Here is a 144179-nt window from a genome sequence, read left to right on the forward strand (position 1 = left end):
CCAAGAGAGAAAGTAATAATTGCAGAGTAACAAACTAGAAATGGCATTGATGAAAAATTAAATAATGACCAGGGATGTGCAGATGCCAGACCAAGTAAAGGTAGAAAGAAAAGCAACAGAGAAACAACTAGTGAGGAGATGCAGCCTCTTAATGCCACTGCACTGGAGAAACAGAAACCACAACGAACACCTGAGCAGGAAAGGAATGGGCAAAACTGCAGTTGTGGGAAGGAGGTGCATTACCAAATGGAATGAATGGCCTTCTGAAGCTTGGAAAGAAAGTTACAACAATCTTTTAAAAAGGTTTGCTAACTGGATAGAGTGATGGGGAATTGATGTCAAAAGGATTCAGAGATGGTTTGAAAAATGTCATTCTGAATCAGCATCATTCTGGGGTGGATAAAAACAGTTTAATTGCCTTACCTTTCCCAGCAGCACAAAACTTGTAGCTCCAAGGCAGGGTCTGAAATTAGTCCATTAGGATCATTGTTCTTTGCTTGCAAAGGAGTTTAAATAAAAACTGAGAAGAGAACTTTGCTCCAGTTATTTGTTTTAGCTTTGAATGGAAAACATTTTTGTAGTTTGCATTCTTTGTTCAACATTACAACCTTGTTTAAAAGGCAGTGAAGATTACATGGCGACATGCTGTAGCAGTAATAGTGGCTGACTAAATGTTTGGCTGGGATTCATGAACACCTGCTCATCATGCCTAGCTTGTGTGTAATGAGCAGTGACTTGCAGGGAGACAGAAATTCAGGAAATAGCAGTATTTGTTCAGCCAAATCAAGTGTTCACAGCAGAATATGCTAATGATCATATAATGAGCCATGCTGCATGCTAAGTATGTAAAAAAAAAAAAAAAAAGTGAATCAAAAATGTATATAGATCACGTGCAAATATGTAGCACTCACAAGCACTGAACTCCAATGTATGCTGGAATACAGCCACAGGAAAACTTTAAAAAGATGTTAGGGGTTGCTGCAGCCATTATATACCTATATCAGCAAAAGGTTCTGAAAGAAGGTGGTGCTGTCTCTAACAGCTGACACCAATGAAAGCACAGGGTTTTCAGACAATGTTTGGCCTACCATGGGCTACACAAAACTGAAACAGTGAACCGCAACAGGGTGAACAGGGGCATCTACAGGAAAAAGTTAACATCTGCTGCCCCCATCTAAAGCCCTTTGTGACTCATGGAGAACCCATGCCAGTGGATACTAAGACATGCTTTATGTATTACAACTGCAGGGACTTTTCAGTGAGCAACAGGGGACATAATGGGGGGTTTCACAGGCATCTGCCTCACAAATACTCCTGCAGTTTCTCAATGCAATATTTCAACATATCAGGAAGTATATGTGGTTTCCACTTACTCCAAGGGGCTAGCACCTTGCAAAATGTCTATGCTGTAGCCAATTTCCCTGACATACCAGGACCATAGTCAATACTCACATTGCAATAAAGATGACAACTGGTGAACTGGGAAAGAGGTACATAAACAGAAAAGGATGTCACTCCAAATTTCAGGTGGTTTGTAATGCAAAATGTATCATCTACAATGTGTGTGTGTAGGCCACCTAGGCAGTTTCCATAACTCCCACATATGACACACGTGAAATCTTCCATATGTTCGAAAGGGGTCACTTCTCACAAGATGAATTAGTGGGAAATGCTGGATATGCTCTAAACCTTGGCTAATGACTCACATGAGAATCCCACACAATCCCACTGAGCAAGGTTACAGCACTGTACATGCACAGGCTAGAAACATAATAGAATATGTAGTATCTGTGCTGCTCAAGTCACTGTTCAATTGTCTGCTGACAACTTGAGGTGCCCTGCAACACGACCCTGCCACTTCTGCCAAAATACTGACCATGTGTACCATCTAACAAAATAATATACTTCAGAGTGCCCCAGGCCAGGGACTGCATTTCTAAGCATCACAGGCCATGACAGCTGACACCGATAAGATGTCAGAAGAGGAGCCAGTAGCAGGGCATGGTCATGGCAGATTAATACATGCACAATATGCCATGGCACTGGTTAAGAGTCAACTAACTGTACGTACATTCACCACTTGATTGATATAAGAACTTAGCAGACACAAGCCTTAACACTGATGAATACAAACAAGCATCAGACATAGCTGACCCTAGGCTAGGATGCTTTCAAGAGCAAAATCAAAGGGACATGATCAACCTGTCTTGAAGAAAGAGTACAATACATCAACAGAAGTAAGCAAGATGTAAATATCACTGATGCTTACACAGGAATATCATAACATTTACTAACATATCCAGCAAACAAAACATAATATTACTCATGTGTGCATTCCCTGGCCACTCTGTGCGCCATTATAGAGGGCAAGGCAATCTCAACATCATCTGCACAGTTGGGTGAGCAAGATATCCTATACAACTATGACTACAGAACATAAAGTGACACAAAGAACAATTTGCAGTTGTACAATTCAAAGAAGCATTTCTGTCTAACTCGTATTTCCAGCTCACTACATGCATCAGACATAAGCAGCCCAAGTGAGACATCTCCCCATTGGGTAGGGCACTATCCATTTCATCTGCACAAGTGGATCAGCAAGTTATCCTACACAAATACTATTGCTACTTAAGTCTGCATTTGTTAACAATAGTAGCAGCATTGGCACACTAAAAAAATGATTACATATCCAAAAGAAAGCAACACATTGGACTAACCATCCATTGGTTGGCTATTCTGTGTAACAGATATAGGTGACCCAAAGTCCCATATTGTGCAAGGGACAGGGTGCAGTCATAATCATTTGCACAACATGTCTGTGCCCATATGTGGGGGTTTACAGGAATGCATGCATTACACAGAAAAAGTGTAACAGATAAGTGAAAATAGCAAGCATACATTGTTAGGGCCAGTATGCCCAGATATTATCAAGCCCATTTTGAAGTGTGTGAGATGTCATGGTCAATGTGAGGTGTAGTGTGTGTTCGTCTGTAGGCACACAGCCAGAGTATTTAAGCCAGCACCATGTCCTGGCATTATGGACTGATGTGAGCTATGCACAGTAGTGAATCATGCTTATTATGGATGCCCTCAACCACACAAACTCCCTCTGAATGCAGTTACATTGCTGTAGTGTATCTGAGCAGGAATGATGTCTACTGGACAAGCTGTTATCACAATCTCATCCAAGGTCATGACCATATGGACAACCACATCTGGGTGTGGACAAATCTGCCATCAATGTAACAGTGGAAGTGCTAACACTGTGGGAGCAGGATCTGGCACATCCATGGCCATGTCAACTGACATCTGATGATTTACTGGCAACCAGACTCATGGGTGCTAATCCTCCCCCAGTAGATGATACAGAACATGGTCTTTCACTCAGTATAATTTGTCCAAGTCTTTGGGGTTTCTGATAGCATGACAGCAATGCACCCCATTCCTAATTCAGGATATGAATAAAGTTCATGCAATTAATATTATTTCAATCTTTGATGTTTTCCAAAAATGAACTGTGCAGCATCTACATTGTGCTCAGAGCTGACTCCTTAGGCAATTCAAATGGAGTTACATGTATTGGTAACAGTGTGTCTTTCATCTTGTCCAAGCAGTCACAAACATTTGATGCGGCCTTGTGCATAAGAGCAGATAACATGCAGTAGTCTTACAGCCTCTTCTGAGGCCCTATTGGAACCTGCTTGTGCCTCTATTATGGCCTGTGCACATACATGGTTGGCAGCTACTGACACATCAACATCAGAGGAGGACAGTAAGCATACCTTTTACGAGCACCTACCTCTACTGACACCACTGTGGGTACCTCTTGCTCATAATGGCTAGGAGGAGATTCTTCCATGTTCACAACTGGAGTTACCATGCCACCCTGATCAATTATATCCCCGTCAACCTATCCACTTTCTCATGCTTCTGCATCATGGGTATGTGTAGGCATATTGACTGTGTCTATCCTATAGCTAGGAGATGTGGGAGCCAAACTCCCCATGTTTGACATATCCTATATAGCCCCAGACTGTGCTTGTTCATCAGTGCCATCATTGTCTGAGGATAAGATTCCTCCATCTTGAGATTGTGCTGGTGCCAGGCAATGCTTCATCTGTGAATACATGCAAAAAAAAAAAAAAAAAAAAGAAAAATTAATGGCAAAATAGCACAGCTACACATACAAATGTTATAATCTTCATGACTAATACACATAAATATTACATGTAAGAATGTTCATACCATGTACGGTGCAGGTTGTCATTGTACCTCAATGTCAAATGTACCTAAATACAATGGTTGATAAGCATGCAGGTGCCTATCAGTTGGAAAGATGGACTTAATAAATATTTGAATGGCATACCTGGGCCATCAATAGTGGAAATCCTCTCGGTCTGCTCCATTGACTCTGGACAAAAAAATATGGGTTGGAATTATGAAACTTAGAAATTGAACATTGTTCTGGAGTGGGTGTATTGTGTAAAAACAGTGAAAATGCTAGATGTATCATTGGTAGGAATGGGAAGGTTAACTGCTGTGAATGTGAGATGGAAACAACATAAGACATGATTATAGCATTATATGCATATGTAACTAGCAAGGAAAGGGAGAATCTGTTTCATTGAATATTAGACTATGTGGTGGCCAACATGAAAATTATAATTGCAGGACACTTTAATTGTGATTTAAATGGAAAATACAAATGGAAAGGGAAAGATGTGAAAAAATATAGGAAGTGATACAATGTGGAATATTAACTGTGTAGAACAAAAGCCAGTGTGCTTAAAGAAGGGGGACACTTGGATTTAAAACTGGTTGTTTTATACTATCAGAAGGCTTGGGGTTAGCAGATGGTGATACAGTTGTCACAGATTTTTCAGACCATCTAGCAATATGGATGGAGGTGATGGAAAAAAGGGGTATATTAATACAAGAAAGGAAATAAGTATAAATGATAAATTATGGGATTAAACTAGAGAGTAGGACGTATTATAGTTAATGGAATGATAATATATCCATAAAGAATGTCTATAAAACTGGTCTAAATGGTAGATTAAATTTAAAAATAATTATAAAAAGTGTTTTTTAATGCCAGGATGATGTAGGAAAGGAAGTGAAGTTTGGGAAAATGTACAGAAATCTATTAGAGAATTTAGTGAATAACACAAGATAATATTGTGATATGGAGAAATAAATATATAAAGGAAATTGAAAAAAAAAACAAGGCATTACTGTTTAGGCAGATATATTGTTACAAGGGACAAGGGAGAAGTATGTGCATATCTGGATAAAATAATCAAGGAGGATATTGGTATAATGAGAGAAATTAAAAATGTAAAAGGAGAGGTAAAACGAACACAAGAACAAATTGAAAAGAAAATTAGAGAAAATGGAAACTAAAAAAAAATACAATCCAGAATGAGTTAATGAAGAATTTGTAAAATAAATTACTATTAGTGAATTGGATAAAATACTTAGGAAAATAAATGTTTGTTCAGTATCAGGCCCAGATGATATAGGGTATGGAATACACAAGAAATGAATGGATTGACAGAGTATTTTGTAAATGTTCTGAAAGAATTGGTGAAGGAAGGTTTTGTTTATAAAGAGTTAAGTAGTGGGATATTAATATATATGTGGAAGATAAGACGAGTGAAATAAAAATGGAGACCTAGCACACTAAATGACACAGATTATAATTTTTTATTAGTATAATACAGAGGAGAATTAAGGGAAGGATGAGGGATATTATGGAAAAAAGTATATATGGTATAAAAGCAAAGTCATATCAATTTACTTGTGAGAGAAATTCTGTATGATATTATAAATCAAAGGGAAGTTGTGAAAATCATGGTAGGTAATATTAGCAAAGCATTTGATACAGTACGACATGATGCATTGTGGGATGATATGGATAAGTATGGAATAGGTAACAGAATTAGGAGAGTGTGTATGTCAGCATATCAAAAATAATAGAATGAGAGTGTTAGTGAATGGGTTCTGAGTAAAGAAATATACATGAAGTGTGGTATAACACAAGAATGCCCCAAGAGTGGAATATTGCTTGCATTAGTAATGAATGTGATAGTGAGTTAAAGTAGGTTATAAAATGAAAAATGCAAGATGTGTGATGCAACAGGTGGTGATTTCAGTGGTTTTGACATATGTAGGTGGGTGAGGGAAGTGTTGGTTTGTCTGGATGGATGTTTAAAAGAAATGGGAATGACATTAATAAAGATAAATGTAAGGGTTTGGGTGATGTGGAGAAAACTGTGTGTACTTTTCAATGAATGAAGTGTCTTTGCTAGGGATGACATTTGGGAAAAAGTATGTGGTTATGATGCAATGGGGGTTGATAGAAATAAAAGAAATATGTCTTTTGTAAAGGAAGTATAAATTAGCATTCAATAAAAAGGGTTATCTGCTGAAGTCTGTATTAATAAGGAAAATAACATATATGTCAAATGTTTACATGATCCCAGAAAAATACAAAGGAAATTGTGCAATTAGTGCTTCTTTCTTTATTTAAATATGGAGTTCAAGATTAAACCCAGTGAAAAGAGGTGTCTTGTGTATGAGTAAAGATAAAGGGGGTTGATTTATTAAATCCAGTTGTTTATCCTACTTCTTTAAACTTGTATAGAGCATTAAAGTGGGTAAAGGAGGAGAATGTGAAATTAGTAGTGAGAATGTTTAAATATAAGTACAAAATGTTCTGGGATATTATGAGAATAAGAAAAAAGACAAAACATATGTAAATGAAGAAATTAAAAATATCAAGGCAAAGTACTGACATGGAAGATAAAAACTGATGAAATATAGAAAGCTAGAAGGATTTTGGATAATAAAGGAATTAAATAATAGTATTCTTTAAATCCATACAAACATTTACCAGACAAAGTAATTAAGGCCATTAAAGTTAGGAAAAGGTGGTGCACCAATACAGTAGAGTGTCAGGATTTCCTATCAAGACTGGAAAGAAACAATTTACCAATAATAATTCGCATAATAAAATAAGAGAAAGAAAAATTATTTTGTAAAGAAATTGACAAAGAACACATAATATATATATGAATTAGATAAAGATATTTTAGAAAGAAGAAGTTTATTATTAAGAACATAAGAAGATATTTTTTTGAAATATCGGTTATTTATTTTGGCAGATAAGGAATAAGAAATATGCAAAAAAGATTTGGAAAGATTTTATAGAAATATGTTTTAGAGAAAGGAATCAAGCCGGAGTGGAGAATTTTAGAAATTTGATTATGGGCACACATGGTTACACTCCTTTTGTGGATATCACCTAAGACATAAAAACAGTGGCAAATAGATCATCTAGAGCCAAGGTCCACCTCTCACTCAGCCCAAGCCCACGTGTGTTCACAGGTCACACTCACACAGTGGGTCAGTATGTTGAGCCAAGGTTTTAAGGAGACAAGTGGTATTCAGCCCTATGTATTCAAACACACTGATCACCACACACTCATCCATTGTTCCCATGATTTGTGCCATGACTTCTGTGTGTACAGCCATGTTAATGTACTCAAAATAAATAGGCTTATGACAGCAACAGGCAGTGGATACCTTATTGTAGCATGTGATATGGTGTTAACATATATGTGCTAAAGGCTTTTGCTGTGATAGGTGCAGTTCCCATGTATGAGTTTACCTTTGTGAAGTAATTTTTATCATGGAGACACACTCATTTTACAGATGACATGTGTGTTTATACTGACTGCTGTATTGTTGACTCTGGTATTATGACTTCTTATAGTATTATGACTCTTTTGGTGATTATGTATTTAAGCTGATGTTAAGGTCTGGCAGTTGTTTACAGGTGTGGTAGTATTTAAGCATCAAATTGGGCATGCACAAATCATCAGAATGCCAAAATTATAAGAAGTGATAGGTATGAAACAATGCCGTGCATATAGGTACACAATAAATACAGAGAGTTTTGTTATACTTACTTTGATGGAACAAGATGTGAAATGTATCCGAGGTCTTTGAGGGGGTAGGTTAGATTCCACATCTTTGCCCAGTTACTGTTGTGTGAGCCTCTCTGCTGTATCACATCTGTCTATCAGCTCTTCTGTAGCATCATTATCTGCTGCACAGGTATACAGAGAGTGGTATACATGTTAGTGTATGTACAATATAAAAAAGAAAACATACAATCTGAGCATGCTGAAAAAGAAAAAAAAGATTGATGTGTGATGAATTGCTGGATTCAAAATTTTAATAATGAATTTGAATTTCATAATTTTTTTTTTTTTTCAGATGATGTGACTTTTCTTGTCATGAAGAGTTAATTTTTTTGCTAGCCCCCCCATGCACCTTGTGCACATAACCCAGCATTGCTGCAATTATTGTTAGAAGTGCACCTTTGCTATGTTCTGCTGTTGGGTAAAAAAACAAATTGTTAGTCTTCTTTCAGAGTGTGATGAAATGACCTGATTCTCTTAAGTTCTGCAGCTGTTGCATGGTCCTACATAAATGAGCTGACCATCTCATAATAAAAGTTACAGCTGATGCATGGTCAACAACAATGATATAGCTCAGTGTAAAAAAGGAGCATTTGTCATAAAAATGTTCTTATTATGTGTTTGACATCTCAGTTACATATGTTCACTTATTCTTCTACACAATTACAATACATACACTTATTATTCTACACACATACATGTTTACTAACTTTTTCTTCACATATGTTTGACTATACTGATCAGTTCAGGTTTCTCCCATTATATCTGATCTGTTTGCATACATTATGATATTCTATATCTTATATGTTATAATACAATTATATTGTGCACTCACTGTATCTCATACACAACCCCTTCACATCCACCTATAGTTTCTCACAATTCTGCTAACATATCTTCTTCTGCTCACAACATGCATGTTTCATTGACAGCTTTCATTTATGTATGGTTGTCCAGTTGTTCATTAATTCATGCAAATTTGTGTGAGAGTTTTTTGAATATGAATTTATTGATGAATGTATCTTACATGAATTGTTTAGATGTACATGTAGAAGATGTCTGCATTCTGTCATTCAGCTATTGAGAGGCTGAAGCTTACTTTCAGCCAGCCAGGCATGAAAACAAAAACACAGAAGAGAACAACAGTGAAGGAGAGATTTTTGTGTAATTTTTTTGTAACTGGCAGTAAGTGACTGGCTGGTTTTGGCTGGATGCCAGCAAAAGAAAAAAGAAAATTGCAAAAAAAAATCCATAAGAAAAAGGAAAAAACCATGTTGGGAGGAAAAGAGAGTAGATGGAACAAAGCAGTGCAAACTCCAGGTTTGTTGCAAGACATGACTTGTAATAGAGGAAAAAAAATAAAAAAAATTAAAAATAAGGAAAATAAATCAAAAATACTGATAGAGTATGTCAACTCAAATAACAAAAGGCTGGATAAAATGGAAGAGGATTTAAACAGATTTTCAGATGAGGTGGAGAGATAAAAAAGAAAATGAAAAAGGTGAAAATGTTATTGAGGATAAATGAAGAAAAGAAGATTTGTTTTTAATAATAATAGAATTAGAGGATGGAGCACATTGGGAATAGAGGATTTTTTTCTCTGTACCAAAGAGCTGGAAGGAACAAACCAAAGAAGAAGGAATAAGAATTATCAATATTCAAAAAGACTATCAAACAGCAGTATTGTTAGTAAGTTGTTAAATTGTGTTGCACATTCCAAACCTGACTATGAGAGCCAGAAAGCCTAGCAGAGCTAAAGGAAAGATAATAAGATGCAATCCTGTAAAGAGATTGAACAACCTGTGGCAGAAGAACAAACAGAAGAAGAGGAAAGACAAAGATAGTAAAGTAGTATAGTGTGGATTAAGTATATCAGGCAGAAGTAAGAGGAAGAGATGTATCACTAATCAGGGAAATAGGAAGCAGGAGATTACAATATTCAAACTACTGTATCCAGCTATTTCAGAATATTTCTTCCTGAGGGACTGAACTATTTTATTAATAAAACATGTTAAGGATGAAATAGGATGAAATACATAAGTTTGTCTGCTAAAAAGTGAGTGTGAAACAGGAAGCTTTCCGCTTTCTTCTAATAATAAAGAGAGGAGATGGAGACAAGGAACCTTTTCCTTTTTTCCAGGGTTTCAAACTTAAAAAACTTAAAAAAAAAAAAAAAATGGACTTGAAGAAAGGAGAATACATTGAGAAAGAAGAAGAGGAGAAAGGAGGAGGGGAGGGGGAGGACAGGAAAAAAGCAACCAAGAAGAAACAAAAAAACAAATGGGGGGAAGCAAAAGCATAATTTATATTTATAAACATAACAGAAACAAGAAACCTGGAAATATTTTTTTTTTTTTATTTTTAAACTTGTAGGGACTCTAAAGCATGTGCCCTACTTCATGTCATTAATATCTGGAAACACACCAGGAACAGGAAGGAAGGAACAAACAAAAGTTATGTAAAAAAAAAACTTTGTTAATTAGTAATACTTATAAACTGCATACTATCTGCATGGTATAAAATAATATTTTTCAAGTGTTTTTTTGTAAATAAGTAAGGCAGCAAAAAGTAAACAGTGCCTTTTTCTTTTCTTCTTTTCTTTTGTTTTTGTTCAAAGAAACCTAGGCACTGCAATGTAAAAAAAAAAGAAAATTATGTTCAAAAGAGTATGATACAAGAAAAAAATATATATGCTTTTTCTCATTCTTGCATAGGGGAATGACTGGATTAAGGTTCTTGGCCTTATCTAGTAACAAATGTTAAGAGAAAGCAAATAACTAAAAAGAACGTTGAACTCTTCTCTAGCAAATAAATAAATAAATGAATACTTGTAGAAACAACCCTGTATCTGGTTCTCATGCCTAGACAATCTGATAAAGAGCAATAAAAATAGAATACTTCTTTCTTTTAATTGCTTTCTTTCAATGGCTAGGAGATAATGTTTTCTGAATGTATTCAAGTGTTTTCTCATAATGGGAGAGCAATAAAGATAAGACAAAACCAGACAGCACTTACTAGAAGCATAGGCTGTACCATACATCTTAGCAAGGGTAACTTTCCTTTTAAGTTAACCAAGTCTGTGAATGTGGCTGTCAGTCTGGAACAATCATACCTATTATGAAGGTAAAACTTCAATATTTGAAGATATACTAGTTTTGTGTCTTAATATTAAGTTAATAGGTTTTGGTGTGTATTGGGGGTGTATTTGACTTATTGTTTGAGGGCTTTCAATAAAGCAAAAAGTTTTGTAAGATGTGGCATAAGTTCAAATGGACATGACAAGAAACAACTGTATAAAAGTTCAACCTGCCAAACATTAGTGTATGCATGTAACTCAAAAGCTGGAACTAGATACTTAACAAAAAAGTTTTACAAATAAAAGGTGCAAATAATAACTTTTTAACATATGAGCCTTTTGATATTATCATTAAATGTTAATGGTCTCAGATATATACAAAAAAGAAAGCGTAGTCAACTATATTAAAATGTAGAGTACAAATAGCTATGCTATAGGAGACACATTTGGAAAGTACTGGACATGCAAATTTGATAAATATTTTCAGAACAGTTATTCAGTGGACTACCTGTGACAAAGGAAAAGAGTAGTACTTATATTAATTGCAAGAAGAGCTCCAATAGTGGATACAAAGATAATAATGGTAGATATGTAGTACTAAGGGGCTACTGCCATGGAAAAAGGAGTACACTGGCATGTATTTATACTCCACCTAAAACAATGGAGCTCAAGAAAATTCTTGGAGAAATAATCAGTTTTCAGCAGGGAATATTACTTATAAGTGGGGGATTGGAATTTGGTTTGCAGCAAAGAAGATATGTCTGGGGGGCCTAGAAGGGAAAATATAACAAAGGAGGGTAGACGTTTGAAGAAATTTATGAAAATATTTGGCATGGAAGATGTGAATTCAGCAGTAGGAGTTGGGAGTGAATTTGCATACTAGCTCCCAAGATATAAAGACTGGGCTAGGCTAGCCATAAGTAATATTTCACAGAAATGTGCATTTAATTGAAAGTTTTGATACACATCCAATAAGTATGTCAGATCACTTACCAATAATAACTAAAGTAAAAAATACTGAAATAAAAATGAGACACTGGTGCTTTGCACCTATCTGTTGAAAAGAGAGGACTTTAAGAATGAGTAGTGGAAATTATTCAGGAGTTGTTAGAGAAATTTCTTCTGAAAATATAGCTAGGGAATGGGATAAAATTAAAGTGGAGTTTAAAAATAAGGTGGAAATAAAAGAAAGACAGATATTATTAAGAAGCCACAATAATTATTTAGAGAGACTGACAAATCTTGAATTATTTCAGAATAGGAGGAATCTCATAGAACAAGAAGAGCAATTGCAGCATGCTAAGCAGAAAATAAAGGATTACCTCAATAATATGCACGAGTCTAGAAAGATTTCTGTTAAGCAACTGTTTTTCAATACTAATGCCAGAGCACAAAAATGTTTTCATGCAATGACTCAGGCAACAGAAAGTAGAAAGGGTTGCTTGTATGGCTAAGGAGCCTATAAAAGGAAGATAACAATAGATCCAGTAAAGGCACTATAAATATTTCAGAAATGTTATGAATGTCTGTATAAAACAGAGAAAGGTAGAAATCAAGAAAAGAAAAAAAATGGAAAAATTTATGGAGGATTTAAATATGTCACGGTTAAAGGTAGATGAGGCTCAATTACTAATAATTAGGATAGCAGGAGATGAGATAAAAAGGGTGATGTATAACCAATCAACAGGAACATTCCCAGGAATAGATGGTATTCCTCTGGAAGTTTGGATGCCATGATGAAAAAAATCTGCTAAACATCTGGAAGGTTTCATTTAAAATTATTTTAAAAAGAAGAAAAGGACCAACCTCCCAGAAGAAAGCGGTGGTGGCTGTAATACCTAAAGAGGGCAAAGATCCACTAGATCTAGCTTCAACTAGGCATATTTCAATCCCAAACCATGATTATAATGTGTTTATGTCTATAATGGCTAAAAGAATGGTAAAGGTCATGTCAAAACTGATAGATGTGGATCATTGTGGTTTTGCGGAAGGGAAGCAACATCTGATAGCATTAACAGAACACTGATGATCCAGAGGGAAGCCAAATATAAGAAAATACCACTGTTTTTCGTGGATATTGATGCAGAAAAAACATTTGACAGAGTAAGCTGGGAGTTTATGAGCAGGGCAATGGAAGCATTTGTGTTCCCTGACAAAATTTGATTAGGATGATATATGAGGGACTGGAGGTGAAAAATAAAGTTGGCGGGCTCCTCTCTGATAATTTCTGTTTGAGCAGAGAAACTAGGCAGGGGGTGTCCTCTTTCCCTTTAGTTGTTTGCACTATATTTAGAACCATTAGTAAATAAAATAAGAGACTAAGAAATTCAAGGATATAATTGGTGTGGTAGTCAAGAAAAAAATGGCTCTATTTGCAGATGATATAATTTTGTATCTGATAAAACCAGAACATTGCATTTCAGTGCAGTGGAACATTTTGAAGCACTTTCCAAACTTATCAGGCTACAACATCAATGAAGCTAGAACAAAGGCAACAGCTGTAAATGTTGTACCCAGACATGGATTGGTTCAGTAATATCCATATTTATGAGGACATGATAAAATGAAGAACTTAGGAGTATGGATTAAAAATGATTCTGGTGTGGCAGCTAAGGATATGTGGGAAGAGGCTAAAAAAATAATAAAAAAACAGAGAAATTGGAAACTCAGTTATATGGGTATGGATAGCAAGATTATCAACCAGAGGAGAAGTTGTGGATAGCAATTAAAAAAAAGACCTGAAGTATTTTTTTCTGGGAGGAGAAGACAAAGAGTCAAGTGGGATAAGCTTAATCTTCCAATTGAACAAGGCGGTTTGGGATTACCCAATTTGAAGGGATATTTCAGAGCTGCACATTTAAGGTTCCTATACATAGCACAAGCAGAAACCTATAATTCAAAGTGTAAAGGGATGATGATGAAACGGGGAAGCTAAAGAAACAAGGAGAGACTGGGATTTTGGATACAGATCCTTAAGGAGAATAACAATAATCAGACAGAATACTGTATTTATAAGGTAGCAAAAAGTATTCTAAGAGCTAAGCCAACATGAGAATGGAGAAAGAAGATTCTGCTATTAGGGATGACTGCAATTAGGGATACAGTACAGACAGCAGGAAAGAGGAGGTTGGAATTTAATGGGGAAAACTAGTAAAATAACCAAGATATTGGGAGCAAATAGAGAGAGAAAGGTGATACAATGGGAAGAGGGCAATAATTTATTTGGACTGTAGGATAGAGATTGCCTTTCCTATCAAGGACTGATATCACAGTATAGGAAAACAGAAAGAAATATGGGGATTCTAACTGAATAACCAGCACTGGCACAGTTTTTAGTAGAATCTAGAACAGAAGCTGATGTTAAAAAAGGAATAATTAGTAGAGCATACAAAATATTGCATGATAATTATAATATTCAATCAGAGGAGGTTAGAAAAGATATGGAAGACAGATTGGATAAGCAATTCAGAAAGAGACAATGAGGGGATATATGTATGTCTCCCAAATATGCAACGAAGTCTAGAAGATTTAGGATCTTTGCTTGGAAGTTTTTACATAAATATTTTATACCCCAAGTAGACTCCAAAGAATTTTTCCAGATTTCTTATGCTAAGAGGTTGAGAGACATGATCTATCGAACTTCACCATGCAGGATGTCTGGTTGTAGAACATGGAACATACCACTGTATGTGTCAGTGATGTTAGAGTCTTTTTTATATATTTCTTGTATATATTCCTGCTACTTCTCAATATCTTTTATTTCTCTTAGGTGTCTCTCAACTTTGCCTTTTACCATGCTATTTGTACCTAGAAATTTCCATAAATATCACAATTTTTCTTAATCAGATCTCATCTTTCCCATTCTGTTGTCTTCCAGTTCATTGAATTGTCCATTTAAACATGTTGCCTTATCTTACTATTACTATTTTCTTAAATCCTACATTCAGTTTTATATATTTTCCTATTTTTCATTACCATTTCCTCTCCTTTTTTCTTTAGCCACTTCCAGACAGCCTTTTGCCTTCTTAATCTAATTTCTATTTAGAATATTTTTGATGTAACCTCATGAACCGTATCTTGCATTTATTTCCATGGTTCATTGGGCACTTTATTCACCAGGTCTTATCCCTTAAATCTGTTCTTTACTGGAAGTGTATGCTGCATAGTATTAGTGGTTCAACATTAGCAAACTTGCCTTTGGTGTTAAAAGATCAGAAGGCAGTGACTTAATTTTACACTGCTAACACTGCAGTACAGCTATAGGATGTGTTACATTTCTGAGAGGACCAACCTTTGAATGAGACATTGAATTGTATCAGTCATGTTCTGAAAGCATGTGTAAGTTGAAGTCTGATAAATCTTCCTTACGTATACGATAGTACAGTGTGCAGTTTTTGATGCAAAAAGTGTTTTGTTTTTTGCATTTTGTTATGTGAATAAGAATAGCAAAGCATACATATCTGTGAAAGTGACCACTGCACTCAAAGTTCCATCTGCTTAGGTTGGTGGTAGCTCAGGTGGATAAAAGATGCCACAGCACTTATTGAAAAAAGGAGAGGAACTTTTCCAATGCCCTAGCCAAATTTCTCTAGCCAGTATAAAAAACACCTTCGGTCTCCCATGAAGAGAGACTATTAGTCTAATGGGACTAACTGGGTCAATAAAAGATAAATGCGAATAGAATATTCAATTGGAATATTGTTGACCTTGTATCTCTTTGTCATACATGCTTTTCTTGTTCTGTTTAATTCAATCTGAATTTGGAAATGAGGAGAATATGAACTTTGCAATAAAAAAGAAGTAAAACAAGAGAATATCGAAATGATTGCACAAAACAACATTTGGCATTGGAGTAGTTTTCTAAGTGGAGGCAGTGTATTTTGAAAGAGTTGCAGAAACGAGCATTTGAAATTGTAATAAAAAGTCAAAAAAGTCAAATGACATGCCGTAAATTTCCAGGTAGTCTAGTATATTAACTTATTGCAGAGTGTACTTAATAAGGTTGTTGAGATTGCTGAGAATTTTCTTTAAAATATTCTTTACTTTTCTTTGTTATGTCACTTTTATAATGTCCTCTGGATTAGCAAGCCAGTTATATTTTTCTTAGATCACTTCTAATCAGAGTTGCTGGCTACTGAGACTTGTCTGCATATATCAACTGGACACAAGCTGATTTAAGTATACTTTTCTCTGCACTTATTTAAGAAAGATTTGATTCAGTAAATATTGGTGTCTCTGTCTATCTGCAGTTGCCTGAAGTATGAAAACGTGTAGTCATCTGGGCTCATTGAAAGTTGTTTGACTGCTTTGAAATTCCTGTCTTAGTGTTAGCCCAGGGGTTTCTCTGCTTGCTTTAAAATCAGTGTTGGTTACATTTGTAGTAATCATTTCTAATTGGAGTTGCTGGCCACTGAGACTTTTCTGCATATATCAACTGGACACAAGCTGATTTAAGTATACTTTTCTCTGCACTTATTCAAGAAAGATTTGATTCAGTAAATATTGTGTGTCTCTGTCTATCTGCAGTTAGTTCTCCACCCCCCTCCCTGTTTTCTGTTGTGGTGTTAATCTTGGTGGCTTTGGAATTGCCCGCCCCTGCTGTAAATCTGATTTTGGACACTCCTCCTGGACCCATCTCATTTGCAGTACAGTGAGATCATATTTTGATTTCAGATACTCTTACCAGTCCCATCTCTTCTGCTGTGTACAGAGAGAGCACTTGGGAAGGACATTCCCCTATAGTATCGTAAACTGCTCTGTTTCCACCCTCTCCACAAAAAAAAAAAAAAAAAAAAAATTGCACTTCATCTGCTTTACTTATTTGTGTTTCTTCCTACTTTATTACCTTATTTTGCAATTGCCTCTTCTTAAAAGCACTCCGTTTAATTTATTCTGCTGCCTTTATTACTGCTTGTTAGTAGCCTGATTAATTTGTAATTGTTATTCTAAGGCTTTTGGTTTAAGCACTTGGGCTTCAAGCCAATTGTTTTACATTAAGAAGGTTTGTGGTCTGTACTGTTGTGGCAGGACAGGAAGCGTACATCCTTCTAAGTTGGGAACTGATGATTGAGGGCTCAGTGTCTGTTATTCTAAAAGTGTATTGTGGTCTGTACTGTTGTGGCAGGACAGGAAGCGTACATCCTTCTAAGTTGGGAACTGATGATTGAGGGCTCAGTGTCTGTTATTCTAAAAGTGTATTAGTTCTGGGTTAAGCACTTGGGCTTCAGGCCAGTTATTCTATATTAAGAAGGTTTGTAGTCTGCACTCTTGTTGGAGGAGAGGCTAGATTCTGCCCTTCTGAGATGGGAATTTCTGGTTAAAGCAGTGGTGGCTGGTGACTTCAAATCACAGGGGGGCTGCAGGAAACAGCTGAATGGGTGGGGTCAAGGGGAGGGGGTGTGGTCAACCAGAAAGGAGAGGAGCTATGCACAAAACCACAAAAAACTAACTTTAATTAAATACGCTGCCCTGGGTGGCAACCCATCATTATGAAAGTCCAATCAAGACAAAAATAAGTGTAGAAGAATAAAAATATTTCAATGCATTGGCTGCATGACAGCTTACTTAATATCTAGATGGAAACAAAAGGTTGTGAGGCATGAAAAAATAAATTACTTTTTAAATACATTACTGGAATGCCAGTCAAAATCAAGTATAAGAAAAACCAGAAGCACTCAACTCAAACCACTTTTCCTTGCACTGCAGTTCTAATTATAATATATTCAGCTTTATTAAAGTACCAAGTAACATGCTGAAAGTAGAAATCTATGTGATGCCCCCACTTGTAAAAATGTTTCTTATCCAAAAAGACCTGCTGCCTGACAACTTGTTTCATGGGGTAAACATGATAAAAGTAAAAAATGAAAAGCAAACAAGAAACAAGCTCAAGATACATTGCTTAAAGGATTAATGTACAGGTTATGGACCACACATGATTGGCATTCTGTTTAGTTTACGGGTAAAGTCTGTAGAGATGACTGGAAGTCTCCAACAAGTGTAATGAGCTTTTTAAAATAATGGAATCCTGTCCTTTAATACCCAAGGCTTATACATTATCTAGTCAAGTATTCTCTGCATGGCAACAACAGAAAGGCTTTCAATGTTGGCAATTCTTTAACAGTATGCTTATTAAAGCTTACTTGCATCTTACGATCTCAGACAAGCTTACCTTATGGTCATTAAAGCATTGCTACTTAAACACAGAGCAACAGACACTTTGGGTAATAAGCATAAATCTGAGTAATAAGCATAAACCAACAGTACAAAAATATGACAGAAACCAGACCATTCTGCAAAATCAAGGACAGATGAAAAGCCACTGTAGTACTTATGCAGTGTGTCCTCCCCATCCAAGGTAGATACAACTACTCCTTGCCTTGCTTGGACACATCCAGAGTCACTACATGGGGGAGTGGGGTGCAACAAGCATGTCACAATTTGAAATTTCTCTGGCTGACTGTGATGGCCCTGACACATTTGTCATACCTCTCAACCTCAAGAGCAAGAAATCTGGACAAAGCCATACACAGAAGTGGGACAAAGGCCCAAAAATAGGGACAAATTTTAAATATTGCTCTAATAAACTTAGAAAGATAATAGAATAGGTCTTGCATTAGTATGAATTTTCTGAAGGGTATAAAATCTGAAACTCAAATGTCTGTCATTTTCTAACTTCAGTCTTTAGTGATTTGTCACTAATTTGCCAAAAAACACAACTTTATGAAAAATGGACCAAAATGTGATGCAAAAATATAAAATAGACACACAATACAGCTGCTACCTGCCAAAGAAGGGACTCTTTAATATTAGTACTGCTACCTTGAGCAGGTGACAAAATAAAATAATCTACATGCATTTCACATAATCTATAACTTCGATTATTACAGTTATTTCTTAATTGTAAACCCTCCATGTTTTCTTCCAAAATTGCTATTTTGCAGAGGGATTATTAGGGGGAAGAGCAACATTTTGAGCCTAAAATTGGGGACAGTTGAGAGGTTGGCTATGCCTAATTCTATAAAGCAATTTATTTGCATGTACCTCTCAACCTGTTAAAGCAGTAAATCTGAACAAGGCCAAATATATTGGGCACATATAAACAGTACTAAACTTGCTCTTGTATAAATTGAGACAGTTGATAGAACAGCTCTTACTTTAACATGCATTTTTCTGAAGGTTATGAAGTCTGAAACTTATTATTTAGTGACTTAATTCCTAAATGATTTGCCAGAAAACTACAATTTTTATGAAGAACAAACCAAAAATAAGAAGCAAAAATCTATTCATTCTTTGAAAATCTGGACAGTTGGGAGGTATAGTTCAGCTGGGCCTGTCTGAGTTTGCTGCCCTTCCCCCCTGACAAAATAATGGTTGAATGGAGCCTCTGCAGCCATTCCAATGAACCATTACTTGGCTATTTCACTCCATTTACCATAAACACTAATGTGCATACTGCTTTACTTCTATGATGAGTTGGACTTCATTTGAAAGTTTTATTTTGTATTTTACAACACAAACACTAAGTCATTTGTTAAACAAAGCAATGCAGTCTCACAATGAAAACTTAGCATTAAAACTTCTCTGCCCTAGAAACTCACATTCATTGAAACAGCATTGAAACCCACATTCAAAGAAAATACATTTTGCCAGTGGCAGATAAAGATTAATTTTGGGCTGTTTTCAAATCATAGGCCCCTTGCATATGAAACATACATGTGCTCTTTGATACACCTTCCTCATTGTACTAAAATTATATTCCTTGTACAATACAGTACACTTGTTAGAGGGTGTTTTAAATTTGTTTTGAACATTTTTCCAGTAAGCAATGAAACAAACCATATGCACCCATAATGGCAAAACTGCCCAGTTGAGAACATTTATCATAAAAAGTCTACTCAGACTTCCACAGTCCACCATTATTAGTAAATATACACAATTCTACAGTCCACCATTATTAGTAAATATGCACAATTCCACAGTCCACCATTATTAGTAAATATGCACAATTCTACAGTCCACCATTATCAGTAAATATGCACAATTCTACAGTCCACCTTTATCAGTAAATATGCACAATTCTACAGTCCATTATCAGTAAATATGCACAATCTCTGAAGTAAGTCATCTAAATAATTCCACATTAAAGAAATCTGTAACTAATGAAGCAGTTGCTGCTAGCAATCACCTTTATATTTCATGGTTTCATCGAAAAATAAAGTGTCTGTTGCCCCTCAGGAATAAATTGCCTATATTACATTAAAAAATGATAAGCTAGTAATAATATTGCAAGAAGAAATGGATGGCAAACTGATAACAGACTCATAATTAGTATCTTTACCAAGGAGAACATTCTCAGTACGGCAGCATCCACCCCTTGTGGGAGTAGAACCCACAGCCTTCTGCATCAAAAGCAAGTACACAACCTGTTGTGCTATAGTATTAACTAGGCAAAGCACTACACTTCTATTCCCCTGCAGCTCTCAGCTCCTTGTAAAATCTACTCAATACTCAACTGCATCTCAACTTCGCAGCTCAAGAAAACTGGAAAAAGCCAAAATGTATTGGGGGGGGGGGGTCAAAAGCCCAAAAACCAGGAACACATTAAACATTGCTTGTATAATCTTGGAAAGTGCTGGAATAAAATGTTGTGTTGCCACCATACATTTTACTGCCAAGGTCCCTGAGCAAAAAACAGTCAGAGTAACATACCACTACGCCACATCAGCTGCTTTGTAAAAGAGAGGAAGACTGAAACTTAAATGGCTATCATTTAGTGAATTCAGTTCTCACCATAGCTGTCAACCTCTTAGTACAAAACACCTGGACAAACCCAGTAATGAGGGAATACAGCCCTCAAACTTATTCAGTGAATTCAGTTCTTGCCATAGCTGTCAACCTTAGCACAAAAACCTGGACGAAGCCAATAATGGGGGAATACAGTCCCAAAAATAGGGACAAATTTAAAATATTCATCTTATAAATCTAGAAAATTGCTAGAAAAAAAGGTTGTGCTACTATGTATTCTGAAGAACATGAAGTTTGAAATTCAAATGCCGGTCAATTTTACTGCTGACAGAACAAAAACAATTTTCAGCAGAGACGCAGGGATTAATACTGCAGACACGTCTTTGTAAAACGGCAGGGCACCAGAGCAAATCCACACAAACACAGGGAGGAGATGCAGACTCAACGCAGAAGCCACCCCAACCAAGAATCAAACTAGAAAACCTATAGCTGTGAGGCAACAATACTACCACTGCACCATCAAATATGCAAGGAATTAAACATTCAGAAACCTGAAGTCTGAAATTCAAATGCCTGTCAATTTTACTGTGGACAGAACAAAAACAATTTTCAGCAGAGACGCAGGGATTAATACTGCAGACACGTCTTTGTAAAATGGCAGGGCACCAGAGCAAATCCACACAAACACAGGGAGGAGATGCAGACTCCACACAGAAGCCACCCCAACCAAGAATCAAACCAGAAAACCTATAGCTGTGAGGCAACAATACTACCACTGCATCATCAAATATGCAAGGAATTAAACATTCAGAAACCTGAAGTCTGAAATTCAAATGCCTGTCAATTTTACTGCGGACAGAACAAAAACAATTTTCAGCAGAGACGCAGGAATTAATACTGCAGACACGTCTTGGTAAAATGGCAGGGCACCAGAACAAATCCACACAAACACAGGGAGGAGATGCAGACTCCACACAGAAGCCACCCCAACCAAGAATCAAACCAGAAAACCTATAGCTGTGAGGCAACAATACTACCACTGCACCATCAAATATGAAAAGAATTAAACATTCAGAAACCTGAAGTCTGAAATTCAAATGCCTGTCAATTTTACTGCGGACAGAACAAAAACAATTTACAGCAGAGACGCAGGGATTAATACTGCAGACACATCTTTGTAAAATGGCAGGGCACCAGAGCAAATCCACACAAACACAGGGAGGAGATGCAGACTCCACACAGAAGCCACCCTAACCAAGAATCAAACCAGAAAACCTATAGCTGTGAGGCAACAATACTACCACTGCACCATCAAATATGCAAGGAGTTAAACATTCAGAAACCTGAAGTCTGAAATTCAAATAAATGCCTGTCAATTTTATTTAACATTTGTTAATCAGGGCAGTCTGACTTGGAACAAAAAAAACAATTTTCAGCAGAGGCCCAGGAAGAAATAATGCAGACATGTCTTTGTAACATGGGAGGACGACACAAAAGCAAACCCACACAAACACAGGGAGAAGATACAGACCCCACAAAGAAGGAACCCCATCCAAGAATCAAACCTGAGATCCTGCAGCTGTGAGGCAACAATGCTACTACTACACCATCAAATATCAAGCATTGCAACATTTACAAACCACAGATATTATGAGGAACAGATCAGATCAAATATGAGGCAAAAATCTGCAATTTCTTTACAAATGGTGGTGGGTAGGGAACTCAAGTCTTTAACACCTGCATACAGGGTACAGGGTTCAAGCCTGAGGTATTCCCTACCACACCACCATGAGCACCTGGGGCATTCACACACACACACACACACACACACACACACACACACACACACACACACACACAGAGCAAGTACCATACCATACACAACTAATATAAGCTAAAAGCTAGTACCATACCATACACAACTAATATAAAATAAAAGCTAGTACCATACCATACACAACGTATAAACTAAAAGCAAGTACCATACACATCATTGTAAAAGTAAAAAGCACCATACACTTACCTGTCCGTTCTCCTTCTCCATAATATCCAGCTAACGTATCCTGCCCACGCAATACTCCCAAGACCCGCAAGATCCCTGACATCAAACAAACCTCCTGATGAGAGTCCGAGACTGTTCTGACTGCTGCTGTTGCAGTCCGGCCCCGAGACATCATCCCAGCGAGTCTGTGCACTTTAAAAGTGCACAGGCGTCTCCATGTGTTCCCTATGGGTCCTGCTGGACTGCCTGGAGCATGCGCATAGACGCGCAGTAGTCGGGACTACTGCGCATGCGCGAAGTCCGCGAAAATTTAAAAAAATATTTTTTTTCTATTTTTATTTCATTCTGAGGGGGCTGCAGTCCGGCAGTCCGATAGCATGGGCCGCCCCTGCAACCCCAGCTGAACCATACCTCTCAACTGTCCAGATTTTCAAAGAATGAATCGATTTTTTGCTTCTTATTTTTGGTTTGTTCCTCATAAAATTTGTGGTTTTCTGGCAAATCATTTAGGAATTGAGTCACTAAAGACACACTGAGTTTCAGACTTCATAACCTTCAGAAAAATGCATGCTAAAGTAAGACCTGTTGTTCTATCAACTCTCAGTTTATACAAGAGCAATTTTTAGTACTGTTTATATGTTCCCTCAATATATTTGGCCTTGTCCTGATTTATTGCATTAACAGGTTGAGAGGTACATGCAAATAAATTGCTTTATAGAATTAGGCATAGCCAAACCTCTCAACTGTCCCTGATTTTGGCTCAAAATGTTGCTCTTCCCCTAATGATTCCTCTGCAAAATAGCAATTTTGGAAGAAAACATGGAGGGTTTATAATTAAGAAATAACTGTAATAATCCGTTAGATTACTTTTATTTCAGAAATGCATGTAGATTATTTTATTTTGTCAGCTGCTCAAGTTAGTGGTACTAATATTAAAGTGTCCCTTCTTTGACAGGTTCCCAGCTGTATTGTGTTGCTATTTTATATTTTTACATCACATTTTTGGTCCATTTTTCATAAAATTGTGTTTTTTTGGCAAATTAGTGACAAATCATTAAAGACTGAAGTTAGAAAATAATGATAGACATTTGAGTTTCAGATTTCATACCATTCAGAAAATTCATACTATTGCAAGACCTCTATTATCTTTCTAAGTTTATAAGAGCAATATTTTAAAAATTGTCCTTATTTTTGGGCCTTTGCCCCATGTCTTTGTATGACTTTGTCTAGATTTCCTGCTCTGAGGTTGAGAGGTATGACAAATGTGTCAGGGCCATCACAAGTCAGCCAGAGACATTTCAAACTGTGACATACTTGTTGCACCCCACTCCCCCATATAGTGACTCTGGATGTGTCGAAGCAAGGCAAGGAGTAGTTATGCAGTGTAAATGTGCAGAGTATCCCCCCCCCATCCAAGGTAGACACAAGTACTAGAGTGGCTTTTCATCTGTCCTTGATTTTTAGAGAATGGTCTGGTTTCTGTCATATTTTTTGTACTGTTGATTTATGCTTATTACTCAAAGTGCCTGTTGCTCTGTGTTTAAGTAGCAATACTTTAATGACCATCAGGTAAGCTTGGCTGAGATTGAAAGATGCAAGTAAGCTTTAATAAGCATACTGATAAAGAATTGCCAACATTGAAAGCCTTTCTGTTACCATGTAGAGAATACTTAACTAGATAATGTATAAGCCTTGGGTATTGAAATGCATATGCCAGTATTTGTAATAAAGAACAGGATTACATTATTTTAAGAGTCTCATTACACTTGGAGACTTCCAGTCATCTCTGCAGGCTTTACCCATAAACAGAATGCCAATCGTGTGGTCCATAACCTGTACAGTAATCCTTTTAAGCAATGTATCTTGATCTTATTTCTTGTTTGCTTTTCATTTTTTACTTTGATCATGTTTTCCCCATGGAACAAGTAGATGCCAGGCAGCAGGTCTTTTTTTGGATAAGGAACATTTTTACAAGTGGGGGCATCAGAGATTTCTACTTTCAGCATGTTACTTGGTACTTTAATAAAGCTGAATATAAATTATAATTAGAACTGCAGTGCAAGAAGTGGTTTGAGTTGAGTGCTGCTTGTTTTTCTTATACTTGATTTTGACTGGCATTCCATTAATGTATTTAAAAAAAAGTAATTTATTTTTCATGCCTCACAACCTTTTTTGTTTCCATCTAGATATTAAGCTGTCATGCAGCCAATGCATTGAAATATTTGTATTCTTCTACACTTCATTTTGTCTTGATTGGACTCTCATAATGACGGTATGGCACCCAGGGCAGTATATTTAGTTTTTGTGGTTTTGAGCATAGCTCCTCCCCTTTCTAGTTGGCCGCACCCCTTCTTATTGACCCCACCCATTCAGCTGTCTCCTGTAGCCCCCCTTTGATTTGAAGTCACCAGCCACCACTGTGGGGTTGCCTAAGTTTGTCGCCCTTGCCCCTCACAAAACCATGGTCGAATGGAGCCTCCCCCTGCAGCCATTCCAATGATCCATTACTTGGCTGTTTCACTCCATTTACCATAAACACTAATGTGCATACTGATTTACTTCTATGATGATTTGAACTTCATTTGAAAGTTTTATTTTGCATTTTACAGCACAAACACTAAGACATCTGCTAAACAAACTTGGCATTAAAACTTCTCTGCCATTGAAACTCACATTCATTGAAACAACATTGAAACCCACATTCAAAGAAAATACACCCATGGCAGATAAAGATTAATTCTGGGCTGTTTTCAAATCATAGGCCCCTTGCATATGAAACATACATGTGTTCTTTCATACACCTTCCTATTGCTTTGAACATTTTTCCAGTAAACAATGAAACAAAATGCATGCACCAATGACAAAACTGCCCAATTCAGAACATTTCCATCATAAAAGTCTACTCAAACTTCTACAGTCCACTATTATCAGTAAATATGCATAATTCTACAGTCCACCTTTATCAGTAAATATGCACAATCTCTGAAGTAGTAAAAAAGTCATCTAAATAATTCCACTTTAAATAAATCTGTAATGAAGAGGTTGCTGCTAATCACCTTTATATTTCATGGTTTCATCGAAAAATAAAGTGTCTGATGCCCCTGAGGAATAAGTTGCCTAAATTACATTAAAAATAAGCTAGTAATATTGCAATAGGAAATGGATGGCAAACTGATAACAGGCTCATAGTTAGTATCTTAACTTTCAGTATGGCAGCATTCACCCTTTATGGAAGTAGAACCAACAACCTTCTGCATCAAAAGCAAGTACGCAACCTGTTGTGCTATTAGCAATGTGAGCTGACTTAGCATAATCAGCACTAAACTTCTCTTCCCCTGCAGCTCTCAGCTCCTTGTAAAATCTACTCAATACTCAACTGCATCTCAACTTCACAGCACAAGAAATCTGGAAAAAGCCAAATTTATTGGGGTGGGTCAAAAGGGCAAAAACCTGGGACAGATTAAACATTGCTTGTATAATCTTGGAAAGCAGCTAGAATAAAATGCTGTGTTACCACCATACATTTTACTGCCAAGGTCCCTGTGCAAAAGAGTCAGAACAACATATCACTATGCCAAATCACCTGCTTTTTGAAAGAAAAATGCTGTGTTACCACTGTACATTTTACTGCCAATGTCCCTGTGCAAAACAGTCAAGAGCAACATACCACTACGCCAAATCAGCTGCTTTGTGAAAGAGAGGAAGACTGAAACTTAATTGGCTATCATTTAATGAATTCAGTTCTCACCATAGCTGGCAACCTCTTAGCACAAAACACCTGGACAAACCCAGTAATGAGGGAATACAGCCTTCAGACATATTCAGTGAATTCAGTTCTTGCCATAGCTGTCAACCTTAGCACAAAAAACCTGGACAAAGCCAATAACAGGGTATTACAGTCCCAAAAATTGAAAAAGCAGCGTGAATAACCAAATAATAGAAAAGTGGCGTAAAAAGAATGCTGAACGCCCAAGAACCAGGTAGATGCTGCTGTATTTACCTCCAAATGCTAAAAACGAAGCAGTTGTCACATAACAAGTACGTACTGTAGAAAACTATTTATTGTGTCAGATTAAAAGGTTTAGCGCTTTCACCTACTGAAGAAGCCTACTGAAGAATAGACTTCTGGGAACTCTGTTCTTCATATTTCCCAGTCAGGACTGCTGCTGAGACAATCTGCGCATGCTCCAGACTGTCTTAGCAGCAGTCCGGACTAGTGCGCATGTGCGAAAATCCGCCATTTTTAAAAAATTTTTTAAAAAATTTTTTTTCTTTTTATTTCTTTATTTTTTCTTTTTATTTCTTTATTTCATAGTTGAGGGGGCTGCAGTCCGGCAGTCCAATAGCACGGGCCACCCCTGCAGACAACCCTCTCCTCCTACCACCAAACACTAATATAAGTGAGAGATGCAATTATACAGCCAAACTGGAGGCAAAGCTCTCTAAACCCAAAACTAGAACTGACAGTCAAGAGGAGAAGGGTAATACTTGCAACACACCACCAGTCTTACATAGACCTAATAAACCAACACCGGCAAATAACACACAAGAATACAGGAAAACATTCTCGGAGGCTCTAAATAAAACTCTGCAAAAGCAACAGAGACATCCAAAGCACACACCCAAGCAACCTCCACACCCCATCACCAATCATGAAACACATAATTCACATAATCAGTGTGTCTCTCAATCACAGCCCTTAAGGCAAAATTACATACCCAACACACTAGTAATAGGGGACTCTATAGTCAGGCACACTGATGTCCCACTAACTAGGCTAGACAAGGAGAAGGTTACTGTTAGCTGCCTGTCAGGAGCCAGGATCCGCCACATAACAAAGCACTCAGGTCACTCCAGAACAAGTACAAATACGACTCTGTCATTGTCCATGTTGGTGTGAATGACCTGAGACGTACCTCCCTGGACTACATGAAAAGAGACATGGAAGAGCTCTCTGATCATATAGCCCAGGCTGGTATGACCCTGACCCTGAGTAACATCCTGCCCTCACCAAGAATGATGCCACAGGATAAAGAAAAAATGATCAATTTCAACAATTGGCTAAGTTTCTGGTGTCATTCAGAGGGGATCCAGTATCTGTCCACCTGGGATGACATGCTCGACAAGCCACGTTGCTTCGCAAGAGATGGCTTGCACCTGTCACCTTTAGGCTTTCAAATACTAGCCAAGGCTGTTACCACCCCCATAGTGCCTTTTTAGGCAAGGCTCAAAAGACAACCCCACCACCATAAATAGCACAAGTAACCAAAAACTGAGGGTAATGTTACTCAATGCCAGAAATCTAAACCTCAAAATGCATGCACTTGAGGCACTCCTCAGTATGGAGAACATTGTCATCTGTGCAGTGACAGAAACCTGGTTTAAGGCTCCTGAGAGTACCCCAGCACTACTAGGCTATAACTCATACCATACCTTTCGGCCACAAAACCAGGACCGAAACACAAAAGGCGGGGGTGTATCCATATTCATCAAGGATACCCACACCTCCAGGTTAGTGGTGCAGCACAATGCATCAGAGATCATCCATGTGCAACTAACAATGGGCAAAACTGCAATCCAAATTGTAGCTTGCTACAGATCACCCACCATGACCCAGGACCCCCATTCCGCATTTCTGGAGACAATGGGAAATATGAAGGTCTTACCAAACACCCTAATATTGGGTGATTTCAATTACCCAAACATAAACTGGAAGAACTACTCAAGTGCTAACTCCCTTGCCCAACGCTTCCTAGAATTTATAAACTTGAATGCCCTAAATCAACTAGTCAACACCCCCACCAGAGGGAACAACATATTGGAACTGTTCATCACCAACATGAGTGACTGGTGTTCCACACCGGAGGTCAATCCCTTGCTGGTTAGATCAGACCATAGACTAATCACTCTGGATATCCACATTCCGCCCCCACCTCCATTCAAGGAAAACACTGTGAAAAACTTTTTAAAAGCAAACTTCACATTACTTAAGACTGAGGTGGAAAGAATAACAGGCCTCATGCTAAAGGACAATGCTGTCCAAGCTGCTGAAACCTTTACAAAAGCACTCTATGAGCATCTGCAGGAATGCATGGATCATGCTATCCCAAGTAAAACCAAGAACCACTCCTCCAAGAAAAGGAAACCAGTCTGGTGGGCCTCTGCCATAAACAAGCTATACAACAGAAGGAGGAAACTAGTGCAGAAAAGAGTAAAATCCCAAGAAGATAAGACATCCCTGATCAGAATCAGCAAGAAACTACGATCCCTCATTAAATCATCCCAGGCTAGTTTCGAAAGAAATATTTCCAAGGACTCCAAAGGTAACCAGAAAGCAATCTTTAGCTATGTCAAGAACCTAAATGGAAACTCTCAGATCTGCTCTGAGTTAGTGCAAAATGGCACAAATACACTGAACCGACTGATATTGCCAACATTCTGGCAGACAGGTTTAGTGCAAACTTCACCCCCCTCTCACCCCCCTAAAGGGCCGATAACCATACCAGAAGAATGTAGGGCCCCATCAATCACTGACACACAGGTTAAAACAGCCCTATCCAAAGCCAAAAACACAGCTTCAATGGGACCGGACTGTGTCCCAGGCTGTGTCTTATAAGAGCTCCAAAATACACTAACCCCTCACCTAAACACACTGTTCAAACTCAGTCTCTCTACAGGCTATGTACCTACAGAATGGTGCATAGCAACAGTTATCCTGCTCCACAAAGATGGAGCCACAACTGACCCCAAAAACTATCGCCCTATAAGCCTGACGAGCCTGGTCTGCAAGGCTATGGAGTGCATCATCATGGAACTCATTAACAGAGACATTGGTAACCACCAAACCTTGGACCCTACCCAGTTTGGCTATGTTAAGGGCAGATCATGCCTCCTAAACCTGGTGGACATCTTTGAGACAGTTACCAAGGCATTAGACGAGGGAAAGGAGGTTCACACAGCCTACCTAGACCTCGCAAAGGCTTTCAACACCATTCCCCATTCTAGTATAATAGACATGCTCACCAGCTTGAACATAAACCCCTGTGTCACGAGATGGGTTGCCAACTGGCTCATGGATAGAATCCACATGGTGAGAGTTGCAGGCTCTATGTCCGGCTCTCAACCGGTTACAAGTGGCATCCCCAGGGCTCAGTCCTAGGACCCCTCCTGTTCGGTATATACTTCTCAGAGGTACAGGCAAGCATAGGAGGACTATGGCTGGCCAAGTTCACAGATGACTGCAAACTAGGGGCCATAATTGTTTCCCTGGCTGATACAGACACCCTCCAGAAGGGTCTCACTGAGACGGATACCAGGTGTCAAATTCATGGCCTCAAATTAAAATGCCAAAAAGTGCACTGTCATCCCCTTTGGAAAAAACAATGTACCCACAAACTACCACATAGGTGGTAGTCCCCTAAATACAGAAAATGTAATAAGGGATCTGGGGACCCAAGTAGATAGTAATCTCTCCTTTGATAATCATATTGCCAAGGTGGTTAGAAAATCCTTCTATGTGGCCCACCTAATCACAAAAGGGTTCGCATCCAGAATAAAAGAGGTTATTCACTCATTAGACCCATCATAGAATACAACACCCAATTTGGGATGTACCTTACAAGACACCTGCAACAGCTGGAAAGACAACAAAAGTACCTCAACAAGAGGATTACTGGCCTCAAACAGATGCCATATGCAGCCCAACTCAAGAAACTCCAGCTGTATTCAGTTGCATACTGCTTACTCAGAGGTGATCTCTGCCTGACATACAAGGCCATGTCCAACCCAGAATTGATGGACATGCTCCACCTAAAAAAAATTATATCCCATAGAGCCACATGCTCTAGAGATATAAACCTCACCACAATGATAAATAGGACATGATGGAGGGATAGATTCCTGTCCCAGAGACTCCCCATGCTTTGGAACAGGATTCCCATATATATCAGGTAGAGCCCCTCACTAACACTCTTCAAGAGAAACCTTTACGGGTGGATGGGAAACAGAAAATTTACCCAGGTATCACTGCAGTGGCTCTGCTGAACAGGGGCACAGGGAAGTAATCTAAGGGGGTGGCAAAAGCTAACACATTCTGGCTAGGCTTATAAATGCCCTTGGGCAGATAGCCTAGTACTTACCTATGAACCTATGAACCTAAATTCATAGATATTCCAAGGCTATTAAGTCTGATGTATGTACTTGCCAGTACCCCTCCCCCGCAGGACACACTTCCTTTCTGTGGGAGGGCCTTACCAGTCAATCCTGAAGTAAATTTGTGAGTACCCATCCATTTGTGTACGTTATCTTTAATGGAAGATAATGAATCACACTGCTTAATATGCAGGGAAAGTTTAATCTGCAGGTTTGGGAGTTGCTGAGTTATATGTTTGTCCCTCAAATGTGTTTTATTAATCTGTTGATGAAGGTTTAGGTCACTGCTTCTAGTACTGGTGGATATATTTGACTGCAGAGACACAGGAGGTCCAGGAAAATTGGATCTTTAATGGTGTAGTAAGTGAGATAGAAATATGTCATCAGAAGTCTTCAAGACATTAGATCAAGAGATACAACTTCAAGCCTTTCCTGGTAGGGCCAAGACTTCAGACCAGTGGTCTTTTTGATTAGAAACCTTTGGGGTCTTTTTTAAGGGGGCATTGTATTTGATAACTGCACTGATCAGTACTAAGTATAAGGGAGTAACTAACTTTTTAGACCTTGATTATATGCATTTGGCAATGAGCTAGGATACAAAAAAGGGACTTCCTGTTAATCATTCTCATATGATGGTCAAAGTCTACAATTTACCGTAGTATTTGCACTTTGTAATATACTTAAATAATTTATAACCCCTTTTCTAAGGCACACAGCAGAGTTGGGATAGATTTACAAGTGTTAATGTGACGTGCATTACACTCTACATCTACATTGAAAATGTCATTTTAAAGCACAGCATACAAGAAAACAGGCATCCAAGTGAGCCTACAATACATAGCAAGATAGTGCATTTTAAAGTGCCTGTAGAAAGCCACATTTAATGTGTACCATTTATTAAAATGAGCAGGTATAACTTCACTAATGTAAGGCAAAACACATTGTTAGAATAAAAAGAAATTTCAGGCTGTAATCTTAAAATATTTTTATTTAATAATTTGTAGGTTGTCTCAACAGGTATGTATAATTTTAAAATGTGTTAAAATTATTTTTTCTTTTGTTTATAGTAAGTTTTTGGAAGATAGCACTGGAACTGTTGCAGTGGAGGCAGCATTTCCAGTTAGAAAATAAAAGTGTAAGAAAAGTAGAGAGCAAATTATGACTACACATACAGAATCATATATAGATATATATATCTATATATCTATATATATATATATATATATATATATATATATATATATATATGTGTGTGTGTGTGTGTGTGTGTGTGTGTGTGTGTGTGTGTGTGTGTGTGTGTGTGTGTGTGTGTGTGTGTGTGTGTATAGACAGATACAGATATGTGTATGTATGGATAAGGGTGTGTGTGTGTGTGTGTGTGTGTGTGTGTGTGTGTGTGTGTGTGTGTGTGTGTGTGTGTGTGTGTGTGTGACACACACACACACACACACACACACACACGTAGTGCCATAGCAATATGAGTGAGTCAATGAAGTACAGTGCTGACTACAGAGGTTAGTGTATCAGAGAATCTGAAGCAGGTAAAGGAGATAAGTAGACCATCTCCATAGCAATTAATTGGCATTTGCCTGTACAGTTATAACAGGGCAGCTGCCCCTTGTGAGAATAAATTTTCCTGTCCTCTAGGCCAAGAAAAGACTATTAGCTCAACAAACCCAACACTTACCTTTGGTGCTCATAAATCAGAAAGCTGTGGGTTCTGTTCCCTTCCCAGATGAGTGGGTTTATTTTCCATTACTACTCTGCAGTAAAGCATTAGGAGGTGCTGTACTCCTGAGTGAGCTGTTCTTTGGATGAGATGTTAAACCAAGCCCCTACCTTTGAAGTTGTTAGTAGCTCAGTTGTTTGCAAAAAGTCTCATGGCACTTATAAAAAGAGTAAGGGAAGTTCCATGGTGCACTGATCAAATTTCCTCTCAGTATAAGTACAATCTTGTGATGCTCATGAAAAGATGTCACTAGCCTAGGGGTCTTACCCAGTCAGAAATAAATAAATAATTACACTGTGTACCATGACATTTTGAGTGAAGGAAGAAGTAAGAACTGGGAAGGGGCAGAGAAACTTTCTGTGGCTAGGATTTCTGAAGTAGAAGAGGTCACTATTCTGTGCAAGAGTTTTGAAGATAAAAGATTCCTGTTGTGAGGGAGTACTCACACTGAATAGTTGCAGAAAATTGTCACGGTGCAGAGTCCAAATATCCTTGTGTGCTAACTGCTGGCTAGGTTACTATTTGATTTGACATCTGTTTTTATCCTTGAGCTAAAGATATTTTTCTTTGTCCTGACAAACCTGTTGATCGTGTCGGAGTGTTTGATCTTTATCTAACCTTTAAAAGAGCAGAATTAATATATTATAAAAGATGGTGTTAGTGTTATAAGCTGTGTAATACACATGTATTGTTATTTAGTGCCACAACTGACTTTTTCATATTTCATTTTTTTTCTTCTTCTTCTGAGTATGTAAATGTATCAGTAGTATTATTTAATTTTAAAGCTGTTTATCTTTGGAATACGTGATTGGTCAAACTGGTTTTGTATAACCAGTAAATGCTGTCATTGAATCAGACTTACTGAGAAGTATTACAGTATGAGTGGTTTCAGAAAGCATTTCACTTATGATGCTGCAATACGTGTAATACATTTTTATTTAATTTATGCAATAACGTACTTATAATTTATTTTGGATAGCGCAGTGGTTTGAATGTTGCCTCACAGCAAGAGGTTCGCCGGTTCGATTCTCGGCTGGGATGCCTTCTGTGTGGAGTCTGCAATGTCCTCCTTGCATTTGTGTGGTTTTGTCTGGGTGTTCTGATTTCCTTCCATGTTACAAAGACATGCATCTGGAGAATTTCTCCCTCGGCCTCTGCTGAAATGTGGCTCATTCTAAGTTGGGCTTTCCAGGTAAACAAATGTTAAACAAATGTTAAACTAAATAAAAAGGCCCATGGATTTTTCTTTTGTGTCCTTTTAATATCTGAATTATAAAATTATGGAAAAATTAAGGATGGAAAATAAATCTACTGGAAATGAATACTTCTACTGTCTTGTAATCAATCCACTACTTGTATATGTCACCTCTGAGGATGCATTATTACTCGGAAAGTGAAAATCACAATTTTACTGGCAATTTGACCTTCTGGTGAAAAGCTAGCCAGCTCAGATGTTCAAACAAATAAGCATTGATCACTAAATTTCATGAACAGGTATTGTTCCTTATGGTACATATGCAGTTCCAAAACATAAAAAATGACAAAACCACAGCTCTTTACGCATTCTATGACATAGCTCATTCGCCTTTGGTCTTGGGGGTCACTGACCTCTTCCATATTGGCATTGCTGTATGTGTTATCAGGTATATAAACCAGAAGGGTTTCCACTCCAACTGGTAGGTGGTGCACAATGCCCAGGGGATTATAAACAATGTGTCTGTGCACCATCTAACCAGTGCCCATGATTTCCACAGCTGGCACACACACAACCTGTATCATCTGTTTCTGCAGGGTGATATGCCATAGCATCATCTCCTTGTTTAGGTGCACTCATTACCAAGACTCCAACTCATGAAGGTCCAATCATTTGAGCATGATTAGGGTTGTAGACTGCATATAGTGGTGTTTTCTGCTTTGTGTTACAGGTGATGATCCATATGCCCTGGAGCAGTGACCGACAACCCTTCCATGTGGATCTTCATTGCATAAAACATCACACTGTCTCATGGAACATCAGTGAACATTTGTTCAGAAGGCTGAAGTTTCATGTCAGCTGCCTAGTGATGCAATGCAAAATGTTCCTGTGATGTGTCCAAAGATATCTGTGGACTGTGCCGTGCTCCACAACATGATGCTATGACAACATTTGTAATAAGGGGAGGCTGTGACATGGGCTGACGTACCCATACCAGCAGTGGAGCTGGAGTCAGAGGAGGATGTGGCTGCACCGGCCTTAGATGCAATGCAGAGCCATGTGCAATATGTTGTGGCACTGACAAAGAGGCAGCATCTGGTCCATTATTATGGGCCATAAAAAGACAAACACAGAATAAAATTTATACATGATTCACAGGTCTAGAGCAGACTATTGAGCCTAACCATGCTCTGCATTGGACATTACCATTCCCTCTCCATCCAGAAAGATTATCCAGTTACAATCATTGTCATTTACATGTGTTGCAGAGTACAGTGGTATGGCTATAAGGATCATAAGTTCATAGGTTCATAGGTGGGTACTAGGCTATCGGCCCTAGGGCTCATACAAGCCTAGCCAAAAAATGTACCCTGGCTTTCGCCACCAAAGAAAATTATTTTCCTGTGCCCCTGTCAAGCAGAGCCACAGAAGTGATCCCCGGGGTGAATTTCCCATTTCCCATCCAATATAGGTTCATAGGTAGGTACTAATAGGTACTACTATCATGAATGATATCTGCTGTAAGCTTTTACATGTCTAGGGGATTCTGATGTATCAGAGATCATGTCCTCGGGTGATGGAGTGGAGCTTCCAGGAGTTGAAACCTGACTAGGTGAACATCTGTCCCTGTGGAGACAGGTCTGGAGATATGTGCTCCAGGGACGGCCATAACACATTGTCCATGTATGTGGGAATGTTTTTGTAGTCACTGTGTGGTCTTGGCAGGTGGGTGGCCACCACTATGCCATATCAGACCAGAGGTGTGAGTTAGTTGTGGACCTCTACTGGGGAGTATGTCACTGTGGTACTTTGAGACCCTGAATGGGATGTCTGATGAATTTGCCTACAACTTTATAGGTTCAAATGTGAATATTAGGCTAACTGCCCTAAAGGACCATTTTAAGTCTAGCCTATAACCAGAGGTCAGAATCAAACCCTGTATTTTGTGCTTATAAGTTAAAGACCTTAACCATTATGCCAAACCTATAATAGAGGAGTTAGACAAATGTCATTCATGTCTGCATGATTATCCATAGCCTGAGGGGAAGCAATAGTGGAGTTGGACTATTGATTTCATTGAACATGTGGGCAGCAATGGCAAAGGCAGGAAACCATGGTGAATCCAGCCATTGATGAAAAGCAGGTGGCACACCTGCATTGTACAGCTATCACCAACCTTGGCTATGCCTGTAAGCTGTTGAGCACTACTAGTGAATACCAAGTAGGTTGCCATTTCCTGCAATGCTTGAAAGGATTTGTGATACCATGGACATCTTCACGCAGGCCACACAATGCACTCAGCATGGTCCAGTTAGCATTCATATGTGTCTAGGTCACAACTCTCTACATTAATTGGTAGATTCCTAAGGTATTCCCCTATAATGGAATAACAAACCTTCGAATAGTAATGCTCTTCTCTCCAGTAACATTTGTTTACATTTCGGAGATTCTGTGCCCCCTTAAATGATGTCTGTGTTTGTGCTGCCTGTGAACCACATCTGGGACTCAAGGATTAGACATCCTTATTAAAGATAATGTAGGAAGGCTGTGCTAGGCCTTCATAGTCTTCTCAGCTCTGGGACAGTGGCATGTGTCCCCCATTGTTGCCATTGCTGCCTCTGTGTTCTCAGACTGTGCCATGTGCACAAATGCCAGTTTCATCATTCTCTATGGATGTGCGGACCTCCGGGATGAACAGATCTGCACTGCTGAACCTTCTCCCATAGAATCTGTTGAAGCATACAGATACATGAACCATGTGTAAGCTGCACATCTGTGATGCACATTAACACCCGGAATCAGACAGATGGACAGCTGCATGCTAGGAATACCTACAGCATACAAGTGTATGCATATCTGTTTGTGCAGAACCCATCCATTGCAGGACTGATGTTTCTTTCTGACAGAAATGTGGCATGTTGTATATAAGTTTACAGTGCAGAGGTGCTAGTCATTGGTTACTTGTAATGGCATATCATCTCACATGATGTTGTCCCCATAGACACTCAGGCATTAGTAAATCTGTCCTACACCATTTCCTGTCATGGTCCTAGAAGGCTTTGCCCTCCTTTCACAGCCTGTTTTAGTAAAGTGTACCACATTATACTGGCCAATGCTATATATGTCTTGATCTCTTTCTATGTGGCAATCTTCTTTTAATTATGTTGTATGTTTTTTTTTTCAGGATCAGCCATAGAGCAGACAGTGACTACTGTACCCCGCTCTGGCCACTGTGTAAATCACTGGGTTTTCTTTAGTCTGAAGGTTAGCTTCTCTGCCATAATGGTTATCTTAAGGAAGTCAATGTGGAGAGCTCACAAGTGTATATATTGAAAGAAAATGTACCAGTTCAGAGGAGAGCCATCCATCTGTCTTGCCCATTCTAAACAAAATGAAGAAAATACTTCTACAATCATGTTCCTTCAGTCATCAGGACTCTTCAGCGTGATTGAGCCAGTATCACAAACTTTAATTTTATAATCTTATGTAAGAGTTGTCAAATGTAAAACAAAACAAACAATAACCATATTTTAAAACACAGATGAACCCAAGCATGAGCAGGAACTAGTCACTCAGATTTAAAAAATCCAGTCACTTTGAAGTAGAAAATCCAATATTTAATCCAAAAATCAATGGGAAAGGACAATCAGATAAGCGCTTTCGCAATGTAGCTTCTTCAGATCTATTACATACTCATTGAATATCACTGTTATATATACTTGTTTCAATTCAGTAATTAAACAGTTAAGTAAACACTTAATATAATTGAATTCTTAGACTTATATATTGAGAGGCTTGATAATAACCTTATAAACACTGGGGTACATCGGAAGACCTGTTACAGTAACACTCTACTTCTTAGATCTAGTATGCATCCACCTCATGTTTTTGAAATATCATGAGAGGTCAAGCGATTAGAGCTTCTAGGTTGAATCCCCTAGATGAAGGCTTTAAAGCTGAACTAATGGGTCTAAAGGATAGACTGATGACTAGGGGTTACAATAACACTGAAATTAATTCACATTTGAATGACATATATGAATTACGATCCACAAGGGCTGAACCTTATTTTGGACCAAAAGAGTTCAAGAACATTAGTGACAGAAGTATTGAACGTAAAGAATGTGTCAAATTTTCCACATATTATTCCTCTGATTATTCAGAGCTTAGAGAAGTAATTAGTAAATATTGGGACATTTTACATGTTGATGGTGACCTCAAGCAAATTGTTGGGGATGAACCAACATTTTTATATAGGAATAAGAACAATCTAAAAAGAAAGCTTTGCTATCCCATATTTGGTTCTAGAGATAAGAATGATGGACATACTAAGCCATGTGGTCACTGTAATTTTTGTTCACTTATTGACAGTACGACTCACTTCTTCCACCCAGACTTACAGAAGACATTTAATACACATGCTGACACTAACTGTATGATATCACATGTCATTTATCTAGCTACCTGTCAATCATGCTCCTCATTCTATGTGGGCAAGACCAACCGCCCGCTTAGGGATCGAATGAGAGAGCATGTATATCATATGAAGAAGGGTACATTACACAATGCCCTAGCAAAGCATTTTGTAACTCACAATGCTGAACATACGTTTTTATTTAAAGTATTGGAAGTAATAACTCCTAATCCGAGGGGAGGTGACATAAAAACTTACACAGAGGGAAAGGAAACAGAATGGATAATATTGTTAAAAGCCGACAAAGGCTGTGGTCTGAATGAAAGGGCCTCAATTAAACCGAAACTGAGACAAAGAAGGAATATTAAATAATAACATTTTTACTAAATATTTTTACTATTTATTATTTAGTATAAATTTTGTTTTAATAAATTTATTTATGGCAGTGTATATGTACATATATGTCTTATATGTTTTTATTTGTTTTTATCTGTATTACTGTTTTTATTATAAGTGCTTACACTAATGCATTCTAGATATGCACATGCATTTGCTGGTTCAACATTCTATCTCTTTAAATTCTGTGGATCAGTCAATTAATTGTTTACTTAACTGTTTAATTACTGAATTGAAACAAGTATATATAACAGTGATATTCAATGAGTATGTAATAGATCTGAAGAAGCTACATTGCGAAAGCACTTATCTGATTGTCCTTTCCCGTTGATTTTTGGATTAAATATTGGATTTTCTACTTCAAAGTGACTGGGATTTTTTTATATCTGAGTGACTAGTTCCTGCTCACGCTTGGGTTCATCTGTGTTTTATGATTATATTCTGTTTATCCAGAACCAGAGCACTAACCTGCCACAGGAGTGGACATTTTAATTTGATTATTTCACAATAACCATATTTTGCTTACACACCTTTTACTTATATACACGTTCTAATCCTCCAAATTGATCCAATTACTTCTATTCTCATCATATAGTTATGATTTCTTTTATTGTGATATATTTGTGCAACTTTCTTACTAAAATTCATTGGTATCCATATAAAATAATATGCTTTTATGGTACAGTATTTTACACTTCTCCACCCATGAACTACTTTGTCATTGTAAACAGATTTGCAAAATATCAAAATTATTTTTAAGACGCACTTTTGTATATAATCAATATTAATGTCTAGTGGTACAAAACCATTATAAATGTTACATTTGTGTCAGCATACAATGGATATTCCCTTTGTCTATTTCATTCAAGCCCATTAAGTCATAACTGGAAGATCAAACTGGCAGCTGTCAGGCCAATTTTTATATGAAATGCTTATTACCACACTTCCTGTATTAAGATGTCACATGCTTACTCTAATGTAATTAAATCTGAAGTTTTCAAATCTCAGGATAAAAGATATACTTTTTACATGAGTTGCTCATTTAGCTTCCAGATCTTGAATAAGCAGAACTTTATTAGTTGGGCTACATTGAAGAAACCATAAACCTTCTTAATTTTTGTGTTTTAAGGCAACAAAATCAGTAACTATGGTGTCCATATTACCCTTGATTTGCTTTAACTGCTGATGGATCATTTTAAGGGTAGATGGCTTTACTCCATCTAATAAGTTGGCATTCATTTCTGCATCTTCAAGCATCTGAGGATGGGACATTGAAAAGTTTTTTTTGTTTCCAATGAAGAAGTGGTGAAGCACTCCATTCTCTACAGACTGAATCAAATAGTCAATTAGATCTAGTACTCTGTCTCTTAGCAAACTAGCCTCCCAAGCATCTGAGGTTTTCTCCTGAAGCAGATGTAACCAAGATGTCTTCAGATGATAAGTTTCCAAAACAGTTGCCCAGTGCGGAGGAGATGACTTTTTCCGATATTGCTCTTTAGTATATTTCAAAATCTGTAGAGCTTTTAAGTGGCAAGAGTTTGGAGGTAATGTTAAAGAGGACACAAATGACTTCTCTTGCATAGAAAAGGACAGCCTCCAAATGACATCTGTGTAACGCACTGCTTGCCCTGTAGCACCATTGTACTCTTTTGGCACAAGATAGATTTTGTCCAGTGGAATTGCTGGAACAAGATCAACAGAAATATTCTGACCATCTTCCAATGTGACCTTCAGTGTGCGTGCTGGTCCCTGCTGAGAAAATTTAATGCCGGCTTTTATTGTTGATCTAAGATTGTTGGCAGCTTTGTCCGCCAATGATTGGAACCATTCCCGTACTGATTTTGCTGAAAGCTGTCCATTTTTCACAAACGTGCTGCTGAGGCTTGATCCTTTGCCTTGAACAGCCAACTTATTCCAACACTGGAATCCATCTTCACTCAGATCAATAAAACCATACATGCCTGGTGCAGAGAGCTGATCTGGAGTCTGACTTGCATATTTAAGCTTACAACCCTTTGCTGGATATATAGGAACCATGAAGTCTAATTCAACGTCTGGCTTTACCTTTAGACCTTCATAAGAGCTTCCTGTTCTTATGAAGTTTACATCAATTTCTGGATCTTCTATTTTGGAAAGGTCTCTCATTTTTTGAACTAGCATAGATACTAAATGTTCAACTTGCTTTTTAAACTTTGATAGTTCTTTTGTTGGAAATTCTATTTCAGAGCTCAGAATCTGATAATTGCATTTCTTCTTTTTGCATTCAGTAATTGCAAAACAAAGGATGATGGTGAAGAGAGTAAACATCTGTCTCTGCTTCATGATGTGACTGATGATTTATTTGCAGATCTGAAACAAAAGGAAAGAGAAATATTCAGAAAAGACAAAAAAAGTATGAAATTATGAATGTATGTATAAGTGATCTCACAAAGGCAGACATCATACCCAAAACGATCTGCACTCTCTTGCCAATAAAATGATATTTAACGTTATGCAGTCTAAACAATATTTCCTCAGAGAATATAAGTATAAAGTCTATTAAATTAATGTCCTAAAATTAAATATACTTTGTGTCTTTTGAAAGAACTCCCATTTAAATATAAGTTTATGTATTTCACAGTATAAACTTACACTTTTTAAAATAAAAAAAAAATGTTCATATATAGTCAAGTCAAACTACTCCTCTAAACCAAAAGTCATTGTGCCAATTTATTTGCATAAAAGGGCCCGAAGGCATACATGAAAAGAGCTATACTTAATTAAAATCATTACAGTGAATAGAAGTTAATTATATACAAGAAAAGCGCTGATGTACATTCCAGAAATCTTACAGGTTCCAAGAGAGAGCTAGACTTCTGAATATGACATGAGACCAGATTTTGTTTTAGAAACTCAGTGCATGAGGAGTCTCATCGGGAGATGGGAATACAAGGAATTTTGTAAAATCTTCTATTTTAATGGTAGAAAGAGGGATGGGATTTGTAGTTAGTCTGGGTTAAAAAACAATAGCTGTATCCATGCCCATAGTGTTTGGGGAAGTTACCAGCACATTGTCCACAGATGAAATTCTGCACTGGCAATATTTCATTTCAGGTAAGGTCAGGGCTTTGGAAAGGGCACACAAAAACTCCTTCCAAATTCCCTCAGATATCAACTTGCTCAACTTGATTCTCATCTGGTACTTGCAGTAGGGGTATGAATGATTTGGTATAGAAAGAGAGAGAGAGGAAGGGGCTACATGTTCATAGCCGCAGTAGGAGTATGAATGATTTGGTATAGAAAGAGAGAGAGAGGAAGGGTCTAGATGTTCATAGCCGCAGTAGGGGTATGAATGATTTGGTATAGAAAGAGAGAGAGAGGAAGGGGCTAGATGTTGATAGCTGAAATGACCAAAAGTATTAAAAAAAAGATCAATGTCATTCACTACAAAACTGGTTAACATTTTGTTTGTTTCACTGCTAAGCTTAATGAAATGAGATGACTCTTATGGCCAATAACTTATTCATGGAAAGCCTAGTAATGAAAGCTCCAAAAGAGAATTACTTAATATAAAAAAGGTGTAATTAAGAAGTTAATAATGTTACATGTAAATTAAATTATATATTATTATATTAGAGAAGCCATAGGATACTTGACAATATGGGATTATTTTCCCACTATTAAAACTCTGATGTTCATATTGATGTTCGGCTTACCCCATTTAAGCATGGAAACACTGGCACAGTCCTGGCTCAAAGAAAACAACAAATCTCAAACCCAAGCAGACAAGATAAATGTTGAATTTGACTGCATAGCAAATGAAAGCTTTCCATCATAAAAACTCAAGCAACCTTGTATAGAACAAAACACATCTTTTGTAAAGGAGCAAGCCTGTACACCACAAAGCCAAAATGGTATACACAAATCCATTAATAGCTTATATATACTGACTCCAAAGTCATAAAGTATGAAGAAAAGTGCACCTCTTGATATATAAAATCCCTTCCTCCACAGTTATGCAAACATTGAAAAAATGCCCCGGTTGATCAGATGGCGCAATGTAAAATATATTACCTAAGCAATTGCTGTAGTTCATACAGCCTACCTTGATCTGGCCAAGGCCTTTGATAACATTCCACACTCAGGAATGATAGAAAAACTCACTAAGCTAGGCATCAACCACTATACCACTAGGTGAGTTGCAAACTGGCTCACAGATAGAACTCACGGTGTGAAAGTAGCTGATTCCAAGTCAGTCTGCCAACCATTCACGAGTCCCACAGAGTTTGGTCTTGGGTCCTCTCCTGTTTGTTATCTACTTCTCTGAAGTCCAGGCCAACAAGAAGAGACTCTGGGAGCTATTATTAACTCCCCAAGTGATGTTGACATCCTACAGAAAGGCCTCACTGAGACCAACGACTGGTGTCAGAACCATGGCCTAAAGCTCAATGCCAAAAAATGTGTTGTCATCCCCTTTGTGAAATACCCAGTTCCCATGAATTGCCACATTGATGGTAGTCTGCTGGACACAGAAGGCATTATAAGAGATCTGGGAACACAGGTTGACAGCAGCCTCTTTTTTGATCACCACATTGCCACTGTGGTCAGAAAGTCCTTCTATGTGGCACATCTCATTGCTAAGGGTTTTGCATCCAGGAAGAAAGACATCATTGTCTCCCTCTACTCTTTCCTCATTAGGCCAATCATTGAGTACAGTGCCTCATTGGCATGTACCTCACTAAACACCTGCAACAACTGGAGAGGCCTCTAGCTTTAGAGGATTTGATGAGGGATCTCAACTTTTTGTTGAGGCTGATAAGGGAGTTTTTCCTGTATTGGAATTTCACCTTATTTCGCATCAGTTTCCTCCTTCTGTTGTAGATTTTGTTTATAGCAGGGGACCACCAAATTGGCTTCCTTTTTTAAGAGGAGAGCATCTTGGTTCTATTGGGTATGGCAAGATCCATGCATTTGTATATGTGTTCATACAGTGCATTGGTGTATGATTTGGTGGTCATTAGCCACCTCTGTTTTTAGGAGCCGAAAGTTAGCTTTGGAGAACCTTTTCATGGTGGTTACCTTTGCGGGGGGGGGGGGTATGTGGATTTCCAAGGTGATTAGTTTGTGGTTGGATCTAACCAGGGAGGATTTGACTATTAGTGTAGAGCAACAGTCGCCCAATGTTATTAATAACCAGGTCGAGGATGTTGCTACCTCTAGCAGGGGTAAGAATGAGCTGGTCCAGGGCACTGGAATTAATGATTTCCAGGAAACGTAGGCCAAAAACTGTGAGCTTTGGCTGGCTAAGACCTGTATGCTATCAATTGAACACATAAGTGAAGCTAAGTAACTTTTATCTGCACTTTTATCAAATAATACATGATTTAAAGTAATTTGTTTGTGTTGCATTGAGGAATATCTAGCTGGAAGCTGTGACTCTGTTTTTCAGTAGGTTCCCGCCCACCCTCCCTATTTTTGTCTTGGTGTTGATCTTGGTGGCTTTGAAACTGCCCATCCCTCTTGTAAATTTGCACTTGGATACTCCTCCTGGGCCCATCTCATTTGCTCACTCAAAAAAAAAAATGTATTTGCTTTTACTGTATTTATGTTTCTTCCTACTTTATTTTGCTTTTGCGTCATCTTAAAAGTACTCAATTGTATTTATTACTGCTTGGTGTAACTCACTCTAAGCCTTTTAGTTTAAGCACTTGGGCTTCAGACCAGTTGTTTTACATTAAGAAGGTTTGTGTTCTGCACTGTAGTGGCAGGACAGGTAGCTTACATCCTTCTGAGTTGGGAACTGCTGATTGAGGGCTCAGTGTTTGTTATTCTGAAAGTGTATTAATTCTGGTTTAAACACTTGGGCTTCAGGCCAGTTATTTTACATTAAGAGGGTTCATGGTCTGCACTCTTGTGGGAGGAGAGGCTGGACTCTGCCCTTCTGAGCTGGGAATTTCTGGTTAAAGGCTTATAGTGCCTGCATATTTGAACTGTTTCTTACTGAAATTGGTACAACTTGTTTGCTGTAGCATAGACTAGATCCAGGCCTGCTGAATCTAGCTTTGTTTGTATAACTTGAGCACTAATCCAGGCATTCTTTAAAGTACTCAATTGTATTTATTACTGCTTGGTAGTAACTTGATTAAAGTGTAGCTATCATTCTAAGTCTTTTGGATTAAGCACTTGGGCTCAGACCAGTTGTTTTACATTAGGAAGGTTTGTGGCCTGCACTGTGGTGGCAGGACAGGTAGCTTACATCCTTCTAAGTTGGGAACTGCTGATTGAGGGCTCAGTGTCTGTTATTCTAAAAGTGTATTAGTTCTGGTTTAAGCACTTGGGCTTCAGGCCAGTTATTTTACATTAAGAAGGTTCGTGGTCTGCACTCTTGTGGGAGGAAAGGCTGGACTCTGCCCTTCTGAGCTGGGAATTTCTGGTTAAAGGCTTATATTACCTGCATATTTGAATTGTTTCTTACTGAAATTGGTACACCTTGTTTGCTGTAGCATAGACTAGACCCAGGCCTGCTGAATCTAGCTTTGTTTGTATGCTTGTTTGCTTGTTATTTCCCTAAAATGCTAATTCCACCTAAAACGCGGCTTTTCAGCGCTTCTGTGGATCCCTAGTGATATCTGCATTGCTTACTGTACTTATTTCCTTGTTTCACTTGAAAGAAAGTTACTGTTTGTCGTGTTTGCATTTAAGTTACCTGTAACACATTGTGTTTAAGTTACCCGGCACTTGCTCACTAAAGCAATTATATAAGTCAGCACTAAAAAATTAAAACCACTACACCCTCACAAACTCCCCTTGAGTATCTTGTTCCCCATTGGCCCTTTTTTTCAATTATAAAGGAATTCCCAATACTATTCTAGCATGTCCAAAGGTCAGTTGTCAATCTCCTCTCCAGTCCAGCTGGTGAATCTGGGAATCTTGAGGCAATGCTACAACTGCCTCATGTACACAGACAACCCTCTCCTCCTCCCAACAAATTCTAACACATGAGAGAGATGCAACCATATAGCCAAACTGGAGGCTAAGCTCTCTCAACTCAGTACTGGCGTAACCAGTCAGGAGGAGAAGGAAACCACACTCACTACAATTCCAGTCTCACATAGACCTACCACGACAGCAAACCAAACACATAAACACACAAAAACATACTCGGAGGCTCTAAATAAAAATCTGCCTAAGCAGCAGAGACCTCCAAAGCAGACACCCAAGCAACTGCTACCCCAAAACAAAACACGTGCAACACATAGCTCACAAAGCCAGTGTGCCGAACAGTCACAGCCCTTAGGGCTAAACAACACACCTGATACACTTGTAATAGGTGACTTTATCGTCAGGCTCACTGACGTCCCGCACACCAGGCTAAAAAAGGAGAAGGTCACGGTGAGCTGCCTGTCGGGCGCTAGGATCCGCCAAATAACACAAGCACTCAGGTCACTCCAAGGCAAGTACAAATATGACTCCGTCATTGTCCATGCTGGTGTGAATGACCTGAGATGTACCTCCCTGGACTTCATGAAAAGAGACATAGATGAGCTCTCTGAGCAAGTAGCCCAGGCTGGTATGACCCTGACCTTGAGTAGCATCTTACCCTCACCAAGAATGATGCCAAAATATGAAGACAAGATGATTAATTTCAACAATTGGCTTAAGTATTAGTGTCATTCAAAGGGGATCCGATGCCTATCAGCCTGGGATGACATGCTCGACAAGCCACGATCCTTCGCTAGGGACGGCTTGCACCTGTCAGCCCTGGGCTTTCGGATATTGGCAAAGGCTCTTGCTACCCCCATAGTGCCTTTTTTAGGCAAGGCACAAAAGACAAACCCACCTCCATAGGTATCACAAGGGATAAGAAACTAAGAGTAATGCTACTCAATGCCAGAAGTCTAAACCTCAAGATGCACGCACTCGAAACTCTCCTTAGCATGGAGAACATCGATATCTGTGCAGTAACAGAAACCTGGTTCAAGGCTCCCGAGAGCACCCCAGCACTACTAGGTTATACCTCATATGATGCTTTTCAGCCCCAAAACTTGGACTGAACCAGAAAAGGAGGGGGGAGTATCAATATTCGTTAAAGATACTCACACCTCCAGGTTGGTGGCACAGCATGATGCATCATAGACTATCCATGTGCAACTAACAGTGGGTAAAACTGCCTTCCAGTTTATAGCCTGCTACATACCACCCTCCCAAACCCAAGAACCCCACTCGGCCTTCCTGAGGACACTGGAAAATATGAAGGTCTCTTCAAACACCATTATATTGGGCAACTTCAACTACCCAAACATAGACTCGGAGCATTACTCTAGCTCCAACACCCTAGCTCAAAGGTTCCTAGAATTTATAAACTAAAATGCTATGGAACAACTTGTTACCACTCCCACAAGAGGGGAAAACATACTGGGCCTGATCATCACCAACATGGGGACTCTATGCTCCAGACCAGAAGTGTATCCCTCACTGGTAAGATCAGACCATAAACTAATCTCACTGGATATTCACATCCCGACCCCACCCCCTGCCCAGAAAACCACAGTGAAAAACTTCTCTAAAGCAAATTTCACACTCCTCAAAACTGAGGTGGAATCCTTCAAAGTCCCCGGGCCTGTGGAAAATACAGCCCAGACCGCAGAATCCTTTATAAATGCATTGTATGAACACCTTCAGGAATGCATGGATCATGCAATCCCAAATAAAACCAAGACCCAATCCTCCAAAGGCAGACGTCCTGTCTGGTGCACCCAGCCATAAACAAACTATACAATAGAAAGAGGAAGCTACTACATGATAGAGCAAAATCCCAAAAAGGGAAGGCATCTCTGATCAGTGTTAGCAAAAAACTACGGGCACTCATAAAATCGTCTAAGCCCAGCTTCGAGAGAAAAATTGCACAGGACACTAACGATAATCACAAGGCTTTCTTTAGTTATGTTAGGAACCTGGGTGGGAATTCCCAGATATGCTCAGAATTAGTCCAAAATGACAAAAAATACACTGAACCCACAGACATTGCCAACATCCTAGCTGACAGGTTCAGCGCAAACTTCTCCCCCCAAAAGGGCAAATATCTATCCCAGCAGAGTGCTGCCCCCCTGACATCTCAGATGCTCAGGTAAGAGCCACCCTCTCCAAAGCAAAAACACAGCATCAATGGGACCAGACAGTGTCCCGGGCTGCGTCCTACATGAACTCCAAGAAGAGCTAAACCCAAACATAAAACTACTGTTCAATCTCAGCCTTACCACAGGATATGTACCCAAAGAGTGGCGTACAGCCACAGTTGTCCCTCTCCACAAAGGTGGTGCCTCAATGGATCCTGGAAACTAGCGCTCCATAAGCCTGACTAGCTTGGTCTGCAAAGCTATGGAAAGGATCATCATGGACCTCATAAATAAAGATATTGGGGACCTACAGACACCAGATCCTACCCAGTTTGGCTTTGTTAAGGGCAGATCCTGCCTTTTAAACCTGGTCAGTTTCTTTTAAACAGTCACCAAGGCCATTGACGAGGGGAAGGTGGTCCACACAGCCTACCTGGACCTCACAAAAGCCTTCGATACAATACCCCACTCGGGCATTATAGATAAGCTCACCAGCTTAAATATAAACCCCTATGTCACTAGATGAGTTGCAAAATGGCTCAAGGACAGAACCCACATGGTTAGAATTGCTGGAGCCATGTCAGACTCCAAACCAGTTACAAGTGGCATCCCACAAGGCTCAGTCCTGGGACCTCACTTGTTCGGTATATATTTCTCTGAGGTACAGGCCAACACGGAAGGACTGTGGCTGACCAAGTTCGCAGACGACTGCAAACTGGGCACCATAATCAACTCTCCAGTCGACACAAGCATCCTCCAAAAGGGCCTCATAGAAACAGACAACTGGTGCCAGAGCCATGGCCTCAAGCTAAATGCCAAAAAGTGTATAGTCATCCCCTTTGGCAAAAACAAAGTGCCCACAAATTACCACATAGGTGGTAATCCATAAAGTACAGAAGAAGTAATTAGGGACCTGGGGACCCAAGTTGATAGCAATCTCTCATTTGATAACCACATGGCCAAAGTGGTTAGAAAAACATTTTATATAGCCCACCTAATCATGAAGGGATTCACATCTAGATCAGGGGAGGTCATCGTGCCTCTTTACTCATCCCTCTTCAGGCCCGTAATTGAGTACAATTCCCCTTTTGGGATGTACCTTACCAGACACCTGCAGCAACTGGAAAGACCCCAAAAGAACCTCACCAAGAGGATCAAAGGGCTCAGACAGATGCCATATGCTGCCTGGTTAAAGAAACTCCAGCTCTACTCAGTGGCATACCACCTGCTCAGAGGCGATCTGTGCCTGTTGTATAAAGCCATGTCCAATCCAGAATTAATGGACATGCTGCACCTCAGAAAATCCAAATCCCATCGAGCTATGCGCTCAAGAGACTTGAACCTCAGCACTGAAATAAATAGGACATGCTGGAGAGACAGATTCATAACCCAGAGGCTCCTTCACTCTGGAATAAAATCCCAGTCCAGGTTAGGCAGACTCCCTGATGAGTGGATTGAGGATCATAGGTTTACCCCGGGTATCACTTCTGTGTTACAGTTAGACAGAGGCACAGTATACTAACCTCGAAAAAGGGCATAGCAACATTAATTTAAAATGGGTGGTGAAAGCCAAACACACTCTGGCTAGGCTTATAAATGCCCTAGGGCAGATAGCCTAGTATGAACCTATGAACCTATAACTGTATTTGTACATGAGTAGAATTCCCAGTTAATGGAGGGGTAGTTGAAGTTGTACGGTATGAGAATGTTAGGTTGGCCCTAATATTCTCCAGGGTGCTTAGGAACATGGAGTGTGAGTCTTGTACATGGTTGGGGACCTAGAGCAGGTGATGACCTGAATCGCTGCCTTACCCAGTGTTAGCTGCACCTGAAGTATCTCTGATGTGTTATGTTGGGCTACCAGTCTGGAGCTGTGCACATCCTTTATATAAGATACAAAAAAACTTTTATGGGAAATGTTTTAATAAGAAGTTTTTTTATACCGGTAAAATATTATATGTTTTTTAAACAAAATGGGGGTGGAGTTTTTTAATAGTCTATTGGGAAGTTGCATCTTTGTGACATTCAATGTCTGAATTGGTCAAATGAGTTGTCTATCGTGTTTAAAATGGATATATAAAGTGCTTTTGATCATTAACTTCATTATTCTGATGAAGTCTCCATTGGCAGAGATGAAAGCGCTTAATTTTTAGTTTCATAATAAAGGAGTGTGAACCTGGAGGGCCTCGATCATTTTTATTTACATTTTACTGGTATTTTTGGGGGTTTGGACTTTGGAACAAATTCGGAAGAAACCTGTGCTTTGCCATAGAGGTTCCTGATGTAACTGAAGAAGGCTTTGTGGTTTCCCTTTGTTTCAGAGGCAAGTTTCCATTCATAATTGGCTTTGGAGGCTTTCACTAGTAATCTAATTTGTTTGTTGAGACTAAGAAGATTTTTCAGTTTGAAATATGTGCATTTTTAGCCTTGGACAACAGTTTCTTCCTTTTGTTGTAAAGCCTGTTGGTAGAGTATGTGAAGCAAACAGGTTTGTGTTTCCTTGAGGAGCAGGTTTTAGTTCTGTTGGGTATGGCTGAGTCCATGCAGTTGTACAGACACTTGTATACTACATTGGCGTACTGTTCAGCATAATTGTCTGCATCATCTGAGGGGGGTGGTGTTGTGAATCTACAGATACCCTCCCTTAGGAGGTTGTAGTCGTCTTTTGAGAAACTTTTTAACTTGATTATGGTGGGAGGTGGGGGGGGGGTGGTATAGAAACTTCGAATGAGACAGTCTGATGATCTGATCTCACCAGGGAAGAACATACTATGGGAGTGGTGCAGAGGTCATCCATGTTGGTAAGAACCAAGTCCAGAATGTTATCTCCCCTTCTGTGGCATTAGAGGAGCTGGTCTAGTGTGTTAGGATTGATGAAGTCAAGAAATCGTTAAGTGAGTGAATTAATGCAGGAATGATTCACCCAGTCTATGGTGGGATAGTTGAAGTCACCAAGGATCAGGATGTTAAGGTGTACCTTAATGGAGTCAAGTAGATCCAGGTAAGAGGACCATTCAGCAAAAACATGGCCCCTACTGATTACCACAACAACAGCAACCCCCTAAGCACGCAACTTGTGGTGAGAGACCTGAGCACTCAGGTTGATAACAACCTTACATTCAACCATCATGTAGCGGCAGTGGTCAGAAAAGCCTTTTACTTGGTTCATCTCATGAGTAAAGGGATTAGCATCCAGAAAAAAAGAGGTTATTACCTCTCTATACTCCTCCCTCATTAGACCAATAATTGAGTATAATGCCCCGTTTGGTATGTACTCTCCAAACATCTGCACCAACTGGAAAGGCCACTGAAATACCTCACAAAGAAAATCTGTGGCCTCCAACAACTATCATATGTGGACAGGCTCAAATTACTATCACTCTGTTTGGTATTGTACAGATTGCTCAGGGGTGATCTGTGTCTTGCCTACAAGGCAATCTCGGACCCTGCCCTACTAGAGATGCTCCGTATCTGTAAGTCTAACTCCTCACACATTACCCACCAAAATGCCTGAATCTAATATGTGACATCAACAAAACCTGCTGGAGAGACAGGTTTGTCTCCCAGAGGCTGCCCCATCTCTGGAATAGACTTCCCATACATGTCAAACAGAGCAGCTTGCTGACCCTCTTCAAGAGCAACCTTGATGAATGGATGGGAAGCCACAAATTTGTCCCAGGGGTTCCACCTGTGTCCCTCATTGACAGAGGTTGCAAATGCTGACTGAGGTTTCTTTCTGAGGATAAATTCTTGGCTAGGCTTGTAAGGGCCCCATGGCCATTAGCCTAGTATCCTATAATCCTGTGATCCTGTTTGGGAAATATTATTTGTACCTGTTCAAGTTTAGCCAGCAGTAGAATCCCCAACACACACACACACACACACACACACACACACACACACACACACACACACACACACACACACACACGCACACACACACACACGCACGCACACACGCATGCACACACACACACACATCAACAATATTCTCTCATGGGGTGAATACTGTCAGAAAATAACTTAATCATAGCAACCTTATCCCTAGAGGTGAAGGGTCCTAAAATATCTGTTATTAGACCCTAACATTTTCTAACCACACAATTCACATGAGAATCAAAAACAAGAGATGAATCAACTATTAAATCTAAATCATTTATTGTTTAAACAAAAATGGATATAATTATATGGATAACAATTGTAATTAACACCAAGTGCACAACAGAGCATTTATTGTTGTTAAGTTTCATACCTTTTTGCTGTACCCATGAGATTAGCTTATTCAGATACTTTTGGAAACAGTGATGATCTACTGTTTTAGTTATTATACCTCTAACCTTTAAATTGTTTCCATATTTATCCAATCATATTTGTGTAGATGTTGGACAGCCACTCATAAACAGCCAAAACAGCAGAGCAGCAATAACCAACCCCTGGGGAACACCACATATAATGGATACAGCATGACAATTTAATATTTTCAAATGAAAGGTTTTCAATATGAATGGTCTTTAAAAGAATGTAATTAAACTAAATTGGTATGGACCAATAAACAATTACACCTATATGTATATAAGACAAGTTGTATCTTGGGTAACTGGTTTTGATGAAGTACTTTACACAGCTAAATAAAGACAAAATCACTTAATCTATGTATCTTACTTTTGTTTGTTATATTAAAATCATTTTCATGCTGGCAGCATTGGTCATTTAAATGTCATGTTCATTTTGGAGCCGACTACAGACGTACTTGCACCGAGGGAGGACTTTGTGAGTTGTTTTTGGTTATTTGTGGTGGATATTAACTGCACATGCACACACACCTTGTTTTCTTGTTTCTTGGTTTAAATAATGACATACAATTGATTTTTACCCTTCATATTCTTCGGAAAATACATATTAACACAAATATTCTTATTCTAGCAAATTTGTAAGTTTATAACATCAATATTTTAAATCTTTCCAGATTTTTGAGCTTTTTTCTCCCCTACCATTATTTTAGCCAGCTTTGTTTTATATTGTTAACCCACCAGCCGTTTCGTGCTGGAAGGAGCATAGCCAGATTGATTGAGTGACATGCCTAATGGCTGTGATGTAGCATCATGCAAATGATGCATGACTGACATGTCATGTAGGTTTGCCTGTGACATCATGGGTATTCATTGTCTAATCGTAGTTTACCATCTTCCGCAAAGCAGAGCGATCTGGGAGTTGGTATATTTATATGTATATACACAGTGGAGGGGAGGGGGCAGGGGGGCTTGCCCTCCTGCAAAAGTGAAGGGAAAAAAGTCATATTTGTGAGCTAGAGTATTATGTCTTAGATCAGGCATGTGAAATAAATAGCCTTGAATGCAAAACTGAATAAAATGCTGATGTGTGACTTGTATAGCTTTCAACCTGACATCTCCAAAATGAGGAACACCAGCCCTCATAACACTGGACCCCACCCAGTTTGGGTCTGTGAAGGGCCAATCCTGTCTCCTGAACCTGACTGACTTCTTCGAATCAGTCTCCAGAGCTGTGGACGAGGGTAAGGCAGTCCACACAGCCTATCTGGACCTCGCCAAGACCTTTGACACCATCCCTGACTCTGAAATCATAGATAAACTTACTACACTGGGCATAAATCCCTATGTCACTCAATGGGTTGCCAACTGGCTTATGGACAGAACCCAGACTGTAAATGTAGCCGACTCCAAATCCAGCTCCAGACAAGTGACAAGTGGAGTACCTCTGGGTTCACTCCTGGGACCGCTCTTGTTTGCCATCTACTTCTCTGAAGTACAGACCAACACTAAGGGTCTTTGGCTAACAAAGTTCGCAGATGAGTGCAAACTGGGAGCTATTACTGAATCCCCAAATTATGTGGATATTCTACAAAAGGGCCTTACAGAAACAGATGTTTGGTGCCAGAGTCATGGGCTCAAGCTTAATGCCAAGAAATGTATAGTTATCCCCTTTGGGAAAAAACATGTACCATGAATTACCACATAGGTGGCAGTACACTAAACACCGAAAGTATGATGAGAGACTTAGGGACACAGGTGGATAGTGGTCTCACCTTTGATAACCACATCACCACAACAGTCAGGAAATCCTTCTATGTGGCACACCTCATCACTAAGGACTTTTCATCCAGAAAAAAGGAGGTCATTGTCTCACTGTACTCATCCCTCATTAGACCCATTATACAGTACAATGCCCCATTTGGTATGTACTTCACAAGACATATACAACAGCTGGAAAGGCCACAGAAATACCTCACTAAAAGAATCACAGGCCTAAAGCAGATGGCCTATGCTGACCATCTAAAAAAACTCCAGCTATACTCTATGGCATATTGTCTACTCAGAGGTGATCTCTGCTTAACATACAAGGCCATGTCAAATCCTGAGCTGTTGGACATGCTCCACTTAAAGAAATCCCAGTCCCTCAGAGTCACACACTCCAGGGATCTAAACCTTGTCATCACAATGGACAAAACATGCTGGAGGGATAGGTTCCTGATGCAGAGACTCCCCATACTCTTGAATAGACTGGCCATACATGTCAAGCAGAGTACTTCCTTGGCCCTCTTCAAAAGGAACCTTGATGATTGGATGGGAGATAGGAAATTCACCCCGGGGATCACATCAGTTGCATTGCTAGACAAGGGTCCAGAGAAGTAAATATTGTGGGAAGAAATATCCAGGGAATTGTTATAGCTAGGCTTGTATAGGCCCTAGGGCTGATAGCCTAGTACCAACCTATGAACCTATAAACTTATGGAACAAATGGACAAAATGTGGAACACATACTAACAGCTTACTAGCAACTTCAACTAGGAAGGTCATAGTTTGGTTAAAATATGCTGGTTTTACTTTTAAAAAAAGATCTTTTAATGAATTAATAAGATTCTTTCTATTTACCATGGATATCAGTTAAAAAATTCCTAACACTGAATGTGTGACAGACCCTTTCAATGTGGAACTCTGAGGAACATGAACTTTTTAAGACCCCAAACGAGGTAGGTTCCTCATAATGAGATACACTTGAAACGTACTTGGATGCAGATGCTCAGCCTGTCACCTTCTTCATACATTGTTCTGATGTTAATGTTTTAGTAATGTTGAATGCAAGACACCAGATGGAGGTCCAAGGTGGCACAATTATCCACGTGTTTAGTTTTAAATTGTGGTATCCAAGGCTTTATTTTGGAGTTTTGTGGATGAACCGATCTCCCTCCACCCCAGCTTGTCCTAGTATAGCTCCTCCTCCAATCTCCTAGCTATAGGATCCCTTACACCATTCAGTTGCATCTAAAAAAATGTTTTAAATTAGATTCTGTATGTATATTCCAGCATGCAATCATTTCTTAATGTCTTGGTTGTAATATACTTCATTTTGAGTACTAATGTTAGATGGTATAATTGTATCCATATTTTAACATGCTGTACTGATATATGTCTTCTCTTTGTATCTTCTACTCTATGGAGCTTTTCTCCCCAGTCCTCCGCTCAAAACAGGCTACTAGCCCAGTCGGACCTTCCCAGTAAACAAATGTAAAATAAATAATTTTCATAAACTGTTTAGCGTTTACAAAGTTTGTGTAATCTCTTCTGACAAAATGTGCAGCTATCCTACACATACTGTCTGTAAACATATGGTTTTCTGATGAGCTATTGTTGTAATGGAACATATTAAAACCAATGTGTATGTGACTGCTATAATTGTCAGTGAATAATTTCTTTCTTTTGCCGGTGTTAACATTTTGCTTATTATATTGGTCATATTGCTTAAAACCAGTAGTATTCCTATATTCCCTATAAATTACATATCTGGCTTACATGAATGCTATATAGTTGAAGCTTACATATGTCTTGCCTGTAGTGCAAGTGATTTATTTTTCTTGTTATGTATATTAAACATTTTTACAATGTGGTCCTCATTTATATATTTAATGAGATGTAAATACTTGTTTCTTGTTGTGCCTTGTTCTGTCTAGTGATCTAGTGTGCATGTCACTATATTAATGTAAGGCATTCCTTACTGACTTTCTACTTCCCCCTTTTGTTTGGATGTTTATTGCAGAACTGCAGTATGAAGTAGCAGGTGTTTTGCCAAGCATCCCAATGTGTTGCCTTTTTTTTTTTATGAGAGTGCGTGACTGTTCTTTTTGATGCATTGACTTGGCAGCTGCTTGATTTCATGGACCTGCTTAGAAGCCATTAGTGGTGTCATTGCACTGAAATGGAACAGTCACTCTGCATGAACTGCATTTGCAAAAGCTCTTTATTGGTAGATTATTTTGTATTTTTCATTTGTGATTATCTTAAAAGCTTTCATTTGTGTTAAAACTAAAACCAGGAAATCAAAACAAAACAGTAAGCATGTTTGAAAACATATACTTCCTAATTTTTAGGAACTCAGAATTACTCAATGCACTCAACAAAACCTAATTTGCTAGTAAACAGGAAAAATTCATGACATGCGGCATCCCCACATAACACTGGACTGGCTAACCCTCTTTGCTTTACAATGTGGGTTCATGAAGAAGCAGCCGAAAACATAACTACTGTGGCCTGTCTCTCTTCAGAACACTAACAATCCAGTACCTGCTGCCTGCATGTTGACGACAACCCTGGATAAATATTCATATGGACGAGTAAAACATCAGGATGTTTATTCATGAAATTAGTAAAACATCACCTGGTGTTGTGTGTTGGTTGTTGATGTTGGGTGGGGTTTAGGTGGGGCTTACTACTCTCCATCCGGTGGTTAAGACAGTAAAACAAAGCATTTTAGGCTTTCTCCAGATTTCTTTCACCAAGAGGTAGAGACGTATGCCTTACTTTCTTTGAAAGACTGCAAAATAACTAAAGAAGTGATGATAAACAATATGAATTAAATCTAAGAGATAATTACTAGAGTTAAACTTTAAAAAGAGCCTTAGACTTCAGGGTCACATTTGAATTAAAAGCTTTTGTTTCTTTGTTTGCTTGTTAAGTATCACAAAGTACTGGTTTAACAGTTTTGTGGAGAATATGCACACACTTTCAGTGAAGTTTGATGTCCTCTAGTGGTCAGAAAGAAATATTGATTTATAATAGATATAATCCAGTTTTTCTAAAACTGTCATAAAAGTCTTTCAGAGGTTATGTATGTGTGTGTGTTTTTGAGGCATAGTATGAAAATTTAGTATAAATTAAAGTTTTTACCAAATACATTTTCCATGGAAAAAATTCAGTCACATTCTGCTGTTGATCATGATGTCAAGTTTATTGTCATTTTTTTTATTTTAATTGATTGATTTTTGCTATTTTGGCAAGTGACTGGTCCACCAATCATTTTCAGCAATGACCTAGCCCACAAGGGAAATAGTAAATATAATATATATATAGACAATTTAGACCAGGCAATCAATCAGCATATTCTGGAATGTGGGGATGAAATCTTGGAATACATGGAGAAAACATGTGAAGATACAAAGAGAGAGAATGGACAGACTGTATTATTATTTATAAGTCTGTGATCAGATGTCAGGACTGAACTTCAAAGTTAAGATCTCAGTTACTGCGCCACCAAGCTGCCATATAACAGAACTCAGCTCATCAGTTTAAAGTCTTTGATAACGATGGGAAACCAGTTAGAAGACTATGTTCATAAACACAATGGAAATATAATTTGACATATCCGTTGGTGCAGTTTTCTTTTTTTTTATTATTTTTTGTGTAGGCCATTCACCTGAAGAATGAGATGTTACCTTTGAGAGGGAGGTGAGAGTAAGCTTCACTGCCCTCTGACCTTCCACAGCACTTCTGCTAGATCTGCTTTTGGAATATTGAATTTGCTGGGGGAATTACAACACAGTTCTACATTATGAGCTCAGGCCCACCTTTTAGTCAAAACTTTTCTGGGTACATAGTTTGTTATCCTTTATCATTACAAAATTCTTTAGGTTTTGGCAGGGGTTTGAAGTAAACATTACTCTGAACACTTCATGACCTACATGCTGGACCATATGCTACAATTACTACACTATGTAATTCCAGGTCAAAGTAGTAGTGAAAAGGTTTTTATCATCCAATCTAAATGGACTGACAACAAAACCCAAAATCAGAAATGTAGGGCTGTGTTAATGTTACAGTTTGCTGTGAGGGAAAGGTTAGTTTGCTTTTTATTTGTTGTATTCTGTAATACTTTATTGCCTTTTTCTATTTTGTATACTGTGATTTGTTTTCTTTACACTGTGTTTTACTTGTATTCATACCTCTCAACATGGAAACATCAAAAATCTGGACAACGCCCATGAAAAATAGGTACAAATCTGTACGCTGATTAACATCTAATTTGCATACATAATTACATAACCTCAACCAATCCAATGGAATTGTGGGATACCAACTTTCAAACGCAAACTGAAGAACAGATAACCAAAATATGGCACCAGAGTCCCCCTGCAGTCATTCCAATGTCCCATTACCTAGCAATATCTCCCCATTTACCATAGACACTAATGTGTGTATACTGCTTTACTTTTACAATACTTATTTGGATTTTATTTTTACTTTCTGCAGCACAACAATGCACAAACACTAACAGACATCTCCTAAACAAAGCAATACTGTCTCACAATGAAAATAGACTTGGCATTAAAACTGCTTTGCCCTTGAAACTCACATTCATTGAAATATCATTGAAACCCACACACGACATCCAAAGAAAATGCATCTGGCCAGTGGTGGATAAAGATTACCTTTGGGCCATTTTCAAATCATTGGCCCCTTACACACAAAACAGAAAACATGCATGTGTTATTTTCTTTGATACACCTTCCTGATTTTTTTAAGTTATATTCCTTGTATAATACAGCACACTTGTTAGAATGCATTTTAAACGTATTGTTTGAACATTTTCCAGTAGGCTGTACTGTAGGCAATGAAACAAAATGCATGAACCAATAATGACAAAAGTGCCCAATTCATAACATTTCCATTATAAAAAATTACTTCCACACCCACGCTATAAATAGAATGACAGTAGTGTAAGCCATAGGCATCTTGCACAGCTTCTCACACTTATTTTCAACTTCAGTTTTTTCTTTGGGGGGGGGTCAAAAACCAGGGATGCATTTTAAACATTACTTGTATAGTTTTGGAAAGTTGCTAGAATAAAATGTGTTACCACCATGCATGTCACTGGCAAGTCTTGAACCCAGGACCCTATGCACTACAGTCAGAGCAACATACCACTATACCAAATCAGCAGTTTCCTAAAAAACGGAAGACTGAAACTTAATGACTATAATTTAGTCAATTCAGTTCTCACTTCTCACCATAGCTCTCAACTTCTTAGCACAAAAACCTGGACAAACAATGCCAATAATGGGGGAATGCATATTCAGTTCTCACTTCTCACCATAGCTCTCAACTCTTAGAACAAAAACCTGGACAAAGCTCACAAGTGGTGGTGGCTAGGGACTTACCAGGGACACATTTTAAACATTGCTTGTATAATTTTGGAAAGTTGCTAGAATAAAATGTTGTGTTGCCACCATGCATTTCACTGGCAAGTCTTGAACCCAGGACCCTATGCACTACAGTCAGAGCAACATACCACTATGCCAAATCAGCAGTCCCATAAAAAATAGGAAGACTGAAACTTAATCGCTATCATGTAGTGAATTCACTTCTCACTTCTCACCATAACTCTCAACCTCTTAGCACAAAAAAAAATTAGATGAAGCTCAGAAATGGTGGTGGCTAGGGACTTTATGCTCTTTTTACCCTGTATCAAAGGTACAGGTTTAGAGCCTAAATACCTTTAGCCACCAGGTGTATTACATGGGGGCATTTTCACACAAACACACACACACACACACACACACACACACACACACACACACACACACAAAGTGCATTGCCCCAAACATGTCCTGCTCTTGGCTGCTGCTGTTTCCTGCTCACATGACATCAGCTCCAACAGTGTGATACTCAAGAAAAAAATTGGAAATGAAGGGGTGGCACTCGGGAATTGTGGTACCCCTTCATTTGGACCTCAAAACTTTGTAAAAACCAAGCAATTCAGTATGGTTGAGAGGTCTGCTTGTATTCTGCTTTTAACTGCATATTAAAACTTGAAAAAGCTCTGTCTCTAGTGAGTCAGACAGAAACTAGAACAGGTCAATTAAGGAGTCACACATAAGTTAGAGGGTTAATCATCTGTGGACTGAGGGGGTGGAGCTAGGAACTAAACTTTCTATTAAAGGGGAAAAATAAAACATTTCTGAGCTTTACTGGAAAGGCTCACCCAGACTCTGCTACAGTTTGGTGTGAGGGAAAGGTTAGTTTGCTTTTTATTTGTAGTATTCTGTATTACTTTATTGCCTTTTTCTATTTTGTATACTGTGATTTGTTTTCTTTACACTGTGTTTTACTTGTATTCTGCTTTTAACTGCATATTAAAACTTGAAAAGACACCACAGCTCTGTCTCTTGTGAGTCAGACAGACATTTTTCCCATCTGCCCACTGTTGTCTTCTTAAACACCACTGTCTTTCTAGTTGCCTGCCCTTTATGTTAATTTGACCATATATCTCATTTCCTCTCTGCTTTTTGCTGGTTTGTGTGAGTAAGCACAAAATTATCTTTTTGTGAAATTGCTCACCTTCAACTATTTAAATTTATTGGCCATCTTACTGTATTCCACAGTACCAGAATAAAAAAGTGACCACCCCTTTAAATCTACCTTGCTGTTTTATGAATAGTGACTCTCCACTAAAACTTAACTTTTTAGACCAGTAAAACTTAAGTTACCTACTTTCACATCTAACTCCTCTAGTGCACACTGCAGTATTTAGGATAAACCATTTATTTCATCTTACCTTTAAGCATCTATTGCAAGACCACCAGTTATTGGAGAGCCTACATTCTACCTCTCAGTAGTCATCTTGGGATTAGTGCTTCTGTTTTCTTCTGGTGAGAAAATGAGTGAAGTTACATTATTTCCTGGAGAGTGCTGATCACCAGAAAGCTTAATAACCACTTTATAGGTGACAGTTTGGAATCTGTGCTTATATTCTGATCCTGGTGAGAATAGGAACAGAGTGCACTGATTCCATACTCATTCTGGTTGGAAAGTGAATGTCTGTGCTTAAAATACCTGATTGGTCTGGTTGCTATTTGAGGCATCTACCAGAAAAAGGCTACAAGCCTGCAGACCTTTGCATCATCCGCAACAAGACTGTGGTTCACCAAACAGGCCATGGCTTGCTTCTCTTCTTGAGATTGGTGCTAACATTTTGCTTCTGGTGAGAGAAGAAGCAAAGGAGTATTGTATCCCAACAGAGTGAAGATGTGCTGAGACCAGCATTAGTAGTTCCCAGGCAGTAGCCATTCATGCAACACCCCTCTTTTTATCATTCTTTACAAGCTAATTATTTATTTTCAGTAAGTACTGCTTGATTTCTTCCTTGCTTTAGAATATCTGCCTAAATACTTCATCTTTAAATTTTCAGAGTCTACATATTAGTTTCCCCTCAAGTGTTTGGCAATGCTCTGTACAGACTCAGACACTTTGAGTGACATTTTTCCTGTAAAAGGCTTCAGTACTTAATATATTGAGCTTATATCCAGGCATGTCTAAGGGTCAGTTCCCTGTGCTTTCTCCTGTCAATCTGGTGAACCTGGGCAACCTGAGGCAATGTAGCAACTGTCTCATGTACACAGACAACCCTCTCCTCTTATGTCCCAGCACTATGACTAGTGAGAGATGCACATATATAGCCAAATTAGAAGCCAAGCACTCTCCAGCCAAGACTGGATTAGCCAGTCAAGAGGATAAGATTAACACCTGCACCACACCACATTCAACACATAGCCCTCCAGAACATACACCTCCACAACTCTCACATAGTAACAGAAAACACACACCTACTTTTGCGGAGGCTCTCAGTAAAAATCTGCTCAAACAGAAACCTCTAAGGCAGAAATGCAAACAACCACCACATCTCAGCACAAACCTTGAGACACATAGCTCACACACATAGTGTGCCACTCAACCATAGCCCATAAGGCAAAACAACTTGCCCAATACACTAGTCATAGGTAATGCAATAGTAAGGCACACTGATGTCCCACTCGCTAGGTTGAAAAAGGAGAAAATTACGGTCAGCTGCCTGTTGGGTGCCGGGATCCACCACATAATTCATGCACTTAGGTCACTCCACAACAGGTACAGCTATGAATCTGTCATTGTCCATGTTGGTGTAAATGACATGAGATGTACCTCCCTGGACTACATGAAAAGAGAAATAGAGGAGCTCTCAGATCTTGTAGCCCAGGCAGGTATGACCCTAGCCCTGAGTAGCATCCTACCATCACCCAGAATGATACCACAGTACAAGCAGACAATGACTGACTTCAACAATTGGTGTCATTCTAAGGGGAGCCAGTATCTGTCTGCTTGGGATGACATGATCAACAGACCTTGATGTTTCACCAGAGATGGCCTGTACCTGTCACCCCAGGGATTCGGGATACTGGCCAAGGCTCTCGCCACCCCTATAGTGCCTTTTTTAGACAATGTCCTGAAGACAAAATTACCACAATAACAGCTACAAGCAAACAAAATTTGACAGTAATGCTACTCAGTGCTAGAAGTCTAAATCTCAAAATGAAAATGGAGAACATCAACATCTGTGCAGTGACCAAAACCTGGTTCAAGGCTCCAGAGAGCAACCCAGCACTACCAGGCTATAATTCATACCACACCTTTTGGCCCCAAACCTGGACCAAAGCACTAAAGGTGGTGGTGTTTCCATATTCATAAAGGATATGCACACCTCCAGACTAGTAGCCCAACATAACACATCAGCGGTACTTCAGGTACTAATAACACTGGGTAAAATTGCAATCTGGGTTGTAGCCTGCTATAGATCCCCCACCATATCCCAAGACTCCCACTCCACATTCCTAAACACACTGGAAAATATTAGGGTACAACCCACTACCCTTATACTGGGAAACTTTAACTACCCCTCCATTAACTAGGAAAATTACTCATGTACCAACACACTTGCTCAACATTTTCTGGAATTCATTAATTCCAATGCCCTGGACCAAATCATTCTTACCCCCACCAGGGGTAGAAACATCTTTGACCTGGTCATTACTAACATGGGCGACCATTGCTCTACACCAGTAATCAACTCCTCCCTGGTCAGATCTGACCACAAGCTAATCACCATGGATATCCACATCCCACTCTCACCCCCTTAAAGGAAACCACTATAAAAAAACTTCTCTAAAGCCAATTTTGGACTTCTAAAAACAGAGGTGGCTAACTTCACGATACCCATGCAAATGGAAAATAGGTGCATGACTGAATCATACACCAATACAGTGTATGAGCACATACACAAGTGCATGGAATGGGCCATACCAAACAGAACCAAGATGCTCTCCTCCAAAAAAAGAAGCCAATCTGATGGTCCCCACCATAAACAAGCTCTACAACAGAAGCAAAAAACTGTTGCAGAAAAGGGTGAAGTCCCAAGACTGGAAAAACTCCCTTGTCAGGCTCAGCAAAAAACTGAGATCCATCATCAAATCCTCTAAAGCTATCTATGAAAACAACATTGCTGCAGATTCTAAAGACAACCACAATACATTCTATAGTTATGTCAAGAATCTACATGGCAATACTCAGATCTGCTCTGAGTTACAGCACAATGGCAATACATATACAGAAACAAGTGATATTGCCAACATATTGGCAGACAGGTTCAGTGCGAACTTTACCCCCCTTTCACCCCCTAAAGGGCCTATAACAATACCTGAGGAATGCCAAGTCCCTATTATCACGGCTACACAGTTAAAAAACACACTGTCCAAAGCCAAGAATACAGCTTCCATGGGACCTGATAATATTCCTGGCTGTGTTCTACATGTATTAAAAAGTGAACTGGCACCACACCTGAGTTCAATCACAGTCTCATTTCATGCTTTGTTCCTACTGAATGGCACACTACTATGGTCATCCCACTCCACAAAGGGAGAGCAACTACAGAACCTGGGGACTACCACCTCATTAGCCTGACCAGTCTGATATGTAAGGCTATGGAGTGCATCATCATGGACATTATAAATAAGGATACAGGGAATTTCCAAACTCTGGACCTCACGCAGTTTGGGTTTGTGATAGGTAGATCATGTCTGCTCAACCTGATAGACTTCTTCGAGTCTGTCACCAGAGCTGTGGATGAGGGCAAGGTAGTTCACACAGCCTACCTAGATCTTGCCAAGGCCTTCGACACCATCCTTCACTCAGGAATCATAGATAGACTCACTAAACTAGGCCAAAACCCCTATGCCATAAGATGAGTTGCCAATTGGCTCACTGATAGAACCCACACTGTGACAGTAGCGGACTCCAAATCTGATTACCAACCAGTTACAAGTGGTGTCCCACAGGGATCGGTCCTAGGTACTCTCCTGTTTGGCATCTACTTCTCTGAAGTTCAAACCAACACAAAGGGACTCTGGCTGACCAAGTTCACAGATGATTGCAAACTGGGAGCCATTATTGATTCTCCAACTGATGTAGACATTCTACAAAAAGGCCTCACTGACACCAATGACTGGTACCAGAACCATGGCCTTAAGCTCAATGCCAAAAAGTGCATTATCATTCCCTTTGGGAAAAAATCAGTGCCCATGAATTACCACATAGGTGGTAGTCCACTAAACACCAAAGGTCTGATAAGAGACCTGGGGACACACGTTGACATCAACCTCTCCTTTGATAACCACATTGCCACTGTAGTCAGAAAGTCCTTCAATGTGGCACATCTCATTACAAAAGGTTTCTCATCCAGGAAAGAGAGGTCATAATCCCTCTCTACTCATCCCTCATTGGACCTATTATAAAATACAATGCCTCATTTGGTATGTACCTCACTAGACACCTACAACAACTGGAAATGCCACAAAAATACCTCACTAAGAGGATCTTAGGCCTTAGACACATGCCCTATATGGACAGACTCAAAAAACTCTAGCTATACTCTGTATCTTATCACCTACTTAGAGGCAATCTCTGCTTGACCTACAAAGCCATGTCTGACGCAGAGCTGCTAGATATGTTACACCTAAAGAAATCCCAATCCCTCTGTGTCACACGGTCCAGGGACCTAAACATCATTATCACAATAAACAGAACATGCTGAAGGGACAGGTTTCTAACCCAGGGACTTCCCATACTCTGGAACAAACTTCCCATTCATGTCAAGCAGAGCACTTCACTGGCCCTCTTAGAAAAATCTTGATAAGTGGATGGGCAATAGGAAGTTAATCCCGGGGATCACTTCAGTGGCCTTGCTTGACAGGGGCACTGGAAACTAACTATAGGCGTTATGATGCCAGGGAATCTTCTTGGTTCAGGCTTAGTACACACCTATGAGCCTATGAACCTATGAATATGCGGGTACATTTGTGGAATTTGTAGGAGGCTTATACAACTGAGGACCAGAAAGTCTGAGTTTCATGTATTGAATAACCTTGCTGGTGCACTTCACTGGACACTCAGACAAGTTGTGAGGTGACCACCCCAAGTAATGCTTGATATGATTGGACACAAGATGCCATATTAATTGATTAAGTCAAAATAAATATTTTGCACCTGGCATCCTCAGTGGCATGGCCACCCTGATTGTTTCATTTTACAGACCTAAATCAGGTACAGATGAGTACATCATCTCACTACATGGACCTTCTGGGTAAGGGCAGGTGCTCTTCTACATCATAGGTATTGACTGGAAGGCTTTTCTATGTTGTCAAATAGACCATAAGGGGATCTGACTTCCTAGATATTTATTAATCGAGAACGTCCGACTTGGAACAAAGCCAATTTTCAGCAGAGGCTTGGGGAAAAATGCTTCAAATGCATGTCTTTGTAATGTGGGAGGAAACCCACACAAATGCAGAGAGGACATGCAGACTCTGCACAGAGGGCACCCCAGCCAAGAATAAAACTGGAGAATCTTTTACTGTAAGGCAACAATGCTGCCACTGCACCATCCAAAGTCATCACTGCCAAGTCTTGAACCCAGCACCCTGTGCACTACAGTCACAGTAACATACCACTACACCATCTGAGCTGATATGCAATGTCTTAGAGGTTTATACTGAAGACCATATAACATCTTGTATGGGTTAGCAAGGAAAGTACAAGCAATTCATTTACAAATCCACACACAGTGACTCTGGAACTTGAAATGACTTCTGCTTACTCTCAACATAGCTATTATGCAAATTAATATACACTTCTATTTGTCTTATTCAACTTGCCAATCATGCATACATATCATGCTATGGTGTGTTTACAATTAATCATAGTCCCTGTTTAAGACCTGAAGTCACCTTACACACACACTCAAAACTCACAAATGATCCTATCAAACACCAGGATAGGTTTTCTCCAAGCTTTCTTATGACTGAAGCTGACCCAGACTAACATGCTAAGAACTCAGAGGTGATCAAGAGCTTAAGCATTTATTTCTTTTCGAATTAATTATTTAATTATTTACTGTTTGTTGACAAGGTGTATTACTAGGCCAATGTTTTCTTTTCAGGGGGAAAGACCTGAAGTGGAGTTTATACTGACTAGAAATAATTTGGACGGTGCTCCAGGGAACTCCTCTAACTCTTTTTTTGATAAGTGGTATGGGATCTTTAAAACCCACTTCAGCTACCACTAGCTCCAGCAGATGAGACCTTGGTTGTACATCTCATCTGAAAGGCAGCACACTGAGGAGTGCAGAGCCCCTCTTATGATGCACTGTAGTATCAGCATTAGAAAATGAATGCAAGTACTGGTTTAGGAATAGAATCCATAGCTTTCTGATATTCTAACACAAAAGTGAGTAGTGCAATGTGCTGAGCCACTGATTCAGATTCACCATAAAGTGTTAGTATTTTGCAGCTGTTAGGGCCAAGAAGTGTCATGTGCCTAAATGTGTCTGAATGTGCCTGAATGTAGCTTGAATGTGCCTGAATGTAGCCTGAATGTGCCTGAATGTAGCCTGAATGTATCGGAATGTGCCTGAATGTAGCCTGAATGTGCCTGAATGTGCCTGAATGTAGCCCGAATGTGCCTGAATGTAGCTTGAATGTGCCTGAATGTGCCTGAATGTAGCCTGAATGTATCTGAATGTGCCTGAATGTAGCCTGAATGTGCCTGAATGTGCCTGAATGTGCCTGAATGTAGCCTGAATGTGCCTGAATGTAACCTGAATGTGCCTGAATATAGCCTGAATGTGCCTGAATGTGCCTGAATGTAGCCTGAATGTATCTGAATGTGCCTGAGTGTGCCTGAATGTGCCTGAATGTAGCCTGAATGTGCCTGAATGTGTCTGAATGTAGCCTGAATGTGCCTGAATGTAGCCTGAATGTGCCTGAATGTAGCCTGAATGAGCCTGAATATAGCCTTATATTTTGTATAAGAAAGTGCAACAGAATCTGCTGCTGCTGCTTCCTTTTGCTGATGGAGTTACGTGAGACAGTCTGCATTGGCTCTTTGGCTTATTGTGACACTTTGAAAGGTTGTAACATACATGTTTGATCCTTTAAGATGTAAAATTATCTACAGATGTCTAGCTGAAGCACAAGGTCATTCATTTCCACATTGCTGGAGTGGGAGAAAATGAAATGCTCAGTGGTGGCCTGATCCAATAAAATACCAGTAGGATACTATTCCACTCTAAATCCATTGCTCAGGAATGTGCAGTCTTATTTGGGTACATTCAGCTGCTGCTCCCCATCAACACCATCTTCAGAGGCTGTGACAGTGTATCTGGATGACTCAGCTCTACTTATGTTGCTAGGGGAACTCTAATTGGAGAAGTTAGTTTCAGTGAAAGTAAAGTTTAAATGCTGTTCACCAAAACTTACTTTACAGACAGTATATTTTCCTCTTTCTCCACTGTTTTGCGAACTTTGAGTTGGTATTTATAAGTCAAAGGGGTGTGGGAGGTGTCCCCTAACATGGGTGGGTGTAAGTGTGCTTCTCCCTGCAGAGAAAAAAAATGTTGTCCTTTGTTCACTGAAGGTAGCTTCAAAGAGACATTCTGGAATTTTTTTCCTTTGCTGAAACATCATTTGGCGAGTTGACATGATTCCATTGCTAAAAGACCCATTTAGTCAGATTGGTACCACATATATTTTATCTGAAGTAGAAGACACTATATCCATCCTAAAATCAAAGAAATCACTTGGCTCAGATGGCTTAAACTCCAGACTTTAGAAACTGTCAAATGAGATTTTACTTCATATCCTGCTATACTTATTCAAAGAGCTCTTTAGCTAAGTGTCATTGCCTTCTTAGTTTTGTTATTATATCCATTTTATTCATTATTTTAGGACTTGAGAATGACCTTATGCAGGCAGGTTGTAACCTGCCATCATATCCATTATTTTAGAACTTGGGAATGACCCCTTAAAGGCAAGTACCTTGCCATTTTTTAACATTAAACATTAAAGTCAAGATCCTGGACAATTTTTGGGTAAACCATATGGAAATTATGTGGAACTGTCTACTTAATAAAACTACCAGTTGGCTGAGCTCTACAGCTCTTAGCTTGAGGTGTGGAAGGTATACAGATTGACCCAGGTGATGCTTGTGTTCAGTACTGAAGATGCTTTAATGTAGGTAAGCTTGTTTTTTTTTCTCCAGGTTGCCATGTTAAGAATGGGCTTTCTGACCAGTTTCTTTTTGTGAGTGGTGAGTAGCCCTCTTCTAATTCATCTGGAGTAAATGTACTACTTCTTTCTTCATCAATGTCAGCATTAGACAAGGAAACCCCTGTTTTCCTTTCTTGATCAATCTGAGTTCATCTCCCTCTACTCATGTTTAACTGAGTATAGATGCTATGGGGGCAAGCATCGTATCGCATATAAAAATAGTGTCATCTCATTTGTTACAAGAAAGGATTTATCTGCCTGATCAAGAAGAGTTTTACATAAGCTATGCCAGAACTACTGTCTTAAGATACCTTTTTGCATTTCTCATGAGTCTCTTTTTTTTCTCAAAACTTTTTTTTTATTTTTCAAATACATTTGAATAACTTCCATAGTATGTATACATAATATCTTAAATAACTATGTACACTATTTACATTAGCCTGACACTAAAACAGATCTTAATCTATATAGTTACTTTATAAGTATGACCAATCCATTATCAGAGTATCTGATCAATTATTGTATAGTGTCAATCAGTGATAAGACATTTCCCCAAGGATTGTTGATAAATGGCTTTGGATAAATTCTTAGTTCTTTAATTTTACTTTCTAATAATGTTGTGGTCTTCAATAGGCTGTAGAAGTCTTTCATAGTTGGTATTGTGTTTGTAATCCATCTTCTTGTTATACACTTCCTTGAAATTGCAAGTATAGTCCATCCTAGATACATGTTTGACCTATTCAAATGAGGACCTTTATTCACATTTAATAATACAACAGCTTTAGTTAAATAAAATGATTCATTAAATAAAGCTTGTAGAAAGTTATTAATACCATTCCAAAATGGCTTAATTTTAACACAATCAAAGAAAATGTGGTTCCAAACTGCATTGTGCACTTGCTCATATCTCCAACATATTTATTTTATGGAAGAGCTAATTTTACTGATTCTATCTGGGGTTAAAGAATGCTGTTTGCAAGCATTTCCAATTAAACACTCTCCAGTATTGTGCAAAGGATGTATATTTTATCAATAATAAGATAATTGTTTTAATATCTTCAGTTAACTTTAAGTATTGAGTGTCCTTTTTTATATATATTTCCAGTATTAGGTTTTGGGTGTTGTTTTATAGTTTATCAATATTTTGTAAAATTTTGAAATACTGTTTCCCCTGTCAAAGTTATTATATATGATTTTATATATGTATTTTGTAAATTTAGGTATTTCTTTAAATGAAGAATTGTTAATTATTCTACTTAAATCTTGTGAATATGACAGTCCTGTTGTGGAATTTTGTATGTTGTTTTTATTACTTGCATATCTAAAACTTTTAGTTCTTTGATACACTGGAGCCGACAAACAATTCCTTTCTGTTCCCAGAAATTAATAATTTATATATTTTATGTGGAAAGTTCTTTGTGACTATAAATGGTGTTAAACGATCAAACCAGATTTTTAAATCTATAATTGCATTAATAATTTTCCTAAATGAGTCAATGTAATAATTAATCATATGAGATTTAGTGGGTTTAGTTATGTTATGTTGCATACTAATACATAATATGTGCCATGGCAAATTATTTTTATCTGTTATTTGAAATTTTTTTGCAAATCAAATTCATTTATTAACATTACAGTTAGTAATTCTTTTCAATTTGCAGAGTAATTTGGACTTATCCAGTTTGAGATTGTTTTAGATATCCATGCTTTTATATATGTTTCTATATCAGGAAAGTTTAATCCTCCCTGTTTCCATGTTTTGATATGATGTATTAAAGCTATTCTGTTGCTTTTGGGAAACCATAAAAATGTTATTAGGCATGAAGTTATTTTTTTAAGTATATTCCTTTCTGGTAACAGTTGTATTGCCAAGGCTACATATAGGACCTTGAGCAGTAAAACCATTTTATTAACTGTAGTCTGTCTTCAAATGTTAATATTATTTTATTCCACTTTTCCACAGAGATTTTAATTGTATTGATGATATTATTGTAGTTTTTGAGACTAAGTCATTATTATCCTTGCATAACTCAATCCCTTGATATTTTGAGGTAGATTCTTGTTTCCCTATAATGTTCATAGGTTCATAGGTAGGCACTAGGCTATCGATCCAAGGGCCTATACAAGTCTATCCAAAAAGGTTCCAATGGCTTTCGCCACCCAAGAAAATTATTTTCCTGTGCCCCTGTCAAGCAGAGCCACAGAGGGGATCCCCGGGGTGAATTTCCTATTTCCCATCCAATCATCAAATTTTTTCTTAAAGAGTGCTAATGAGGAACTTTGTTTGATATAGATAGGTAGTTTGTTCCAGAGTATGGCAAATCTCTGGGACAGGTATCTATCCCTCCAGCATGTTCTGTTTATTGTGGTGACAAGGTTTAGGTCCCTAGAGCATGTAGCTCGGAGGGATTGGGATTTCTTTAAGTAGAGCATGTCCAGCAGCTCTGGGTTTGACATAGCTTTGTATGTTAGACAGAGATCACCTCTGAGTAGGCGATATGCAATGGAGTAAAGCTGGAGTTTTTGAGACAGTCTGAGTAGAGCATCTGTTTGAGGCTGGTAATCCTCTTTGTGAGATATTTCTGCTGTCTTTCCAGTTGGTGTAGATGTCTTGTGATATACATACCAAAAGGGGCATTGTACTCTATAATGGGTCTAATGAGTGATGAGTAGAGGGGAACAATGACCTCTTTTTTTCCTGGATGAGAAACCTTTTGTGATGAAGTGTGCCATGTAGAAGGAGTTCCTGACTACTGTGGCGATGTGATTATCAAAGGAGAGACTACTGTCCACCTATGTCCCAAGGTCTCTTATCACACTTTCTATGTTAAATAGACTACCACCTATGTGGTAGCTCATGGTTACAGAGTTTTTACCAAAGAGGATGACAATACACTTTTTGGCACTGAGCTTGAGGCCATGGCTTTGACACCGGGCATCTGTCTCAGTGAGGCCCTTTTGTAGGATGTCCACATCATTAGGAGTTTCAATTATGGCTCCTAGTTTGCAGTCATCTGTGAACTTCATTAGCCAAAAACCTTCTGTGTTACCTGTACTTCAGAAAAGTAGATACCAAACAGGAGAGGACCCAGGACTGAACCCTGTGGCACTCCCCTTGTCACTGGTCTGAAATTGGATTTGAAGTCTGCTACTTTCACAGTGTGGGTTCTATCAGTAAGCCAGTTGGCAACCTATCTTGTGACATAGGGATTTATACCTAGTTTAGTGAGTTTATCTATGATTCAAGAGTGAGGGATGGTGTCAAAAGCCTTGGCGAGATCTAGATAGGCTGTGTGAACCACTTTACCCTCATCTACAGCTTTGGTGACTGCTTCAAAGAAGTCAATCAGGTTTAGAAGACATGATCTGCCTTTTACAAACCTGAACTGGGTGGAGTCAAAGGTTTGGAGATTACCAATATCTTTGTTTATAAGTTACATGATGATACGTTCCATTGCCTTGCAGACCAGGCTTGTCATGCTAATGGGGCGGTAGATCCCGGGGTCCATGGTGGCCCCCCCTTTGTGGAGTGGGATAACTGTCATTGTGCACCATTCAGTGGTCACAATGCCTGAGGGGAAGCTATGATTAAACATGGTGCTTAGGTGAGGTGTCAGTTCATTATGTAGTTCATGTAGAATGTAGCCTGGGATGTTGTCAGGTCCCATGGATGCTGTAATCTTGGCTTTGGAGAGTGTGGTATTTACCTGTGCAGATGTGATTACAGGAAAATTGCATACTTCCGGTATAGATATGGGCCCTTTAGGAGGTGAGGGGGGTTAAAGTTAGCACTGAACCTATCTGTCAGGATGGTGACAATATCAGTTGGTTCTGTATATTTACTGCCACTGTGCTGCTACTCAGAGCAGATCTGAGTGTTGCCATTGAGATTCTTGACATAGCTATAGAATGCTTTGTGGTTGTCTTTAGAATCAGTGGTGATTTTGTTTTCATAACTAGCATTGGAGGATTTTATGAGGAATCTCAACTTCTTACTGAGACTGACTAGGGAGTTCTTCCAGTCATGGTATTTTACCCTTTTTTGCAACAGTTTTTTCTTTTGTTGTAGAGTTTGTTTATGGCAGGGGACCACCAGATTGGCTTCCTTTTTTTGGAGGATAGCATCTTGGTTCTGTTAGGGATAGCACAATCCATGCACTCATGTAAGAGCTTGTGAAGATTGGGGAAAGATGGGCGAAGGCTGCCAGCCTAGTCAAATAGAATTTGATACATAATTCTATCATTTGAATAAATAAATGTAAAATACAGGCTTGTGTTCTTAAATGAAAGAAAACACTGTAAAATGTGAACTTCAAGATTGTTTCAGCATTGCCATCTGCTGTAAGGAAAATCAAGCCAAGCATTTCAAATGTTCTTTGAAGTTACAATTATCTAAAAAATGGTGCCAAAGCATCTGGCTGAACACATTCTTTCTATTGTCTTAATTTAAGGAATAATTGTTAGAGTATACATGTGAAATGTCTTTTATTGTTGTAGTTTCCTGAGCAGGTGTTAGCTTGCTAAATAATGCAGTTTGTTTGCCTGGGAACTCCAGACTAAGTGTCAAGATGATGTAATGTGAATACTGGGAAAACCTAAGTGTCAAAATGATGTAATTTGGGAGGGCTTTAGCAGAACTGTTTGCTAGTGTTTTAAAAACTATTGTTCAGTGAGAGACTAAAAGCATTTGTCTTTGACCATCAACAACCCCAGTACTGCTTATTCTCTATATATGTATGTAAGTAAGATTATAGCACTGTGTTTTCTCTTAAGAATAGCTAAAGATTAGAAAGTTAGATTAAGTGTTTTTCTTTGACATCAGACCTGTCCTACTGTATATTTTAAGTTTCTGTGTGGTCTCTGAACTCTTAGATATCTCTGTGGTATAGTAGTATTGCCTTGTGTTTTAATTTTTTATTATTAAATATTTTAAAAACCTTTACTTGTAGCTGGTTTGTGTAGAGACAAGTTAGGCTCTAGAGTACATTGCATATTTATAGAGTTTATCATAATAGGCCACTCTAATAAGCCTTCTAAGGCTTAGACTGAATAGTAATTGGATAATAATATTGCACAGTAATAATTGGACACCCTTTCAAGGGCCTTTGGGTAGCTGATAATTATTAAAGCTGGTGGTGGCAATAATTACTACCGTATGGTCTGGGTAAAGGAGCACAGCTGGAGAATCTGTTTCAGCCTTTCCCAGGAGTGTCTGTGAAATTGTATAAATACTTATCTCAAAATGTGGGTGTGTGTCAGCTACCTGGGCAGGGACACAAAGCACTGGTGGGACAGAGAGGGTACTAGAGGTTAGCTTGCCAGCTAGGCTGAGATCTGGACCCTATAGCTGTGCCAGTGGGGAGTCCTATTGGGAACCTGGAGAGCAAGGGAGCAACCAGCCCCAGACTGACTGTGACCTCTGTGTGCACTTAAGGGAAATTGTACTTTACTGTGTGTATTAGTTATCCTTTCCTCTTCTAGGAGACAACCTCCCCTGGTGTTAGTGGTGAAGATTGAGGCTCCTTGGTTGGTGGGCCAGGGCACAGTCATCACAGTGCTTATAAAGTGCATTTGTGTAGGCTTCAGCAGTCATACCTCTATTGCCCGTCTGCATGGGTGTCATGAAGTTTGCCACTTCTGTCTTAAGAAGTGTAAAGTTGGCTTTGAGGAATTTTTTTATGGTGGTTTCCCTAATGGGGGTGGGAGCGGGATGTGGATGTCTAGGCTGATTAGCTTGTGGTCGGATCTGACCAATGAGAAATTGACCTCTGGTGTGGAACACTGGTCGCACATGTTGGTAATGACCAGTTCTAGGATATTGCTGCCCCTGGTGGGGGTGTGGATAAGTTGATCCAAGGCATTGGAATTTATGAATTTAAGAAAATGTTGAGCATAAGAGTTGGTACATGAGTAGTTTTTCCAGTTAATGGTGGGGTAGTTGAAATCACCCATTATAGGTGTTGGGTTGTACCCTATTTTCCAGTGTATCAAGAAATGAAGAGTGGGGATCCTGGTGCATGGTGGGGGATCTGTAACAAGGTACAATTTGGATTGTGGTCTTGCCCAGAGTTAGTTGCACTTGGATAGTCTCGGATGCATTATGCTGAGCAACTAGCCTGGAGGCGTGGATATCCTTAATGAATATGGACATGCCTCCACCTTTAGTGTTTCAGTCCAGGTTAGGTGGCTGAAATGTGTGGTATGAATTATAGCCTGGTAATGCAGGGGTGATCTCTGGAGCTTTGAACCAGGTCTCTGTCACTGCACAAATGCCGATGTTCTACATTTTAAGGAGTGCCTTGAGTGAATGCATTTTGAGGTTTAGACTTCTAGCATTGAGTAGCATTACCCTCAGATTTTGCTTGCTTGTACTTGTTATGGTGGTGAATTTGTCATTTGAACCTTGCTTAAAAAAGGCACTATAGGGGTGGCAAGAGCCTTAGCCAGTATCTGCAATTCCAAAAGTGGCAGGTGCAGGTCATCTCTGGCAAAGCATCGTGGTCTGTCGATCATGTCATCCCAGGCAGACAGATTCTGGATCCTCTTAGAATGACACCAGAAGCTTAGCCAATTGTTGAAGTCAATCATTTTGTCCTTGTACTGTGGTATCATTCTGGGTGATGGCAGGATGATACTCAGGGCTAGGGTCATACCTGTCTGGACTACAAGATCGGAGAGCTCCTCCATGTCTCTTTTCATGTAGTCCAGGGAGGTACATCTCAGGTCATTCACATCAACATGGACAATGACAGAGTCATATTTGTACTTGTTGTGGAGTGACCTGAGTGCATGCATTATGTGGCGGATCCTGACACCTGACAGGCAGCTGACAGTAACTTTCTACTTGTTTAGCCTGGTAAGTGGAACGTCAGTGTGCCTGACTATAGAGTCACCTATGACTAGAGTGTTGGGTACATTGTTATGCCTTATGGGCTGTGGTTGAGTGGCACACTGAGTTTGTGGGCTATGTGTCATTTGGGTTGCATGGGGGGTTTGGTGGTTGCATGAGTTTCTGTTTTGGAGGTCTCTGTTGCTTGAGCAGATTTTATTGAGAGCCTTCGCAAATGTAGGTGTGTGTTTTGTGTTGCTATGTGTGTGTTTTGGTGGTGTAGGTTTTGAGGGGCTATGTGATGCGTGTGGTGTGGTGCAAGTATTTACCTTCTCCTCTTGACTGTCTAGACCAGTCTTGGGTGAAGAGAGCTTTGCTTCCAGTTTGGGTATACAAGTGCATCTCTCACAGGTTGTAGTGTTGGGTGGTACGAGGAGAGGGTTGTCTATGTACATGAGGCAATTTGCTACATTGCCCCAAGATGCCCAGATTCATCAGGTAGACAGGAGAAAACACTGGGAGCTGACCATTAGACATGTCTGGATAGGTGCTTATTTATTAAGTACTAAAAACTGTTTTCCTCTAGACAATTGAGGAAAGTTGAGTGCTGTAGTAATTTGTAGCTTATTTAGTGCTTACAAGTTCTGAACAAGTGCTGAGCTCAAAGAAACAGATTTGAGTGCTAAAACTAAAAAAAAAGGGGATAGCCTAAGGGAAAATTTGAGGAGCAGACTTTATGGTGCCAAGAATAGTTTAACTCTAGCTAAGCGGCGATGCATAAAGTGTATTTTTTTTAATATAACAGTAGCAAATGAGCAAACTGATTTAAACAAATTAACCAATAAAAACCTAAAAACTGAGCCCTGTTCCAGCAGTCTTCGATCAGACAAGTTCTAACTGCACACTCCTGCTACTAGGGTGCAGGGGAACCTTCTCCATAAAAAAGATGATCTGGGTTAGTACTCAAGTTATACAAACAAAGCTAGATTCAGCAGGTCTGAATTTAGTCTATGCTACAGCAAATAAAGGTGTACCAATTTCAGAAAGAAACAGTTCAAATAAACATGCACAATAAGCCTTTAACCAGAAACTCCCAGCTCAGAAGGGCAGAAGCTACCTTCTCCTCCCACAAGAGTGCAGCCCACACCTTCCTAATGTACAATAACTGGCCTGAAGCCAAAGTGCTTAAACCAGAACTAATACACTTTTAGAATAACAGATACTAAGTCTTCAATCAGCAACTCCCAACTTAGAAGGATGCAAGCTACCTGTCCTACCACAACAGTGCAGACCGCAAACATTCCTAATGTAAAACAACTGGTCTGAAGCCCAAGTGCTTCAACCAAAGGCTTAGAATAACAGTTAGAATTTAAACAGGCTGCTAACAAGCAGTAATAAATGCAGCAGAATAAATGCAATAAAGTAGGAAGAAACACAAATACAGTAAAAGCAGATGAATAAAGTGCATTTTTATATAACAATAGAAAATGAGTAAACTGATTTAAACAAATTACCCAATTAACCTGTAAAAAAGCTCAAAACTGATCTCTGTTTCAGCAGTCTTCAATCAGATAAGTTCTAACTGCACACTCCTGCTACCAGGGTGCAGGGGAAAATTCTTCAAAAAAGATGGCCTGGATTAGTGCTCAGGTTATACAAACAAAGCTAGATTCAGCATGCCTGAATCTAGTCTATGCTACAGCAAATGAGGCACACCAATTTCAGAAAAAAACAGTTCAAATAAGTGGGCACAATAATCCTTTAACCAGAAATTTCCAGCTCAGAAGGACAGAATCTAACCTCTCCTCCCACAACAGTGCAGACCACAAACCGTCTTAATGCAAAATAACTGTCCAGAAGCCCAAGTGCTTAAACCAGAACTAATATACTTTAAGAATAACACTGAGCCTTCAATCAGCAATTCCCAATTTAGAAGGATGTAAGCTACCTGTCCTGCCACAACAGTGCAGACCACAAACCTTCTTAATGTAAAACAACTGGTCTGAAGCCCAAGTGCTTAAACTAAAAGGCTTAAAATAACAGTTACAATTTAATCAGGCTACTACCAAGCAGTAATAAATGCAGGAGAATAAATACAATTGAGTACTTTTAAGAAAAGGCAAAAGCTAAATAAAGTGCATTGTTTTAGTAAAGTGCAAGGAGAGAGGAAGGAGAAGCAGAAGAAAAATTCAAAGTTAATAACCAAAGTGGGTTGGCCTTCTCAAATGTTCTCTGTGTATTAGTCTGCGGTTCTTTCTTTTTATTTATTGAAATGGAGTCCTGAAGTCATGTGAAATTTGTCAATTAATATATATTTAATTCTTCTAATTTATCTTTTGTAATAGATAATGTTAGTAATATGTCATCAGCAAATAGCATTACTTTAGAAATGTTTATTTTATTTTATTTTTATTTATTTATTTAACATTTGTTGACCGGGAATGTCTGACTAGGTTCCACAGAGCCTGTTTTCAGTGGAGGCCCGGGGAAAAACACTCCAGATGCATGTCTTTGGAATGTATTGTTCATAAGCATCTATTCCTTTGATTTTTATGTTGTTACAAATTGAATATGCCAATATTTCAATAGCCAGAGCAAATAGAATCAATGACATGGGACATTATTGTTTAATCCCTTTTGTTATATGTATAGATTCAGAGGTAAAGGGACCTAACTTGACATACGCTAATTTTTTGCGTGTGTGTGTATATATATATATATATATATATATATATATATATATATATATATATATATATATATTCTTTAGGAGATGAACAAAGATTGCAGGCAATTCAAATAGCTTTAGGATTTTTAATAAATATTCACAATTTAGGGAATCAATGGCTTTCTCTCAATCTAAGCCAATTATGACTGTTTATTTACTTTATTAACATGATCTATAACAGAAATTATCTTTTTAATACTGTTATGTGTGTTTCTATGATATATAAATCCAGTTTGATCATTATTTATTGTTTTGGATAGTGGTATTTTCATTCTGTTAGTTAATATTGTCGTAAATATCTTATAGACATTATTTAATAATGATACAGGTCTATTTGTGGTACAGAGGTTTGGGGATTTGTTTTCCTTTAGGATTGGTGTGATTAAGGAATATCTCCAAGAGGCTGGTATTTAAGCTTGTGACTGAATTTCTAATAGAGTTTTATGGAAGATGGATAGTATCTTTGAAGGAAAAAGTTTATATATTTCCATAATTATGCCATCTATACCTGGAGCTTTATTATGTTTACCCTCTTTTATTGTATCTGTAATTTCTTTGTAGAATATGGGTGCCTGCAGATCTAGTTTAAATTTTTCTGGTATTTTTTTTATATTAGAATATTTTGATCTAGATTTAATTGACCAGTATATGCATATTTTTTATGGAAATGTTCCATATAGTGATTTCTGTAGGCATCAGGAATGTCACATATATCCAAGGAATCTTTCCCTTTCTTTTCATGGAAGACACTTTTAATGTTATTAGCTTTTGAATTTTGATTCTTGTGGATAAATTATGTAGATATTTGGAAGAAGTGGCCAAGGTATTAATTTTTAGTTTTTCTAATGCTAAACTAGTTTTATGTGTTAGAATTTTGTTGCATTTTTTGTTTAATATTTCTACTTTCTTTTTCATCTCCAAATGATTTTGATTTTTTTCAGCTTTTACTCACAAAATTTTGGATTGTAGATATAATAATTCAGAATCCCATTCCCTGATTTTTTTTATACCAAGTTAGGGTTTTATCATGTATGTAAGCTTTTAATGAGTCCTATATCATTATGTTATTTATCTCTGTAGTGTAATTAATATCTAAGAAGAACTGTAATTCAGATAATAACCAGGGTTTGAACTCTTCAATTTTAGTTATATACACTGGAGTTCTGGAGTTAAAGATTAATGGTTTGTCCCCATTTTGAAGTTTTAGTATTAATGAATTGTGGTCTGAAAGGAGCAGGGAGTGATTGAGAAATTAATGATTTTAGAGTGCAAGTCATGGGCAGCAAATATTTTATGTATTATAGTTTGGGTACCAAATCTGTGACCTTGATGGGAAAACAACAAAGATTTATCTTCTTTAAATTTTAAGTATCTACAAGATGAAATTATTCTACCCATTTGTTTAAAGCTTTTGATACAGCAGATGTACGCAGCAGTCTTTTATTTGTAGTTTCAGAAATATCAAATATATAGTTAAAATCTCCTCCTAATATAAAGTTGCCTTTATAATTATTGGAAATGAAACCAAGTGTTTTTTAATAGTTCCTGTTTCAATGCCTGGTAACCAGTATAGATTGGCGAGGGTTCATATTCTGTTATTATATTTAACTATTACTAATGCCATAAGGCCTTCTTTATCTTCATATTTATAAATGATTTCTGGGTCAATCACATTGGTTTTCCATAACATTTTTACCCCTTTTGTCTTTGTCTTATAAATGGATTGCACCAATATCATATATATCTTAGGATTCTATTTGTAATTGTCATTTGTTTTGAAATTAGTTTCTTGAAGGAAGACAATTTGTGATTTGTTCAGCTTTAAGTATTTCAGTAGATTTGATCTCTTGCTCGGATTGTTTAAGCCATTGGTATTTAAAGATAATAAAGTTAAATACATCTTAGGTTTTTTAGACTATATATTTTTTGTTTTATTATGACTATTAAACATTTTTCTCTGATAACTATAAAGTATAAGTTTGAGCTTTTAAAGGAAATTATCAGTTTTATACTTTGAGTGTTTACCAATAAAGTAATGTTTTGGTCAGGTATACTAAAAATCTTTTTGTGAAATAAATTTAAATTAATACATTTTAATGAAACTAAGATCCGCACTAGCCATGGAATGAAAATCATTTTTAATCTGATGGATAAACCTAAGTCCATAAGATTAGCACTCATACCTTGACAATCCAGAACATCTGAGCTCCATAAATTGAATTATCATATGGAGAATATTTGTAATAGGGATAAGCAATATTTATATTATTTTGAACAGATATAGTACTATTGTAGATTAGACAGAATTGTAATACAATATTAATGTCTACTTATTATATAAGCAATTAATATTTACATGAAAGATAGATGACAAGCAATTTAATCATAGTAAAGTAAGATGTATCATATATAAAACGTCAGTAAAAGATTCTAGCACACATTTATTAACATATTCACCCTTACTGATGAAGTCTTTCAAAACTAATTACTTAATAAAAGTAGATGGTAATAATATTTATATCTAATGTTTAAAATACAATATATTTTACTGGATATATAAGAAGTTATATTTCATTGCTTGCCAGCATTTAAGTAATCACTTTGTTTGTTGCTAACTTATTTAAAGCATGAAGTTTGTTTTATGTGAACATTGATGAAAGTTAGTGCAATTTTATTATCAGTGCATCTCTCTTCCCCCCATTTCATGCACATAATGATTTTCATATCTGCCATTTGTTATTATAAAATGAGTGAAATTATAGGTTAAAAACAAAAAAAATTCACTTATTGTGATTAATGATTACAAGCTCCCTTTCCATATTCATAAATTGCCATTTTATGGCATATACTGAAAGTTTTTAGATTTAAATGCTAACATTCTAATTTGTGTAATCAGCAAAGGTTAAAATGATTGATTATTGTCAATTTAATCCTATTTGTTCAGAATGTGATTGTTATGCCATTTATGACAAGTTAAAACAGTAGTGTTATTATACACAAGCCCATGTTATTAAACTGAGTATCTATTGTCAATTTAATACTATTTGTTCAGACTATGATTGTTACATTCTGTGACATTTCAAGTTCAATCTTCTATTGTTTCTCTTGAACAACTTTGTCAGTTTGAAGTCATGTATAAACATTAGTTACCCTGGTAACCGCTTAGGTATTATATATGGTCAAGATGGGTTACAAAAACTACAATTCAAGTTAAAGGAATTACATAACTTGTTATGCATATTTACTTATACAAGAAAATCATCATGCTTTCCCTTGATGTTCAATGTACTGTATGTCATTTATGACAAGTCAGGACAGTAGTATTATTATACACAAACCCATGTTAGTAAATCCTGTCTTTAATATCTATATTCAGCAGACTGCTTCATCTTATATTACAATTATAGATTTACTAAAATCATACATTACATAACTATTGTGTGTGTTTTTTTTTTTTTTTTTGGCTGTTGCTTAGTTATTTGAGAGACCACAAGCTGTAATGCTTATTCTTATTATTAGCTCCTTACAAGCATGTTTATACAGCCCATAGACTTTAAATTATGAGACCCTTCTAGTTTCTTATTTGTTTTATTTCGATCCTTACATACACACGCATATCAGTACTTCAAGCACAGGCAACAATGCCCATCCAGTTTTGCCAGAATACTATTCACTAGTTCATGTGGTGTGTTTCCAGGCTGTTCTTAAAATATCCAAACCAATATTTGTCCTGTTCCATTTTACCAGACTGTTTCATGCAGTGGCCACTCTGCCAGTGAACCACTCAACACACCTTTCATTCCTAGATATTTCCACGAAGGAAATCTGATGACTCCCTAGCACTTCCTGGCAACCCCAAACACCCCTAAAATCAACTATTCCCATATGCCCAACACGTCTGAGCAAGATCATCTCCCAGACCACTGCAAAGGGTACTGCACAAGACTAAGTGCTCTTAGTCTTTCACAATAACTCAGACTTCCACTCTTATGTAAGTCTTTAATGTGTTTGGACCAAATTACATTTTAAATATAAAATTGTGCTTATTATTTATTTATTTTTTTATCAAGAATCAACTTAATGAGCTAAATGAAGTGTTGGGAGACCATTAATATGTGTGCATGTGGTTTAAAACAGCCCTTTTATTTTATATATATATATATATATATATATATATATATATATATATATATATATATATTTTTTTTTTTTTTAAACCAAAATCTTCATTGCTGAGAATCATCTTGGAGTCTCCTCAGAGCCGTTAAGCATTATCATCACTCTGTCTCCATTACCATAGCAACCTGGGAGCATCTCTTTCTGTTAGTGTGTCTGTGTACTGCACTGCAACTTCAAGCCTAAATTTCTTCCCATTTAGTGAGGCTGCAGCCAGGAAAAGAACAGAGAGCAAACAGATAAAAAAAAAAAAAAACTCCCAACAAGCCACCACAAAAGATAACACATTCTTCCAGTCTTCCCACCTCTCACTCAGCAGAGGTATAAACAAACTATTGTCTGCCAAACTATGCCAAATCACAGTTTTATCCACCCCTTCCCCTGAATCCATGCTAAAAAAACAAATATCTCCTCCTAATACACAAGCATCATTAAATTTCAATCACAAGCCGCAACTCACAGCTTACCGGAAACGAAAACAGCAACATATAACAGCTGCCAGACACAGCTGCATCCACACACACCATGTCAGGCTTAATCAAACATCACTCAAAGCTATGATACCTGCCATAATTGATACTAACTATATTTAGATAGAATAATAATGACATTTGTACTAGCCGCCAGACACAGCTGCATCCACGCACATCATATCAGGATTGATCAAACAGCACTCGTAGCTGTGATACCTGCCATAACTGATATTAACTATATTTAGACAGAATAATAATGACATTTGTACTAAGAGGTTTTTACTATTATTTAGCCAGGATACACATGATATTTTAACTGAAGAAGGCATTAGTCTCCATGACAGCATTTTTTTTCAAAACACTCTACTGTTACTGCTATTATATATGATGTTAATTTGTTACATTTGAGTCTGAACTCTGATGAATAGTACCTTCTTGAATTAGTTAATTAATTATTTAAATTATTATAAGTAAAATCAATGAAAAATGAACAAGATAAGTATTCACTGAGTTCAAGTAGGGGAATAGAAACTTATATGTTTGTATTATCTGTTTCTTTGTTTGGCTTATACATAATGTAAATAGTAACCCATCTTGATCTACCTTTGTTTGTGAAGAATTATTGGACTCTTTAACATTCTGAATAATCATTACTGTTTCTCAGTTGTTTAAAAAACCCTATTTTTGTTAAATAAAAACTAGATGACAAGTGAAGTACCATATCAGTTGATACTTTGAGAGATGTAGTTGTAAGACACATAAACACATAAACACACAAAGACATACTCGGAGGCTCTGAGTAAAAATTTACCTAAACAGCAGAGGCCTCCAAAGCAGACACCCAAACAACTGCTACCTCAAGACACCCCACAAGCAACACATAAACCACAAAAGCAGTGTGCAAAGCAGTCACAGCCCTTAAGGCCAAATACAACACCAAACATACTTGTCATAGGTGACTCCATAGTCAGACACACTGACGTCCCACTCACCAGGCTGAACAAGGAGAGGGTCACAGTAAGCTGCCTATCGGGCTAGAATCCGCCACATAACACAAGCACTTCGGGTCACTCCACGGCAAGTACAAATATGACACAGTCATTGTCCATGCTGGTGTGAACGACCTGAGACGCACCTCCCTGGACTACATGAAAAGAGACATAGAGGAGCTCTCTGATTATGTAGCCCAGGCAGGTATGACCCTAACCCTGAGCAGTATCCTTCCTTCACCAAGAATGATGCCACAATATAGAGACAAGATGATCAGCTTTAACAATTGGCTTAATGTCTGGTGTCATTCAAAGGGGATCCAGTGTCTGTCTGCCTGGGATGACATGCTTGACAAGCCACGCTGCTCAAGGACGGCTTGCACCTGTCACCCTGGGATTCCAGATATTGGCTAAGGCTCTTGCCACCCCCATAGTGCCTTTTTAGGCAAGGCTCAAATTCTAAACCTACCACCCTAGAAAACAAAAATGGGAAGAAACTGAGGGTAATGCTGCTCAATGCCAGAAGTCTAAATCTCAAAATGCACGCACTCGAGGCCCTTCTCAGTATGGAGAACATCGATGTCTGTGCTGTAACTGAAACCTGGTTCAAGGCTCCTGAGAGCACCCCGGCACTATTAGGTTTTACCTCATATCATGCGTTCTGGCCCCAAAACCCGGACCACACCACAAAAGGAGGGGGTGTATCCATATTCACAAAGGATACCCACACCTCCAGGTTGGTGGCAACGCACAAGCTCGGAAACCATCCAGGTGCAACTAACCATAGGCAAAACTGCTCTACAAATTGTAGCATGCTACAGGCCACCCTCTCAAACTCAGGAACCCCACACAGCCTTCCTGAAGACACTGGAGGGTATAAATGTATCTCCAAACACCATCATATTGGGTGACTTCAACTACCCGAATATAGACTGGGAACATTACTCAAGCCCTAACTTTCTAGCCCAACGTTTCCTGGAGTTCATAAATTCAAATGCCATGGAACAGCTAGTCACTGTTCCCACGAGAGGAGAAAATATACTAGATCTCATTGTCACAAACATGGGGACAAAATGCTCCACACTCGAAGTATATCCCTCATTGGTGAGATCTGATCATAAACTAATCTCACTGGAAATCCACATCCCGCCCCCACCCCAAACAAAAAAGACCATAGTGAAGAACTTCTCTAAAGCAAACTTCACACTACTCAAGACTGGTGTGGTATCCTTCAAGGCCCCTGAGCCAGTGGAAACCACAACCCAAGCTACGGAAGCCCTTACAAATGCCTTCTATGAACACCTCCAGGACTGCATGGATCAGGCAATCCCAAATAAAACCAAGACTCTTTCCACAAAGGGCAAACGTCCAGTCTGGTGGACCCCAGCCATTAACAAACTTTACAATAAGAGGAGAAAGCTATTACATGATAGAACAAAATCCATAAAAGGGAAGTCACCCCTGATCATTATTAGTAAAAATACGAGCACTCATAAAATCAACTAAGGCCAATTTTGAGAGAAAAATTGCCATGGATTCAAAGGACAATCATAAGGCCTTTTTCAGCTATGTTAGGAACCTGGGTGGAAACTCCCAGATATGCTCAGAATTAGTCCAAAATGATACAAAAATCACTGAACCCACAGACATTGCCAACATACTGGCAGACAGGTTCAGTGCAAACTTCACCCCCTCCCCTAAAGGAGAGATAACTATCCCAGCCGAGTGTAGCCTCCCGGACATCTCAAATGCGCAGGTGAAAGCTGCTCTCTCTAAAGCTAAAACACAGCATCAATGGGACCGGATGGTGTCCCCAGCTGTGTGCTACACGAGCTAAATGAGGAATTAAACCCGCACATAAGGCAGCTGTTTAATCTCAGCCTTACCACAGGATACGTGCCCAAGGAGTGGCGTCACGGCAACTGTTGTCCCACTCCACAAAGGCGGCCTCACGGACCCTGGTAATTACCGCCCCATAAGCTTAACAAGTCTAGTCTGCAAAGCTATGGAGAGGATCATAATGGAGCTCATAAACAAAGATATAGGGGACTTGCAGACATTGGACCCGACCCAGTTTGGCTTTGTCAAGGGAAGATCATGCCTTTTGAACTTGGTCGACTTCTTCGAAACAGTCACCAAGGCCATTGATGAGGGAAAGGCAGTCCATACAGCCTACCTTGACCTTGCAAAGGCTTTCGACACAATACCCCACTCGGGTATTGTAGAAAAACTACCAGCTTAAATGTAAACCCATATGTCACAAGATGGGTTGCAAACTGGCTTAAGGACAGAACCCACAGGGTTAGAGTTGCTGGCGCTGTGTCAGACTCCAAGCCGGTCACAAGTGGTGTCCCACAGGGCTCGGTCCTTGGCCCACTATTGTTTGGCATCTACTTCTCAGAAGTACAGGCCAACATAGGAGGACTTTGGCTGACAAAGTTTGCAGACGACTGCAAACTGGGCCATAGTGGAAAGTGCATCAGACACGGATATCCTTCAGAAGGGACTCACGGAAACAGATAGCTGGTGCCAGAGCCATGGCCTGAAGTTAAACGCCAAAAAATGTATAGTCATACCCTTCGGGAAAAACAAGGTAACCCCAAGCTACCATATAGGTGGCAATCCACTAAGCACAGAAGAGGTTATCAGGGACCTGGGGACCCAGGTTGACAGTGGCCTTTCTTTTGACACTCACATTGCTAAAGTGGTTAGAAAGACCTTCTACATTGCCCACCTGATCATGAAGGGATTCACATCCAGATCTAGTGAGGTTATTGTTCCCATGTACTCTTCACTTATCAGACCAATGATCGAGTACAATGCCCCATTCGGGATGTATCTCACCCGACATCTGCAGCAATTGGAGAGACCCCAAAAGTTCCTCACCAAAAGGATAAAGGGACTCCAAAATCTGTCATATGCTGCCAGATTGAAGAAACTCCAGCTCTATTCAGTCGCATACCGTCTGCTCAGAGGTGACATGTGCCTGACATACAAGGCCATGTCCAACCCGGAATTAATGGACATGCTCCACCTCAAAAAATCCAAATCCACCAAAACTACTAGAGCAAGCGACTTAAACCTTAGCACGGATATAAATAGGATGTGCTGGAGGGATAGATTTATCACTCAGAGACTCCCTATGCTGTGGAATAAAATCCCGGTCCATGTGAGGCAGAGCACCTCGCTGACTCTGTTCAAGAGAAATCTAGACCTGTGGATGGGAGATCGTAGGTTTACCCCGGGAATCATCTCTGTGTCACTGCTGGACAGAGGCACAACAAACTAATGGGCACAGTATTTTTTCATATAAGGGGTGGCGTAAGCCACAAAAATTTGGGCTAGGCTTATAAATGCCTTAGGGCAGATAGCCTAGTATAAACCTATGAACCTATGAACCTAAGAGTTATTTTTTTGGGACAGCTATCTAGGAAGCAGTTTTTTGCTTCTTCTTTCTTGCATAAGTCCAGGGATTTGTTTCTTGTATTCTTTTAAGAGTAGGGGGCATCCATTCCATTTCTTCTGGGATATACACTGTGTTGTTTTTGATGAATATAGTAGCTTCTTCTAAGTCATTAAAGGTTCTCATCTCATTGGCAAAAAGTATTTTTATTGTGGCTGGAAAGGCCAACTGTGCTTTAATGTCATTTTTTTTAACAGTTTTATTATTGACCAGACTTTTTTCCTTTGTTCTAGTATTCTGGAAGAATAATCATTGTCAAGCCTTATAAGGCTTTGATTGTATTTTAAGGGTGATTTTCTCCAAGCAGATTTTAATATTAGTTCCTTGTCCAGAAATAAAAGAAATTATATAACTATGGATCTAGGTGGAGTATTTGTTGAGTTAGATGCAGGTTTCCACAGTGATCTATGTGCCCTTTCAATTCCAAATGAAAGTCCCTCTTTCAAGTCTAAAAATTCAGGAATCCAGGTTAAGAATGAAATAATGTCTTCTCCTTCAGTATTTGCAGGCAGACCATAGATCATTATGTTTTTTTTTCTCCTTTCCCTGTTTTCTAAGTCATCTATTTTGTTAAGCAGCCATGCATTCTGTTTAAGCAGAAATTCTTTTTGGAATTCTTCCTCTTTGAATCTCCCATCAATGTCATTTAGAGAAGTCTCTATATTTGTTATTTTTGTATGGTTTTGCTGTAATAATTCCTTAAGAGTATCAGTCTGTTTCTGAGAATTTAATTTGAGGTTTTCTAAGTCATTTTTAAAACCATCCATCTTCAAAGTTCCTGTGAGATAAATGTCATCATTGCAGTTCTTTTTTCAAAGCAGCATCTGGATGAGAATTCCTTGAGTTGTTCATATTAGGTGACTTCAAAATTGATATTTACTTAGTTTAGTAGTTTATCCATAGATTTCTGATATGTTAAACTTGAAAATAATAAAATTTTCCTGTATTATTATACTAATTTATGGAGCTCTCAAAATTCACTGCTCTCAGTTGGCCATCTATGCTCCACCCCCATAACAGTCTCTTGACCAATGTAGTACAGCACAGTTTTCCTAACACCCTGCCAAATATACTGCTTTTTTATTGTGGTTCTTTATTAGATGTATTTTTATGTCCGGCTGTGATCCATCTATAACTGCCATATAGAAGATTCCAAGCTGGAAGTTATTACTATTGACTCTTTTTAGATGGCAAATGGTTAATTGTAAGAATCAAGCAGTGACAACTGACCAGAACACAACAGTCTAGTTACCAAAACCACAGTAGCTGCAATCATAGCTTACACATGAAAGAGTGTACTTCATACCTCTCAACCTCTTAAAGCAAAAAACCTGGAAAAGCCCTAAATAAAAGTGGGACAAAAGCCCAAAAATAGGGACAATTTTTAAATATAGGTCTTACAAACTTAGAAAGTTGACAGAATAACAGATTTTGCATTAACATGAATTTTCTGAAGGGTATGAAGTCTGAAATTCGAATGTCTGTCATTATTTTCTAACTTGAATCTTTAATGATTTGCCATTAATTTGACAGAAAACCCTCAATTTTATGAAAAAACAGACCAAAAATATGAGGCAAAAATCTGTACATTTGAGAGGTATGGCGTACTTTTATTGTGTATTAAGTAGTGCACATAAAGCCATTTCCTCACAGCAAGAGGTTCTCCGGTTCGATCCTCAGCTGGGGTGCCTTCTGTGCAGAGTCTGCATGTCCTCCCTGTGGTCACGTGGGTTTCCTCTGGGTGCTCCGTTTTCCTCCCTCATCCCAATGACATGCTGTAGGTGGATTGGTCACTCTAAATTGGCCCTAGGTGTGAGTGTGTGCATGTGTGTGCCTTCTGTGGAAGGTTGGGCGCCAGGCTGGCAGCTCAACACCGTAAAACCTCCACTGCCAATCATGAGCGGACAGGTGATCCGCTGTGGCGACCCCTAACTGGGAAAAGCAGAAAGAAGAAGAAGAAGTGCACATGAAGCCATTTCAGCCAAGCATGACTACTGTTTTGTTTATGCAATTCAATTAGAGAGGGAGATTGAGGCTGAGGAATCAAAACATTTACTATGAGGTGAAGCTTAAGAGCTCAGCCTTAATCCTAACATAAACTGACCAAACAGGTACAGAAATAAAAAAGAAACTTCTGCAGTATATTATATCCTTCCAGCCACAACACAGAAGCACTATCAGGTTAACTAATCTGCTCAGACAGTTGCATAAATGGAAGCTGAGTGAATCTGTGCTCTACAGGATGAGGCTTAATAACAGCACTCCTGTACTATCAAGATGCAGTAATAAAATACAGTTAGGCAGTGTACAATAGTTTTCCAGCCACTTAACTTTGAAGTAAATGGTCCATCTTAAAAAAGGTGTAGGAAATGTAACACTACATAGGATTTTTAAGTGGTGTGCTGCTGAGACAACACCCCAGTTCAATACAATGAAGAAATGGGAATTGAAACACTTGGTAGAAAAACACCACAATATGTACTTTCAATTAAGATTATGGTTTCCTCTCAGAAGTTAACCTAAGGCAAAGCTTGTACAAAGAGAGTAGGCTATATGTGCAGGAATTGTCTCTACAAAACAGTGTAGTATGTTTAGGTACCTTTTTAAGTTATTCTCTGTAGCCTTCCAATCCAAGAAAATAAAATTAAGTATCAGTGTTTTAGTTGTGATAACCTACCTAATTACAGCACACTCAGACTGCTCTAGCATTAATGTGATGGCCACTTCAAACAGGAAAAGAACAGTAAATAAGAGGTTACCCTATTTATACAGTCAGAAAACTCTGAACTTGTTTTTGTCAGCAGTTAAGTAGCAGTACTGGTTGGCTAACCAAGAGGTGAAGAGAACAGTTAAAGTGGCAAAGAGCGAGGCATCACAGGAGCTCTTTCTGCATCTGCAAAGTGATGCAGCAGGTGGCACAAATAAACTCTATCAGGCTGCATGACAAAGACAGAAAAATAATTGTCAGACACCAGTAAGAAATGCTGGCAACAATTTCCTTACCTGTTCACAGTACATCAATGGTAGATGGAAGGATTACTACAGCAACATCTAAATGAAGAAAACCCTACAGAAGATGTATTGGCCATAAGCAGCCTGAAATAAAAGTGGAAGAACCCATTCTAGACCGAGAAAGCACAGAACTAAAGACACAAAAAGTCTGGAAAATGAGTAGGCTCACATGAAGACACAGCAGATATGATCCAGATGTTGGGTGTGTTTAGGGATAAATGTCTCCCAGGGGTAGTTATCACAGTATGGTGAGAAATATGTATCTTACATGACTGGAGAATAAGCATTCTAATATTAGTGTGCAAGAACAGAAGGGAAATTCACAGCTATGGGCAGTACAGAAGTATCAGACTACTAGCTCACTGCATAAAAGTGCTGAACTAGAAGACTGACAAAAAATAAGCAGGATAAGATGGAAGATGTGCAGTTCAGATACAGATCAGTGTGCAGCACACCCAGCCAATGTGTGCAGTGTGCCTAGATCCTGATCAAATCTACTAAAGCCAGATATAAGGTAAAAATAACTACCTAGACAAAGGACAACCGCAAAGCCTTCTTTAACCATATTACAAACCTTAGAAACAATGGCTAGCACTGCAGATAGCTAATGGTAAATTATATCACACACCCAGATCCAGAGGGAGAGGGCATAGTCTATCTAACAATGGATAAATTTAGCTTTAACTTCATGCCACCCTCTTTGACCTTCCTAGATCTCATACCTACATCTACACCTCCTCCTCAAACCTCCCATGAAAAAGTCATCAAGGCACTACCCAAGGCCATGAATGCTGCTTTTGTGGGAGGGAGGTTGGCATACTGGTTAAGTGCAGACACAAAGTGTGGGGATTTGATTCTCACATGGAGTAATTGGCTAGGCTTAAAATGGCCCACAAGGGCAGTTAGCCTAGTAAAAATCAATGAATTTATATTTTGGGGTATGAGATTTGCATAATGATTAATGTGTTTACCTTACAGACACAACATGCAGGGTTTGATTCTCACATGGGGTAACTGGCAAGACTTAAAATGACCCACAATGGCAGTTAGCCTAGTACTAATCTATAAATCTATGGCCCTATGTGAGGTGGATACCATACCATGCTGTTTAATTGCCAGCCTGAAAAAGAACCTACCTTACCACATACAAAACCCATTCAATGTCAGCCTCCAAACAGGCTTTGTGCCAGAAGAATAATGGACAGTAGTCATCATTCTCTTGCACAAAGGTGTAGTATCAGCAGACCTGGTAAAGAGACCCATACATCTATGGAAAGGATCATTATGGAATTAATAGATAAGGCAATAAGTAGCCTAGAAAGTTGTCACCACAAGCCATCTCAGATTTGCTAAGGGCAGATCTTGCCTACTTAAACTGGTTGACTTCCTTGAGAAGGTTACTGGAACAATGGATATGGGCAAATCAGTATTCACTACACATGTAGGCCTTGCAAAGGCATTCAGCACCATCCCAAACTCAAGTATCCTAGAGAAACTAACCCAGCTAAATGTTAATCTTTATGTAACTCATTAGATAGCAAATTGGCTCACATATACAACACATGAAATTAGGATTGGCTGTTCTTCCTCCTTCAGAAGACCTGTAACCAGCAGTTTACCCCAGGGCTCAGTCCTTGGTCCACTCCTCTTTGGCATTTACTTCTCAGAGGTCAAAGCTACTGTTAAGGTTTTATGGTTGGCCACATTTACAGATGACTGTAAGCTTGTTGGAATCATAATCTCACCAGCGGACCCCAAAATCCTCCAAGATGGCCTTTTATAAACCAGCAGCAGTTGTCAAAACTATGGACTAGATGTTCATGTTAAGAAATGTATAATAGCATCCTTCTGCAAGCAAGAAGTCCCTTGTAACTATCACATAGACAGCACACCCTTGAAATTCATCTAGCAGTTAGATACGAGGGACCCTATGTAAACAATGGACTGTTCTTTGGTTACCATGTATCCACTATTGTAAGAAAGTCCCTTTCATTGCACTAACGGTAAGGAGTCCAGGCCCAGAAATGTGATCTTCCCCCTATATTCCTCAATCATCAAGCCAATCATTGAGTATAATGTCCCCTTCAATATGTACCTGGCCATACATTTGTCACAACCTGATTGCCATAACACTTTCTTACTAAGAAAATCAAGGACCTAAATCATAAAAAAACTATGCAGCATACCTCTCAACTTTTCTGCTTTTTGCAGAATGTCTAGATTTTTGCCTCACATTTTTGTCTGTTACTCACAAAGTTTGTTGTTTTCTGGCAACTCACTGAGGAATGAAGTCACTAAACAATGACATGCATGTGAGTTTTAGACTTCATATCCTTCAGAAAATAGATGCTAGCACAAATCTTGTTATTCTGGCAGCATTCTGGGATTGTAAGGACAATATTTAAATACTGCCTCTATTTTAGGGGCTTTGCCCCCACCCCATTATTTTAGGCTGGCTTTGCCCCCCCCCCCACCATTATTTTAGGCTTTGTCCACATTTCTTGGGCTAAGAGATTGAGAGGTATGCTGTGCAGACTGTCTCAAAACCTTGTCTTTCTTCTCTGTGTCATACAGGCTACTGGAGGGCAATCTCTATCTCACCTACAGATCCAGACAGACCCTATTCTTTCACACCTAATGCACATTTGCAAGTCCAATGGAGGCATACACTCATGAGACCTAAATCTATTTTGCAACATAAATAGAACATGTTAGAGGGATAGATATGCATCACAGAGAATATCACTTCTTTGGAATTGTCTTCCTCTCCACTATAGCAAAGTACTTCTCTTACACTACTCAAATTTCATCTGGGAGAATTAATGGGTGTCCAGAAATTCATTCCTGGTTTAGAACCTTTGTCCCTCATGGACAGAGACAACACATATTTTTTTCTGCTTATCTCTTGATTTATTCATACTTAAAATATAAGAGCTAAAACTTCATTAGAATGTATGGTTAGGCTTCTAAGGATACTTATGAATAGCCTCGTAAGTGCCTTGAGTCTATGAACCTATCAAGACCTGTAGGTCAGCTAATCCATGGTAGTTGCTACCTATAAGCATCAAGACACCAGTTAAGTGTATTACGAATTGGTCCCTCAGACCAGATTAAAACTTGTGCTACTGATATTGCTGTGGGTATGGTTTCTACAGCTGATGCAGTCATCTTCCTTCACTTTATCTCTATATTGTCATTTCCCAAGTCTATTACTGTTGCCCTATGGAAAAACTGCAGCCTAAAATAATGAAGTAGCCTTAATACCTTACCATCTGACATAAGTACTGTATGCACTCTGCTCACACAGCATACATTTCTCCTTCCAGACAGAATGCTACCATAAACAGGAAAGGGGATACTGTTTAAATGCTGGTTAATGGCTACTATCAGGTTGGTACGTATTTAAATGTGTACAGGCAGTGATATGTAGCTTTATGCGCAGAAGCCTGCTTTTCTATGTTCATGTATTACTATGTGTTTAAAACTGTTAGCATGAAAAGCTAGTAAGCAGAACCCCTAGTTTCCAAATATAGTCAGAAGAGTGTCACCTGCACGTGCACACAAACACACACACACACACACACACACACACACACACACACACACACACACACACACACACACACACACACACACACACACACATCACACGCACACACACACACAGACATTTACATGAGGCCTGTGATGCTCTAACATATAAAAGCATGCACTGGTTAAGAAGATAATGAACTGACCAAGCCTTCTATTTTTTTCAAGGGAGGGTTTTACAGTCTCTGTAAAAACTGCCCACATCATTCACATGACACTACCCACAATACAGCATGCTAAAGTCTGGATTGCATAAATCATTCAGTGCAATGCAGATGTCCATACCTTTGCATGTACATCTGCAAGCACTATTAAAAATGTTTCCCAACATTATTTTTTTATTTTATTTATGTATGCATTCTTTATTAACCAGGTTAGTCCCACTAGTCCTGTAGCATCTTTTATCATTACACTAGGATTATTGTCTGCAACAACTTCATGACTCTGCCTCACAAAAGCTGCTGCTTGCACAGCTGCTGCACAGTGTGAATTGTGGTATCTCAGTGAGAAGCACAACCCCATGGGACTTTAATCATTTATACCCATTAGTAGTAGTTCTAACATGCATACTATCAGTGACACTGCATGTCATGACTTATGTAAACCAACATCAATAAATATGATATAAATGCAATAAACCTTGAAAATACATATTTGTAGACAAAAAGACTTAAAAGCACCTGCCACTGATTATGAGTAATAATCAATAGTAGCAAACATGTTATTTTGTTAAACAGTTATTGTGGTCCTGTTATTGATATCATCCAAAATGTATGAAAAAATGTCAAAGAAAAGGTATACTGTGGTAAAGTCAACACTGCTCTAAAACTATCCATCTATCCATCCATTCATCCATCCATCCATACATACATAAATCATCTGTTCTGCCATCAGTCCATTTTATAAACTTATTATCCTTGTGAAAATAATAGTAGTAAGCTGAGCAGGGCCAGCTAAATAAGTAAGAATTCTCAGCTCTTCAGTGGGATGCCCATTTCCAAGTATTTGTGTTCTGTTCCAGATCTCCATTGTGTGGGATATGCCTGGTACATTTTCCGAGGCTGCCCTGCAGGTGTTAAGTTGGCATCCTCCCTAGGTGCCCTATGGACCTCAAATGACTCATCTCAACTAAAAAGACTTTGAAAACCTCCTGGATTGACTAGCTCATTATACTTTCAAGAAGAATATGAGCAGTAGCTCTGTGATGGAAGTTTATGGTAACAGGTGAAATGCGCAAAATGGACTTGTTCACCACTGACATTTGTGAACACTAAGGTATGATTGTATTTAGTTATATAATGATTCCCAGATTGTGGAATTGTCCTTCCTCTGAGGTGAAACACTCTTTGAAGTAGTATGTATAAATAGCAATGCTGTGGAGGATGCAGCTGTCGACATCATGGGGTACACGGGTTGACCACCCTGAAAGTGCTTTTTGTTTGTTACAGCAAGTTATAGCAAGTTTCAATATTAAATTTGTTAATATTTTCCTTTGAAGTGATGTTTTTGTATCAAAAAGGTGTTGTGCAATGCAACCATGCAAATCACATAATTTCTGTTATTTTATGCATGATCTCATGATTTTAGTTAGTACCCAAAATTCATGGTCATAGGTAAAGATGGAGACCCAGACTAAAAGTTAAAAGGAGAGCTTCATACTATAACTGATCTCTTGCTTCACCACAGTCCTCCACAATGCCAGAAGTACTGGCTCTGCTGCACCTCTCTGCTGATGTCTCCCAGTCCACTCCAGCCTCACTTCTGCAAAGCTAGCCAAAGCATCAGAACTCCTCCAAATGTCACAGCTACCACCCTCTCCTTTAGGAATCAGTCCATGCTTTTTCCATAGACCATCATGGCTTCTTCTTTGAAGGTGTTGGTTTTCATCTCCTCTACTTTATACTCCAATAAAATTTCAATTAAAATGCTTTGGAAAAATTGCAGTCACTTGAGGCTAAGTCAGTGACACTGTCTTCTGAAAACAAAGCTACAACCTTTACAATTCCAGAGTTAATAATTTTCAAACCTGTTTTGACATTTCATGTCCTGTATGTCAAAAGTATGAACATAGGGTAGGCAAGACAAAATTTTAATGGAGCCATACACTCACCTTGAATGACTTAACATAATTCTCTCAATGCAGACAGAACTTCTCATGTTCAATTATAGCTTCCAAAATGCAAACAGAAATTTTCTGGTACCCAATACTCTTAAATCTTCTTCCACAAAAAAACATTGTCTGTACATGGTTACATGCCTGCTCTATGTCCACCATAGTCAGCATCATGAGCTCCCATAATGCTACCAGCATCGTGCAAAACAAATAATTTGATTCAGTGATCAACAGCCAAGAGGGAAACCACATCACACCTCCTAAAATCAAAGACTCAGCTTTCACAAAACAATCTCATTTCCAATACCTAATGCAGTCCATTACAGTAAGTAGGAACAACTGCATGGGACTACATTAGGTGCAATGCAGTATATAGGAATAACTGTGAACAAGTACCTGAACAAATAACAGTGTAAGCATCAGCATTCACAGTCCTGACTCTGATGAAGAGGGTGTATTACTACTAATGATCAACGCATTGTTCTGCTCAACAACGCACTGTACAACAAGTACAAGAATGCATACATTCATATGCAACTCTGCAGTCCACGGCTACTATGGCTTCCATCCCACCCATACAGTCTAGGAAGGAATCAGTACTGCAAAACTAAACCAAGGATATACCCTTTGAGCCTGAAGAGCAGGGTCAGTTCACCCAGGTATTCTACATCACACTTGGGCAACTCTGCAGTCCACAGCTACCACCCCACCCAGGCAGTCTAGGAAGGAATCAGTACTGCAAAACTAAACTAAGGATATACCCTTTGAGCCTGAAGAGCAGGTGCACTCAGGCAACTCTGCAGTCGACAGCTACCATCCCACCCATAAGGTCTAGGAAGGAATCATTACTACAAAACTAAACCAAGGATATAGCCTTTGAGCCTGGAGAGCAGGGAAAGTCCACCCAGGCATTCTACATGTATGTGTTATGATAGTGAAGCTTTAACATTAGCTCTGTTACTTAGTAGTTCTCAGCATGCTTATAACACTGACTGTTTGAGCCTTGTGTCCTAACCCCCCCCACCCACCCAGCTTGTGTAGTAATCCTAACTACCACTAGACAGTATACACCTAATTCAGGTCCTTCCCATTCTCTGTGATTATAACTTAACCCTCAAGCAGCCCTTTCAGTGCTGTTTGCCTTAGTTTTGTATCACTTGAGTCCCACCTGTTTATTTCCATCTCTATGCATTCCCATCATTGCTAATGTATCTCCCTACTATAATCTGTGCACAAACTGCCTACTAATAAGCAAGTCAATGTCAAGACACACTCCCAACCTTAATAAACTTTGCTGTCTCTTCTCTCCTTCACTTTACTAGTAGAGTTTGTATTACTACTCACCCCCTCTGAGGGCTTCACTCATAGTTTTCCACTGCTTGCCTCTCTGGTTTGGCTGGTTTCTTTGCACTGCACCTGGTTCACACCCTTTTTGCTACCCCCCACCCCCAATACTAAGTCTATATTAGATCCCTACTGTTTATGGAGCCATCTTTAAATTACTAGTCTCTCATCAGGACAAAAGGGGTGTAAACCCCACTCTGTTCACCCATGCTACACATGGGCTCACTTTGCGCCCCACCACACCCCCTAATCCCAACCACCTCCACTACATCTAGATTTATTCTAGGCACTAACTCCTCCCAATAACCAGCAACCAGTCAGAACAATACTAGTAACCTGTCTCTTCTGCCACCCACAGTACCCCACCCACTTCCAGTCTAACTGCTCATCTGACACAGTCATGCCACTATGTAATGTGCTTACTCTCCTTACCTGCACTCTTCTTACACACCTTACATCCTACCAGAACTCCATAATAGACAAACCCCGCCACTATCACTGCACCCTTACTCTCACTTATGCTAATTACACTTGTCAGACCATCATAATCTCTATCCCAATACACCCACCATACTACCAGTCACCTGTTGCATTCAAACAACCCCCCCCTAAAATATGACATGTTAATTACCAGATTTATAAAACTGATGTTTATAGCCCTATATAAATTAGACCTCAGTGGTAATAGCCACCCTAACCCTGGTCCTACCTTTACCAACTCATCATCTAAAAATCTGCCTAATAGCTGATTCTTCTCACAACTAACATCCAACAGAAACCATCTGACCTCCTGTTATGTGTCTAAATATCAGAAGTATAACTAATAAAACCCATGACCTAAACTCCAACATAGCCTTATACTCTCTTGATATCCTCATCCTGACTGAAGCCTGGCTCAAACCTCACATCAAAAGTGAGGAAATACTCCCAACAGGTTATAACATTCTTCGAGAAGATAGACTATCTAAGAAAGGGGGTGGTGTGGTTCTAATGTTTAAACACCACCTCAACATCCAGATCCTAAACACATCTGCCCCCCACATTGGAAATTAAGAAATCCTATATGCCAACCTCAAACTAAACCCAAATAAAACAATCAACATCATAGGATGCTACTTCCCACCTGGCCAAAACATCCCACCCCTGGAAAACCTCCTGGACTGGGTAACCATTCCCTACCCCAGGGAAAGTATAATTCTAGGTTACTTTAATATCAACTGGCGATCTTGTAGTAACAATTATCCAGCCCAGCACCTAAACCTTCAGGGTTTCTCCCACCTAATACAGTCACCTACCTGGATAAATAAAAACTCTAACAAACATACTACTCTCAACTGGATATTAGTCAATAAAGACCCTCACTCATACTTAGCTGGCTGTCTACCAGACAGCCTCAGTGACCACACTCCAACATTCCTTCTGAGACACCACTTAAATTGTGCTAAACCCATTATCTATAGGCAAATCCTAAATATGGTAAACTTTGACCCTCTTTCTTTATCTCATCCCTTCAAAAATGTGATTGGACACCACTAAAGTACCTCAGTCTGGATGAACCCATTATCTATAGGCAAATCCTAAACTGGATAAACTTTAACCCTCTGTCCTTTATCTCATCCCTTCAAAAATGTGATTGGATACCACTAAAGTACCTCAATCTGAATGAAGCTGTCTCCTTCTTCAGTAAAACCTTCCTAAGCTTCCTAAACACACATGCCCCTTAAGAAATGCCAGAAACAAAACACAGTACTCCCTTTGGCTGCAAAAAAGCAACAGGGCACTAATGAAAATCAGAGATAAGGCCTGGGAGCACTGGCACTTAACAAACACCTCCTTCTCTAGACACTCATTCCTAGAGTTGCACAACAATGTCAAAAAGAAAATAAAAGAAGCTAAAGCCCAGTATTATCAGTCTGCCTTAAACTCCTCCCATCACAGCCATAAGCAGTTTTGGTCCACAATAAACTCCATTTTCCACCCAGGTAAAGTATGCACCCCCCCACCTACCACTCCCGCTTCCTCCAGCAGTATTGCTGACTTATTGAATAAACACTTTACTGAAACCATTCTGTCTTTGACTAAACAACACAACCCTCTACCCATCCTCCCTACAGCAAAACCAAATACTCTTCCCACGGTCTTTTCTTTTTAATCAGTGCCTACCTCCTATATAAAAAAAACTTCTACTGAAACTTAAGCCTACAAAACTTGCAGCTGACAATCTCCCCTCTGAATACCTAAATCTAGTAGCAGAAGCCCTAGTTTATCCAGTCTCTATCTTAATTAATCAATCCTTATCAGAAAGCTATGTCCCCACACTGTGGAAAATATCCCACATCATTCCCCTCCATAAAAGTGGCTCCTCCACTGAACTTTCCAATTGCCGCTCCATAGCCATCCTTCACCATTGTCCAAGATACTTGCGAAATACATCCATTCTCAAGTCTTAGGCTACCTCTTAGCTAATAACCTCCTCTCCAGCACCCAGCATGGCTTCAGGGCCATACCACAGCACTACTACCGCATTGCTCTCTTTCACTAATGCTATCCTTCATCATAAAAATAATGTTCTTTTCTCCTCTCCTTTATTTCTGGATCTATCCAAGGCTTTTGACATGGTCTCACACAAACTACTAATCTCTGTTCTCACTAACCTATCCTTTTTTCAATCAGTTACTGATTGGTTTCACAGCTATCTAACTGGCCACCAACAATCAATTGTCTGGCATAATGACCTATCTCCTCGACTTCCTGTAAAACTCAGTGTTCCCCGAGGCTCCATCCTTGGTCCCCTACTATTCTCACTTTTCACCGATGATCTTTTCACAGCCACCAAGCATGCTTCTCTTATACAGTATGCAGATGATGCCACCCTCATCTGCTCAGCCCCAACTATACCTGAACTTCATCTGTAAAAAACTGACTATCTAATGCCCAGTTATTACGCAACCCAAGCAAGACTAAACTCCTTATCTTCCAACCCACTAAATCTAACCCAATTATCCCCACTTTAATATTCTAGTCAAAGACATACCCATCATCTCCCCAACAGAACACACCAAACGACTCGGTGTTGAGATCGATAATCTCAGATTTACTACTCAAATTTCTCTTACCATAAAAAAGGTTCACAAAAAAACTAGGTGCATTGTACAGAAACAAACAATTCCTCAACAATACAGCCAAAATTGCTTCTGCCAATTCCCACCTAATCTCCACTTTACTCTATGCCTCTCCTATACTTACCTACCTTAGACAAACAGACCTAAACAAGCTCAAGGCTTGCTACAATAAAATTGCTAAGTTTGCCACTGGTGCATCTTACCGCAGCCAACACTGTATCTCCCTTAGGTTCATAGGTTCATAGGTGTGTACTACGCTAATGGCTCTGAAGCCTTTACAAGCCTAGCCCATAGGATTACACTGACATCGTGCCACCCAACCTTAGTTCCTAGTGCCTCTGTCAAGTAGAGCCACTGGAGTGATCCCTTGCATGAATTTTCTATTTCCCATCCACTCATCAACATTTCTCTTGAAGAGGGCCAGTGAGGTGCTCTGCTTGACATGTATGGGAAGTCTATTCCATAGCATGGGCAGTCTCTGGGTTATGAACATGTCACTCCAGCATGTTCTGTTGATTTTGGTAATGAGGTTGAGGTCTCTGGAGTGTGTGGTGTGGAGGGATTGGGATTTCTTTAGATGTAGCATTTCTAACAGAGCTGAGTCAGACAGGGCTTTGTAAGTCAAGCAGAGATCGCCTCTAAGTAGGCGATACGAGACAGAGAATAGTTGGAGTTTTTGAGTCTGTCCATATAGGACAAGTGTTTAAGGCCTAGGATCCTCTTTTTGAGGTACTTTTGCAGCCTCTCCAGTTGTTGCAGGTGTCTTGTGAGGTACATGCCAAATGGGGCATTGTACTTGATGAATGGCTTAATGAGAGTAGAGTAGAGGGAGACAATGATCTCTTTCTTCCTGGATGCAAAACCCTTAGTAATGGGATGTGCCACATAGAAGGACTTTCTGACCACAGTGGCAACGTGGTGGTCAAAAGAGAGGTTGCTGTCAACCTGTGTTCCCAGATCTCTTATAACGCCTTCTGTATTCAGTGGACTACCATCAATGTGGTAATTCAAGGAAACCGGGTTTTCCCCAAAGGGGATAAAGACAGATTTTTTGGCATTGAGCTTAAAGCCATGGTTCTGACACCAGTCATTGGTCTCATTGAGGCCTTGCTGTAGGATGTCAACATCACTTGGGGAGTTAATAATAGCTCCCAACTTGCAATCATCTGCGACCTTTGTCAGCCAGAGCCCCTTTGTGTTGGCCTGGACTTCAGAGAAGTAGGTACCAAACAGGAGAGGACCCACGACCGAACCCTGTGGGACTCTACTCATGACTGGCCAGCAGTCTGGCTTGGAGTCAGAAAAAGCTTCTCTTGTATCAAGATTATATCACCCCAGATGGAACTCAAACCTACATCCCTGGCTTAGGGGCCAATGCCTTTTCCATTAGATCACTGGGGTCTAACAGTAGACTCAAAGAACTTGATTGGCTTGAACTCCTTCAACTTATTCACCTGAATCAACTCCCCTTGCCCACAAGTTAGTAAAGAATCCCCTTAAAGTCACATACCTTCAAAACCTTCTCCAGCCCTACTGCTCCACTAGACCTCTATGCTCCAGCAGTAAAAATGTACTTCTAGTGACCAAACCCAAGAACTCAGCAGGAGAAGCACTATTCTCCTGCATCATATCCAGATTATTGAATAATCTCCCCCTCTATAACCACACTACCTTCTTGCAATCACTTCGAGACTGCACTAAAAACTCACTTAAAAAGTATCTGGTTATGCCCATGCACCAGTCCCAACTAAGTAACCCTCATTTTACCTCCCCTTCCTCTCCCCTGCCCTAGCCACCATGCCTCACACCATCTGATCATTGCATTTCTTCCTCTGCAGGCTCTGGCTAACCCTTTACCCTCCCCTTCCCTCCTCACTCAATCTCTCAGACTTGTTATAACATGCTTAACTACCTCACTTCATCTCAACTACAAATACGTATCCAACTGACTTACACCTAGCTTCCTCTCACTACCACATATACTACTCACTCAGTCTCCTGTCTTACTCCTCCATCTTCCCCTTCCATAACAATACAAATAACAATAAAATACGATAAAAGAAGACATAGTGAAACCACAGAAACAAGGAGACATCAATATGTATAAGCTAGATTGTTTGAACATATCTGCTTGAATTTAGTGCAATATTTATTTATAAGGTTTAGGTAAATGAGTTTAGAACAGTATCTGTTTGAGCTTAGTACTATCTGTATGTGTATGTACATCCTACCTTTATTCATAGTCTCTAGCTAGATATTGGTATATCTGTTCATTACTATGTTTCATATTGTATGTATAGCTAATGTTTGCTGCAGTATGTATTATTTGCTATTGTATGTATATTCAATTGTTCTTCATGTTCTCTGCTGCTCATTTATTGTTCTGTGGAGCTTTTCTCCCTGGGCCTCCACTGAAAAAGGACCTGTGTCCAGTTTGAATTTCCCGGTACATAAATAAATAAATAATATGTATTTCTACTGATCACAGTTATCTCTGTGTCTGGTACATGTCTAATTTCCGAGAAAAGCAATCTCAAAGTACAATGTCCTTCACTCTCAGTGGCAAAAACATATCTCATACTTTTACATGGTAAGCATCGCTAGTATTTAATCCATTAATGATCATTTCAAGCAAATGTGTTCCTACAGCCTTAGATGATAATATGTGTCATGTCCACACGTGTCAAGCAAAGTATAATACAAAATTACTAGCTCACTATAACTTGTGATCCCCATTCTCTGTAAATAATACCTTTATGTACCACTTCACGGAAGATGTAATTGCAGGAACTCTCTTTGTTTTACACACTGTGGATAGCAAGACTATTCTTTCTTTATCCACTGTGCATGTTTCAAATGGTACTTGGAAATGTACCGTTTACACATTCAGATGGAACACATACACCCACTGCCAAATAAAGAGAATATTGAGTGGTCACTATATAAGGCAATTTGTCTGCATTAGCACTGTTTTATAATGTCAGTTATGATTTTGCACTGCTCTGCACACCTGCAATCCTCCCTTTGTAGCCTAAGCATACACAAAAGGACAAACATACAATTCAATGCAGTAATACTAACCTCCACTTTGTGAGCATACACATAGACTGTCTGTATCTTAATTAGACTCCACTGTATCTTCTATTTCTGGATTTTAAGAAGGCTTTGGACATGTGAATCATATGGTTATTTGGACAATTCAGAGGTACTGTGGTATCCCTCAAAAAAAAAATCTCTATGACATTCAGGTATAACACGTAGAGATATTTACATTTTTGATATGTTAGTGTCATTCAAATGGAATCTAGTGGTCTCTGTGCAGGATTTTGCTGATTATATCAGCATTGTACCATATTCCTGCAAAGGCATGCAATTCAAGACAGAGAAGCTCTCTAGTACTGCTAAGTCAGTAAGGCTAGAAACTAATGGCATCAAGACCCTGTGAATGAATACAACAAAGGAAGCACCTATTACTACAGGTGGACAGACCTTGAAAGACAGTAATCACTTCATATATTTACTGTTAACAATATAGGAGGTATGGATGATGAAGATGCTAAAGCCATAATCATCAATGCAAAACATGTTTTTGTTACGCTGAAGCCAACATTGAAAAAACATGACTTCTGTAGACACTAGTGTCAAATCTATATTGTTGTACGGGTCAGATTCATGACCATTTCCCACAAAGTCCAGGCTTTTATTAACTCCTGCCTTTACAGAAGTCTTATCAATATTCCATACCATAGTTTGGACAGGAACCCACAGTGTAAATACAAAAGAGGAATGCCACACAGTCCATGTGTCATCATGGAGAAGAGAACCCACACAAAAAACAGAGAAAATGGTGGCTTGCAGTAAAGGCCCTACAGCCAAACAGAGCAAAGAAGAGTAAATAACATGTCATATAAGCTTGAATCAGTTTTCATCTCTTATCACCTCGCAAGTTGTTACTTTTTTGTATTTTTGTAACTTGTCTGGGACCATTATCAAAAAGTAGTAAGATATTTAGCAATTATACAATGTTTATCCAGTTGACAGGCAAGCAGAAAACATGAAATCTGCAATATATACATAAGTGGTTACATAAACTTGAGGTTAAAATATTTCTACTTATGTCAGTCATTGAGACTGTCAGCTGTTCATTGGCTAAGCAGATCATAAGAGGTTATAATAAGTTGCATGTGTGCAGCTTGGATACAGAACCAATAAACATAAGAAAGAAAGAGTTGAATAGGGAGGAGGGGGAAGGAGATGAGGTGGATTGTCAGTATAGTTCAGCGAAGGCATATTTGCATTTACTTTTGCTGCATTTCATACCCTCCATAGTGTATAATTATTCCCACAGAAACTTAAGGAGAAACTAGTGGAGCGGGAAGCATCTGATCCATTGAGATATGAAGATAGTTTGGAGCCTTCAGTAGGAAACCAATACAAAAGTTCAGCTGGAGTTGCACAGAGAGGAACAAATAGGAAATTGTGACAACTATGACACAGTCAATATTGTGGAGTCATAGGCCACAGAGTTCCCATATAAAAGAGCAACAGATGACACAGGGTGAAGCTGAACAGAATATGGCAAAGGAAGATTTGCTGGAACTTTCTATAGAATGCACACAGGAAATGGAGAAAACAGAATGTGCCCTTGGTTTGAAAGAAAATGACCTAAAGAAAGAAGTGCTTGATTTAATTGAGATGGATAGACATATTAATATCAATGGAAGAAATAGACTACGGAAAATCAATAAGACTCAAAATGTTAGAAGCTTGATAAAACAAATGTACACAGTAACCAAGACTGATTGGATCCTGTGGAACATTACAAAGATGCTTAATAGAAGAAGCAAAATAAATAAAAAGAAGTTCAAATCTACAGGATACTAAATGGGATGAAGTAACAGCCAGAGAGAGAGATTGAAACAAAATTAAGAAAATCTCCTAACTGGAAACCCATCCCAGCCAGGGTTGCCAGATTTCTTAAGGGCCAGGTAGGGACAAAAAAAAAGTCTTTCACATTTAGTGGAGACAAAAAAAAAAAGGTCTTATGTTTATGTGAAACAGCAGAGCAGACAGTTCCATATCAAGCAGAAGTGGCTACCATTTATGATTTTTGATTGGCTCATATACCAATATATGAGCAAATCAAAAATTCAAACAGCACAGCCTCTTCTGTTCAATACAGAACAGCCTGGTCTTCCACATTGAACAGAGTGGCTCAGCTTTGTGATTTATGACTGGCCCCTATGCCGGAATGCGAGCCAATCAAAATCGCACAGTGGAGCTTCTTCTGTTCAATATGGAACAGCCTACTGTTCTGCACTGAACAGAAGCATACAGGTGAATCATAAATCGCAAAGCAGAGCCACTTCTGTACAATGAGGAACAGCAATATGTTCTGCATTAAACAGAAGAGGTTCTGCTGTGTGATTTTTGATCGGCTTGCATACCTTCATGCAGGCCAATAATAACTCGCAAAGCGGAGGCTGTTTCACCGGGATTTTAACCGGCAGTGTGGAACTGAGGATTGGGCTACTGATCATGGGACAGTGCCACTCAAATAGGATGTCTGGCAACCCTGACCTCAGCCCTGAGGCAGTACTTAACTTCTGGCTAAAAGTATTAACATCGTTACATGAAGATTTAGCAATGAGTAAGAACTATTTATAGGTGCACCTCGAACAGACTCCAACCTGGTTAACAACAGGAAAAACAATACTATTCCTTAAGACAGTGAACCTGCAAGCCATCTTAAAAACTATAGACCAATAACTTTCCTTCCAATGAAGTATAAACTATACACTGGACTTGATGATGACAGAGTTTATAGGCATTTAAAAGAAAAACTCAATCATGGTAATAGAACAAAAGGATAACAAAATAAAGTCATATGTAACAAATAATCATTTGTTGTTAAATAAACTCATAAAAGAGAATTGTAAAAAGGGGAAGAATCTAACTATGGCAGATAGACTACAACAAAACATTTGACAGTATCCTACAATCATGGAGAAAAGAGTGCTTACAGATGTATAAGATACACCCTACATTGATCAATTATATTACAGTGACCATGGAACAGTCACAAACCACTTTGCAGGTAATCCATGGCAAAGGACAAATTGTTTTCCTTATCCCAAGAATAAAAACTCAAAAGAGAATATTTCAGGGTGACTCTTTGTAACCACTGATCGTTTCTCTTGCCATTAACCCATTGAGCTATCTAGTTAATAGATTAGTTCATGGCTGCAATTTGGCTCCCAGAAAGCAACAACATGTACAGACTTCTTATCTTCTTTTTGTGGATGATTTAAATCTGTATAGTTCATCAGATGAAGAACTAAAAGCACAAATGCAAGTGGTCAAAACGTTTTCCGATGATATATGAATGTCAGTTGGTCTTGTTAAATGTGCCAAAGAAACCTTTTAAAGCATGAAAGCTGCAGCACTAAGAAAATATCAATCTGGGACAAGAATGTGATATAAAAGAACTTGAGCAAGATGGAATGTATAAATATCTGGGAATTTATGAAGGATCGACAGTATAACATGAACAACTGTGAATAAAACTAGAAGACTAAAATTAATACTTAAAATAGCTCTGACATCTAGGAACAAAGTCCAAACTATAAACTGATTTGCTCTTCCTCTTCTAACTTACAGTTTTGAGGTGATTGACTGGCTTCAAAAGGTATCGGATCAGTTGGACAGGAAAGCAAGAAAAATGCTTCATATTTATCAAATGATTTATAAAACTCAGTGTATATCAAGATTATATGTTCCTCATTATGAAGGATGTGTGGGCCTCCTCTAAACTGATTACATGTACAGATCTGCAGTCATAGGATTGCATACACATTTGCTGACCTCACAAGATCGAAATGTGGAGAATGTTTTAAAACATGAGGAGAAAAAGTCTAAGATGAGTTCTCTGCTTAGTTTACCAGAAGCATATCAGTATCAAGCAGGAATGAAAATCAAACCAAAAGTAGATAAAAATCAGACAGCAACTGAATGTGGCAAACAAAGAAAAGAAAGAATATAAGGTGAAGGATTACATGAGAAGACCAGAAATGTGGAAAATGCATAAGTTTAGTTGCAAGTGCAGAAAACTCTTGGAACAACTTCACATTGATCAGGATTTAATGCAGGAATGGTTACGGAGAGGTGAATTTAAACCAAAAGATGAAAGGTTAATATTGGTGGACCAAGACTGTGGACTATGTACAGGTTGGTTTACAAAGTCCATTGAACATGTCAGTTCTTGTTCTTCTTTTGGCTTTTCATGGTTGGGGTCGCCACAGTGGAACTCTGGTCTGCTAATGATTGGTAGTAGATTTTTATGGTGCCAAGGTGCCAGCCCGATGCCCAACCTCTAATGAAGGCACACCTATTCACGCATGTGTTTGGAATACCACTCAACCACGGGGAGGACATGCAAACTCCACACAAGGCGCTCCAGCCGAGAATCAAACGGGAGAACCTCTTGCTGTGAGGTGACAACGCTACCGCTGAATCACCGCAGATTACTCCAATAAACATTGAACATGTCAATTGAACATGTCAGTGAAACAAAAAAAATGCAGGTTTTGTAGAACAGAATTGGAAACAGTCACACATCTTCTTGCTAGGTTTGACACAATAATGGCAGAAGGCCTGTGTGCCAAAAGGTATAAAAATGTGACAAGACTGTTGCAAACATTATAATACTGAAGTAGCTGACAAGCATAAGAAACATGAGCCACAAAGTATTATACAAAGTTATGAATTTTATATCACATGAGATCACCCATTGCCAACAGTTCAAAAAACAAATGAGAGAAAGCCAAATACAGCAATTCAGGAAATGAAGGCGGCATTGATCATTGAAATTGCTACACCCAGTGACTACAGTATCTTATGTACAGAAAGTTAAAAGTAATAAAATACCAGGGTTTACAGACAGGAATGAGAGCAATGTGGATGAAGGATAGCCAGATTGTTATAATAGTAGTAGGAGCAATGAGTCTCATAAAAAAGAATTTACAGTCGTATTTAGATATTTTGCTGATAGATGTAACACATTATGAAATGCAGAAGGAGTCAGTTCTGTATACATTACGGGTGCTGCAAAGAGCACTTTCAGTTAACATCAAAGATTGAAACAATGCTGATTTCATGAACTTTAATCATACTTTGACATAGGAATTGGGTCCATTCCCATCATGGTATTAGAAACCCAAAACTTTTGATGAAATTCATGATGAAATGGCAGTAAACAGTGATTATTAAAACATAAAAATACTTCACTTCTATAGCCTTGGTTACTCACAACCTTCAAGGAAGTGAAGAATATATGTACTTTCCTTCTGCTATACTATATAGGAGAGCAAATATATTTTATTAATGTTATGAAGCAATGGTTCATGGTTTGGATGTTAATAATCAGATACTATTTCAATTCATGACAATTTTTCTTGTAACACTGTATGAGTTGTCTATGCTGTTAAATGTATTTGCAATTTGTCCCCTCAAAATATCTATGGTATGACCCTAGGTATTCTCATGTGGTGTAATATAGATCAGTCTAACATTAAATGAGGTTAATTTAAGCACACAAAGGGGACATGCTTAACCATAAAATGGCTTGCAAGTGCAGAACCTTAATGCAAAATTTATAATCAAAAAATATAAGAAAAGCTCCCAGGCCATTTTTATAAGAACTTAGCAATATCCCATACAAATATGTAATAGACGTGAAGAGTAGATTTAATTGATTGGATATGGTAGACAGAGTGCCTGATGATTTGTTGACATAAATGTGGGATACTGTCCATGAGGTGGCAAAAAAATGTAAAGAAAATGAAGAAGGTAAAATGTCTGTCTGTGGAAGCTTTAGAAGCGGTCAAGGAAAGAAGGAAAGCGGAAGGCAATGTTGAACTTAATGCTGTATTTTGGAGAACAGCAAGAAGAGATAGGGAAGTATATTTAAATGAGTAGTGCAAAGAACTGGAAGAAAACAATATAATTAGAAGAATCAGGCATAGCTTTAAGAAGAATGGCATTACTAAGGGAAACTTCCATTTAAAAAAATGGCCAAGATGAAAGGCAAAGATGGGAGAGATCTAGCAGAAGCAGAAGATATTAAGAAAATGTGGCAGGAATATATGAAAAGTTATAAAAAAAGACGCAGATTTGGGCTTGTAGTTTGAGGGACATTTCCCTGCAGGAGCGGATGGTTAGGGGCACAACGTAAAATTTCAAGTTAGTTGCAGAAACACATGGCAGTGGCAAATTCACTGCTTGCACACGGAATAATGTATCCCCATGCACTATTCAATATGCCCACATTCAGCTTTATGATCTTTTGCAGCAAGAGTTTTCATGGAGGTGATGCAGTTCTGCAGAAACTCCATCCATCGATCCATCCATCCATCCTCAACCCCTTTTCCCACTTTTGTACATGGGGTCAGGGTGTCACTTCAGGAGTGGCAATCATCGCAAGCCATGGTTTACACCACCAGGTGGCTAGCCCTGCAGTGGTAGTTCATTCGTACCACTCACTCGAACACACACTCTCATCTATACACAATTTAGAGTGTTCAATCCACCTACTGCATGTCTTTGGAATGTGGGAGGAAACCAGAGCACCCGAAGGAAACTCACATGACTGCACAGAGGGCATGTGGACTAAGCACAGAAGACACCCCAGCTGAAAATCTAGCTAGAGAACCTCTTGCTGTAAGGTGACAACGCTAACCTCTGCACCATCACAACCACCCATGCAGAAACATGTAACTCAATATCAATCACATTCACAGGGCAAGACAGTTTTTGGGACATCTTTGAAAACCTAGGTGCATGATAATAACTTAACATTCATTCCAGGCAAAAGTGGTTCATAGACAATAGCAGGCATCCCAGGAAAGTTTAATTTAGCATTTTAAATGATTATTCCAAAAACATTTTCAGTTTAAGGCAATATATGATGGATTACAGGAAGCAGGTGAGTGATCTAAGTTTCTAAGTATGGATAACAACTAATAACTGTCCAGCTCCATTGTCAAGGCCAGAACTTTTCCTTGCATTTTGGACAGAAGCAGACAAGTTTATGACAACAATGTATGCAAACACCAATCTTTTTGGAGACATAGGTGATATATTTTGAAGATCCTTTTCCTATAGCTGAGATTTATGATAACATGGTTTATTACTTCTCTGTGCATTCAATGTTACAGATCTATGTTTCACAATGCCACTGGCCTGTATTCATGAATAACACCCTCTCTCTGGTAAGTATTGTGCTTAGCTTCTGTGCCTTGCCAACAATATTCTGGGATTAAGATAATTGGCTGTCAATCTGGATTACTTTCAGTGTTCTACAGAATGTGCAATTTACCACCTATTGATGTGTTAAAAGTCAAGTGTCTGGAACTATAGGCTTCTGAAACTACAGTATTTTTCAGTGCAGATTTTTATAAAAAAGTATACCTACATTTCAGTTAAAGCATGCTTCCCAGATTAGTTTTAAAATGTCACAGAATTATGAAACAATATTGTTAAACATACATGTTTTCAAGTAGATCACTCCTAAACAAACAAAAAATGAAAAAAAGACATAAATTAAAGCAAACAATAATAATAATAATAATAATAATAATAATAGCAATAATAATAACTATGAATAATAACTGTGAAACAAATACAAAGGAAGCAAGTTCAGGAAAATTTTTGAACTTGGTGTTAAATAGAAATGCATAAAACTGCTGTAAAACTGCTGACATCTGTCAAGGCATCAACATTTTACAAGGGGCAATAGTCATATTTTACTGAATAACAATAAATTCTTCAGCTGGTTGTGCTGCAAAATGTTTGCCATATATAATTACTGATTTTGAAAGTCTGCCTTCTTGACAAAATAAAAGATTTAATAACGAGAACAGAAGATTCAAAATTAATTCTATTAGAACCAATTGTATTAGGTTGGGATTGGCTAGTGTTTTTATTTCTTTGTGGAATTCTTGGCACTAAGCTGTCTTGCAGTAACTTAAAAGATCAAACACTGATGAATATTTGCTGCTAATATGGTAAGAAAATTCTGCAAATTGCATACACACAGGGAATTTAGATTTTGCCTAAACTGTTAAATTGTGCTCATAACTGACTATCTGTATATCTGTATATCTATATTTATCTATACCTATTATTTGTATATATCAATATAGACAGATATTTCATATGAGAATCAGCCGTCTGTAGGACATACACATTTAAAGTGAATCGCACAGACAAAAGGTAGCATGTGGAACTTTCAACTGCTATAAGTTAAAAGAAATGTTACTAGTGTGATATCAGAAAAATGAACAGTACCTTTCTGTCAATGCAGGAGCTTCATTCACGTGAATTCAGAATTGTGTCGTCTACCTTTTTAGTGTGCATGTCAGCATATGATTCTGTACACTTAGTTAAACAGACATTGTAACTTGATACAATGGGCAAGGCAGGCACAAAACTTTCTGCTCACTGGCTGAAGTCTTGAAGAATGTCTTGCCTGTATCACTCAGGATTTCCACGGAACATACAGTGGTGAGGAATAATTGAAACTGAAACTTAGTTCAGGCTTTACAGGTGTAATCTGGACCCAGTTTTGTACTTGATTTTCCTGTTACACTTGCTTTTGGAACTGGAAATGCAGTGAACACACCCCTTTAGCATTTGCAAGGTAGTTATGTTGTGGAAAGGGAAGTCGCAGAGAATAAAAGCTCAACTAGAAAGCCTAATTCATATGATCAGCAGTGCAATCTGTTTCAATGAGATTTATGTGTTACATCAAAGCTGAAGTCCCCTTGGTATTAAAATTCTGGTAGTTATGTTATTATAATTACTATTTGAAAGAGGAAAAAGAGAAATACAATTTCTCTTATACCCCACCCAGTTTGGGTTCGTGAAGGGCTGATCTTGTCTCCTGAAACTGATTGACTTCTTCGAATCAGTCTCCAAAGCCGTGGACGAGGGTAAGGCAGTCCACACAGCATGTCTGGACCTCGCCAAGGCCTTTGACACCATCCCTCACTCTGGAATCATAGATAAATTTACTAAGCTGGGCATTGATCCCTACGTCACTCGATGGGTTGCCAACTGGCTTACTGATAGAACCCACACAGTAAAAGTAGCTGACTCCAAATCCAGCTCCAGACAAGTGACAAATGGGTACCTCAAGGTTCAGTCCTGGGACCACTCTTGTTTGGCATCTACTTCTCTGAAGTACAGGCCAATACTAAGGGACTCTGGCTAACAAAATTTGCAGATGACTTCAAACTGGGAGCCATTACTGAATCTCCAAATGATGTGGATACTCTACAAAAGGGCCTTACAGAAACAGATGCTTGGTGCCAGAGCCATGGGCTTAAGCTCAATGCCAAGAAATGCATAGTTATCCCCTTTGGGAAAACATATGTACCCATGAATTACCACATAGGTGGCAGTACACTAAACACCGAAAGTGTGATAAGAGACTTAGGGACACAGGTGGCAGTGGTCTCACCTTCGATAACTACATCACCACAATAGTCAGGAAATCCTTCTATGTGGCACATATCATCACTGTTTTTCATCCAGAAAAAAGGAAGTCATTGTCCCACTGTACTCATCCCTCATTAGACTCATTATAGAATACAACGCCCCATTTGGTATGTACCTCTCAAGACACCTGCAACAACTGGAAAGGCCACAGAACTACCTCACTAAAAGAATCACAGGCCTAAAGCAGATGCTCTATGCTGACCGCCTTAAAAAACTCCAGCTATACTCTGTTGCGTATTGTCTACTCAAAAGCGATCTCTGCTTAACATACAAGGCCATATCAAACCCAGAGCTGTTGGACATGCTACACTTAAAGAAATCCCAATCTATCAGAGCCACACGTTCCAGGGATCTAAACCTTGTCATCACAATAAACAAAACATGCTGGAGAGATAGGTTCCTGACCCAGAGACTCCCTAGACTCTGGAATAGACTGCCCATACATGTCAAGCAGAGCACCTCTTTCACCTTCTTCAAAAGGAATCTTGACGATTGGATGGGAGAAAGGAAATTCACCCCGGGGATCACTTCAGTCGCCCTGCTAGACAGGGGTCCAGGAAGTAAATAGTGTGGGAAGAAATAGCCAGGGAATTGTTATGGCTAGGCTTGTATAGGCCCTAGGGCCAATAGCCTAGTGCCAACCTATGAACCTATGAACCTAATTATTGCAGCTATTACTGCATATGTGCAGTACCCACCACATGTAAAACAGTTCCTTGCATTCAGGAGGCAAGAGAATATTCATGTTTCATTTTGTGCCTTAGCTTATATGCCTTTTAGTTCTGGACTGATTTTTCTTCCAGATCTGTAGCAATTCAGAGAAAGGCATTTTGACAACAGTTTAATTTTTAGTGTAACATTTAGGTTGCTGTCTCTTCAGAAAGAAACAATATTTATATGGTTGGATATATAGGTTTTATAATCTTGTGTGGGGAGTTAAACTACAAACTATTGGATCTTTACATTTGTCTTACAAAACAAAAAACACAGCTAGCCAATGTAACTAATTAACTGCATTTAACATTATAGGATCATATGTTATTAGGTGCTTACTGGGGAGCGAGGATCATTAGAAATCAAGCCATACATTCTCATGAGGTTTGTAAGCCTCATATTTTAAGTATGAATAAGCCAGAGATGAGCAGAAGATGTACTTCCCCCAATCAACAACAAAAAAAAAAAAACAGTGATAAACAAGGGGGTGAATTTATAGTTATACAGCCAGTCAGCAATATTACACTTGAATAGAGTGAGAGAAGTACTTTGGCTCATGTAGAGACTTGCTTTCCCCCATGTCTCCCTTCTGCATCATTTACCTTATCGAATGTCTTTGTGGATCACTCCCCAGCTCTCATTGTAGTAGCTCATTCCATAGTTCAATAATCTTTCATGTCAAGAAGGACTTTCACAGATCCAGGGAGTAGTTAGTGCTTCCAGTCAGTAAGCCCTGTACTCTCCATGACGTTTGTGTTCAGGGGAATCCCTTTCATGCTTCATTAACCTGATGTTGTGCACAAATTGTGCATCTCCTTTTTTAGTCTCTTTTAAGAAGAACTGCATCTCCATTAGTTTGCGATCTTACTGTTTCCTCTCAATCTCACACACGCGCGCATGCACACACACACACACACACACACACACACACACACACACACACACACACACACACACACACACACACACACACACACACACACACACACACACACACACACACACGTGCACTCACTCTTTTCTGGTGTATTTCCTTGAGACTTACTCCAGTACCCAGATATCTTTCCTTATTGTCTGGAATTGATAATGGCATATAATATTCAAGTACTACCTGATTAAGGCCAGGTTGAGATTAAACATTACTTCTCTGCTCTATCCCTTGGTCTAACAGGTTCATAGGTTCATACTAGGCTATCTGCCCTAGGGTATTTATAAGCCTAGCCAGAGTGTGTTTGGCTTTCGCCACCCATTTTAAATGAATTTTGCTATGCCCTTTTTTGAGGTTAGTATACTGTGTCTCTGTCTAACAGTGACACAGAAGTGATACCCGGGGTAAACCTATTATCTCCCATCCACTCATCAAGATTCCTCTTGAAGAGAGTCAATGAGGGACTCTGCCTAACCTGGACTGAGATTTTATTCCAGAGTGAAGGGAGCCTCTGGGTCATGAATCTGTCCCTCCAGCATGCCCTATTTATTTCAGTGCTGAGGTTCAAGTCTCTCGAATGCGTAGCTCAATGGGATTTAGATTTTCTGAGGTGCAGCATGTCCATTAATTCCGGGTTGGACATGACTTTATACGTCAGGCACAGATCACCTATGAGCAGGCGGTATGCCACTGAGTAGAGCTGGAGTTTCTTTAACCGGGCAGCATATGGCATCTGTTTGAGCCCTTTGATCCTCTTGGTGAGGTACTTTTGGGGTCTTTCCAGTTGCTGCAGGTGTCTGGTAAGGTACATCTCAAAAGGGGCATTGTACTCTATTATGGGCCTGATGAGGGATGAGTAAAGAGGCAAGATGACCTCCCCTGATCTAGATGTGAATCCCTTCATGATTAGGTGGGCTATATAAAATGTTTTTCTAATCACTTTGGCCACGTGGTTGTCAAATGAGAGATTGCTATCAACTTGGGTCCCCAGGTCCCTAATTACTTCTTCCATACTTAATGGATTACCACCTATGTGGTAATTTGTGGGCACTTTGTTTTGCCAAAGGGATGACTATACACTTTTGGTGTTTAGCTTGAGGCCATGGCTCTGGCACCAGTTGTCTGTTTCTATGAGGCCCTTTTGTAGGATGCTTGTGTTGGCTGGAGAGTCAATTATGGCACCCAGTTTGCAGTCATCTGCGAACTTGGTCAGCCACAGTCCTTCCGTGTTAGCCTGTACCTCCGAGAAATATATACTGAACAAGAGAGGACCCAGGACTGAGCCTTGTGGGATGCCACTTGTAACTGGTTTGGAGTCTGACATGGCTCCAGCAATTCTAACCATGTGGGTTCTGTCCTTGAGCCAGTTTGCAACCCATCTAGTGACATAGGGGTTTATATTTAAGCTGGTGAGCTTATCTATAAAGCCAGTGGGTATTGTATCGAAGGCTTTTGCAAGGTCCAGGTAGGCTGTGTGGACCACCTTCCCCTCGTCAATGGCCTTGGTGACTGTTTCAAAGAAATTGACCAGGTTTAAGAGGCAGGATCTGCCCTTAACAAAGCTGAACTGGGTAGGATCCAGTGTCTGTAGGTCCCCAATATCTTTATTTATGAGGTCCATGATGATCCTTTCCATAGCTTTGCAGACCAAGCTAGTCGAGATTATGGGGTGATAGTTTCCAGGATCCGTTGAGGCACCAACTTTGTGGAGAGGGACCACTGTTGCTGTATGCCACTCTTTGGGTACATATCCTGTAGTAAGGCTGAGATTGAACAGTAGTTTTATGTTTGGGTTTAGTTCTTCTTGGAGTTCATGTAGGACGCAGCCCGGGACACCATCTAGTCCCATTGATGCTGTGTTTTTTGCTTTGGAGAGGGCGACTCTTACCTGAGCATCTGAGATGTCAGGGGGTCAGCACTCTGCTGGGATAGATATTTGCCCTTTTGGTGGGGAAGGGGGGGGAGAAGTTTGCACTGAACCTGTCAGCTAGGATGCTGGCAATGTCTGTGGGTTCGGTGTATTTTTTGTCATTTAGGTCTAATTCTGAGCATATCTGGGAATTCCCAACAAGGTTCCTAACATAACTAAAGAAAGCCTTGTGATTATCCTTAGTGTCCTGTGCAATTTTTCTCTCGAAGCTGGCCTTAGACGATTTTATGAGTGCCCGTAGTTTTTTGCTAATACTGATCAGAGATGCCTTCCCTTTTTGGGATTTTGCTCTATCATGTAGTAGCTTCCTCCTTCTATTGTATAGTTTGTTTATGGCTGGGGTCCACCAGACAGGACGCCTAACTTTGGAGGATTGGGTCTTGGTTTTGTTTGGGATTGCATGATCCATGCATTCCTGAAGGTGTTTATAGAATGCGTTTATATTGTATTGGCCTGCTGTACTAGGAATTGTCTATTCAAGTCACATCTGAGTAGATGTTCTTTATCTTTCAGTTAGTATAGCTCATTAATTTAATCCTTTGTACTAACTGCCTTACTCCTGTGCACTATCTGGCAGTTAGTACAGAGGATTAAAATAATGACTTGTTTCCTCTAGTCCAAGGTTTGAGTCCTTCAGCCTCCATTAAACTAAAATGTAACTCTGAGCAAGTCACTTAACTAGACACATGGCCAGAGTCTGTGCAGAAAGAGTTGGATAGCCATGTGCACAACATCAACCCGGAATCTGGGAGTATGTGTAGAAACAGTTAGTGTTAACATACATTCCCTCCACAGGTATACAAGGTAAGAGGTGTATACTCAGGTAAATCCAGTTCATGTATAATGATGATGACAGCCATATCATGGTCCAAACTAAGGATATAGGGTAGTGAAGTAAGACTTGTAAGGTACAGATAACAGCACTGACTAGGAAAGTAATGTGGACTACAAGAATATACTAGTTGTTAATTGACATCTTTCTCCCACACCCCACCATATCTCCAACAATAAACATACCCACCCCAACCGGTATGTAATGACTCCAATGTTCAGATAACGTCCTGTTGTTTGATAAATATTTTAATTGTTCCCATGCATGTGCTATATTGAATTATTCCAACATTGCAGTCATGGTGCTATTAATGTACCTGCATGCTGTTTTTATTACCACTGTGGCCCCATATATGCATGTGTTCTGTTTGCTATGCAACTGTTCTGTATGTGGTGTCTGGGTTAATGGGGATATCTATACATGCTGTTATACCTAACCCTGGAATGTGTTGAGTATTACTAACTCACATATGATGATAAAAACTAAAAACTATTGCATGTTTGGGAAGGCCGGTCCCAGTAGACCCACCTGTCCCACCTCAGCTGGCCATGGCACTGGGCACCAGCATGTCTGGGGCCCAACCCAGGACCTCCCTGTCCATTGGTCCTGCATCACCTTCGGGTAGAACCGCCTCAGGGGATGGGGCTCAACCCCCGGGAGTGGGCGCAGACAGGAACCTGTCACCTGTCACCAGGTCCAGGTCATGTTGTGTAGCGAGCTCAACCAGCAATTTGTTGATCTGCTATGCTAGCTCGAGGGCCACGTGTTGTGATTAGAGGGTCAGCCTGGCTCTGCGACTCAGCCCCCAGCACAGCCACCTTCAGGGCTGTGAAGGTGCAGTGGTGACTGCCCATGGGTGGGGACCTCAGTCACACTTTGTCCCCTAGGGGGCTCATGGGCTTCCAATTTCACAACACCCCTCCCCATCAAGGTGTTTACCCCCCACATGTGTCACATACCGCCCCTGTATGCATTTTGTTTGTCTTGTCTGTTAATCTACCCAACCTACCTCCCCAAATATACGTACTATCCCTCCTCAACATTCCACTCTCACCTGAAAAAAAAAAGGCAATCTGTTCCCCCCAAAATATCTTGTCCCATACATAGCTGTCCATTTTGCACACATGTCCACTGGACACATGTAATCTGGTTTAACTGGCATCACAACTTATTTTTGTTGTCCTCACCCCCTTCCAGGGATTTGAGTGTCCAAATCTACCTCCAAATTTTGTGAATATACACAGCTGTTGCTGTAGAAGAAATGGGCAGTTATGGACTTTCCCCACACCTTTCCTGCACATCCCTAGCTATTTTCCCTACTGTCTTTCCCTCTTTGCACCCCTTTTTCACCACTTTCCTATCAACCTTTTTTCTTTTCTTTTAAAGAAATTAGTTTGGGGGTAAGCGGGAGTAAGCACTTTTAAATGGCAGTAAGCGGGTTTAAGCCTGTTTGCACGGGGCAAGCAATGCCTACACAGGTTAAGCAATTTAGAAGCTGAGTATAAGAAACTGTAACTGGACGTTAGCAGTGCTTACCTCCTCGCAAATCTGCACAAACACGCTTACAACTGCTCAAAAGTGCCTTAATCACTCTGTATCCAACGGTCATTGTTCTGCCCAGCAACAAAATAAACAGCCTCTGCAAGGCTCAAACCCCAGACCCTGCACACCATAGCCAAAGTGATTTGCCACTAAGCCATATCAGATATACATAACCCTGATGTTTTCACAAACATATCATCCAGCCCAGTCATTCAACAGTACAGGGAATGTATTCCAACAAGTAGATGTATGTGTGTGTATATATATTAATATCTAAACAAATGCAACATATCCATATATATATATATATATATATATATATATATACATATATCTATCTATATATATATATATATATATATATATATATATATATATATATATATATATATATATATATATATATATATATATATATATATAAACATATATACATACAAATACATACATCTCTCTCTCTCTCTCTCTCTCTCTATATATATATATATATATATATATATATATATATATATATGAACATATTATATATATATATATATGTAAGCAGATAAATGTATCTGTATAGTTATATACGGGCATACATCTGTAGATAACAATGGGAACATAACAAAAACATATATGTCCACATGCACCAGTAAAACAACATACGTCTTGTACGAATAGGTATACCCCCCCCCACAGCCAAACACATCCGCCCTGCAAAATACATATGTGGAAGGTGTACACATTATGGAACACTATGCCTACAGTTAACACCTTAACAACTGGACACTGTATGAGCCACCCATACAAATGACAATCGCTGCCTGCAACATATATCCACAGAGAGGTCATAGGATATAACACCACACACAGGTTTGCATAAATGGGAAACCTTTATTTGTGTACCAAACTAGTTGTATATGCCATGTTATATAGCTGTTTAGACACTGCCATCCATATAAACAGAATAATGAACTGTGAAACAGTTAAACCAATACAGCAGTCTGAAAAGGTGTACAAATGTTGCTGTCCAGGCCGAGCCCTTCAAATAGCACAATAGCAAAGAAAGACTGGGCCACAGGATACCAAACACTCAACAGTAAGTAATGCAGATGTATAGTTTAGCAGCCTCTATCTACACTCCGTAAAGAATCACTAGGTGGTAAAGACCTCAGTTGACACAATGGGATGTAACTGTTACATAACAAGGCATAATTGATACCATCACAAGCACACTGACAAACAGAACAGTCTGTATGACAGGAGGCAGTAGGCCTGCATTAACCAATTTATGTAATTAATTTAAATATAGGTGAACTGTATGGTACTGTACATCCATATACCTTAAGGCACCTCACGCCTGATACCCCCACATGTTGTAACAGCCTAAGTTAGTTATGGTGCATCCCCCCTGCTCAATAATATAGAGCCATATACCACTGTTACATACACTGGCCTCTGGAGTGCATAAGGGCACACATGTATTGTGTAGATGAAGCCCACACATATATGGCCCCAGCCCCACCGTATGTGTGGGGGGATACAACAACAGTGGACTGATGGCAGGAATGCCAGCATGACATACTCACAGCCCACTACAGAACAACCCCTGACAGCATGTCATATGTGCAAAGCTTGGAATGTAGGTGGAGGACAGAGGCTGGAACACAGGCCCTTATGTGGAAAACTGTTGTCATACACTAAGCAAGTCACTGGTGTTGCAGGATAGTCTGCAGCATACCCTTAGTCAGGGATTTGAGGTTAGAAACATAAATGGATGTAGCCATGTACTGATAGCACTCAACACATACACTGACAGTGAAATATCTGATACAGGACCTGTGTGGTGGACAGACAAAACATAATAGGCACATCTCTGGCCATCAAGAGGATAGGCCCACAGTTGAGAGCTATGCAGACAGACTGTCTTCCAAGGTAAGCTAGTATGTACACACAATCCCTGTAAGACCAGGACTATACAAAGCATAACACAACTCTACTCATACTCTGTCTGTAGTTCTGGAACCTACTACAAATATGTAGCTGGCATGAGTGTGCAGGTTCTCCTATAAGAGATATTGCTACCTGCTGTCTGTAACACTGATGCCCATACGCAGGAAGGATGTCCATCACACAGGAAAGGTAAAGGGATCACGCCCACATGATGTAAGGATTTATAGTAGGTGGTTGCCATGACAGTGGTAATTGGAAGTACTACACAGCAAGCTGCATGCAGTTAGCAAGTGTAGGACACTGGTTGTTGCAGAGGCCATCACCTGTTCATGTGCATCACCTACTAAAGCCATGCTGCAATCTGTTCAAAGCAGCTCAATCCATTTAGTGGAGAGAGACTGAGAAAGAGAGAGAAAGAGAGAAATAAAGAAAAATAAAAGCAAAACAACAAACAGGAAAGGTTAGTTTGCAGAAATAAGAACTGATTAATTAAGGACTCATTCATAAGACAGAAGAGATCACTTAAGGTTAATCACTTGTTAACAGAGGGGGTGGAGCTAGGAACTAAAATTTCTATTTAAGGAGTAAACTAAAACATTTCAGAGCTTTACCAGAAAGGCTCATCCAGACTCTGCTACACTTTGCTGTGAAGGAAAGGTTAGTTTGCTTTTATTTTGGTATTACTGTATTGCCTTTCTATATTTTGAATACTGTAGTTTGTTTTCTTTACCTTGTGTTTTGCTTGCATTCTGTTTTAACAGCATATTAAAACTTCAAAAGAGACCACAGCTCTCTCTGTTCTGAGTCAGGCAGAATTTTTCCCGCCCTCCCATGCATTTAAGTTGTCTTGTTAAATACCACTGTCGTTCTAGTTGCGCGCCTCTTATGTTAATCTGACCATATATCTCATTTCTCTCTACTTTCACTGGCTTATGTGAGTAATCACAAAATGATCATTTTGAAATCCCTCCTTCAATTATTTAAATTTATTGGCCATCCTACAGTATTTCATAGTACCAAAATACAAAAGTGACCACCCCTTTCAATCCATCTTGCTGTTTTAAAAATAGTAACTCTCCACTAAACCTTAACTTTTAAACAGGTAAAACTCAAGTTACCTACTTTCACATCTAACTTCTCTAGTGCACACTGCAAAGTGCATTCTTTTCAATCTTACCTTTAAGCATCCCTGTGACTAGCACTTTGTCTAATACCTGCTGGAAAGCACTAGGAAGCCTTAAACTCATACAAACACTGAACTCTCCTTGTTAACAAGGAGAAATTAATAGTAGGCACTAAACAGCCTATACTTGCAAAGTACCTTGCTAAGGAAACAGCTCCTATACTTTACAAAGAAAAAAAAAGCCCCAAACCAGGCATGTCCAAGGGTCAGCTTCCGGTGATTTCTCCTGTCCACCTGGTGAATCTGGGCATACTGGGGCAATGCAGCAATTGCCTCATGTACACAGACAACCCTCTCCTCCTACCACCCAACACTACAACTTGTGAGAGATGCACTTACATAGCCAAAATGGAAGCAAAGCTCTCTCCATCCAAGATTGTGCTAAACAGTCAAGAGGAGAAGGTTAATACCCACACTACACCTCAAGCAACACATAGCCCTTCTAAACCCGCACCACCAACACCCACATATAGCAACACTAAATCCACATATGAAGAGGCCCTTAACTGTAACCTGCCCAAGCAACAAAGACCTCTGAAGCTGAAACGCAAACAAACACGAATCACAACCAATGTGTCGCATAGTTCACAACACCATCGTGCCACCCAGCAACAGCCTCTAAGGCAAGACAATGTACCTAACACTTTAGTCATAGGTGACTCCATAGTCTGGCACACTGATGTCCCTCTCACCAGGTTGAATAAGGGGAAAATTACAGTCAGCTTCCTGCCGGGTGCCAGGATCCGCCACATAACGCAGGCACTCAAGTCACTCCACAACAAGTACAAATATGACTCTGTCATTGTCCATGTTGGAGTGAATGACGTGAGCACCTCCCTGGACTACATGAAAAGAGACATGGAAGAGCTCTCGGATCATGTGGCCCAGGCAGGTATGACACTAGCCCTGAGTAGCATCCTGCCTTCACCCAGAATGATACCACAATATAAGGATAAAATGATTGACTTCAACAATTGGCTAAGCTTATGGTGTCATCGAAAGGGGATCCAGTATCTGTCTGCCTGGGATGACATGATTGACAGACCACAATGCTTTGCCAGAGATGGTCTGCACCTGTCGCCCCTGGGATTCAGGTTACTGGCTAAGGCTCTTGCCACCCCTATAGTGCCTTTTTTAGGCAAACTTCAAAGGACAAAACCACCACCATAACAGGTACAAGTATGCAAAATCTGAAGGTAATGCTACTCAATGCTAGAAGTCTAAACCTCAAAATGCACTCTCTCGAGGCACTCCTAAAAATGGAGAACATCGATATCTGTGCAGTAACTGAGACCTGGTTCAAGGCTCCAGAGAGAGCACCCCTGCAATACCAGGCTACAACTCTTACCACACTTTTCGGCCACCAAACCAGGACCGAAACACTAAAGGTGGAGGAGTGTCAATATTCACCAAGGATATCCACACCACCAGGCTAGTTAGCCAACACAATGTGTCTGAAATTCTCCAAGTGCAACTATCACTAGGTAAGACTGCAATCCAAATTGTAGCTTGCTACAGATCCCCCACCATACCCCAAGATTCTCACTACACCTTTCTAAACATACTGGAAAATATTAAGATAGAACCAAACACCCTAATACTGGGTGATTTTAACTACCCTGCCATTAACTGGGAAAACTACTCATGTCCCAACACCTTTGCACAACGGTTCTTGGAATTCATAAATTCCAATGCCCTGGATCAACTAATCCATAGTCCCACCAGGGCTCCAATATCCTAGACCTGGTCATTACCAACATGGGAAATCAATGCTCCATACCTATGGTCACCCCCTCGTTAGTCAGGTCTGACCATAAGCTAATCACCCTTAACATCCACATCCCACCCCCAGTAAAGAAACCACCATAAAAACTTCTCCAAAGCCAACTTCATGCTACTCAAGTCAGAAGTGACAAACTTCATGACACCCATGCAGACGGGAACTGAGAGTTCAACTGCTGAATCCTACACTAAGGCACTGTACGAGCACATCCACTCATGCATGAATTGTGCCATCCCAAATAGAACCAAAATGCTCTCATCCAAATAAAGGAAGCCAATCTGGTGGTCCCCTGCCATAAACAAACTTTACAACAAAAGGAAGAAACTTTTACAGAAAAGAGGAAAATCCCAGGATGCAAAAAACTCCCTTACTAGCCTCAGTAAGAAACTGAGATGCCTCATAAAATCCTCCAAAGCTAGTTACGAAAATAAAATTGCCAAAGATTCCAAAGACAACCACAAAGCATTCTATAACTATGTCAATAATCTAAATGGCAATGCTCAGATCTGCTCTGAGCTAGAACAGAATGGCATTAAATATACTGATTAGAAGGATATTGCCAATATCCTGGCAGATCAATTCAGTGCCAACTTCACCCCCCCTCTCACCCCCTAAATGGCCCATCTCAATACCAGAAGATTGCCAAATTGCAGTAATAACGGCCACACAGGTACAAAACGCACTATCTAAATCCAAGAATACAGCATCCATGGGACCAGATGACATCCCGGGCTGTGTACTACATGAACTACAATATGAACTGGCACCTCTCCTAAGTGTCATGTTTAATCATAGCCTCACCTCAGGTTTCGTGCCCACTGAGTGGCGCAGAGCTACAGTTATCCCAATCCACAAGGGGGGATCCACCTTGGATCCCGGAAACTACCGTCCCATCAGTCTGACAAGCCTTATCTGCAAGGCCATGGAGCGTATTATCATGGAACTTATAAACAAAGACATTTGCAACCTTCAAACACTGGACCCCACCCAGTTTGGGTTTGTGAAGGGCCAATCTTGTCTCCTGAACCTGATTGACTTCTTTGAATCAGTCTCCAGAGCCATGGACAAGGGTAAGGTGGTCCACACAACCTATCTAGACCTTGCCAAGGCCTTTGACACCATCCCCCACTCTGGAATCATAGATAAACTTACTAAGTTGGGCATTAATCCCTATGTCACCCAATGGGTTGCTAAATGGCTTACTGATTGAACCCACACTGTAAAAGTAGCCAACTCCAAATCCAGCTCCAGACAAGTGACAAGTGGAGTACCTCAGGGTTCAGTCCTGGGGCCGCTCTTGTTTGGCATCTACTTCTCTGAAGTACAGGTCAACACTAAGGGACTCTGGCTAACAAAGTTTGCAGATGACTGCAAACTGGGAGCCATTATTGAATCCCCAAATGATGTGGATACTCTACAAAGGGCCTTACAGAAACAGATGCTTGGTGCCAGAGCCATGGGCTCAAGCTCAATGCCAAGAAATGTATTGTTATCCCCTTTGGGAAAAAACATGTATCCATGAATTACCATATAGGTGGCAGTACACTAAACACAGAAAGTGTGATAAGAGACTTAGGGACACAGGTGGACAGTGGTCTCACCTTCGATAACCACATCGCTACAACAGTCAGGAAATCCTTCTATGTGGCACACCTCATCACAAAGGGCTTTTCATCCAGAAAAAGAGGTCATTGTCCCACTGTACTCATCCCTCATTAGACCCATTATAGAATACAACACCCCATTTGGTATGTACCTCTCAAGACATCTGCAACAACTGGAAAGGCCTCAGAAATGCCTCACTAAAAGAATCACAGGCCTAAAGCAGATGCCCTACGCTGACCGCCTTAAAAAACTCCAGCTATACTCTGTTGCATATCGTCTACTCAGAGGCGATCTCTGCTTAACATACAAGGCCATGTCAAACCCAGAGCTGTTGGACATGCTACATAAGAAATCCCAATCCCTCAGAGCTACACACTCCAGGGATCTAAACCTTGTCATCATAATAAACAAAACATGCTGGAGGGATAGGTTCCTGACCCAGAGACTCCCCAGACTCTGGAATAGATTGCCCATACATGTCAAGCAGAGTGCCTCTTTGGACCTCTTCAAGAGGAACCTTGACGATTGGATGGGAGAAAGGAAATTCACCCCAGGGGTCATGTCATTTGCCCTGCTAGACAGGGGTCCAGGAAAGTAAATAATGTGGGAAGAAATAGCCAGGGAATTGTTATGGCTAGGCTTGTATAGGCCCTAGGGCTGATAGCCTAGTACCAACCTATGAACCTATGAACCAAAAAGCCTAAGGCAAGGGCAAAGTAAAAGCCAAAGGAAGAACAAACCAGTCTAACATCAAGCAAACCATCCAGAACTGACATAATTCACACAACAGGTATGTGAAGTATATATGCATGTAATTAAATGTAGTACCTGGTCCATAATAATGGGCTAGGTCCATAATAATGGGATAGATGATGTGGAATGATTTATATGATGTAATGATGTTCAACTGAACAACTGCTATGGACAATAGCATCTGTCCCTGTGGGTAGTGGGCCATACCTGTCAACTGTGCAGATCAGCACTGACTGACAAGATGTAAACCATCATAGTGTGTGTTGTGTAATGGGGAGTATGTATATTACGTGGCCAATAGCTGGTGGTGTAAGTAATGCCATTATGATGGACACGTGGGACCTACAGCCCACCACTTGCAGGATACTCAGGTTAATCTGTAATGTGGCATGCAGGAATGCCATAGATGTGTAATAGAGTTACCTGCAATCTGGTCCTACATATACCCCCCCTAATGTCAGGCCATGTCCATATATGGTACCTATCTGTGTTGTAGCAAGGCAGAACACTGCAGCTGTGCAGGAAGGTGTTGTGAGATTGTGGACTGGATGTCTGAATGTACCCCACATATACGTATTTATATCTGTACATATGTTACTTATATAATATATATATATGTATATATATATATATATATATATATATATATATATATATATATATATATATATATATATATATATATATAAGCATGTATGTCCACAAATATACAGATACCCATGTGCAGGCATATATATGAGCACATATATACATCACATATATCTACACATATATAGATATATACCTATATGCACATGTCTACATATATAAAAACACACACACAAACATATATGTATGTAAATACATGTCCCCTATATTACTACCACAGTGATGCATGCTATGTGTGAGGCACAAGCACACATAGCAATACACACAGATATCTACAGCTAGCAGTGTGTGCAACATGGACGGGTATATCACATGTTAATCCCTTGTTGGGTCCACATTTCCCTGTCTGTGAAGTATGCAATGGGAATATGGGGACGTATGGCAGGTATAGTTGTGAGGTGGTCATGGTTGGTAGATATGGAGGACAGTCTACAGGGGTGGCATGTGACACGTTGTGGGTAAACACCCTGGATGGTGTGTGTGGTCTGTGATGTGGGCGCCCCATGGGCCCCAATATGGGCACAATGAGAAAAAGCCTTCCACCCACTGCTACTCACAACAACAGTCCACGTCCTGAAGGTGCCTGGCCTGGAGCCTGAGCAGGAGGAACATGTCAGCCATGTGAATGTGTACTAGGTGCCTCAGAGTGATGTAGCACATCCCACATGTGTCTGTGAAGCCCGGTATGGAACAGACCCTAGACCTAACCTCAGGGGACAGGAACATATATGTGTGTGCCCCTGGGGGGGGGGCAACATCCCCTGGGTTGATTCCACCTGATGGTATTGCTCGACCAGTACATGAAGAGGCCCCAGGTTGGGACACACATGTGATGTGGCCAGGTATTATGGGCAGATGGGTTTGGAGAGGTGGTTCTGCTGGCCAATAGTACATATACATGTTATTGTGTCACTGTTATAGAACATATGTTGGTAGTAATAGTCTACAGAATCCCGGAACATGTCCAACAGCATGCATAGATATCCCCAATAACACAGGATATCAGATGTGGAGCAATCACAAAGCAGCCATACCACACGCATATATGGAACCATAATGGCCGTGACAATGGCATGCAGGTGAATAGTCTGTAACAGGCCAACAATGATAGTGTCCACACAGGGAACATGGCTACAATCACATAGCAGAAAGTGTGGAACAATACAATGTCTGTCCCACTGGTCGGTAAGCTGTAGCCATACCTAATGAGTTGTGCGTACAGTTTGTTAAAGCTGATATGGTGGGGGGTGACAGAGATGTGTATTATGGACTGTGGTAACCTTGCTGTATGAGTTGCTCAAACCTGTTTCTATCTTTATGTCACATGCACGCTTGCCAACCTATTTGACAGCTGAGAATGATATGCTTATCACACACCTGATCCAGCACTACCCAGTGCTGTTTGGCAGGGCTGCCCATTAGCAGCAGAAGTGGACCACCCTGTGGAATGGCCTAGCCCACAGGGTCAATTTTGTCAGACTGCACAACGGCAGTTATGAGCAGGTCCAGCATCATTGTACTGACCTGCTTTGCAATGCCAGCTGGTGTGCTGCTGCAGTCCAGGGGGATCACCTCACCACAGGGGGGGGCCATGCCATCCATCCCCCCGACACGTGTGGAGGAGCTCCTGGCCAGCCTCATGGCTCCTGCCTGTCTGGCCAGCCACCAACCACTGAACACCTTTGTGGAGGTGGGTGGCACCCATACACCAGCTGAGGAGCATGCAGGTAAGGACACAGGGCACATCAGTAGATCACTGTTGTGTATACATCCACATCGGTACAGGTAGATCATGCATATCTGACATGTCATAGATATATTATGTTGCTGCATTGTAGTGATAAACAGATGTCCAGATGTGGTAGTGTTGTGGAAATGTACCATTGATGTGTTGTAAAAATGCACCCACCCTGTAGCACTGCCACAGGTATGGCCACTGACATTGCATCTCACCCTCTTATATAGGTCCCTCTGGGATACCACTATCGAAGCAGCCTATAGCTGGTGAGTATGGTTTATGTAGATGCAGATGTAGATGCTTGCCAACACACCGGTCATGTAATGGCGATGGTATGTTCCATGCACACATCTAACACACCTTCCCTGAATGCATGCTGTACATGTGCACGTATTATTTCTGTGAAATACACGGTGACACAGGGATGACCATGATGGGGTATTGGAAGGGTATGTCAGACACCTGCATGATTACTAACATCCTGTGATTGTGGAATGTGTCCACAGGGAGTAACATAATGGTGGGAGACATGGCCTACAGTAGGGACATGTTCAATACAACACCCATATACAGTGCAACACTAGTGTATGTACCTGTAGGACAATGCCAACCACTGCAGAGATACACTATGGCATAAGGCATTACAGTAGTCCACATTGTCACCTCGGTCTAGACTGTAACATGTGGTGTTCAGTGTATGGGACACTGAAAAGTGACTTACGTGTAGGGCTTACTTGTCATGCATCTGCATAAAGACTGAAGAAGGGGGAGTGTCAGCATGACACACCAGTGCACTGCAGCAGGGATCCTAAGGATGCTAGGAATGGCTCTATCTGCACATAGTCAGGTTCAGGACCTGTGGCAGCCGTAATCCTACCCCCATAGCAATAGTGACGGCAGTGTGTGAACACCATGGGATGTGGCATGATTAGACCTTGCAATCATGCAGAATAGGGGGACGTGTGTAGGGCAGACTGAACATACACTGGCAAATGCAGATAGCCCATGCTGGTATAACCCTGCCAGGAGTAGTGACTGCTGTATTACACACAACAAGAGGTGCGATAAACCATCATGATAAGGGTGTGCACACATATGCCCACGCGGTGTGTATGCATCATGGTCAGCAGCCCCACACCTAAAACAATCTGTAGACACTGCATGTGAAAGTACAGGACATATGTAACATATCGGGCTCGTGTACTGCTAAGATATGCAGTGATGTTTTCCCATGGCAGATCAATGATGGGTGCATCAAATCAATAAAATTGTGTACACCCCCCATAGCCACGGTATGCTCTGACGGTTGTCAGTGTAAGAGTATTGGATTGGTCATACATGGTCCGCTGATGTTGAGAGCTGTGCATCAGACATCAGCCATTCACAAATGACATCTGTCCACATATCATACCAGGTATGTGTTGCTGGAAAACATAGGGGCTGTGAGCATTAAAGCTGACATAACCATCACAGTAGTACACATTCAGCAATGGGCCATACACCTGTATGGTGTGGTGCACAGTACATGGCAGGGTGTAGAACAGATGCAAAGAAATACCATGTTCATGGGCACAGTGGTATGCAGGGGAAGGGGCTTCATCTAGTGACACAGCACATGCATCACATACATGTATACTGTTGCCAGCATGGATTGACTATAGCTGCACTGCATGCTGTCGGGTACTATATGTTATGCATGTTGACAGAGGGGTAGTAGGAGGACTGTGTATACTTTCATTGTGCAACCTCACCTGTATGTGTGTGTGCATCCTGGTGGGTAGTCAGTTTGTCTGTAGGGTCACTCTGGTAAAATGAAGGGAGGTTGATGCATGCAGGATGCTTGTGTGTATATGTGTGTGTTTGTGTGGCTGGCCATGTTTGCACATGTGTGATTGTGGGGTGTTCATACAGCAGTACCTTCCTCTGGGCATTACATACACATGACACACCAGTGCGTGATATTATGGATACAAAATAATAGCCCACACATATAGGGGCCACATGCTCATCATGTCCAGACATACAGAGGGTGCATACTGAATGACAGAAGTGAGGCCATGTAAAACCACTACACACAGGTCAGGCAGGTAAAGTAGCAACAGGCCTTGTGTTATGACCGCTTGTGTAGGCATTTAGAGGACTGATATGTTAATGAGTGGTATCAATGTGTGTATGTTAACAAGTGTGATGCAGGACGGGGTACCACATGAACATATACGTGGGACTGTCTGTAAAGCCATGGACAGGTAGGTATTACAGAGGTGTGTGTGTGTGTGTGTGTGTGTGTGTGTGTGTGTGTGTGTGTGTGTGTGTGTGTGTGTGTGTGTGTGTGTGTGTGTGTGTGTGTGTGTGTGTGTGTGTGTGTGTGTGTGTGTGTGTGTGCTGTTAGGCAATGCTGTACAGGTTTTAAAGTGCATTTATTGTTTTCTCCCACAGGTGGCGAGGTGGGTCGGGGTCCCTCCTGCATGCAATCTAATGTTGGTGTCCATACAGACACCGATAATGATGATAGTAATATTGAGGCACAGGTGGGGTTGTCAGGGGCTGACACTGCACCAATATTTGACATCCCCCTGTTAGCCACCCCAACTCCACACACAGTTTCAGTGCCTATATACCCCATCACCAGTGGCCATAACAGAGGGACAGCTGGCATTCATTGGCAGTGGACAGGAAAGTGTGGTAACCATGCCTACTGTGTCTGGTCACAGCAGGCATAGCCAGATGTCCAGCAGGACACTACATAGGCAGAAGTCCCAGGGTACTCATGGTAGGACCACTGGACATCATGCTCCTTGCAGAGGTGACATAGCTGGTAACAGCAGGCACATGTTTCAGGCTGTCATGGTGGTCAGGCACATATAGAACGTTATCGCAGACAGGGCCTGAGGCTGCAGAGGGCTGCGCTCACATTTGTAAATGACAACACCTGTGAACTGGTTGGTGCCATCTGTGGATTAACTGAGTTCATGGATAGATGGTCTGGTGAGATGATGACCCTCATTGATCGTGGTCTGTCCATGCTTGAATGTGTGGTGGGAGTGTGGTGACGGCAGCATGGACTTAGGCCAGCAACACCAACAGCTGGTAGTCAACGTGGATATGCTAGGACACCAAGGGGCTCCTGTAGTGGAAGTATGAGCCCCGTCACTGCAGGGGGGGTGCCGCTGTCCACACCACACCACAGCAGGCCATGAGCATGTGGTGCTGGCCAGTCCCAGGAGGGACCTGGTACCAGAGGACATTTGTCATCATCAGGTGAGAGTGGCACATCGAGGCCTGTACCTGGATATGCCCATTGAACCCCTAGCAGGTGCAGTCCATGTATACATGGCCATAGACAGTGAACTGCGTACCCTGCAGGTATGGTCTGCAGCTGTCCATAAACACCTGTGTAGAGCAGCCACATGGCAGAACTATGTGCATGCATACCCACACACTATGCAAAAACACCTAGGGCAACCCCATACCTACACTCTCCACAACACCATGCCCAGCTCACCACAGTGCACCCCTCACCTACACACATGGTGTCAAATGTATGGCCCACACTGGGCCTCTGGAAAACCAAAATCACACCCTGTGCATATGATGATACCCGTGCCACATCCCTGTCATCCATACCATCAATGCAGGGACAGGCTAATATGATTCTGATGCACACAGTGACTGGACTACAGTGTACCACAGTACTGCAGTGTCACATGTTGTAAGGAGTAAAGTGTAATGCATAAATGGCAGGTAGTGTAGCCATCCAGCAATGATGCATTATAGCTGTTAGTAGCACTGGTTGATTGCGGTCCCTATAATGTTATTCATTTGTGTTGTAGGTGTACATGTATCAGCATGAGGATTGTCTGCAGTCATACTCCACAATGGGGTATGGCACTGTGGTGACACCATGGCTGTGACCTATCTGGGGTACAGGTGAACACATGTCACAGGTTACTAAAATGGTTATTGACTGTGCCACATGGACAGGTGACCCGCTGAGGCATGTATACCCTGCAACCTGATGTAGACCCATCCACATACACGCAGACTGTTACCTTGCAACACTGGGAATAGATCCCTACCTAGCTATGTAGTGATACTGAAGTGTGTGGCTTACATTACACACACCACACAGCGTTCAGGGTGATGTGTGTCCCAAGTTACATGTTACATGCAGAACATCCCCAGACATGTAGACTATGCTAATGGGGGATGTAATGGGTGTATATGGACAATATGTAGTGTGACATACCATCATATACATATTAAAAGACACATAACAGCCAGACAAACATTCAAGATACCAGAGCCTATTGCTGCTAACTAACTTGACTGTGTGTCCAATGTGTTACAGGTAGGTTGCACACAGCTCATGCATAACTGGCTTGGATTGTGGTATCAATTACCTGCATGATTGATGGTAACAGTGGAAACCATAACGTGGTATATGGGACATATACCAGGTGAACCTTGATGTAATGACAGTTTACACAGCACCCACATCCCCCAGTGGATATTGTACTCCCTGAAACCCATGATGACACTCTGCCATACCACCATCACACATTGGCCGTGACTGTGATACAACCCATTTTATACCCCAACAGTGGTACTACAGGGATTCATCTATTGCACATGCCATGCACATAGTAGGGTATTGCAATGTCATGCCTCACCTATGGGCAGCAACAACACTATCTGTACTACTGTGTAGCAATGGGTATTGTAATAGGAGTATGTGGCCTCAGAATGCTGTACCCTACAGATATATGGACAGGCACAACTGCGCACACATGCCAGAACACAGTGGGTATCCCATGCCTATCCCCCCATTTGTAAAACAATGTTGTGCTGGTACTGCAAGGCTTGTGTAGAAAGTATGGGGGAAGCTTAACAGGGTACATGTAATGTCCCATACAGCAGCAGCCACAACTGACTATGGCAATGGGTATTGCATTGGCTTTGAAGGCCCTCATGGAATTACCAAGTACAGGTGTGCTAATACACAGGCACTGCTATACTCAGTCATGCACACATACACATGTGTCAGTACAGGGGTGCATCGCTGCAGGTGGTCATAGCTGTGTACCTAGACATCTCTTATATGTGCCAGTTCTTACACAGCTGGGCAGACATGTCAGTGTCAATCAAGATTAGGTTGCCTGTACATATCCCAGCTGGATACCTGCCATCTGCACATCTGTACAGGGACTGACAGTCATCAGCTTGGCAAGTAGCTATGCAGTAGCATGAGTGTGTTGACATACGTCTGACAATAATATGTGTGCCATAACTACATGTCAGAAGCCGTCACTAACATGTGCTGTACAGACAGTAGTCTACAGTTACATTCCACATGACGAATCATAACCCAGTAAGGGGTATATACTGTGACACAGCTCACACACCAGGGATATGACAGGGAGGTCTCAGTTTCCAGCTATGCCCACAGGTGTGCCTGTTGTCAGTACTACATTTAGCACTCTGCTCTTTCCTGGGTTAGGACTGTCAACAGTAGTACTACCATGATACACTACATGCCAATGTGACAGCATGTATCCTGGGCTACTACACCTGTATGTAACACATTCACACAGATAACAGTGCTGTACATGCCTCATATATGTCTGTGTCCCACACATGACACACACACCCCTTGCTACAGTAATGACAGCGCATAGGCGCATGTATTGTACATGGCATTACATACACTTATTACAGACTATCAGACTAGGTGGTGTGACCTGGTTACCAGTGGTAAGCCATGCTAAGCAAGTATCATCATTGCTGTAATATAACAGCTGAGCTGATTTGCGCACTGGTAAGCAATGCCTACATTGTGTAAGTGTGTGTACATTTACCAATAGCTCAGTACCGCTTAGCTTCACACAAACCCACGCAAACCCGCTTAAAGCTGCTCAAAACTGCCTTAACCACTCTGCATCTGACAGCTCTTGTTCTGCCCAGCAACAAAATGAACTGCCCTTGCAGGTCTTAAACCCTGGACCCTGTACACTGAAGTCACAGCACTTAACCACTACGCCATGACTACTGTGAAGACAATTGTTGTTTTACCAATATAGCTGTCAAAACATATATTGAGTAGTATTGAACAATTGCCTTTAGTTCTGGAATTGTGTAGTCCTTGTTATTAATATGACTGTTGCATCACATATGTTGTTTTATCATAATGTGCACATAGCAGATACATATGGTGAGATACATCTGGGAGGGTATACACAACAATGAGTTTACTCATGACAGGAATATGGTTGTAAACATATAATAGGCCTATATATGTCTATACGTACATACACATGTATACTCATACATATGTCTGTATACACATTTGTATAGTGCTACATATATATGGCCATGTGTACATCTCTTCATATGTACACACACACACACACACACACACATATATATATATATATATATATATATATATATATATATAGATATATATATATATATATATATATATATATATATATATACATATATATATATATATATATATATATATATATATATATATATATATAGATATATGTGTATATAGCTATATATGTATTCACATTTTATTTGTACAGATATGCCTTGTTATGTACATGTACATCTTTTTATATGTATACACACACACACACACACACACACACACATATATATATATATATATACATATAGATATATGTATATATAGATATACATATATGTAAATATAGATATATGTGTATATAGCTATATATGTATGCTCATTTTATGTGTACAGATATGCCTTGTTATGTTGGTATATATTTGTAGATATCTATAACTATACATGCATACATATCTACTCTGATATACCTAGTACTGTGAAAATATATGTAGATAGTCATGCATATATGTGCATATATATCCCTATCTGTATATGTGTAGACATATATTGCTCTTTATATGTATATATCTGGGTGTTAATATGTATTTATATGTGCATATACATATCCATCTATATATGTTGATATGTATATGTGTATATATCTATATAGATATCTGAATAATTATATATACATATATTTTCACCATATGTCCTGAACATGGAGTGTAGCCCTACCTCAGCCCCTATAGTCCCAACTTCGTAGTGCAAGGGGATGTCAGGTGTGTACTACTATAATAGGGATTGTCTTTACAGACATGGTGTGTGGGAGGTCACATCTGCTTTTAACATGTGCTCCATTGGCTACTGACAGACACCATAAGGACATCATAGTACAGTACCACTGCTAGCATGTAATGCTTCTGTGGACTAGAGCAGAAATATTGGCCAATATATGTGGACATACTGACACATTCTGGATAGTCCAGAGGTATACACAGAACCCCATAGTGCAAGACATGTGTACCTAGCCTGACAATGTTGATGTTAACAGCCATGTAGATGGGTATAACATGTAATAACTGGTATACATTTATCCCCATAGGTTATGCATTCACACACTCCTGTCTGTCCTGACACATAATAACTGATAGTACTGATGTGCCATGGCTACAAGCTACCCACTAGATATTGACATACATCTGTACAGCATCCCACTGCTCTGTATGACATACATGACTGTTAAGGGAGGCCCAGCGGCAGAACATCTGGCAAGTATCTGGATATGACATTCCACTTGGTAAGTACACTAAGCCTCTAGGCATATAACAAAGTACTATGTAGACTACAGGCAGACTGGCTCAACACTGGCCTACCTTTCCAATGGGAGAATGCACATGTACCTGCATATATAGCAGGCTCTACAGGCATGTCACAGCACAGATTACGATACATCAGTGTGAAAGTGCATAACCACAGCCAGCCACGTATGGTAAGCTAGCATAATATTGCAGTATATGGACTATCAGTTCGACACCACCCTCATATGTGCCACTCAAACACTAACCCTACATATACTGGGCCACTACACAGTGTGGCCCAATGCCTGTCTGTGGTATGGGACATGTGTGTGTATGGCCCTACAAACATGCAAGCCGATAGGGTAACATACAGTGGAGCAGCATGTATCATCATAGAACGGGACCAGAAACAATGACATCTACCACAGTCTGTACACAGGCCATAGTACATATTGACAATACACACACTGTCGACATTCACCTTATGTACACAGATCTCAGTACTGTACACACAACCACAGAATGTCCAGGTTATGTCATCAAATATAACACCTACTATACATAACATGTGTAGCAGTCTGATATCTCACTGGCTTGTTATCAGATATGAGGTCACTAATTATGGTGTACAGCAGATATGCATCTCTTACTGCATGACATATGTACAAAGGTTGACTACGGAGACTACTAGGCTACAACTTTCCAAAAGGTGTAGTTCACACTGTATGACATCAGCAGCCTTGCAGAAGTAAGACATTAGAATTGTAGTGAGTGTGACTAGCCTAAAATGCATTGCTCTCAACACAGACGATGACACACACACACACACACACACACACACACACACACACACACACACACACACACACACACACACACACACACACACAGTTGACATGTCTAGGATTAGAACTCCTACCTAACTAGTTTATCACACTACAGCAGTACACAGTTATAGGACATGCCGCAGAAATTACTGGGCTACACTTTTACAAAAGGTGTATTTCACACTGTATGACATCAGCAGCCTTGCCAATGTAGGGCATTTGAATTGTAGTAAGTGTGACTAGCCTAAAAAGCATTGCCCTCTAAACAGACAGAGACACACACACACAGTTGCTATCTCTGGGATTAGAACTCCTACCTAACTAGTTTATCACACTATAGTAGTACGCAGTTATAGAGTGCACCACAGAGATTACTGGGCTATAACTTTCCAAAAGGTGTATTTCACAGTATATGAAATCAGCAGCCTTGCCAAAGTAGAGCATTTGAATTATAGTGAGTGTGACTAGCCTAAAAAGCATTGCTCTCTACACACACACACACACACACACACACACACACACGCACACACACACACAGTTTCCAAGTCTGGGATTAGAATTCCTACCTAACTAGTTTATCACACTACAGCAGTACGCAGTAGTAGGATGTGCCACAGAAATTACTGGGCTACAACTTTCCAAAAGGTGTATTTCACGGTGTATGATATAAGCAGCCTTACCAAAGTAAAGAATTTGAATTGTAGTGAGTGTGACTAGCCTGAAAAGCATTGCTCTCAACACAGACAGAGCCACACACATAGTTGCCATGTCTAAGATTAGAACTCCTATCTAACTAGTTTATCACACTACAGCAGTACGCAGTTATAGAAAGCGCCATGGAGATTACCAGCCTACATCTTTCACAAGGGTGTATTTCAAAGTGCATGACCTCAGCAGGCTTGTCATAGTAGGGCTATGGGGAGGGCAGTGTGTGTGCATGGGTTATAACCCATTCATCTAGAGGTTGACACACCACATGTCGGCACATGCAGGGTTATATTCCACAGGTACGTGTATACAGCTGCTAGATGACTACTTCATAGGTTCATAGGTAGGTACTAAGCTATCGGCCTGAGGGCCTACGTAAGCCTAGCCAACAAGGTTCCCTGGCTTATGAAACCCAGGAAAGTTATTTTCCTGTGCCACTGTCGAGCAGAGACACAGAAGTGATCCCCGGAGTGTATTTCCTATTTCCCATCCACTCATCATCATTTTTCTTGAAGAGTGCTAATGAAGAACTTTGCTTGACATAGATGGACAGCCTGTTCCAGAGTATGGGAAGTCTCTGGGTCAGGAATCTATCCCTCCAGCATGTCCTGTTTATTGTGGTGACAAGGTTTAGGTCCCTAGACCATGTAGCTAGGAGGGATTGGGATTTCTTCAGGTGTAGCATGTCCAACAGCTCTGGGTTTGACATAGCTTTATATGTTAGGCAGAGATCACCTTGGAGTAGGCAATATGCTACAGAGTAAAGCTGGAGTTTTTTGAGACGGTCAGTGTAAGGCATCTGTTTGAGGCCAGTAATCCTCCTTATGAGGTACTTCTGTGGTCTTTCCAGCTGTTGCAGATGTCTTGTGAGGTACATTCCAAAAGGGGCGTTGTACTCTATAATGGGCCTAATGAGTGTCGAGTAGAGGGGAACAATGACCTCTTTTTTCCTGGATGAGAACCCTTTTATGATCAGGTGTGCCACATAGAAGGACTTCCTGACTACTGTGGCAACGTGACTATCAAAGGACAGACTACTGTCCAACTAGGTCCCAAGGTCTCTTATCACACATTCGGTGTTAGGTAGTCTGCTGTCTATGTAATAGTTCATGGGTGCAGGGTTTTTACCAAAGGGGATGCCAATGCACTTTTTGGCATTGAGCTTGAGGCCATGGCTCTGATACCAGGCATCTGTCTCAGTGAGGCCCTTCTGTAGGATTTCCAAATCATTTGGGGACTCGACTATGGTTCCTAGTTTGCAGTCATCTGCAAACTTCATTAGCCGGAGGCCTTCTGTGTTAGCCTGTACTTCAGAGAAGTAGATACCAAACAGGAGAAGTCCCAGGATTGTACCCTGTGGTACTCCACTTGCCACTGGTTTGAGGTCAGATTTGCAGTGTGCAATTTTTACAGTGTGGGTTCTGTCAGTGAGCCAGTTGGCAACCCATCTTTTGAAATAGGGATTTATACCTACTTTAGTGCATTTAGCTATAATTGAAGAATGGAGGATTGTGTTGAAAGCCTTGGCGAGGTCAAGATAGGCTGTGTGAACCACCTTACCCTCATCTACGGCTTTGCTGACTGCCTCAAAAAAGTCAATCAGGTTCAGGAAACATGATCTACCTTTCACAAACATGAACTGGGTGTGATCCAGAGTTTGGAGGTTACCAATGTCTTTGTTTATGAGTTCCGTGATGATACGTTCCATGGCCTTGCAGACCAGGCTTGTCAGGCTAATAGGGCGATAGTTCCCAGGATCAATGGTGGCTTCTCCTTTGTAGAGTGGGATAAATGGTGCTGTATGCCATTCAGTGGGCACAAAGCCTGATGTGAGGCTATGATTGAACATGGTGCTTAGGTGGGGAGTCAGTCCATTCTGAAGTCCATGTAAAATGCAGCCTGGGATGTTGTCCATTCCCATGGATGCTGTGTTTTTGGCTTTAGAGAGTGCAGCTTTTACCTTCATAGTTGTGATTACAGGAACTCTGCAATCTTCCTGTATAGATATGGACCCTTTAGGGGTTGGGGGGGGTAAAGTTAGCACTGAACCTGTCTGCTAGGATGTTGGCAATATCATTTGGTTCTGTACTTTTCGTGCCATTGTGCTGTAACTCAGAGCAGATCTGGGTGTTGCCACTGAGATTCTTGACATAGCTATAGAATGCTTTGTGGTTGTCCTTAGAATCAGTGGCGATTTTGTTTTTGTAGCTAGCTTTGGAGGATCTTATAAAGGATCTCAGCTTCTTACTGAGGCTGATCAGGGAGCTCCTCCACTCATGGGATTTTACTGTCTTTTGCAACAATTTCTTCCTTCTGTTGTATAGTTTGTTTATGGCAGAGGACCACCAGATTGGCTTCCTTTTTTTGGAGGATAGCATCTTAGTTCTGTTTGGGATAGGACGATCCATGCACTCATCTAAGTGCTTATAGAGTGCATTTGTGTAGAATTCAGGAGTTGTAACTTTATTGTCCATCTGCATGGGTGTCATGAAGTTCACCACTTCTGTCTTAAGAAGCATGAAGTTGGCTTTGGAGAAAGTTTTTACTGTGCTTTCCTTACTGGGGAGTGGGGGCAGGATGTGGATATCAAGGGTGATTAGCTTATGGTCGGATCGGATCACTGAGGAGTTGACTTCAGGTGAGGAGCACTGGTCACTCAAGTAGGTAATGACTAAGTCTAGGATATTGCTGTCCCTGGTGGGGGTGTGGATAAGTTGATCCAGGGCATTGGAGTTTATGAATTCCAGAAAGCGTTGTGTGAAGGAGTTGGTACACGAGTAGTTTTCCCAGTTAATGGTGGGGTAGTTGAAATCGCCCCTTATTAGAGTGTTTGGTTGAACCCTAATATTTTCCAGTATATCAAGAAAAGAGGAGTGGGAATCTTGGGGCATGGTGGGAGATCTGTAGGTTCATAGGTTCATAGGTTCATACTAGGCTATCTGCCCAAGGGCATTTATAAGCCTAGCCCATAGTTATTTGGCTTTCGCCACCCCTTTAGTTTGAAGAAAACTATGCCTATTATTTTGCTGTGCCTCTGTCAAGCAGTGACACTGAAGTAATCCCTGGGGTATATCTGTGATCTCCCATCCATTGGTCAAGATTCCTCTTGAACAAGGCCAGCGAGGTGCTTTGCCTCACATGTAACGGGATTTTGTTCCACAGCATAGGGAGTCTCTGGGTGATGAATCTGTCCCTCCAGCATGTTCTATTAATAACCGTGTCAAGGTTTAAGTCTCACGCCCTTGTGGTTCTGAGGGATCTATATTTTTTGAGGTGAAGCATATTCATCAAATCTGGGTTTGACATGGCCTTATATGTCAGGCACAGGTCACCTCTGAGCAAGCGGTATGAGACTGAATAGAGCTGGAGTTCTTTCAGTCGGGCAGCATAAGACATATTTTTGAGACCCTTTATCCTTTTGGTGAGGAACTTTTGGGGCCTTTCCAGCTGCTGCAGGTGTCGGGTCAGATATATTCCAAATGGGGCATTGTACTCAATCATAGGTCTAATGAGTGATGAGTACAGGGGGACGATGACCTCCCTTGATCTAGATGTGAATCCCTTCATGATCAGGTGGGCAATGTAGAAGGTTTTCCTAACTACTTTAGCAACATGAGTGTCAAACGACAGGCTACTGTCAACCTGGGTCCCTAGATCCCTGATTACTTCTTCTGTGCTCAGTGGATTGCCACCTATATGGTAGCTATGGGTAACCTTGTTTTTCCCGAAGGGTATGACAATGCATTTCTTGGCATTTAACTTTAGGCCATGGCTCTGGCACCAGTTATCCGTTTAAGTGAGGCCCTTCTGAAGGATATCTGTGTCAGATGTGTTTTCGACTATGGCGCCCAGTTTGCAGTCATCTGCAAACTTTGTCAGCCATAACCCTCCTGTTTGCTTGTACTTCAGAAAAGTAGATGCCGAACAAGAGTGGACCCAGGACTGAGCCCTGTGGGACACCACTTGTGACAGGCTTTGAGTCTGACATGGCTCCAGCAACTCTGACCCTGTGTGTTCTGTCACTTAGCCAGTTTGCAACCCATCTTGTGATGTATGGGTTTACATTCAAGCTGATGAGTTTTTCGATGATACCTGAGTGGGGTATTGTGTTGAAGGCCTTTGCCAGGTCAAGGTAGGCTGTATGGACTGCCTTTCCCTCATCAATGGCCTTGGTGACTGTCTCAAAAAGTCAACCAAGTTTAAAAGGCATGATCTGCCTTTGACAAAGCCAAACTGGGTTGGATCCAAAGTCTGCAAGTTCCTATGTCTTTATTTATGAGTTCCATTATGATCCTCTCCATGGCTTTGCAGATAAGGCTTGTCAAGCTAATGGGACGGTAATTTCCAGCGCCCTTGTGAAGTGGGACCACAGTCGCCGCGCCACTCCTTAGTGCGTGATCCTGAGGTGAGGCTAAGATTAAACAGCTGTCCTAACTGCGGGTTTAATTCCTCATTGAGTTCGTGGAGCACACAGCCGGGGACTCCATCCGGTCCCATGGATGCTGTGTTTTTTGCCTTGGAGAGCAGTTCTCACCTGGGCGTTGGAGATGTTTGGGGGCTACAATCCTCTGGTATAGATATCTCTCCTTTTGGGGGGGGGTGTTTGCACTGAACCTGTCGGCCAGTATGTTGGCAATGTGTGTAGGTTCAGTAATCTTCACATCATTTTGAACTAATTCTGAGCATATCTGGGAGTTTCCTCCTAGGTTTCTAACATAGCTAAAAAAGGCCTTATGATTGTCTTTTGAGTCCTTGGCGATTTTTCTCTCAAAATTTGCCTGGTATGATTTTATGAGAGCTCTTAGTTTTTTACTTATAATGATCAAAGGTGTCTTACCTTTCAAGGATTTTGCTCTATCTTGTAGTAGCTTCCTCCTTTTGTTGTAGAGCTTGTTTATGGCTGGGGTCCACCAGACTGGACGCTTGCCTTTGGTACAAAGAGTCTTAGTTTTGTTTGGGATTGCCTGATCCATGCAGTCCTGTAGGTGCTGGTAGAAGGCATTTGTAAGTGATTCAGTGGTTTGAGTAATGTTTACCACTGGCTCAGGGGCGTTAAAGGAGACCACACTAGTTTTCAGGAGTGTGAAGTCGGCTTTTGAGAAGTTTTTCACTGTGGTCTTTTTATTTCAGGTGGGGGCAGGATGAGGACCTCCAGCGAGATTAGTTTATGATCTGATCTCACCAGTGAGGGGTATACTTCCGGTGTTGTACATTGTGATCCCATGTTCGTGATGATGAGATCAAGTATGTTTTCTCCTCTTGTGGGGATGGTGACTAGTTGTTCCATGGCATTTGAGTTTATGAACTCCAGGAACCTTTGGGCTAGAGTGTTTGGGCTTGAGTAGTGTTCCCAGTCTATATTAGGGTAGTTGAAGTCACCTAGTATGATGGTGTTTGGAGATACATTTATCCCCTCTAATGTTTTCAGGAAAGCCATGTGAGGTTCCTGAGTTTGAGAGGGTGGCCTGTAACATGCTACAAATTGCAGAGCAGTCTTGCCTATGGTTAATTGCACCTGGATGGTCTCCGATGCATCGTCGTTGCCACCAACCTTGAGGTGTGGGTGTCCTTTATGAATATGGACACCCTCCTTTCTTGGTGTTGTTCGGATTTTGGGGCGGGCATGATATGAGGTGAAACCTGATAGTGCTGGGGTGCTCTCTGGAGCCTTGAACCAGGTTTCTGTCACTGCACAGACATCGATGTTCTCCATACTGAGAAGGGCCTCGAGTGCGTGCATCTTGAGATTGAGACTTCTGGCATTGAGCAGCATTACCCTTAGTTTTTTCCTTTTTTGTGTTCTAGGGTGGTAGGTTTAGAATTTGAGCCTTGCCTAAAAAGGCACTATGGGGTGGCAAGAGCCTTTGCCAATATCCGGAAGCCTAGGGGTGACAGGTGCAAGCCATCCCTTAAGCAGCGTGGCTTGTCCAGCATGTCATCCCAGGCAGACAGACATTGGATCCCCTTTGAATGACACCAGAATTTAAGCCAATTATTAAAGCTGATCATCTTATCACTGTATTGTGGCATCCTTCTAGGTGAAGGTAGGATACTGCTCAAGGTCAGGGTCATACCTGCCTGGGCTACATAATCAGAGAGCTCCTCAATGTCTCTTTTCATGTAGTCCAAGAGGTACGTCTCAGGTCGTTGACACCAGCGTGGACAATGACTGAGTCATACTTGTACCTGCTGTTGAGAGACCTGAGTGCTTGCATTATGTGGTGGATTCTAGTGCCCGACAGGCAGCTTACTGTGACCTTCTCCTTACTCAGTCTGGTGAGCGGGACGTCAGTGTGTCTGACTATGGAGTCACCTATGACAAGTATGTTTGGTGTTGTATTTGGCCTTAAGGGCAGTGATTGCTTACACACTGATTTTGTTGTTTATGTGTTGTTTGTGTGGTGTATTGAGTTTGCAGTTGCTTGGGTGTCTGCTTTGGAGGCCTCTGCTGTTTAGGTAAATTTTTACTCAGAGCCTCCGAGTATGTTTTAGT

At 39.9% G+C, this 144179-nt stretch overlaps 1 protein-coding gene across 1 annotated transcript; it reads right to left on the bottom strand.

The window, feature by feature from the left end:
• Nucleotides 1–39091: 39091 nt before the first annotated feature.
• On the bottom strand, nt 39092–111859 carry LOC122813798 (inositol 1,4,5-trisphosphate receptor-interacting protein-like). Its single transcript, XM_044086317.1, has 2 exons — nt 111696–111859; nt 39092–41044 (listed from the first exon to the last, which is right to left on the bottom strand). The coding sequence occupies exon 2, from the start codon at nt 41015–41017 to the stop codon at nt 39806–39808; it is 1212 nt and encodes a 403-aa protein (XP_043942252.1). The 5' UTR covers nt 41018–41044; nt 111696–111859; the 3' UTR covers nt 39092–39805.
• Between the last annotated feature and the right edge of the window lie 32320 nt (nt 111860–144179).

Source organism: Protopterus annectens, chromosome 1.part1 (assembly GCF_019279795.1).
Source record: "Protopterus annectens isolate FY-2018-M chromosome 1.part1, PAN1.0, whole genome shotgun sequence".
In the NCBI taxonomy this organism is placed as follows: domain Eukaryota; kingdom Metazoa; phylum Chordata; order Ceratodontiformes; family Protopteridae; genus Protopterus; species Protopterus annectens.

Excerpts from the sequence above, each read along its gene's own strand:
- LOC122813798 (XM_044086317.1), bottom strand. The coding sequence starts at position 41,017 with ATGAAGCAGAGACAGATGTTTACTCTCTTCACCATCATCCTTTGTTTT.